The 144179-nt window shown below is 42.9% G+C and overlaps 7 protein-coding genes across 14 annotated transcripts; 2 read left to right on the top strand and 5 right to left on the bottom strand.

Annotated features, from left to right (window-relative positions):
• Positions 1-35942: 35942 nt before the first annotated feature.
• Positions 35943-48967, bottom strand: apip (APAF1 interacting protein; the record flags this gene model as incomplete). The annotated part of the gene is given in 7 exon segments (NM_001140053.1): positions 35943-37583; positions 37785-37952; positions 42417-42552; positions 43074-43086; positions 43089-43106; positions 48320-48410; positions 48944-48967. Coding segments are annotated over 5 exon segments (453 nt in total), but the record flags the coding sequence as incomplete, so codon positions are not given.
• A 7140-nt stretch (positions 48968-56107) lies between these two features.
• Positions 56108-65734, top strand: LOC106587778 (cell surface glycoprotein 1). The gene is made up of 5 exons (XM_045708770.1): positions 56108-56429; positions 61047-62213; positions 63387-63449; positions 63628-63706; positions 63817-65734. Exons 1-5 carry the CDS (start codon positions 56342-56344, stop codon positions 63995-63997), a joined length of 1578 nt encoding a protein of 525 aa, XP_045564726.1. The 5' UTR covers positions 56108-56341; the 3' UTR covers positions 63998-65734.
• Positions 64723-67663, top strand: LOC123730749 (uncharacterized). The gene is made up of 3 exons (XM_045708314.1): positions 64723-64768; positions 66018-66256; positions 66327-67663. The coding sequence occupies exons 1-3, from the start codon at positions 64723-64725 to the stop codon at positions 67266-67268; spliced, it is 1227 nt and encodes a 408-aa protein (XP_045564270.1). The 3' UTR covers positions 67269-67663.
• Positions 67664-70186: 2523 nt separating this feature from the next.
• On the bottom strand, positions 70187-82105 carry slc1a2a (solute carrier family 1 member 2a). 2 transcript variants are annotated; one of them, XM_045708953.1, is made up of 10 exons: positions 81713-82105; positions 79198-79337; positions 77426-77578; positions 76115-76474; positions 75880-76006; positions 75419-75652; positions 74550-74744; positions 73927-74061; positions 73520-73730; positions 70187-72504 (listed from the first exon to the last, which is right to left on the bottom strand). In XM_045708953.1, exons 2-10 carry the CDS (start codon positions 79325-79327, stop codon positions 72502-72504), a joined length of 1548 nt encoding a protein of 515 aa, XP_045564909.1. In that variant the 5' UTR covers positions 79328-79337; positions 81713-82105; the 3' UTR covers positions 70187-72501. The 2 variants fall into 2 exon arrangements, with proteins under 2 accessions (XP_045564909.1, XP_045564908.1); XM_045708952.1 differs by having other exon boundaries at positions 70187-72337.
• Positions 82106-94748: 12643 nt separating this feature from the next.
• Positions 94749-108810, bottom strand: pamr1a (peptidase domain containing associated with muscle regeneration 1a). Of its 4 annotated transcripts, XM_045708941.1 has the most exons (13): positions 108479-108810; positions 108084-108217; positions 104589-104768; positions 103686-103811; positions 102155-102269; positions 101676-101893; positions 101348-101455; positions 100516-100716; positions 99411-99638; positions 98768-98834; positions 97825-98087; positions 97089-97405; positions 94749-95652 (listed from the first exon to the last, which is right to left on the bottom strand). In XM_045708941.1, exons 2-13 carry the CDS (start codon positions 108211-108213, stop codon positions 95080-95082), a joined length of 2526 nt encoding a protein of 841 aa, XP_045564897.1. In that variant the 5' UTR covers positions 108214-108217; positions 108479-108810; the 3' UTR covers positions 94749-95079. The 4 variants fall into 4 exon arrangements, with proteins under 4 accessions (XP_045564897.1, XP_045564896.1, XP_045564899.1 ...); XM_045708940.1 differs by lacking the exon at positions 108479-108810 and having other exon boundaries at positions 108084-108468; XM_045708943.1 differs by lacking the exon at positions 108479-108810 and having other exon boundaries at positions 104554-104768; positions 108084-108467.
• A 617-nt stretch (positions 108811-109427) lies between these two features.
• Positions 109428-134255, bottom strand: LOC106587781 (cryptochrome-2). Of its 2 annotated transcripts, none has more exons than XM_045708626.1 (12): positions 133966-134255; positions 130249-130357; positions 127885-128027; positions 117442-117626; positions 117227-117315; positions 116581-116721; positions 115650-115961; positions 114613-114764; positions 113617-113819; positions 113354-113434; positions 111608-111810; positions 109428-111034 (listed from the first exon to the last, which is right to left on the bottom strand). In XM_045708626.1, exons 1-11 carry the CDS (start codon positions 134121-134123, stop codon positions 111611-111613), a joined length of 1773 nt encoding a protein of 590 aa, XP_045564582.1. In that variant the 5' UTR covers positions 134124-134255; the 3' UTR covers positions 109428-111034; positions 111608-111610. The 2 variants fall into 2 exon arrangements, with proteins under 2 accessions (XP_045564582.1, XP_014031902.2); XM_014176427.2 differs by having other exon boundaries at positions 111608-111780; positions 133966-134239.
• A 3572-nt stretch (positions 134256-137827) lies between these two features.
• slc35c1 (solute carrier family 35 member C1) lies at positions 137828-141476 on the bottom strand. Of its 3 annotated transcripts, none has more exons than XM_014176425.2 (3): positions 141208-141476; positions 140190-140698; positions 137828-139901 (listed from the first exon to the last, which is right to left on the bottom strand). In XM_014176425.2, the coding sequence occupies exons 2-3, from the start codon at positions 140665-140667 to the stop codon at positions 139330-139332; spliced, it is 1050 nt and encodes a 349-aa protein (XP_014031900.2). In that variant the 5' UTR covers positions 140668-140698; positions 141208-141476; the 3' UTR covers positions 137828-139329. The 3 variants fall into 3 exon arrangements, with proteins under 3 accessions (XP_014031900.2, XP_014031901.2, XP_014031899.2); XM_014176426.2 differs by lacking the exon at positions 141208-141476 and adding an exon at positions 140771-141184; XM_014176424.2 differs by lacking the exon at positions 141208-141476 and having other exon boundaries at positions 140190-140764.
• Between the last annotated feature and the right edge of the window lie 2703 nt (positions 141477-144179).

Genomic DNA, 144179 nt, shown 5'->3' with positions numbered 1-144179 from the left:
TAACTAGGGCGACATATCAAATTAATTAAAAATGTGTGTATCACAAGAATCATGTTTTTGTGTGTGTTTTTTTCGTGTTTATAAGCATTTATGTCCGCTTGTTCTCGTGTTGTGTCATTTTGGTCTCGTCTCCTTCGTTCCTCTGTGCTGTGTGCACCTTCCCATTAACACCAGAGATCTGTAATGACGAGATGCTCATGTCTCCGCCATAACAATGGAAATTATTGTCCCAAAGGCGGGAAAGCAGGTCGACAAGCGTAGGTTCAAAACAAGCCAGTAGAAATGCATTGGGCTTATTTTGGACAAATTTTAGCAAGACTGAAACCTCTCGCTTCGCTTCTCCCTCTATAGTACACACACACACACAAGCACACACGGACACACACCTCTCTCCCTGCCACTCACAACAACAAAGTTGAGAGATCACTTCTTCCTCTCTGACAAGCAGTTTCAACTCGCTATTTGCATTTGAGGTTTGGTCCAATAGAATGGGTCATATGGACACCACAACACATGGAGACATTATTTTACTGTAATAGATAACCTTTCTACCCACACCCTTTATATGTCTCAACGAATCAAATTGCGCACAGAGAAGACACTACTAAAACAGCAGTATCAATATCAATATCAAAATATTGATTCTGTAAAAGTAATGCTCAGTTTGTGACGCGAGTAATTGGGTACCACGTACCGCTAGCAGCATTTTAGCCAAAGACTGTTATACTACTAGCTGTCTAGTCTATGTTTAATAAATGTGCAATAAGCGTAAAACACAATTATATAAGGAATTGGCAACTCGTTGTCATTCTGAGAAATAAAGTAGGCCACTGATTTCAATATGTGAACAAAGTGGACAGGCTAACATGCAGTTTAAACAGCTGGAGACAGACAGAAGGGTGTGTTCATAACAATTCAACTGTTCAAACTATTAGCTAGCTAAAAGATCCAAGTTGACCAAAGTTGAAATAGAAAGATTCCTATAAAGATTAGCTGGTTTCTCACTAGCATGTGGGCTTGTGCTTGAGAGATTCTTTATGAGACCTGTGTTAATGTTCTATAATGCCTGCTACAACAAGTGAATGTGCATTATGTATGGTTCTGCTTCTAACAAAAAGGGTATTTTCATCGCCAGGCTTGAAAGCAAGATCAGTGATTATTGCAACAACAAAAAAACTGGTTAAACTGATTTGAAAAAATAATTAAATTATTATTGAGTCTTATGATTGTGGAAGGCTTATATTTAGCCTAGGCATAATTTACATTAAATTATTAGTGAGTCTTATGATTTTGGAAGGCTTATATTTAGCCTAGGCATAATTTACATTAAATTATTAGTGAGTCTTATGATTGTGGAAGGCTTATATTCAGCGTAGGCATAATTTACATAAAATTATTTGTGAGTCTTATGGTTGTGGAAGGCTTATATTTAGCCTAGGTATAATTTACATTAAATTATTTGTGAGTCTTATGGTTGTGGAAGGCTTATATTCAGCCTAGGTATAATTACACAAGCCCTGAATTCGTTAGATTATTGCTGACTGTTTGAAATGCTGTGTATTTTACCTTTTAATTGTACAACAAAGCTTATTTAGAGAAAACATTTTTTAAATAATTGATATGTATGTATATATCGTGAATCGCCCATAAGTTAGAAAAAATGGAGATCAGATTTTTAGGCCATATCACCCAGTCCTATGCCTAATTCTGTAGGCTAGAGTGGAGTGGGTGTTTATGTATGCCAGCTTAGTGCAGGGAAAAGTAGGCCAGCTGCACAGACCAAAATACAACAGCATGGAGACATCCTGGCAAAAGGAAATGGAAAATTATACAACGTAGTTAATTAGTGAGCAAATAAAGGTTGCAGTCAAACCATTGCTTCTAGATTATGACACTGTAGTGTTTTAAAGACAACTGATGGAGGCTACAATGTGAGTGACAAAGGTATTTACACGGTAGCTACATAAATGGGTATTAGCAAACTATAGCGTAAACACAGATTATACAAATAAAAAAATGCCTATACCTGTGCAGTTTGTGTAACTAACGACATGACGCCAATTTCAATGTGCAATCTGCCAAAACCTCCTCTCACCAACAGTTATCTGAACTGTACGTTTATTTGCAAATCCTTGAAACTACGCAGGGCACATACATTTACATGTTAGTCATTTAGCAGACACTCTTATCCAGAGATACTTACATGTTAGTCATTTAGCAGACACTCTTATCCAGAGAGACTTACATGTTAGTCATTTAGCAGACACTCTTATCCAGAGAGACTTACATGTTAGTCATTTAGCAGACACTCTTATCCAGAGAGACTTACATGTTAGTCATTTAGCAGACACTCTTATCCAGAGACATTACATGTTAGTCATTTAGCAGACACTCTTATCCAGAGAGACATACATGTTAGTCATTTAGCAGACACTGCTTATCCAGAGACATTTACATGTTAGTCATTTAGCAGACACTCTTATCCAGAGAGACATACATGTTAGTCATTTAGCAGACACTCTTATCCAGAGAGACTTACATGTTAGTCATTTAGCAGACACTCTTATCCAGAGATACTTACATGTTAGTCATTTAGCAGACACTCTTATCCAGAGAGACTTACGTTAGTCATTTAGCAGACACTCTTATCCAGAGAGACATACATGTTAGTCATTTAGCAGACTCGCTTATCCAGAGATTTACATGTTAGTCATTTAGCAGACACTCTTATCCAGAGAGACTTACATGTTAGTCATTTAGCAGACACTCTTATCCAGAGAGACTTACATGTTAGTCATTTAGCAGTCACTCTTATCCAGAGACTTACATGTTAGTCATTTAGCAGACACTCTTATCCAGAGACTTACATGTTAGTCATTTAGCAGACACTCTTATCCAGAGACATTTACATGTTAGTCATTTAGCAGACACTCTTATCCAGAGAGACATACATGTTAGTCATTTAGCAGACACTCTTATCCAGAGAGACTTACATGTTAGTCATTTAGCAGACACTCTTATCCAGAGATACTTACATGTTAGTCATTTAGCAGACACTCTTATCCAGAGAGACTTACGTTAGTCATTTAGCAGACACTCTTATCCAGAGAGACATACATGTTAGTCATTTAGCAGACTCGCTTATCCAGAGATTTACATGTTAGTCATTTAGCAGACACTCTTATCCAGAGAGACTTACATGTTAGTCATTTAGCAGACACTCTTATCCAGAGAGACTTACATGTTAGTCATTTAGCAGACACTCTTATCCAGAGAGACTTACATGTTAGTCATTTAGCAGACACTCTTATCCAGAGACATTTACATGTTAGTCATTTAGCAGACACTCTTATCCAGAGAGACTTACATGTTAGTCATTTAGCAGACACTCTTATCCAGAGAGACTTACATGTTAGTCATTTAGCAGACACTCTTATCCAGAGAGACTTACATGTTAGTCATTTAGCAGACACTCTTATCCAGAGAGACTTACATGTTAGTCATTTAGCAGACACTCTTATCCAGAGAGACATACATGTTAGTCATTTAGCAGACACTCTTATCCAGAGAGACTTACATGTTAGCCATTTAGCAGACTCTCTTATCCAGAGAGACTTACAGGAGCAATTAGGGTTAAGTGCCTTGCTCAACAGCATATCAGAAGATTTGTTCACCTAGTCAGCTCAGGGATTCGAACCAGCAACCTTTCGGTTACTGGCGCAACACTTTTAAACATTAGGCTACCTGCCGCACTCAAAATGATAATTATAATTATAATTTTTCAATGGTCTAGCGCCCAGTCTTACCCAGAGGTCGGAGGCCTGACAGAAGATCCCTTATGTACTCATTATAGGCAGATGCTATAAACATCTAAAAGGTCATTTAAATATATGTCATTACTTAGACTGTACCTACTTGGTAGTTCTGTGGATTAGTGATTAAGCTTTACCAATTAAAAACACTTTGTAATTATTGCTTCAAAATCTGTATCATTATGTTTTTATGTAAAAAAAATATATATATATATTTGTATTTTTTATGAGTTGAATTAATATAACATGTACTGGTAGTCTTAATGCAAATGTCTCCCTTCATTCGTTTGTATTCTGAGAGACATTTACCTCTTAAGGCAAGCTCCTGATTCAGGGAGGTTGGGTTAAATGTGGAAGACACATTTGAATGCATTCAGTTGTACAACTGACGAGGTATCCCTTTTTCCCTTTCCCTTTCCTTGTACTGGAAACAGTCTAAACTCTTAACAAGTTGCATTTTAATCTACTGGATGAATTTGTTTTGGATTGTAATTACAAGCATTCCTGGAGGTAGGGGGCTATCACCAATCAGGGCACCACTCACCATGACCACCAACATATTAGCATGGGCACCCCCATAAGGAAACACCAACTGTGCAAATAACTATGAATATTAATTTGTAATTATCTGTTATGATCCCACACATAATCCTAGCCATTGGCCATGGACCTGTAAACTGCTGGCAAAGCATCTCTGGATAATAGAACCAACAGCCAATCTTTCTTTTTAACAGAAGGGGTGATGTTGCAGCCTTACTATCACTGGGATTCTGCTACTCTGGCACTTGATCTCCACAGCCTTGAATAACAATGTAGTGGCTAAAACCACCAGCAAGGTCAAGGCTTCTTTGCATAATAAACACCAATGTCTCTGAATACGTAACACCACCTCTGCCTTGAGGAAATGGTTGCACCTCTATTGTTACATTGAGTACCCGCATAGCGTGCCAGGGGTAGTTGAGCTTCAGCGCCTAGGTCCGTCCCTGTATCAAGTTCAGGCCTTGTAACAGCTTGTCATACAGGTGAAGAGAAGGTTACAGTAATACGTTTTCTGCTACACTATGACAGATACTTCTCAGGCTTTCTGCAGGGAGTAGGAGGAAGCTGCCTTTTGGAACATTTCCAAAGTTAAGGTCAGGAATGGGGGAAGGTACGCTGATCCTGGAGGTTAGAGAGGCGGACCAGTATCAAGAAGGATGCTGGTTAAAGCCCTGGGCCGGGTAACATAACAATGGGAATGGAACTGAACTGGCAGCTGGAAGGCTGCTGGTCTCTGATCTCATCTACTATTTCCTGCCTTTGTGCCCTTGAGCAAGGCACTTAAGACCCCACAACTGCTCCCCAACAGGAACTCTGCACTGCTGCTGAACCTGTGTTTCTCAACGTGTGTGTGTGTGTGTGTGTGTGTGTGTGTGTGTGTGTGTGTGTGTGTGTGTGTGTGTGTGTGTGTGTGTGTGTGTGTCAGTCTCTAAGTGATCCTTGTTCTGCAGAGGCAGAAAGACAGGGGGACAGAGTGATAAAGGACCTAAGCTTTGCCAGTCAAATTTGCTAAGACAGGAAACAGGAAGCAGAGTCGGCACCTATCTGTATAATAGAAGTGTCCACCATGATCTTGTCTTGGGGAGGTCAGGCAGTCTAACATAGGGAATTTGTAAATAATCATCCATAGGGAATTTGTAAATAATCATCCATGATACCAGCTTGATATGAGCTGTCATCATTAGTTCATCTTTCATAGACTCATCATCAATACCAGAGAGCTAATGCTGCAGCTGATTGGATCTTGGATCTCTCATGTACGTTTGTCGAGCTGATGAACATGCTCAGTAGCACAACACTTAGTGGAACGAGGTCCCTGGTGAATCCATTCACTAAGGAGAGGCTGTCATCCCCTCCCATCCATTCATATTTTATTTAGCAAAAAGCGCCTTCGTATGCCAAAGCCATGAGCCGGAGAGGGTGCCAATTGAGTGGGAGTTGATTGAGGCACGTGCTTAGAAACCTAAAGGAACCAGCCAGGGAGAGAGGATTCTTATGAAACCTAAAGGAACCAGCCAGATAGACGGGATTACTCTGAAACCTAAAGGAACCAGCCAGGGAGAGAGGATTCTTATGAAACCTAAAGGAACCAGCCAGATAGACGAGATTACTCTGAAACCTAAAGGAACCAGCCAAATAGACAGGATTACTCTGAAACCTAAAGGAACCAGCCAGATAGACAGGATTCTTATGAAACCTAAAGGAACCAGCCAGATAGTCAGGATTCTAATGAAACCTAATGGAACCAGCCAGGTGGACAGGATTCTTGTGAAACCTAAAGGAATCGAACCAGTAAGGTAGACAGGATTCTTATGAAACCTAAAGGAACCAGACCGATAGACAGGATTCTTATGAAGCATAAAGGAACCAGCCAGGTAGACAGGATTCTTATGAAACCTAATGGAACCAGCCAGGTGGACAGGATTCTTATGAAACATAAAGGAATCGAACCAGTAAGGTAGACAGGATTCTTATGAAACCTAAAGGAACCAGACAGATAGACAGGATTCTTATGAAACCTAATGGAACCAGCCAGGTGGACAGGATTCTTATGAAACCTAATGGAACCAGACAGATAGACAGGATTCTTATGAAACCTAATGGAACCAGCCAGGTGGACAGGATTCTTATGAAACATAAAGGAACCAGCCAGGTAGACAGGATTCTTATGAAACATAAAGGAACCAGCTAGGGAGAGAGGATTCTTATGAAACCTAAAGGAACCAGCCAGGTAGAGAGGATTCTTATGAAACATAAAGGAACCAGCCAGGTAGAGAGGATTCTTATGAAACATAAAGGAACCAGCCAGCTAGAGAGGATTCTTATGAAACATAATGGAACCAGCCAGGTAGAGAGGATTCTTATGAAACATAAAGGAACCAGCCAGGTAGAGAGGATTCTTATGAAACCTAATGGAACCAGCCAGGTAGACAGGATTCTTATGAAACATAAAGGAACCAGCCAGGGAGAGAGGATTCTTATGAAGGTTCAGAAGTGTGTCGTCTTTTTTTTTTTTTCACAAAGCCAAATGAAAGGTAGGCAGGCACTTCAATTATGGCTTCTCTTGTGTTGTGCCAACATACAGTGGCTTCATGGTCGGGTAGCTGAGCATTCATTATTTAAAAAAAAAGAGGTTATCCCAGGCTCTGTGAACGACATCCCTCTTTAACCCTGTGACAGGCCCAATCAGGTACCTGTTCCAGAGAGAAACAAAGAGGGTGGAGCAGTGGTCCTCCTGTGATACAGGATGAACATGATACTGTGTCTTGAGGCAGCTAATGACCAAAACACAGTACGGTAATAATACCACAAGAGAACATGCTGCCCTACTACACATGAAAAGGCTTTCTGTAGACTGTATGTAGACTACAGCTAGATACACTATATATACCAAAGTATGTGGACATCCTTTCAAATTAGTGGATTTGGATATTTCAGCCACACCTGTTGCTGACAGGTGTATAAAACCGAGCACACAGCCATGCAATCTCCAGAGACAAACATTGACAGTAGAATAGCCTTACTGACGAGCTCAGTGACTTTCAACGTGGCACCGTCATAGGATGTTCTGGGGCTGTTTTTCATTGTTTGAGCTAGGCCCCTCAGTTCCAGTGATGGGAAATCTTAACGCTACAGCATACAATGACATTCTAGACAATTCTGTGCTTACAACTTTGTGGAAAGAGTTTGGGGAAGGCCCCATTTCCTGTTTCAGCATGACAATGGCCTGTGCACAAAGCGAGGTCTATACAGAAAGGGTTTGTCGAGATTGGTGTGGAAGAACTTGACTGGCCTGTACAGAGCCCTGACCTCTACGCCATCGGACACCTTTGGGATGAATTGAAACGCAGACTGCGAGCCAGGCCTAATTGCCCAACAACAGTGCCCGACCTCACTAATGCTTGTGGCTGAATGGAAGCAAGTCCCCGCAGCAATGTTCCAACATCTAAAGGAAAGCCTTCCCAGAAGAGTGGAGGCTGTTATAGAAGCAAAGGGGGTACAAACCCCATATTAATGCCCATGATTTTGGAATGAGATGTTTGACGAGCAGGTGTCCACATACTTTTGGTCATGTAGTGTACTCATAACATTGAGTCATTTACTGATAGTAAATAATCAGTATGTAGTGCATTGTGTTTTTTCTTGTTCTTTGGGTTATATTCAACCCATCTCAGATTGCTCAAGTGAAGAGAACCTGGTTTAAAAAAACGATAAAGCAACAACTCATGGGCACAACGCTTCTCCCCTATTTGACCTTGATATGTTGTTTAATTGTATTGATATGTAGGCTACGTGTGACGTTTAAAATGTATGTAGTTCTGTCGTTCAGCTGTCTATTCATGTTCTGTATTGTCATGTTTCATGTTCTGTGTGGACCCCAGGAAGAGTAGCTGCTGCTATCATAACAGCTAATGGGGATCCTAATAAAATACCAAATACCAATACCAGGGTCATGCCTTTCAGACTTAAAAATGCACCTGGTACCTTCTAGACACTCTTGACACATGTCTTGAAGAGTTTTCTGGGAGAATGTTGCAGGATGTACCTGGATGATATTATATATTCAAAGGATATTGAGAGTCACTTCAGGGACACCCAGAGAGTTTGGTTGTCTCCTCGGATGCTGGATTGATACAAACTCAAAAACCTCTTCGGTCTCCCAGAAACCTCTGTTTCTCTGGTATGTGGTGAGCAAGGATGTCATGGGAGCAAACCACTACAAGAGTATAGCAAACCAAAACTATTCAATACCATAAACACTGAAGGAAGAAATAAGGGTTTTTATGTCCCACAGGGCGGTGCTCAACTTTTCCATGATGACAACTTTGCACGTGTGACTTCATGAGAGCTCATGAGGCGCATCTATATACTATGCAATGTCAGAGCTCCACAACCATTTTGAGAAACGCTGACTCCTTTCAAAGAGTGAAACCAACATCCTGTCATCTCTTTGAATGAGGATCTGCCCAGGCCATGGAGCCCTCCAGAAACAGACAGTAGTAAACAGAGAGGGTCTGCCCAGGAACTGAGAGCCACAGTGGTAATGAACTCCCCATGTTTGAACTGAGAGCCACAGTGGTAATAAACTCCCCATGTTTGAACTGAGAGCCACAGTGGTAATGAACTCCCCATGTTTGAACTGAGAGCCACAGTGGTAATGAACTCCCCATGTTTGAACTGAGAGCCACAGTGGTAATGAACTCCCCATGTTTGAACTGAGAGCCACAGTGGTAATGAACTCCCCATGGTTGAACTGAGAGCCACAGTGGTAATGAACTCCCCATGGTTGAACTGAGAGCCACAGTGGTAATAAACTCCCCATGTTTGAACTGAGAGCCACAGTGGTAATGAACTCCCCATGGTTGAACTGAGAGCCACAGTGGTAATAAACTCCCCATGTTTGAACTGAGAGCCACAGTGGTAATAAACTCCCCATGTTTGAACTGAGAGCCACAGTGGTAATGAACTCCCCATGTTTGAACTGAGAGCCACAGTGGTAATGAACTCCCCATGTTTGAACTGAGAGCCACAGTGGTAATAAACTTCCCATGGTTGAACTGAGAGTCACAGTGGTAATAAACTTCCCATGTTTGAACTGAGCTTTCTCTGGAACCTCCTTCAAAGAGTCACAAATTCAAACGGAGCATCTTGAGATGTACCACATTCAGATATATCTAACAAGAGTAACATTGATGGATTTGATATGAGCGCTTGCATGTTTCAGTCATACTTGTGAATAAAGCTTTCCATATCCTCACATCAATTTCACAAGGAGAGTATAGCAGGTGCTATAGGCAATCGTAGCAGTACTACTAATACATGCCAAAAATGTTTAAATTGAGTGAGGAGAGCTGCTTTTTCAATGACTGATGGACTAGCAGGAGTGTTAGAGGCAGGCTACAGTAATTACAGGTCTGCTGTGCAGTAATGGTCTCCATTTTACCTAGCGTGGTCAAACCACTTTGGTCTCTAGACGGTCCACCTGACATTGCCCATTATTACAGACAACTGGCATGACATTTCACCCTGACAAGCTTATGATGCTTTCTGAAACCTTTGAAAAACAACATCTACTATGGTGGTTACAATATTTTTCATATGCAAAATGTAGGAATGTCATTTGGTCCAACGGGATCTTTAATGGCGCTGCCTACCATTGAGGCCACTTTTAGTTTGTTTGTCCGTGAGTCCATGACTATGTAGACAAACTAAAATAACAGTCTTCCCTTACTTGCATACTGAATTTAAAATGAATCATGAATCATGAACATACACTAATCAACTGGAAATTTTATTTGCAATATCCACACCAGTGCAGGATTCACACAATCAACAATTAGTCACTGAAATACCCATTTCAGTGCAGGATCTACCTCCACTCATTCATAATTGATAACTCAGGGCATCGAAAAGACTCAACTAAACATTTCACATGTTCACCATGGCAACAGGCGTTGTAGCTGGAAGTTGCGATGTGCTTTATTTGAGTGAGTGAGACAACTCTGGAGTAGACGTGCCTGCAAAAAGCAAGTCATGTGGGTAGTATAGAGAACTCAGTGGCTCTTGTCATGATTTATTGTATGTTTAAGTGGTCTTAGATCGAAGGACTTGAATGTTTAAGTGGTCTTAGATTGAAGGTGTTGTATTTTGAACTGGTCTTAGATTGAAGGTGTTGTATTTTGAACTGGTCTTAGATTGAAGGTCTTGTATTTTGAACTGGTCTTAGATTGAAGGTCTTTTATTTTGAACTGGTCTTAGATTGAAGGTGTTGTATTTTGAACTGGTCTTATATCTGTCAAATGAAGAATAACTACAACTACACAGCACACACCACACGGCTTGATTTACAGCAGGTACCACATACATTTGTAAATGCTCAAAAGAGTATTTAGTCTATCACACCTCTCTGAACAGTGACTTATGAAGAAATAACCTAACTTACTGATACATCAGTCAGCCTGAAGTGTGTGAGAGGGAGCCTGTGTGTGTGTGTGTGTGTGTGTGTGTGTGTGTGTGTGTGTGTGTGTGTGTGTGTGTGTGTGTGTCTGATCGTCGTAAACATTAATTTATATCACCATTTGGCCTGTCAGGATGCTTTTACTGAACCTAAAAATCATAAACACATTTACCTCATAATCAATACTTCCCAAAAATATGACACAGCAATGAGCGCTCCTTCTCCCCTGAGGTCTGGATGACAAACCCTTCCACACGACTTACCCATAATTCACTGGCTGAGCGGCACCACTGAGGCTCTGTGGCTGTCACGCGTCTCGCGCTAGATTTATTAAGCACAGCCAATTAACCTTTCCTGCATTTCTAATCAACTGATCTAATTCATAATTAGTAATAAAGCCAGTCATCAAGGGACTGGTAATGGTTTGAGATTGGGAAATCATCTACTGTATGTGGTATTTTGAAAAATAAAAGGTCGTAAAAGTCTTGGTATGATTTCTTGTGGCTGGACAACATATGTGACATTTGATTAACAAATTGTTAGTTGATGATGAACTTGTCAAATGATGTAACTAAATATAAATGTTTTAAAACCATAGGGAGGGACGGCATTCAGCAAGAAGGGAAAATTGGTTTTGGCCCCAATGTAGAGGCTATTTGGTTTTGGTCATACCTAGACTGGAGGTTACAACTCCAACAAATTCACACCGCAGTACTTATGTAGTAAAACATTTGTTTCTTCTTGCAAAACAAAATCATTGAGGCGTGCTTTGAAACTGTCCTGTTTCCAGAACAAGATACGTGTTTTGGCGCAGTTATTGTCATACAGCACAGTAAGAAGCGAATTTCTCCTCCAACAGTGTCATCCATTGGGCCAAGCCTTGGCGATAGACCAGGAAAACTATGCTGCTCCAAATCTCCAGTTCACTCTGCAATACCACCTGGGTGTTCCTACAGCACTTTGTAGAGGTTAGGGTCTCTGAGTTTTCTAGTTCTCCCTCATGAAAAAGCAATGAGGTGGGGTGTTGTAAAAAGAGTCTCACTAGATGTGCTGCACAGCAGACAGAACCTCAGAAGGACTGAGTCTGGTTGTATCCAGATTCACATTCTACCATAAAGGGGAAATCTTCGATTGCTGCATACATTTTATGACTTTTAAATTGATGATATATAGCCCATTGATGCCTCATGAGCTTAGTTCAATTGTCGTAACTCCATCAGAACCAAGAATATAAGCTTGTTTAACGCCATTGTTTGTTAACAAAGTAATTTTAAACTAACATTGTGTTGCCTCAAAACATGGTTAAAATGAAGATGTTGGTATCATGGATGGTCAGTCCTTGCATCCATAGCTCTGTCTATGAATTTGAAAGTGGTTATATTTCTCCAGCCACATCCCTCATCGTTTTGTTATTGTTTCAACAGCAGAGTGCCCCTTTAACGTTGAGCATGCTCACAGTGTTCACAGGATAATGCAGCCTGACGTGACACCAGAAAACACCAGGCGCATGACACCACAATTGAGTGTCAAGATGAATATTGTCTCTAACTAAATCCCAGACGACAGATCTGAGGAATGAGAAAAGAGGGAAAAGACGGAGGAAAACAGTTTAATCTCCAGTTTAATTCTGGCAATACAGTAGATACACCATACCGTTCTATACAGTAGATACACCATACCCTTCTATACAGTAGATACACCATACCCTTCTATACAGTAGATACACCATACCGTTCTATACAGTAGATACACCACACCGTTCTATACAGTAGATACACCACACCCTTCTATACAGTAGATACACCACACCGTTCTATACAGTAGATACACCATACCGTTCTATACAGTAGATACACCATACCCTTCTATACAGTAGATACACCATACCCTTCTATACAGTAGATACACCACACCCTTCTATACAGTAGATACACCATACCCTTCTATACAGTAGATACACCATACCCTTCTATACAGTAGATACACCATACCCTTCTATACAGTAGATACACCATACCGTTATATACAGTAGATACACCATACCGTTCTATACAGTAGATACACCATACCGTTCTATACAGTAGATACACCATACCGTTCTATACAGTAGATACACCATACCGTTCTATACAGTAGATACACCATACCCTTCTATACAGTAGATACACCATACCCTTCTATACAGTAGATACACCATACCGTTCTATACAGTAGATACACCATACCGTTCTATACAGTAGATACACCATACCGTTCTATACAGTAGATACACCATACCCTTCTATACAGTAGATACACCACACCCTTCTATACAGTAGATACACCATACCCTTCTATACAGTAGATACACCATACCCTTCTATACAGTAGATACACCATACCGTTCTATACAGTAGATACACCATACCGTTCTATACAGTAGATACACCCTTCTATACAGTAGATACACCATACCCTTCTATACAGTAGATACACCACACCCTTCTATACAGTAGATACACCACACCCTTCTATACAGGAGATACACCACACCCTTCTATACAGTAGATACACCACACCCTTCTATACAGTAGATACACCACACCCTTCTATACAGTAGATACACCACACCCTTCTATACAGTAGATACACCACACCCTTCTATACAGTAGATACACCATACCCTTCTATACAGTAGATACACCACACCCTTCTATACAGTAGATACACCACACCCTTCTATACAGTAGATACACCATACCGTTCTATACAGTAGATACACCATACCGTTCTATACAGTAGATACACCATACCCTTCTATACAGTAGATACACCATACCGTTCTATACAGTAGATACACCACACCCTTCTATACAGTAGATACACCATACCGTTCTATACAGTAGTTACACCATACCCTTCTATACAGTAGATACACCACACCCTTCTATACAGCATATACACCATACCCTACAATACAGTAGATACAACATACCCTACTATACAGCATATACACCATACCCTAAAATACAGTAGATACACCATACCCTACTTTACAGCATATACACCATACCCTACAATACAGTAGATACACCATACCGTTCTATACAGTAGATACACCATACCCTACTATACAGTAGATACACCATACCCTACTATACAGCATATACACCATACCCTACAATACAGTAGATACACCATACCCTACAATACAGTAGAATAAACCATACCGTTCTATACAGTAGATACACCACACCCTACTATACACTAGATACACCATACCCTACAATACAGTAGATACACCATACCGTTCTATACAGTAGATACACCACACCCTACAATACAGTAGATACACCATACCCTACTATACACTAGATACACCATACCCTACAATACACTAGATACACCATACCCTACAATACACTAGATACACCATACCCTACAATACAGTAGATACACCATACCCTACAATACAGTAGATACACCATACCCTACTATACACTAGATACACAATACCCTTCTATACAGTAGATACACCACACCCTTCTATACAGTAGATACACCATACCCTTCTATACAGTAGATACACCATACCCTACAATACAGTAGATACACCATACCCTACAATACAGTAGATACACCATACCCTACTATACACTAGATACACCATACCCTACAATACAGTAGATACACCATACCGTTCTATACAGTAGATACACCACACCCTACAATACAGTAGATACACCATACCCTACTATACAGTAGATACACCATACCCTACAATACAGTAGATACACAATACCCTACAATACAGTAGATACACCATACCCTACAATACACTAGATACACCATACCCTACAATACACTAGATACACCATACCCTACAATACAGTAGATACACCATACCATTCTATACAGTAGACACACTATACTGTTCTATACAGTAGATACACCACACCCTACAATACAGTAGATACACCATACCGTTCTATACAGTAGATACACCACACCCTTCTATACAGTAGATACACCATACCGTTCTATACAGTAGATACACCATACCGTTCTATACAGTAGATACACCATACCGTTCTATACAGTAGATACACCACACCCTTCTATACAGTAGATACACCACACCCTTCTATACAGTAGATACACCATACCCTTCTATACAGTAGATACACCATACCGTTCTATACAGTAGATACACCATACCGTTCTATACAGTAGATACACCATACCGTTCTATACAGTAGATACACCACACCCTTCTATACAGTAGATACACCACACCCTACAATACAGTAGATACACCATACCGTTCTATACAGTAGATACACCACACCCTTCTATACAGTAGATACACCATACCGTTCTATACAGTAGATACACCACACCCTTCTATACAGTAGATACACCATACCGTTCTATACAGTAGATACACCATACCGTTCTATACAGTAGATACACCACACCCTTCTATACAGTAGATACACCATACCGTTCTATACAGTAGATACACCATACCCTTCTATACAGTAGATACACCACACCCTTCTATACAGTAGATACACCATACCCTACAATACAGTAGATACACCACACCCTTCTATACAGTAGATACACCATACCGTTCTATACAGTAGTTACAACATACCCTTCTATACAGTAGATACACCACACCCTTCTATACAGCATATACACCATACCCTACAATACAGTAGATACAACATACCCTACTATACAGCATATACACCATACCCTAAAATACAGTAGATACACCATACCCTACTTTACAGCATATACACCATACCCTACAATACAGTAGATACACCATACCGTTCTATACAGTAGATACACCATACCCTACTATACAGTAGATACACCATACCCTACTATACAGCATATACACCATACCCTACAATACAGTAGATACACCATACCCTACAATACAGTAGATACACCATACCCTACTATACACTAGATACACCATACCCTACAATACAGTAGATACACCATACCCTACAATACACTAGATACACCATACCCTACAATACACTAGATACACCATACCCTACAATACAGTAGATACACCATACCCTACTATACACTAGATACACAATACCCTTCTATACAGTAGATACACCACACCCTTCTATACAGTAGATACACCATACCCTTCTATACAGTAGATACACCATACCCTACAATACAGTAGATACACCATACCCTACAATACAGTAGATACACCATACCCTACTATACACTAGATACACCATACCCTACAATACAGTAGATACACCATACCGTTCTATACAGTAGATACACCACACCCTACAATACAGTAGATACACCATACCCTACTATACACTAGATACACCATACCCTACAATACAGTAGATACACAATACCCTACAATACAGTAGATACACCATACCCTACAATACACTAGATACACCATACCCTACAATACAGTAGATACACCATACCATTCTATACAGTAGACACACTATACTGTTCTATACAGTAGATACACCACACCCTACAATACAGTAGATACACCATACCGTTCTATACAGTAGATACACCACACCCTTCTATACAGTAGATACACCATACCGTTCTATACAGTAGATACACCACACCCTTCTATACAGTAGATACACCATACCCTACTATACAGTAGATACACCATACCCTTCTATACAGTAGATACACCATACCCTACAATACAGTAGATACACCATACCCTTCTATACAGTAGGTACACCATACCCTACAATACAGTAGATATACCATACCCTTCTATACAGTAGGTACACCATACCCTACAATACAGTAGATACACCATACCCTTCTATAAAGTAGATACACCATACCCTTCTATACAGTAGATACACCATACACTACAATACAGTAGATACACCACACCCTACAATACAGTAGATACACCATACCGTTCTATACAGTAGATACACCACACCCTTCTATACAGTAGATACACCATTCCCTACAATACAGTAGATACACCATACCCTACAATACAGTAGATACACCATACCATTCTATACAGTAGATACACCATACCCTACTACACAGAAGATACATGTTACGTGAATTAAGTTATCAATGTTCTTAAACCGAACTTCAATGAAACTACTCAGTCTGCCCCACCAGAGTGAATGACGCAGACGGAGACCCAGCCTACAAGGGTCAAAACGTTTATTTATGAGAGTTCTCCAATTCATACAATGCACACAGCCTTTTATATTACCACACACACACACACACACACAAATAAACTAACACCAGTAGAGAACTCCACCCAGCTTTAGGTGGCTGTATTTTTCCACAGTACCCAGACCACCTGTCTCCTTATGTCACAGTTGTTGTCTTCGTCTTCTGACGATAATGCGAAATCGTCATCAGAAAATGTGGACCAAAACGCAGCAGGTACGTGAATGCTCATCTTGATTTTTAATTAATCTCAAAAATGAACATACAAAATAACAAAACACCAAAAACGAACACTCGACAAATAAACAGTCTGGTAAGGCACAAGGCTATACACAGAATAATCACCCACAAATCACACATACAAACACACCCTAATATATGGGACTCTCAATCAAAGGCAGATAGACAACACCTGCCTTCAACTGAGAGTCCCAACCCCAATCAACCAAACATAGAAACACACAACCTAGACTAACCATAGAATTAACTAAACATAAACCAAAACCCGGAATTACTAAATCAAACACCCTTTACACAAACACACCACCCCGAACCACATAAAACAAATACCCCCTGCCACGCCCTGACCAAACTACAAAACAATTAACCTTATATACTGGCCAGGACGTGACAGTACCCCCCCTTAAAGGTGCTACCCCAGAAGCACCTTAACAAAAAAATAACCCCAAGCAACACCAACAAAAGTCCCCTTTTCTAAAGGGAGGGAAGGGAGGGTGGCTGCCGTCAACGACGGCACTGTGCTACACCCCCCCTCCCCAACCCACCTATTTCTGGAGGTGGCTCTGGTTCCGGCCGTTCCAGGCTGTCGGGCCACTCTGGCATCGCCGAGGGGCAGTCGGGCCAGTCTGGCATCGCCGGGGGGCAGTCGGGGCAGTCTGGCAATTCGGGAGAGTCTGGGCAGTCTGGCAATTCGGGACAGTCTGGGCAGTCTGGCAATTCGGGACAGTCTGGGCAGTCTGGCAATTCGGGACAGTCTGGGCAGTCTGGCAATTCGGGACAGTCTGGGCAGTCTGGCCACTCGGGCCACTCCGGCAGTTCAGGGCAGTCTGGCCACTCCGGCAGTTCAGCGCAGTCTGGCCACTCCGGCAGTTCAGCGCAGTCTGGCCACTCCGGCAGTTCAGCGCAGTCTGGCCACTCCGGCAGTTCAGCGCAGTCTGGCCACTCCGGCAGTTCAGCGCAGTCTGGCCACTCCGGCAGTTCAGCGCAGTCTGGCCACTCCGGCAGTTCAGCGCAGTCTGGCCACTCCGGCAGTTCAGCGCAGTCTGGCCACTCCGGCAGTTCAGCGCAGTCTGACCTCTCTGGCGACTGTTGACTGGCGGGCAGCTCTGACGACTGTTGACTGGCGGGCAGCTCTGACGACTGTTGACTGGCGGGCAGCTCTGACGACTGTTGACTGGCGGGCAGCTCTGACGACTGTTGACTGGCGGGCAGCTCTGACGATGACTGTTGACTGGCGGGCAGCTCTGACGATGACTGTTGACTGGCGGGCAGCTCTGACGATGACGGTTGACTGGCGGGCAGCTCTGATGATGACTGTTGACTGGCGGGCAGCTCTGACGATGACTGTTGACTGGCGGGCAGCTCTGATGATGACTGTTGACTGGCGGGCAGCTCTGATGATGACTGTTGACTGGCGGGCAGCTCTGATGAAGACTGTTGACTGGCGGGCAGCTCTGATGAAGACTGTTGACTGGCGAGGCTGGGTTGACGCACTTGTAGCCTGGTGCGTGGTGCTGGTACTGGGCTTACCAGATTATGTACACGCACCTCCAGGCTAGTGCGGGGAGCGGGAACAGGACGAGTCGGACTGGGTTGACGCACTTCCGGGTCCGCACGGGAGACAGGAGCTGGAAACCCAGGGCTATGGAGGCGCACAGCCGGTCTAGATCTTACCTCCTGCACAACCCGCCTTGGCTGGATGGAACTAGTAGCCCTGTACGAGCGGGGTGCTCGTACAGGGCAGACTGGGCTGTGCAGGGGCCTGATGGTAGCCGTGCGTAGAGCGGGAGTTGGGTAGCCTGGTCCTCGGAGGCGTACCGGCGACCAGATGCGCTGCGCAGGCATCCTCCTACCAGGCTGGATGCCCGCTCTAGCACGGCACCTGCGAGGGGCTGGAATAACGCGCACCGGACTGTGCGTGCGTATGGGTGAGATAGTGCGCTCCTCAGCGAAACATAGCGCTCTCCACCCCATACGCTCCTCCATATAACCACGAGTAGCTAGCTTCCGGCTCTTCTTACGCCTAGCCAAACTACCCGTGTGCCCCCCCCAAAATTTTCTTGGGGGTGCCTCTCGTGCTTCTCCTTCAGCGCGTACTTGGCCTCGTACCACCGCCTCTCTGCCTTGGCTGCCTCAATTTCCCACTGCGGGCGTCGATAATCCCCAGCCTGGTGCCAAGGTCCGGCCCCGTCCAGAACTTCCTCCCAAGTCCACTTCTCCCGCCAGTCCAACTCGAACTCCGTCTGCTCCTTCCTCTGCTGCTTGGTCCTTTGGTGGTGGGTGATTCTGTCACAATTGTTGTCTTCGTCTTCTGACGATAATGCGAAATCGTCATCAGAAAATGTGGACCAAAACGCAGCAGGTACGTGAATGCTCATCTTGATTTTTAATTAATCTCAAAAATGAACATACAAAATAACAAAACACCAAAAACGAACACTCGACAAATAAACAGTCTGGTAAGGCACAAGGCTATACACAGCATAATCACCCACAAATCACACATACAAACACACCCTAATATATGGGACTCTCAATCAAAGGCAGATAGACAACACCTGCCTTCAACTGAGAGTCCCAACCCCAATCAACCAAACATAGAAACACACAACCTAGACTAACCATAGAATTAACTAAACATAAACCAAAACCCGGAATTACTAAATCAAACACCCTTTACACAAACACACCACCCCGAACCACATAAAACAAATACCCCCTGCCACGCCCTGACCAAACTACAAAACAATTAACCTTATATACTGGCCAGGACGTGACACCTTATCTTTTGCCAGCCGTTTTCGGGCAGTTGTTTCCCTCCCTAACTTAGGGAGGCCCTGTTCCTGTTCCTCTCACAAGGTCGTCTTATCAACTATGCCCTGTTCATTTTGAAATAGTAACAGTGTCTTACTCACACACAGTATTGGAATATAGTTTTTACCCATTATTATAGCCTTATAATTTCGAATACATTTCAACAGGTTATATGGTTTCTGAGTGAAATCATTTAGTGAAACCTTTAATCATATAATTGCCATTACAATACACCATACCGTTCTATACAGTAGATACACCATACCCTACTATACAGTAGATACACCATACCCTACTATACAGTAGATACACCATACCCTACAATACAGTAGATACACCATACCATTCTATACAGTAGATACACCATACCCTACTACACAGTAGATACACCATACCCTACTACACAGTAGATACACCATACCCTTCTATACAGTAGATACACCATACCCTTCTATACAGTAGATACACCATACCCTACTATACAGCAGATACACCATACCCTATTATACAGTAGATACACCATACCATTCTCTACAGTAGATACACCATACCCTACTATACAGTAGATACACCATACCATTCTATAGAGTAGATACACCATACACTACAATACAGTAGATACACCATACCATTCTATAGAGTAGATACACCATACACTACAATACAGTAGATACACCATACCCTACTATACAGCAGATACACCATACCCTACTATACAGTAGATACACCATACCATTCTATGACAAGACAATGAAAGACTATGACAAGACTATGCCAAGACTATGACAATACTATACCAGACTATGACAAGACTATGCCAAGACTATGACAATACTATACCAGACTATGACAAGACTATGACAGTACTATACCAAACTATGACAGTCTATACCAAACTATGCCAGACTGTGACAGACTTTGCCAGACAATGACAGACTATGAGAGACTATGCCAGATTATGACAGACTATACCAGACTATGACAAACAATGCTAGACTATGACAGACTATGACAGACTATGCCAGACTATGGCAGACTATGCCAGACTATGCCAGACTATGAAAGACTATAACAAGACTATGCCAATACTATCTATGACAAGACTATGCCAGACTATGCCAGACTATGACAGACAATGAAAGACTATGACAAGACTATGACAATACCATGTCAGACAATGAAAGACTATGACAAGATTATGCTAGACTATGCCAGACTATGCCAGACTATGCCAGACAATGACAAGACTATGCCAAGACTATGAAAAGACTATGCCAGACTATGACAAGACTATGACAAGACTATGACAAGACTATGCCAGACTATGATAAGACTATGACAAGACTATGGCAGACTACACCAGACTATGACAAGACTATGGCAAGACTATGCCAGACTATGAAAGACTATGACAAGACAATGACAAGGACTATGCCATACTATGACAAGACTATGACAAAACTATGACAAGACTATGACAAGCCTATGCCAAGACTATGCCAAGACTATGACAAGACTATGACAAGACTATGCTAGACTATGCCAGACTATGACAAGACTATGACAAGACTATGCTAGACTATGCCAGACTATGAAAGACCACGCCAGACTAAGCCAGACTATGCCAAGACAATGCCAAGACTATGCCAAGACTTTGTCAAACTATGCCAAGACTATGTCAGACTATGACAAGACTATGACAAGACTATGACAAGACTACAACAAGACTATATAAGACTATATAAGACTATGCCAAGACTATGTCAAGACTATGTCAAGACTATGTCAAGACAATGCCAAGACTATGACAAGACTATGCCAGACTTTGCCAAGACTATGAAAAGACTATACCAGACTATGACAAGACCATGTCAGACAATGAAAGACTATGTCAAGACTATGTCAAGACTATGCCAGACTTTGCCAAGACTATGACAATACTATGACAAGACTATGCCAAGACTATGACAATACTATACCAGACTATGACAAGACTATGACAGTACTATGCCAGACTATGACAGACTATACCAAACTATGCCAGACTATGACAGACTATGACAGACTATGACAGACTGTGACAGACTTTGCCAGACAATGACAGACTATGAGAGACTATGCCAGACTATGACAGACTATGACAAGACTATGCCAAGACTATGACAATACTATACCAGACTATGACAAGACTATGCCAAGACTATGAAAATACTATACCAGACTATGACAAGACTATGACAGTACTATACCAAACTATGACAGACTATACCAGACTATGACAAACAATGCTAGACTATGACAGACTATGACAGACTATGCCAGACTATGACAGACTATGCCAGACTATGAAAGACTATAACAAGACTATGCCAATACTATGACAAGACTATGCCAGACTATGCCAGACTATGACAGACAATGAAAGACTATGACAAGACTATGACAACACCATGTCAGACAATGAAAGACTATGACAAGATTATGCCAGACTATGCCAGACTATGCCAGACTATGCCAGACAATGACAAGACTATGCCAAGACTATGAAAAGACTATGCCAGACCGTGCCAGACTATGCCAGACCATGAAAGTCTATGACAAGACTATGACAAGACTATGCCAGACTATGATAAGACTATGACAAGACTATGGCAGACTACACCAGACTATGACAAGACTATGACAAGACTATGCCAGACTATGCCAGACTATGACAAGACAATGACAAGGACTATGCCAGACTATGCCATACTATGACAAGACTATGACAAAACTATGACAAGACTATGACAAGACTATGACAAGACCACGCCAGACTAAGCCAGACTATGCCAAGACTATGTCAAACTATGCCAAGACTATGTCAGACTATGACAAGACTATGACAAGACTACAACAAGACTATATAAGACTATATAAGAGTATGCCAAGACTATGTCAAGACTATGTCAAGACTATGTCAAGACTATGACAAGACTATGCCAAGACTATGCCAAGACTATGACAGACTTTGCCAAGACTATGAAAAGACTATACCAGACTATGACAAGACCATGTCAGACAATGAAAGACTATGACAAGATTATGCCAGACCATGCCAGACTATGCCAGACCATGAAAGTCTATGACAAGACTATGACAAGACTATGCCAGACTATGATAAGACTATGACAAGACTATGGCAGACTACACCAGACTATGACAAGACTATGACAAGACTATGCCAGACTATGCCAGACTATGACAAGACAATGACAAGGACTATGCCAGACTATGCCATACTATGCCATACTATGACAAGACTATGACAAAACTATGACAAGACTATGACAAGACTATGACAAGACTATGCCAAGACTATGCCAAGACTATGACAAGACTATGACAAGACTATGAGAAGACTATGCCAGACTATGACAAGACTATGACAAGACTATGCTAGACTATGAAAGACCACGCCAGACTAAGCCAGACTATGCCAAGACAATGCCAAGACTATGCCAAGACAATGCCAAGACTATGCCAAGACTATGTCAAACTATGCCAAGACTATGTCAGACTATGACAAGACTATGACAAGACTATGACAAGACTATGACAAGACTATATAAGACTATATAAGAGTATGTCAAGACTATGTCAAGACTATGTCAAGACTATGACAAGACTATGACAGACTATGCCAAGACTATGCCAGACTATGACAGACTATGCCAAGACTATGCCAAGACTATGCCAAGACTATGACAAGACTATGCCAGACTTTGCCAAGACTATGAAAAGACTATACCAGACTATGACAAGACCATGTCAGACAATGAAAGACTATGCCAGACTATGCCAGACAATGACAAAACTATGCCAGACTATGACAAGACTATGACAAGACTATGCGAGACTACACCAGACTATGACAAGACTATGCCAGACTACGCCAGACTATGACAAGACAATGACAAGGACTATGCCAGACTATGACAAGACTATGCCATACTATGCAAGACTATGACAAGACTATGACAGAACTATGACAAGACTATGCCAGACTATGACAAGACTATGACAAGACTACGACAAGTCTATATCAGACTACGAAAGACTATGACAAGACTATGCCAGACTATGACAAGACTATGACAAGACTATGCTAGAATATGCCAGACTATGAAAGACCACGCCAGACTAAGCCAGACTATGACAAGATTACGACAAGACTATGACAAGACTATGCCAAGACAATGCCAAGACATTGCCAAGACTATGTCAGACAATGCCAAGACTGTCAGACTATGACAAGACTATGACACGACTATGACAAGACTATATAAGACTATGCCAAGACTACGACAAGACTATGACCAGTCTATGCCAGACTATGAAAGACTATGAAAGACTAAGACAAGACTTTCATAAGACAATGACAAGACTATGACAAGACTATGACAAGACTATGCCAGACTATGACAAGACTATGACAAGACTATGACAAGATTATGACAAGACTACGCCAGACTATGACAAGACTATGACAAGACTATGCCAGTCTATGACAAGACCATGCCAAGAATATGACAAGACTACGACAAGACTATGACAGACTATGCCAGGCTATGCCAGACTATAACAGGCTATACCAGACTATGCCAGACTATGCCAGAGTATGCCAGACTATACCAGACTGTGACAAGACTATGACAGACTATGCCAGGCTACACCAGGCTATGCCAGACTATAACAGGCTATATCAGACTATGCCAGACTATGCCAGACTATGACAGACTTTGCCAGACTATGCCAGAGTATGCCAGACTATATGAGACTATACCAGAATATGACATAATGTGCCATTGGGTCCACTAAGAGACACACTAAACAAATCAACAGACAGCATCCATGCTGCATTGGAAGGCTAACACAGCAGTCTGTCGTGAAGCAACACAAGGTTCACTCTGGGCAGTAGGAGGGGTGCATCCCTTGAGTGGGTTGATTCACTGATGTGATCTTCCGGTCCGGGTTGGCGCCCCCCTCGGGTTTGTGCCGTGGGTGAGATCTTCGTGGGCAATACTCAGCCTTGTCTCAGGGTAGTAGGTTGGTGGTTGAAGATATCCCTCTGGTGGTGTGGGGGCTGTGCTTTGGCAAAGTGGGTGGGGTTATATCCTGCCTGTTTGGCCCTGTCCGGGGATATCGTCGGACAGGGCCACATTGTCTCCCGACCCCTCCTGTCTCAGCCTCCAGTTTTTATGCTGCAGTAGTTTGTGTCCAGGGGCTAGGGTTAGTCTGTTATATCTGGAGTATTTCTCAAGTCTTATCCTGTGTCCTGTGTGAATTTAAGTATGCTCCCTCTAATTCTCTCTCTATCTCGCTTTCTCTTTCTCTCTCTCTCTCTCTCTCTCTCTCTCTCTCTCTCTCTCTCTCTCTCTCTCTCGGAGGACCTAAGCCCTAGGACCATGCCCCAGGAATACCTGGCCTGATGACTCTTTGCTGTGCCCAGTCCACCTGGTCATGCTGCTGCACAGTTTCAACTGTTCTGCCTGCGGCTATGGAACCTTGACCTGTTCACCGGACGTGCTACCTTGTCCCGGACCTGCTGTTTTTGACTCTCTCTCTACCGCACCTGCTGTCTCTAACTCTGAATGATCGGCTATGAAAAGCCAACTGACATTTACTCCTGAGGTGCTGACCTGTTGCACCCTCTACAACCACTGTGATTATTATTATCTGACCCTGCTGGTCATCTATGAACGTTTGAACATCTTGGCCATGTTCTGTTATAATCTCCACCCGGCACAGCCAGAAGAGGACTGGCCACCCCTCAGAGCCTGGTTCCTCTCTAGGTTTCTTCCTAGGTTCCGACCTTTCTAGGGAGATTTTCCTAGCCACCGTGCTTCTACATCTGTATTGCTTGCAGTTTGGGTTTTTAGGCTGGGTTTCTGGCACTTTGTGACATCGGCTGATGTAAAAAGCGCTTTATAAATACATTTGACTGATTGATTGATAGTCTCCTCTGAGCAGTAGTCTCCTCTGGGGAGTAGTCTCCTCTGGGGAGTAGTCTTCTCTGGGCAGTAGTCTCCTCTGAGCAGTAGTCTCCTCTGGGGAGTAGTCTCCTCTGGGCAGTAGACTCCTCTGGGGAGTAGTCTCAGATATCCCAGACCTTGTAGCAACGTAAACTAGGCAACAGCTGGAGCATTGGTACATCGCCGGAAGCAACCAGACGATATGGGCAGAGACGGAAGGGTCTACTAATACTCTGATGTCTGTTCAGTCTGCTCATCATTAGCCAAGGGATAGTCTATGCAGTCTACTCATCATTAGCCAAGGGATAGTCTATGCATTCTGCTCATTATTAGCCAAGGGATAGTCTATGCAGACTGCTCATCATTAGCCAAGGGATAGTCTATGCAGTCTGCTCATTATTAGCCAAGGGATAGTCTATGCAGACTGCTCATCATTAGCCAAGGGATAGTCTATGCAGTCTGCTCATCATTAGCCAAGGGATAGTCTATGCATTCTGCTCATCATTAGCCAAGGGATAGTCTATGCAGACTGCTCATCATTAGCCAAGGGATAGTCTATGCAGACTGCTCATAATTAGCCAAGGGATAGTCTATGCAGTCTGCTCATCATTAGCCAAGGGATAGTCTATGCAGACTGCTCATAATTAGCCAAGGGATAGTCTATACAGACTGCTCATAATTAGCCAAGGGATAGTCTATGCAGACTGCTCATCATTAGCCAAGGGATAGTCTATGCAGTCTGCTCATCATTAGCCAAGGGATAGTCTATGCCACGTGTCAAACTCAAGGCTCATTCAATCTGGCCTGCGGGTGGTTTGAGTAGTTTTCCCTCAGGAAAATGTTGTAGAAATGATAATATACCTATATTTATAGCCTCTTCACTCTGTCCAGCTTGCTAACAGTCATAGAAACGAAAGCTAGACAGTCAGGGAGCATACATTTTTATTTTATGTTCATGCAAAATTTGACGGCGAGGAAGTATAACATTATAAATGTGGCCCATCGGACCTCGGGGAAGAACGAATGCGCTCCTGTGGAGAAAATTTGTTTGACACCCCTGGTCTATGCAGACAGGTCATCAAGAGAGGGCTTGATTTACTTTGTTGATATGGCAGTACGCACCCCGCTAGAGGCTATACTGATTACTCTGCATATTAATTTGGTCAGTGCATTTATCCAGCCTTTCTCTTTTGTCTATGAGAAGGATGGAGGCTGATGACACTGGGGAAAAGCTGGCAGAGAAAGTACTTTTCTGTAGAAGGTGAAGTATCTTATATCACTTATAACGGCTTCCCTGTGTTCCTAGGTCTGAGAGAAACATGCTTCACAGTGATTGCTAACTGCTTCCCTGTGCTCCTAGGTCTGAGAAAAACATGCTTCACAGCGATTGCTAACTGCTTCCCTGTGCTCCTAGGTCTGAGAGAAACATGATTGCCAAAGAAAACATATTTGTTGTATGTTTGTCAGCAAAACCATTATCCTAAAATCATTAATTATTCATATTATTCCTGTGCTTGCTAATTTTGCCAAGTGTGATTAATATTTGGTTTGGTTTAGTTCCATCACAGACTTCAAACTGTCTGATGCGTGTTTTATGTGTGCTGCTGATAATTGCACAGTGAGATAATATTTGGTTGGCTGTATAGCTCAGGACCCTAAGCAGGAAGAAAATGCACATGAATGACAAATGAAAGTCAAACCCAATTAGTTAAGTTCAGTTCTTTGAACACAACTCTTGCAAAGCACAAAACCTGAGGTTAACCCCTCCTGTGGGTGATCCACAAAACACTGAACCTGAGGCTACCTCCTCCTGTGGGTGATCCACAAAGCACTGAACCTGAGGTTACCCCCTCCTGTAGGTGATCCACAAAGAACTGAACCTGAGGCTACCCCCTCCTGTGGGTGATCCACAAAGCACTGAACTGAGGTTACCCCCTCCTGTAGGTGATCCACAAAGCACTGAACCTGAAGCTACCCCCTCCTGTGGGTGATCCACAAAGCACTGAACTGAGGTTACCCCCTCCTGTAGGTGATCCACAAAGCACTGAACTGAGGTTACCCCCTCCTGTGGGTGATCCACAAAGCACTGAACTGAGGTTACCCCCTCCTGTGGGTGATCCACAAAGTACTGAACTGAGGTTACCCCCTCCTGTAGGTGATCCACAAAGCACTGAACCTGAGGTTACCCCCTCCTGTAGGTGATCCACAAAGCACTGAACCTGAAGCTACGCTCCTCCTGTGGGTGATCCACAAAGCACTGAACTGAGGTTACCCCCTCCTGTAGGTGATCCACAAAGCACTGAACTGAGGTTACCCCCTCCTGTAGGTGATCCACAAAGCACCGAACTGAGGTTACCCCTTCTGTAGGTGATCCACAATGTATTCAGCTCCTGTAACACACCTGTTCAAAGAGCTAGCCCAAGACGGACAAACACTTCAGCCTTTTCCATATTCTAAAAATATACTGTTTCACTCAAACTCTGTTTATGGTGTTTGAAGACGGAGTAGCTCTTGTAGAGGTCATGAACTCTTCTCAACCCCCTGACGACCAACCATCCTAAGTAACACAGGAGCTCTAATTCCAATCCCTCATGGATGTAGGCCACAGTTCCATGTTTCAATGTGATACGTGTTTGAGGCATACTGTATAGATTTTTTTTTTTTAATCTGAAAAGAGGATTGCTAACAAATCCATTTGTGTAATATATTGTCAAAACAGGAATTTATTCATAATTTTCAAGCAGTGACTTGCCCATCACAATCTGTATTTCTAACAGCATTAGCTAAGCAACACAGAGGGGATCTTCTGAATCCAGTGGTATATTTTCAGCACACACAAGAGATGAGACTAGGGAAGTCAGTAGGGCTTATGGAGGAGCATCTTGTAAGAACTCCCCGCTGGTGTGTGATGATGAACAGGGATGAGAGCAGGAGAGTGGCGGCGCCCACAGAGGTGGGATCCACAGGCACCGTCTGTCTGATGTTACTGGAGGCGGCGTGGCACACGCTAGCCAGGGTGGAATTCCATGATGGAAATGAAAGGAAGCAATGCTGGCAGGAGCGCTGGGACTTCCATTTTGCCACTACACAGGGGAGTGTCCTCAGGAGACGACTGGCTGTGAGGTTGACTGACAGTCAGCCCTATGGGTTGGGCGCGTGTGTAATGTTTCATTTATCACCTGGGAGATCTGGTAGGAGATCAGTTAACGTAGATCAAAACAGTCCTGATCTACACGTTCTGTGGAGCAAACTAAAACTAACTTCTAAAACATATCAGGCTAGTGTTGAAAGTTGAATGCAGAGGAGAAACCAGATTCTCTCTAGACTAAATAAATAATGGCTTCAGGCTGGCAGAAGCATATCCTCAGAAGAATATCAAGGCTGTACTTTATCTCATTGTCAATTTAGACACATTCTACATCCCTACTTACTGTAGAACAAAACATTTACATTACATTTACATTACATTTAAGTCATTAAGCAGACGCTCTTATCCATAGCGACTTACAAAATGGTGCATTCACCTTATGATATCAAGTGGAACAACCACTTTACAATAGTGCATCTAAATCTTTTAAGGGGGGGGGGGGTTAGAAGGATTACTTTATCCTATCCTAGGTATTCCTTAAAGAGGTGGGGTTTCAGGTGTCTCCGGAAGGTGGTGATTGACTCCGCTGTCCTGGCGTCGTGAGGGAGCTTGTTCCACCATTGGGGTGCCAGAGCAGCGAACAGTTTTGACTGGGCTGAGCGGGAACTGTGCTTCCTCAGAGGTAGGGGGGCCAGCAGGCCAGTGGTGGATGAACGCAGTGCCCTTGTTTGGGTGTAGGGCCTGATCAGAGCCTGAAGGTATGGAGGTGCCGTTCCCTTCACAGCTCCGTAGGCAATCACCATGGTCTTGTAGCGGATGCGAGCTTCAACTGGAAGCCAGTGGAGAGAGCGGAGGAGCGGGGTGACGTGAGAGAACTTGGGAAGGTTGAACACCAGACGGGCTGCGGCGTTCTGGATGAGTTGTAGGGGTTTAATGGCACAGGCAGGGAGCCCAGCCAACAGCGAGTTGCAGTAATCCAGACGGGAGATGACAAGTGCCTGGATTAGGACCTGCGCCGCTTCCTGTGTGAGGCAGGGTCGTACTCTGCGAATGTTGTAGAGCATGAACCTACAGGATCGGGTCACCGCCTTGATGTTAGTGGAGAACGACAGGGTGTTGTCCAGGATCACGCCAAGGTTCTTAAAACCTGGTCTGATATACAGCACCGGTCAAAAGTTTGGACACACCTACCCATTCAAGTGTTTTTCTTTATTTTTACTATTTTCTACATTGTAGAATGATAGTGGAGACATCGGAACTATGAATTAACACACATGGAATCATGTAGTAACCAAAAAAGTGTTAAACAAATCAAAATATATTTTATATTTGAGATTCTTCAAAGTAGCCACCCTTTGCCTTGATGACAGCTTTGCACACTTTTGGCACTCAACCGCCTTCATGAGGCAGTCACCTGGAATGCATTTCAATTAATGCGTTTGAGCCAATCGGTTGTGTTGTGACAAGGTAGGGGTGGTATACAGAAGATAGCCCTATTAGGAAAAATACCAAGTCCATATTATGGCAAGAACAGCTCAAATAAACAAAGAGAAATGACAGTCAATCATTACTTTAAGACATCAAGGTCAGTCAATGGAACATTTCAAGAACTTTGAAAGTTTCTTCAAGTGCACTCGCAAAAACCATCAATCACTATGATGAAACTGGCTCTCATGAGGATCGCCACAGGAAAGGAAGACCTGCTGCAGAGGATAAGTTCATTAGAGTTAACAGCACCTCAGATTGTAGCCTAAATAAATGTTTCACAGAGTTCAAGTAACAGACACATCTCAACATCAACTGTTCTGAGGAGACTGTGTGAATCAGGCCTTCATGGTGTGGGGGTGCTTTGCTGGTGACACTGTCAGTGATTTATTAGAATTCAAGGCACACTTAACCTGCAAGGCACACTTAACCAGATTTTAAAAATAACTACCTCATCTCTGTACCCCTCACATACAATTATCTGTAAGGTCGCTCAGTGAATTTCAAACACAGATTCAACCACAAAGACCAGGGAGGTTTTCCAATGCCTAGCAAAGAAGGGCACATATTGGTAGATTGGTCAACAACAGCAACAAAAAAACAGACATTGAAAATCCCTTTGAGCACTGTGAAGTTATTAATTACACTTTGGATGGTGTATCAATACACCCATTCACTACAAAGATACAGGCGTCATTCCTAACTCAATTACCGGAGAGGAAGGAAACCGCTTAGGGATTTCACCATGAGGCCAATGGTGACTTTAAAACAGTTACAGAGTTTAATGGCTGTGATAGGAGAAAACTAAGGATGGATCAACAACATTGTAGTTACTCCACAATACTAACCTGAATGACAGAGTGAAATGAAGGAAGATATAAAAATATTCCAAAACATGCATCCTGTTTCCAATAAGTCACTAAAGTAAAGCTGACAAAACAATTGGCAAATGAATTATGTCCTGAATACAAAGCGTTATGTTTGGACCAAATCCAACACATCACTGAGTGCCTCGATTCATATTTTGAAGCATAGTGGTGGCTGCATCAAGTTATGGGTATGCAAGGACAACAAGGTTTTTTTTATGATAAAAAGAAACAGAATGGAGCTAAACACTGGCAAAATCCTTAAAGTAAACCTGGTTCAGTCTGCTTTTCAACAGACACTGGGAGACAAATTCACCTTTCAGCAGGACAATAACCTAAAACACAAGACACTATACACTGGAGTTGCTTTCCAAGACCACATAGAATATTCCTGAGTGGCCGAGTTACAGTTATGACTTAAATCAGCATGAAAATCTATGTCAAGACTTGAAAATGGCTGACTAGCAATGATGAACAACCAACTTGCAAGTATTGTACAATCCAGGTGTGCAACGCTCTTAGAGCACTGTTATCACTGCCAAAGGTGGTTCTAACATGTATTGTCTCAGGGGTGTGAATACTTATGTAAATTAGATATTTCTGTATTTAATTTTCAATAGATTTGCTAAAATATCAGAAAACATGTTTTCACTTTGTCATTATGGGGTATTGTGTGTAGAATTCAGGCTGTAACAACAAAATGTGGAATATATGCCACTCCAAATTGAGCTCAGGTGCACCCAATTTCCTTTGATCATCCTTGAGATGTCACGACAACTTGATTGGAGTCCACCTGTGGCCAATTCAATTGTTTGGACATAATTTAGAAAACATTTCTAGAGTGTTGAAAGTTTCCAAGAGCACAGTGGTCTCCATCATTGGTAAATGGAAAATAAATATGGAACTACCCAGAGAGTGACCAGATGGAAGCCACTCCTGAGAAAAGGCACATGACAGCACGCCTGGAGTTTACATAAAGACACGTGAAAGACTCAGAGCAAAAAACCAAAAAAATGTACTCTTTGGCCTGAATGCAAAGCGCTGTGTCTGGAGAAAATCAGGCACAGCTCATCACCCCATCCCTACCGTGAAGTATGGTGGTGGCAGCATCATGCTATGGGGATGCTTTCCAGCTGCAGGGACAGGGAGTCTGGTAAGGATAGAGGGAACAATGAATGGAACCAAATACAAGCAAATCATTGATGAGAACCTGCTTCAGATAGCAAACGTCCTTAGACTGGGGTGAAGATTTACATTCCAACAGGATAATGACCCCAAGCATACAGCCAAAGCAACGCTAGAATGGATTCAGAACAAGAATGTGAAAGTCCTTGAGTGGCCCAGCCAAAGCCCAGAGTTGAATCCCATGGAAAATCTGTGGAAAAACTTGAAGATTGCTCTTCAAGGCCGATCCCCATCTAACTTAACAGAGATTGAGAAAATGTGCAAGGAAGAATGGGAGAAAATCCCCAAATCCAGATGTGCAAAGCTGATCCAGACATTCCCAAGACGACTCAAAGCTGATCCAGACATACTCAAGATGACTCAAAACTGATCCAGACATACTCAAGATGACTCAAAGCTGATCCAGACATCCCCAAGATGACTCAAAACTGATCCAGACATCCCCAAGACGCCTCAAAGCTGATCCAGACATCCCCAAGACGACTCAAAGCTGATCCAGACATGCTCAAGACGACTCAAAGCTGATCCAGACATCCTCAAGACGACTCAAAGCTGATCCAGACATCCCCAAGACGACTCAAAGCTGATCCAGACATCCCCAAGACGACTCAAAGCTGACCCAGACATACTCAAGATGACTCAAAGCTGATCCAGACATGCCCAAGATGACTCAAAGCTGATCCAGACATACTCAAGATGACTCAGACTCAGGTGTGTGACTACTTATTGAAAATGAAACACAGATCTCATTTACATAAATGTACTAAGATTTCTAAAAACATGTTTTCACTTTGTCATTATGGAGTATTTTGTGTAGATATATTTAATCCATTCTCAATTCAGGCTGTAACAATAAAATGTGGAATAAGTCAAGGGGTATGAATACTCTGATGGCACTGTATATATTGTTTGTAGGCTTGTTGGGCTTTATGAATTGTTTATTTCTATGTGTGGGGCTGTAGCTGAGATTATTCTTTACAGAGTCAAGTATATTTGTCCAGGTCTCAATTGTTCCCTGACTTGCACCATTTATTCTCGCTGTCGCTAATTATAATGTAGTAACTTCTAATAGTAACTGTAGCCCTTGGCAAATTGGGAGTCAGGTGATTGCCATCTAAGAGCCAGCAGTAATCATCTCTGATTAATTGATTCAAGGGGCCATCATCGTTAAGTAACAGATGCAAAGCATTGGAATATTTACATTTATGCACTTTGAAATTTAATCACTTTGCCCCAAAAGCATTTAACTGCAGGGCTGTCCCACATCATATGGAGGAATGTGCTTACCTGATTTAGGGGACACAGTGAATAGTTGGGAGTTCCGGCCAATTCCATCCAAAAACTTTTTCTTGGTGTCAAATACAGTCTGTATAAGTGTATAGATTTATGGTTTGGATTATGGGATGCCAAGATCATATTTTTACATATTCTGTTCCAGTTAAAGGGTTGTTCAGATTCAATTAGATCTGTGTACCATACTTTAATGGCTCGCTCAGAATAAGAGCTTTCCAAAAGGGAGATGTTTTCTTTGGGAGCCCAGATAATTTATTTATAAATCCCATCATTGGATGCTGACCAACGTTGTAAATATAGAAGAAAAAAGGATTTGCCTGGTAATGTGTCTTTCAAATTACTGTCCATGATTTCGGCAAGGGTACGGATTCCACATTTGGACCATTAGGGGGGATGCAAAAGGCCACCCTCCAGATAACATGGCATGACATTTCGATTCCCAGCAACAATGTTTCTAAATGTTGCATCAAATTTAAATTGTGTGAGCAGTAATGGGACCAAAGTGTAGTTTTGTTTAAGGGATATATCAGTGGAGACCACCTCTTCCAGGGCAATAGGAGACATCGTATTAGATTGGTTAAGGGATATATCAGTGGGGACAACCTCTTCCAGGGCAATAGGAGACACCATATTTCTCTCTATACTCAGCCAGCAATAGGAGACACCATATTTCTCTCTATACTCAGCCAGCGTGCGGAAGAATCATGCCTAAACCAATTTATGATGGGGTGTAATGCCTGTGCCTGGAAATAAATTTAAAGTTCGATACGGATAGTCCACGCTCTTTCCCTCTTTGTTAATTTTTATCCGGGCTCACTTACCTTGCCATATTGGGCTCCCAAGTGGCACAGCAGTCTAAGGCAATGCATCTCAGTGGAAGAGGCATCACTACAGTCCCTGGTTCGATTCCATGCTGTATCGCATCTAGCCATGATTGAGAGTCCCATAGGGCAGCGAACAATTGGCCCAGCGTGGTCCGGGTTTTGCCATCATTGTAAATAAGAATTTGTTCTTAACCGACTTGCCTAGTTAAATAAAGTTTCAATTAAAATGTTTTATTTTTTATAAATACACACTTTGAAACCACATTATGGACTTTATCCCAGTAGCCAGAAGGGGGAAACGATTGAGATTCCATTGGTAGAGACTGAGTCTCTCCATCAGGGTTGAGAGAGGCAGTAGGGCAGATTTGGTCCGATTTATTTAGTGGAGATGGAGCTGAATTTGTCTATGATCTTCAAAGCTCTTGAGAGGAATTAGGATACACTGTCTAGATAAAGTAAGATATCGTCGGCGTATAATGATATGCTATGATCCATGGATTTAGAGATTGGTGTAATTTTTGGATTGTCGAATTGCCTGGGCCAGGGTCTCCCTAGACAAAAACAGCAGAGGTGAGATGGGATCACCTTGCCTGCTACTTCTAGGGTATGAATACTTTCTGAAGGCACTGTCTAAGACAAATATATGATTTTCTCCAATAAAAAAAATCAGGGAGAGGGTATCAACACTTCTAATTCGGGTGAACCTAACATTTAACCTGCTATGCTGAACAGTCAAGCAGAGGTTGGTAACCCTCAGTAATCGCTCTTAATAAAATACCAGTACTTAAAACATATAGAATGGTAGATCTAAACAAACAAGGACACAGCAGTGATCTGAGATTCAGCACCATGGACCACGGCAGAATCAAAATCCTGGAATTGGAGAATTCAGCAACATGAATGTGGACAGCGACCATACAATGACTGGTAGTAGAACCCATTGGATAAAGAAAGGAAGACAAAATCAGGAAGAGACAGGGCTGAATTGGAAGACTCCCGCACCAACTATCTTCTAAGCAACTTTCTTTGTCTCAGAGCAAGTATTAACCAATCCCAGCACACATTTAAATTTCATAATACAATTGGGGGGAAAAAGGTTGCACACTTTAACATGAATCCTCATCTTTATTGATCAGACATGATTCACGTTTTCCTTTATTATGTGAACGTCTGTTCGCCTGTGACCAATCCACATCTGTTAGGCTGTTTGATTTGCAGTATGCAAGACAATAACCCTAGTTGACTCTCGCTAAATTTGAATACTATAAGTGCAGACAGGCGTTTGCGCGATATGACACACCAACCCCCCCATATGTCTAATTCTTTCAGATTACATTATTTTCTCTCTCTTGAGCATTCAGACACTTAATCTTGTAATACTTCAGATGGTAGTGATACAGACTGTCTGGTCAGAGTAAGACCACAGTCACCTTTAACAGCTCAAATGTTTCTTAGACACCCATTTTAAACATGAAAGGCTCCTCATGTTGCTCTACAACTGCACTATGTCAATACGAGAGGCCAATAGAACTGCTGTTATTGTGGAAAGCCTAATCTTTAAAAAGAGATTAATTAAACATACACCACGAAGAATTTAAAAAAGGAGCTACACGTCATATTTTTGAGGGCAGCAAATCTCGTCAAATAAAGCCTGTGGCTGTAGTACAATGGGTTAGTGTGTGGCTCAGGCCCAGTCAATTTGACAACAACAGCCAGTTTGTCTTTTATAGACAAATAAGAAGGGGTTTTTGGGGTAAAATATTGTGTAACATCATTCCACTATTACTGTAGATACAGTATATTAAAATACATTTACATTTCTAAAGCTTGTTTGCAGGACACAAAATTTACTTTTTGGTACAAAAGCCACTGTGGCAGGAAGATTTAATTTTTATTTTAAATCTACCAGCCACTTTTTTACCAGCCAAAATATTTTTTCCACAAACATTACACCAACAAAACACAAAAGACAGATGAGCATGCTTTGTAATGTCTCTAAAACAATAAGTATATTACTAGTAAGAAGTAAATTGGTATATTGATTCATTTCATTTTTAACCAAAATATCAGAGACAAAAATGTTCACCTGTACCTTTAAGGGCGGGAGGTTACCGTGGCAGCGCAACTCGAGTATTGTTTCTGCCTGAGAGATTGACTAGTAGAAGCGTGGTCTTCTCTTCCCTAGCAGTTGAAACTCAAACATAGAAAAACAACCTAGCTTGTCACCAAAACAATGGAAATAGCCAAGAAACACAAGGACAGGGTTTCACTTCAGTAGACTTTCTTTTCAAGTAAATTAGACCAACTTTTATGCCTGTGCACAGCACTTCTAAAAATGTAATCTTTCACTCAGCTCTTCACGTGTGCACAGCCCCCAGCCAGGCTGTGTAGCAGAGCGAGGTGGAATAGGCTATATATTACCAGCTATGAAACAAAAATGGCAGAAATACTTTGAAAACAGCTACTGCAGCATATATGTTACTATAAATGTGATCAAACTTGACTTTTTATATTCACAAATGCGAGTGAAATACTTGCACTGTGGAGTCCTGAGCACCCGGCGACATGGCAGGTGAAAAATCCACATTTGGCAGGTGTTAATTTTAGGCCCTGATTGTTTGCCTCCATTTATTGGGATTGTTGGACATCGTAGTAATGGTTCTCTTCAATGGGTGGTGCTGAAGGATCCATTCCACTCTGCTTCATTTGGACGGCGATGTCAAATAGGTAGTCATAACATTCACACCTGGAACAAGACACACGGATAATCCATTACCACACAAACCTCTAGAAGGCACCAATGATGCATTTAAAACAGTGATACATCCAGTCTAAATGACACATTCACAGTAATACTTCTACAAACATTACTTTTATAATATTTATAATTATTAGTTAATCACCTATATAAAACATTGTGTTACTTCATAATTATTCATTAACTCACATGGTCTTGGCTTTCTCCCAGGACTCCCCCCACACGTAGACGCCGTGGCGCCGGACGAGAACCGCACAGGAGTCTGGGTACTGCTCCATGGCCAGCGCCATGCGCTCCTTCAGGTCCCGCTCCTCCGGGGTGTTCTCAATGATGGGGACCACCAGCGTTTCATCATATCTACACACACACACACGTGTGAGCAGAATGCACAGTCATAGGGACACTATCTAAAATCAAGTGTCAGTTTCCCCTGGATGAAAATGTGCCAAAATTGACAGGAGTTACAAGGTAACATCTGGATTTCCACATTCATTTCCATAAACTGCCGTGGCTGGACTGTTTCAGTACAGACATTCACACTGTAGTACATTGGCAGGTAGCTTAGTGATTAGAGCGTTGGGCCAGTAACCAGAAGGTTGTTGGATCAAATCCCTGAGCTGACAAGGTAAAAATCTGTCGTTCTGCCCCTGAGCAAGGCAGTTAACCCAGTGTTCTCCGGGCACTGAAGACGTGGATGTCGATTAAGCAGCCCCCCTCACATCTGATTCAAAGAGAGTGAATTTCCGGCGCCGACAGAGATGGGCGCCTCGCTTCGCGTTCCTAGGAAACTATGCAGTATTTAGTTTTTTAATGTGTTATTTCTTACATTGTTACCCCAGGTAATATTAGGTTTTATTACATAGAGTCGGGAGGAACTATTGGATATAAGAGCAATGTCAACTCACCAACATTACGACCAGGAATACGACTTTCCCGAAGCGGATCCTCTGTTTTGCCCACCACCCAGGGCAATGGATCGGATCCAAGCTGGCGACCCAAAACAACGGCGCCGTAGAAGGGGCAGATGGAGCGGTCTTCTGGTCAGGCTCCGTAGACGGGCACATCGCGCACCGCTCCCGAGTATACTACTCGCCAATGTCCAGTCTCTTGACAACAAGGTAGACGAAATCTGTGCAAGGGTAGCCTTCCAGAGAGACAGAGACTGTAACGTTTGTTTCACGGAAACATGGCTCACTCGAGACACGCTATCGGAGTCGGTACAGCCAGCTGGTTTCTTCACGCATCGCGCCGACAGAAACAAGCATCTTTCTGGTAAGAAGAAGGGCGGGGGTGTATGCCTTATGATTAACCTTCTGTTCACCTGACTTAGAATTCCTCACAATCAAATGCCGACCGCATTATCTACCTAGAAAATTCTCTTCGATTATAATCACAGCTGCATATATCCCCCCCCAAGCAGACACATCGATGGCCCTGAACAAACTTCATTTGACTCTATGTAAACTGGAAACCACATATCCTGAGGCTGCATTTATTGTAGCTGGGGATTTTAACAAGGCTAATCTGAAAACAAGGCTCCCTAAATTCTATCGGCATATCGATTGCGCAACCAGGGCTGGTAAAACCCTAGATCATTGTTATTCTAACTTCCGCGACGCATATAAGGCCCCCCCCCACCCTCCTTTCAGAAAATTTGACCACAACTCCATTTTGTTGCTTCCAGCCTATAGACAGAAACTGAAACAGGAAGCTCCCCAGGTCTGTTCAACGCTGGTCCGACCAATCGGATTCCACGCTTCAAGATTGCTTCGATCACGTGGACTGGGATATGTTCCGCATTGCTGCGAACAACATTGATGAATACGCTGATTCGGTGAGTGGGTTTATTAGCAAGTGCATCAGCGATGTCGTACCCACAGCGTCTATTAAAACATTCCCAAACCAGAAACTGTGGATTGATGGCAGCATTCGCGCAAAACTGAAAGCGCCAACCACTGCTTTTAATCAGGGCAAGGTGACCGGAAACATGACCGAATACAAACACTGTAGCTATTCCCTCTGCAAGGCAATCAAACAAGCTAAGCGTCAGTATAGAGACAAAGCAGAGTCGCAGTTCAACGGCTCAGACACGAGAGGTATGTAGCAGGGTCTACAGTCAATCACGGACTATAAAAGGAAAACCAGCCCCGTCGCGGACCAGGATGTCTTGCTCCCAGACAGACTAAACAACTTCTTTGCTCGCTTTGAGGACAATACAGTGCCACGGCCCGCTACAAAAACCTGCGGGCTCTCCTACACTGCAGCCGACGTGAGCAAAACATTTAAACGTGTCAAACCTCGCAAGGCTGCAGGCCCAGACAGCATCCCCAGCCGCGTCCTCAGAGCATGCGCAGACCAGCTGGCTGGTGTGTTTACGGACATATTCAATCAATCCTTATCCCAGTCTGCTGTCCCCACATGCTTCAAGAGGGCCAGCCCTGTTCCTGTTCCCAAGAAAGCTAAGGTAACTGAGCTAAATGACTACCGCCCCGTAGCACTCACATCCGTCATCATGAAGTGCTTTGAGAGACTAGTCAAGGACCATATCACCTCCACCCTACCTGACACCCTAGACCCACTCCAATTTGCTTACCGCCCCAATAGGTCCACAGACGACGCAATCACACTGCCCTAGCCCATCTGGACAAGAGGAATACCCATGTGAGAATGCTGTTCATCGACTACAGCTCAGCATTTAACACCATAGTACCCTCCAAACTCGTCATCAAGCTCGAGACCCTGGGTCTCGACCCCGCCCTGTGCAACTGGGTCCTGGACTTCCTGACGGGCCGCCCCCAGGTGGTGAGGGTAGGTAACAACATCTCCACCCCGCTGATCCCCACAAGGGTGCGTTGTCAGCCCTCTCCTGTACTCCCTGTTCACCCACGACTGCGTGGCCATTCACGCCTCCAACTCAATCATCAACTTTGCAGACGACACGACAGTGGTAGGCTTGATTACCAACAACGACGAGACGGCCTACAGGGAGGAGGTGAGGGCCCTCTGAGTGTGGTGTCAGGAAAATAACCTCACACTCAACTTCAACAAAACAAAGGAGATGATCGTGGACTTCAGGAAACAGCAGATGGAGCACCCCCCTATCCACATCGACGGGACAGTAGTGGAGAGGGTAGAAAGTTTTAAGTTCCTCGGCGTACACATCACAGACAAACTGAAATGGTCCAACCACATAGACAGCGTGGTGAAGAAGGAGCAACAGCGCCTCTTCAACCTCAGGAGGCTTAAGAAATTCGGCTTGTCACCAAAAACACTCAAACTTTTACAGATGCACAATCGAGAGCATCCTGTCGGGCTGTATCACCGCCTGGTACGGCAACTGCTCCGCCCATAACCGTAAGGCTCTCCAGAGGGTAGTGAGGTCTGCACAACGCATCACCGGGGGCAAACTACCTGCCCTCCAGGACACCTACAACACCCGATGTCACAGGAAGGCCAAAAAGATCATCAAGGACAACAACCACCCGAGCCACTGCCTGTTCACCCCGCTATCATCCAGAAGGCGAGGTCAGTACAGGTGCATCAAAGCAGGGACCGAGAGACTGAAAAACAGCTTCTATGTCAAGGCCATCACTGTTAAACAGTCATCACTAACATTGAGTGGCTGCTGCCAACATACAGACTCAACTCCAGCCACTTTAATAATGGAAGAATTGATGTAATAAATGTATCACTAGCCACTTTAAACAATGCCACTTCATATAATGTTTACATACCCTACATGACTCATCTCATATGTATATACTGCACTCTATACCATCCACTGCATCTTGCCTATGCCGTTCTATACCATCACTCATTCATATATATTTTTATGTACATATTCTTATTCATTCCTTCACACTTGTGTGTATAAGGTAATTGTTGTGAAATTGTTAGGTTAGATTACTCATTGGATATTACTGCATTGTCGGAACTAGAAGCACAAGCATTTCGCTACACTCGCATTAACATCTGCTAACCATGTGTATGTGACAAATAACATTTGATTTGATTTTGATTTGAGGGGTTGGGTTAAATGTGGAAAACACATTTCAGTTGAATGCATTCAGTTGGACAACTGACTAGGAAATCCCCTTTCCCATTGAGCACTTATACGGGCCGTCATTGGCGCTGGAGGTGTCCTAGCCATGTGCCCACCTGTAGTTGGTGCTGGAGGTGTCCTAGCCATGTGCCCACCTGTAGTTGGTGCTGGAGGTGTCCTAGCCATGTGCCCACCTGTAGTTGGTGCTGGAGGTGTCCTAGCCATGTGCCCACCTGTAGTTGGTGCTGGAAGTGTCCTAGCCATGTGCCCACCTGTAGTTGGTGCTGGAGGTGTCCTAGCCATGTGCCCACCTGTAGTTGGTGCTGGAGGTGTCCTAGCCATGTGCCCACCTGTAGTTGGTGCTGCAGTTGTCCTAGCCATGTGCCCACCTGTAGTTGGTGCTGCAGGTGTCCTAGCCATGTGCCCACCTGTAGTTGGTGCTGGAGGTGTCCTAGCCATGTGCCCACCTGTAGTTGGTGCTGGAGGTGTCCTAGCCATGTGCCCCCCTGTAGTTGGTGCTGGAGGTGTCCTAGCCATGTGCCCCCCTGTAGTTGGTGCTGGAAGTGTCCTAGCCATGTGCCCACCTGTAGTTGGTGCTGGAGGTGTCCTAGCCATGTGACCCCCTGTAGTTGGTGCTGGAAGTGTCCTAGCCATGTGCCCACCTGTAGTTGGTGCTGGAAGTGTCCTAGCCATGTGCCCACCTGTAGTTGGTGCTGGAAGTGTCCTAGCCATGTGCCCACCTGTAGTTGGTGCTGGAAGTGTCCTAGCCATGTGCCCACCTGTAGTTGGTGCTGGAGGTGCCCTTGCGGATTCCCTTTATCATCTCCTGGTGAGTTATGCGGAACTCCTTGCCAGGATAAAACAGAGTTGCCATGACGGCAGCCTTGGAGTGGGTGTGGATGACGGCCTGCGCCGCTGAGGAACAGGAGGGAGACAGTTAGCATGTTGGCCTATTAGAAGGTCTGTGGGCTTAACACAATACAGCCTCATTCCATCCCTCAAAGCTGTTGAAATAGGACACTAAATATATTAGCTAGCCAGTGACAGTCCATCAAGCAGTGAAACCTCCTCTGAAACCTAAAGTAGGAAGTTTGAGCTTATGACAACTTTGTGGGCACAACATGTTGTTGTGAAGGTGGGTTTGTTTCCCAGGTAGTCAGACAGACAGACCTCACCTCTAATAGTGCGTCAACCATGAACAGAGAGCTCACCCCTCATAGTGTATCATTCATTAACAGAGAGAGCTCACCACTCATAGAGTATCATTCATTAACAGAGAGAGCTCACCGCTCATAGAGTATCATTCATTAGCAGAGAGAGCTCACCCTTCATGAGTATCATTCATTAACAGAGAGAGCTCACCCCTCATAGAGTATCATTCATTAACAGAGAGAGCTCACCCCTCATAGTGTATCATTCATTAACAGAGAGCTCACCCCTCATAGTGTATCATTCATTAACAGAGAGATCTCACCCCTCATAGTGTATCATTCATTAACAGAGAGAGCTCACCCCTCATAGTGTATAATTCATTAACAGAGAGAGCTCACCCCTCATAGTGTATCATTCATTAAGATAGAGCTCTGTTAAAGTCCCCCTGTTGTTTCTCTCTCTCTCTCTGTTAAAGTCCCCCTGTTGTTTCTCTCTCTCCCTGTTAAAGTCCCCCTGTTGTTTCTCTCTCTCTCCCTGTTAAAGTCCCCCTGTTGTTTCTCTCTCTCCCTGTTAAAGTCCCCCTGTTGTTTCTCTCTCTCCCTGTTAAAGTCCCCCTGTTGTTTCTCTCTCTCTCCCTGTTAAAGTCCCCCTGTTGTTTCTCTCTCTCTGTTAAAGTCCCCCTGTTGTTTCTCTCTCTCCCTGTTAAAGTCCCCCTGTTGTTTCTCTCTCTCTCCCTGTTAAAGTCCCCCTGTTGTTTCTCTCTCTCCCTGTTAAAGTCCCCCTGTTGTTTCTCTCTCTCTCTCTGTTAAAGTCCCCCTGTTGTTTCTCTCTCTCTCTCTGTTAGTCCCCCTGTTGTTTCTCTCTCTCTCTCTCTGTTAAAGTCCCCTGTTGTTTCTCTCTCTCTCTGTTAAAGTCCCCCTGTTGTTTATCTCTAGCTCTCTGTTAAAGTCCCCCTGTTGTTTCTCTCTCTCTCCCTGTTAAAGTCCCCCTGTTGTTTCTCTCTCTCTCCCTGTTAAAGTCCCCCTGTTGTTTCTCTCTCTCTCTCTGTTAAAGTCCCCCTGTTGTTTCTCTCTAGCTCTCTGTTAAAGTCCCCCTGTTGTTTCTCTCTCTCTCCCTGTTAAAGTCCCCCTGTTGTTTCTCTCTCTCTCCCTGTTAAAGTCCCCCTGTTGTTTCTCTCTCTCTCCCTGTTAAAGTCCCCCTGTTGTTTCTCTCTCTCTCTGTTAAAGTCCCCCTGTTGTTTCTCTCTCTCTCCCTGTTAAAGTCCCCCTGTTGTTTCTCTCTCTCTCCCTGTTAAAGTCCCCCTGTTGTTTCTCTCTCTCCCTGTTAAAGTCCCCCTGTTGTTTCTCTCTCTCTCTCTGTTAAAGTCCCCCTGTTGTTTCTCTCTCTCTCTCTCTGTTAAAGTCCCCCTGTTGTTTCTCTCTCTCTCCCTGTTAAAGTCCCCCTGTTGTTTCTCTCTCTCTCCCTGTTAAAGTCCCCCTGTTGTTTCTCTCTCTCTCCCTGTTAAAGTCCCCCTGTTGTTTCTCTCTCTCTCCCTGTTAAAGTCCCCCTGTTGTTTCTCTCTCTCTCCCTGTTAAAGTCCCCCTGTTGTTTCTCTCTCTCTCCCTGTTAAAGTCCCCCTGTTGTTTCTCTCTCTCTCCCTGTTAAAGTCCCCCTGTTGTTTCTCTCTCTCTCCCTGTTAAAGTCCCCCTGTTGTTTCTCTCTCTCTCTGTTAAAGTCCCCCTGTTGTTTCTCTCTCTCTCCCTGTTAAAGTCCCCCTGTTGTTTCTCTCTCTCCTCTGTTAAAGTCCCCCTGTTGTTTCTCTCTCTCTCCTGTTAAAGTCCCCCTGTTGTTTCTCTCTCTCTCCCTGTTAAAGTCCCCCTGTTGTTTCTCTCTCTCTCCCTGTTAAAGTCCCCCTGTTGTTTCTCTCTCTCTCCCTGTTAAAGTCCCCCTGTTGTTTCTCTCTCTCTCCCTGTTAAAGTCCCCCTGTTGTTTCTCTCTCTCTCCCTGTTAAAGTCCCCCTGTTGTTTCTCTCTCTCTCTGTTAAAGTCCCCCTGTTGTTTCTCTCTCTCTCCCTGTTAAAGTCCCCCTGTTGTTTCTCTCTCTCCCTGTTAAAGTCCCCTGTTGTTTCTCTCTCTCTCCCTGTTAAAGTCCCCCTGTTGTTTCTCTCTCTCTCTCTGTTAAAGTCCCCCTGTTGTTTCTCTCTCTCTCCCTGTTAAAGTCCCCCTGTTGTTTCTCTCTCTCTCCCTGTTAAAGTCCCCTGTTGTTTCTCTCTCTCTCCCTGTTAAAGTCCCCCTGTTGTTTCTCTCTCTCTCCCTGTTAAAGTCCCCCTGTTGTTTCTCTCTCTCTCCCTGTTAAAGTCCCCCTGTTGTTTCTCTCTCTCTCCCTGTTAAAGTCCCCCTGTTGTTTCTCTCTCTCTCTCCCTGTTAAAGTCCCCCTGTTGTTTCTCTCTCTCTCCCTGTTAAAGTCCCCCTGTTGTTTCTCTCTCTCTCCCTGTTAAAGTCCCCTGTTGTTTCTCTCTCTCTCTCTGTTAAAGTCCCCCTGTTGTTTCTCTCTCTCTCTGTTAAAGTCCCCTGTTGTTTCTCTCTCTCTCCCTGTTAAAGTCCCCCTGTTGTTTCTCTCTCTCTCCCTGTTAAAGTCCCCCTGTTGTTTCTCTCTCTCTCTCTGTTAAAGTCCCCCTGTTGTTTCTCTCTCTCTCCCTGTTAAAGTCCCCCTGTTGTTTCTCTCTCTCTCTCTGTTAAAGTCCCCTGTTGTTTCTCTCTCTCTCCCTGTTAAAGTCCCCCTGTTGTTTCTCTCTCTCTCTCTGTTAAAGTCCCCCTGTTGTTTCTCTCTCTCTCTCCCTGTTAAAGTCCCCCTGTTGTTTCTCTCTCTCTCTCCCTGTTAAAGTCCCCCTGTTGTTTCTCTCTCTCTCCCTGTTAAAGTCCCCCTGTTGTTTCTCTCTCTCTCTCCCTGTTAAAGTCCCCCTGTTGTTTCTCTCTCTCTCCCTGTTAAAGTCCCCCTGTTGTTTCTCTCTCTCTCCCTGTTAAAGTCCCCCTGTTGTTTCTCTCTCTCTCCCTGTTAAAGTCCCCCTGTTGTTTCTCTCTCTCTCCCTGTTAAAGTCCCCCTGTTGTTTCTCTCTCTCTCCCTGTTAAAGTCCCCCTGTTGTTTCTCTCTCTCTCCCTGTTAAAGTCCCCCTGTTGTTTCTCTCTCTCTCTCCTGTTAAAGTCCCCCTGTTGTTTCTCTCTCTCTCCCTGTTAAAGTCCCCCTGTTGTTTCTCTCTCTCTCCCTGTTAAAGTCCCCTGTTGTTCTCTCTCTCTCTCCCTGTTAAAGTCCCCCTGTTGTTTCTCTCTCTCTCCCTGTTAAAGTCCCCCTGTTGTTTCTCTCTCTCTCCCTGTTAAAGTCCCCCTGTTGTTTCTCTCTCTCTCTCCCTGTTAAAGTCCCCCTGTTGTTTCTCTCTCTCTCCCTGTTAAAGTCCCCCTGTTGTTTCTCTCTCTCTCCCTGTTAAAGTCCCCCTGTTGTTTCTCTCTCTCTCCCTGTTAAAGTCCCCCTGTTGTTTCTCTCTCTCTCCCTGTTAAAGTCCCCCTGTTGTTTCTCTCTCTCTCCCTGTTAAAGTCCCCCTGTTGTTTCTCTCTCTCTCTCCCTGTTAAAGTCCCCTGTTGTTTCTCTCTCTCTCCTGTTAAAGTCCCCCTGTTGTTTCTCTCTCTCTCCCTGTTAAAGTCCCCCTGTTGTTTCTCTCTCTCTCCCTGTTAAAGTCCCCCTGTTGTTTCTCTCTCTCTCCCTGTTAAAGTCCCCCTGTTGTTTCTCTCTCTCTCCCTGTTAAAGTCCCCCTGTTGTTTCTCTCTCTCTCCCTGTTAAAGTCCCCCTGTTGTTTCTCTCTCTCTCCCTGTTAAAGTCCCCCTGTTGTTTCTCTCTCTCTCCCTGTTAAAGTCCCCCTGTTGTTTCTCTCTCTCTCCCTGTTAAAGTCCCCCTGTTGTTTCTCTCTCTCTCCCTGTTAAAGTCCCCCTGTTGTTTCTCTCTCTCTCCCTGTTAAAGTCCCCCTGTTGTTTCTCTCTCTCTCCCTGTTAAAGTCCCCCTGTTGTTTCTCTCTCTCTCCCTGTTAAAGTCCCCCTGTTGTTTCTCTCTCTCTCCCTGTTAAAGTCCCCCTGTTGTTTCTCTCTCTCTCCCTGTTAAAGTCCCCCTGTTGTTTCTCTCTCTCTCCCTGTTAAAGTCCCCCTGTTGTTTCTCTCTCTCTCCCTGTTAAAGTCCCCCTGTTGTTTCTCTCTCTCTCCCTGTTAAAGTCCCCCTGTTGTTTCTCTCTCTCTCCCTGTTAAAGTCCCCCTGTTGTTTCTCTCTCTCTCCCTGTTAAAGTCCCCCTGTTGTTTCTCTCTCTCTCCCTGTTAAAGTCCCCCTGTTGTTTCTCTCTCTCTTCTGTTAAAGTCCCCCTGTTGTTTCTCTCTCTCTCCCTGTTAAAGTCCCCCTGTTGTTTCTCTCTCTCTCCTGTTAAAGTCCCCCTGTTGTTTCTCTCTCTCTCCCTGTTAAAGTCCCCCTGTTGTTTCTCTCTCTCTCCCTGTTAAAGTCCCCCTGTTGTTTCTCTCTCTCTTCTGTTAAAGTCCCCCTGTTGTTTCTCTCTCTCTCCCTGTTAAAGTCCCCCTGTTGTTTCTCTCTCTCTCCCTGTTAAAGTCCCCCTGTTGTTTCTCTCTCTCTCCCTGTTAAAGTCCCCCTGTTGTTTCTCTCTCTCTCCCTGTTAAAGTCCCCCTGTTGTTTCTCTCTCTCTCTCTCTGTTAAAGTCCCCCTGTTGTTTCTCTCTCTCTCTGTTAAAGTCCCCCTGTTGTTTCTCTCTCTCTCTGTTAAAGTCCCCCTGTTGTTTCTCTCTCTCCCTGTTAAAGTCCCCCTGTTGTTTCTCTCTCTCTCTGTTAAAGTCCCCCTGTTGTTTCTCTCTCTCTCTGTTAAAGTCCCCCTGTTGTTTCTCTCTCTCTCTCTGTTAAAGTCCCCTGTTGTTTCTCTCTCTCTCCCTGTTAAAGTCCCCCTGTTGTTTCTCTCTCTCTCCCTGTTAAAGTCCCCCTGTTGTTTCTCTCTCTCTCCCTGTTAAAGTCCCCCTGTTGTTTCTCTCTCTCTCCCTGTTAAAGTCCCCCTGTTGTTTCTCTCTCTCTCCCTGTTAAAGTCCCCCTGTTGTTTCTCTCTCTCTCTGTTAAAGTCCCCCTGTTGTTTCTCTCTCTCTCTCTGTTAAAGTCCCCCTGTTGTTTCTCTCTCTCTCCATGTTAAAGTCCCCCTGTTGTTTCTCTCTAGCTCTCTGGCTTTGGACTTCCCAAAATATCTTCCTCTGACTTCTCTCATTGCTTCTATTTTCCTGTGATTCTTGCTCTATTCACTGTCTAGCCTACAAGTTAAGGTGTGTATCTAGCTAGCTATTTGTTTGCAATTTCAGATTGCAAGACTTGTTTTAAATGTGTTAGCTAGCCTAGCTAGATAACCTACTACTGTTAGCAGTCGTTCTAAAGCACATACCTGAGACTCCGTCGACTCTGAACCATTTTCCTTGTCGGCATCACAAACAGATGTCATTTTCTTTTGGATAGATGCAGAACGATCTGCTTTTTCAACCGCTGGAACCAGATTCTTCTTGCGACCACGTCCTGGGAGGTTGACTACAATTCCATGGACAGCATGCTTCCTGATAACATTACGAACTGTGGAAACAGCAATCCCAAGGTCTCGGGAGATGGACTTGTAACCTTGCTTAAGTCCATGTTTGGTTATAATCAAATTCCTTACATCCTCAGAGAGTTCTTTCCCCTTCACCATGTTCACAGTGGTAACGTTATAATGAAGCGTAATATACGGTTCTCTTTTCAACACTATTTTAATGGCTGTTTTTACCTTGTAGAAATACCTGCAACTTACCACAGTACACGTGTGAACACAACGTTTATTTTTTAATTGCAACTTATATTTGAAGACGTATTGAATTATTTAAAATAAAGGTACAGGGGTGCCAATACACTAGAGCTCAACTGTAACAGGCTGGCCAAAAAGAAAACTGGATAGCTAGCCAGCTAACGTTAGGCTCTGGGTAGCTCGCTAACTAACAGCTGCGACTTTAACATGCAAACACACGTGGCGTTATTCCTCCTCAACGAAATCTAAAACAACATATCGTTTAAATACAATATTTCGCCACATGTTTACATGGAACAATTCAGTTTTATCGCGTTTTAAATACCTTTGTGTGTTTGTTTGAAAGCAGGGGGTCGTCATTAGTGCGACAGGATATAGTAAGGACCTCCAGATCTCTTGCACGTGGCCTTGTATTGTGCCTGGAGACAATTATCGAATAATCGCAGAGATCTTTGATAATCGAAAATAAGATGACACAATTCTTAGCAATTCAAAATCAAACGTGTTTTATTATTTGTTCATATTTTAGTTAGAACAAGTATATCCTATATCAGTGTAACTTCTTCCTGGAGAGGGTGTTGCACAAGTATGCCTAACAAGCACTAGGTGGTAGCAGAGCCCAAATAAATTAAACCAAATTTATGGCAAGGACAGATATTTTTTTCTTGTCTAGCTATGAAAAGTGGTGTCTCACTTCCCAACTAGAGTCACCCATTTACATCATGGTGCTTGCAGGCTGCAGTCTAATTACAGTGTAGATGCCTAGTAGTGCATTATATTACTATTATATTATATTTTAGTCATTTAGCAGATGCTCTGATCCAAGAGACCTGAGCTGGCAGAACGGAGAGCTTGGGTTAGGGTGTAGGGTTTGAGGATAGCCTGAAGTGGCAGTTCCTAGTGCTGCTCCGTAGATAAGTACCATGGTCTTGTAGTGGATGCGAGCTTCGACTGGAAGCCAGTGGAGTGTGTGGAGGAGCGGGGTGACATGAGAGAACTTCGGATGGTTGAAAACCATGCGGGCTGCAGTGTTATATTACTGTATCTATCAGCATTTGAGAGGATAGTGTGGCTGTGACATGACATTTTCATAACAAACATCTAGTCCTGCATGCTTCTATTCCTGCAACCTGAAACATGACCATTAGGCCTTTAATATAATGTTGGTTTGCAACCTTGTTGTAGGCCTATCCATCCCAGGGGGATGTTTGTTTTATAATTGACAGATGACCATGTTTGTTATCAAGAAACATTTTCCTCAAGTCTGCCTTTTACTTTGTGTTTTTTGGACTGACAGTGTGTAGGATATGATGGGGAGGTAGCCTATAGATGGCTGGGGTGAAAAGTGGAGGGGTAAGTCCAGGCCAATAGGGATTTCTAGGTTCTCATCAGACAGGATAAAACGCCTTGTGTTGACAGAAGTGACAGGGACACGTGACAGGCATTGGATCGTTGCATGCTGAAGGCTTAGGCCGCCACTTAGGGAGTGGATATTTAAAGGCATGGTAACAGGCACGTTCACCAAAGCTGAGTTTACTGACAAAGAACAGATAACAGATTTAGACACAGTCTTAATGTATACAATGGTGATACTATGGTGGTACTACGGTGATACTACGGTGATAGTATGGTGATACTACGGTGATAGTATTGTGATACTATGGTGATACTACGGTGATAGTATACTACGGTGATAGTATGGTGATACTACGGTGATAGTATGGTGATACTACGGTGATAGTATGGTGATACTTCGGTGATAGTATACTACGGTGATAGTATGGTGATACTACGGTGATAGTATGGTGATACTACGGTGATACTATGGTGATACTATGGTGATACTACGGTGATAGTATGGTGATACTACGGTGATAGTATGGTGATACTACTACGGTGATAGTATGGTGATACTACGGTGATAGTATGGTGATAATACAGTGATACTACGGTGATACTATGGTGATACTACGGTGATACTTGGTGTTAAAAAGGCCAGCTCTTATGTAGCAGTTACATCAACCCTAATCTAGTAGTTAGTTGTACTTGTTCTCATTAGTGGTACCTACAAGACCCCACTTGTATCAGCCAATCACAGTCTGCCATTCCCTGTGCACCTCACTGAACCTCGCTCCTGTCTTCAGAGTGAGATCGCGGTCAGAAGTGAATGGACTAAATAATTATTTTAGCAACAATGTTTATCTTTAATTTACAATCTGTAGAAACTATGAGAATAGAAATGTTCAGAACTTTTGTGAAACATCACAGCACAGTTGAAAAAATATATGGCAAATAGAAATCAAAACTGGATGGTGTTAAAGATAGAAGGGTGGGACTAATAACAACAAGATAACTAATTTTAAATATACCGTGTCCGTAAAAAGTATATAGGTTCAGAACCTCTGTGAAACAGCAGTTAAAATATATGTGGCAAATAGAAATCCAGCTGGAAGGACATCAGAAATAGATGGGAGATGACCATGTTTGTTATCAAGATGTTGCTAAGGCGGTCAAGTTGATATTCACCATATGTTTCAGGTATTTTCCTGTCATGTGTGTCATGTTACTGCTAGCCAGCTAAGCCAGAATGTGAGCCACTAACGCTAGCTCATTAGGCTTGGTGATGAAGCTCACATGTACCGTTTCAAGGGAAATATATTCTGTTTATGTTGTCTGTTCATGCGTAGAGCTGTGTTTATGTACATTTACAGTCTTTATGTAGCCTCATGCTACCATGTACTGTGTATAGCCTTATGATGTATGTATGTAGCCTAATTAGCCTGTGCCTTCGCTTGTGGTGCAGTTGCTATTCCACGTTGGTCGTGGTCTTGTGCACATGCGCAGACCTTAGTTACATGGCAGTCATGTTTCAATTGTATATATGCTTACCAGTAACTGGGCCTTTGTTCTGTCAGTGTGTACTACTAGCTGTGTGTATTTGGCTGTGCTCCGTACGTTGTCTGGAAGCCCCTATTTATGCTTATTATTTTCTTGTATCTTTCCATTGAACAACTTTTAGGAGTGTGGCGTGTTGAACCCGATATCTGCAATAAACCTGTTCTGAAGACATCTGATTAGTTCTTGCCAGACAGACCTGTGGTGGCTGATCCTTATCCACTACCACTTGTATCTCTCTATTAGTGCTGCTCTACATGGTCCCGACCCGTCAGCCTTTAGTGATGCTCACTGTGGTGGAAGTGTTTCACTTGTCATCTGGCACGAACACACACAGACGCACAGTGTAGCCACAAGTAACCACATACAGGAAACTTCAGTCAATATGAAGCATGTTTGGAAATTCCCCACAGGATTAACGATAATTTCCACATCCTCCTTCCATGTTACAGACATCTCATTCCCCATCATTCGTCAATGTTATGGACATCTCTTTCCCCACCCTCCTTACATATTATGGACATCTCTTTCACCATCATCCTTCCATGTTACAGACATCTCTTTCCCCATCATCCTTCCATGTTACAAACATCTCTTTCCCCATCATCCTTCCATGTTACGGACATCTCTTTCCCCATCATCCTTCCATGTTACAGACATCTCTTTCCCCATCATCTGTCCATATTATGGACATCTCTTTCCCCATCATCCGTCCATGTTACAGACATCTCTTTCCCCACCCTCCTTCCATGTTATGGACATCTCTTTCCCCATCATCCGTCCATGTTACAGACATCTCTTTCCCCATCATCTGTCCATGTTATGGACATCTCTTTCCCCATCATCCGTCCATGTTATGGACATCTCTTTCCCCATCATCCTTCCATGTTATGGACATCTCTTTCCCCATCATCCGTCCATGTTATGGACATCTCTTTCCCCATCATCCTTCCATGTTATGGACATCTCTTTCCCCATCATTCGTCCATGTTATGGACATCTCTTTCCCCACCCTCCTTCCATGTTATGGACATCTCTTTCCCCATCATCCTTCAATGTTATGGACATCTCTTTCCCCATCATCCTTCAATGTTATGGACATCTCTTTCTGGTGAAAAAGAAATAAAAACATGTATTTCAGTCACACATGGGTCAATTCTGTCTGTCTTTGTGCATGTGTGAATGTCATGCATCCCTCCATCCCTGTGTCTGTGTGTACGCACAGGCATGCACATGTGTGTGTGTGTGTGCATGCTTGTGTGTGTGTGTGTGTGTGTGTGTGTGTGTGTGTGTGTGTGTGTGTGTGTGTGTGTGTGTGTGTGTGTGTGTGTGTGTGTGTGTGTGTGTGTGTGTGTGTGTGTGTGTGTGTGTCTTCAGCATGCATGCATGTGTAACCGGTGTGAAATGGCTAGCTAGTTAGCTGTATGACCAATAGCGTTTCAATCATTGACGTCACTTGTTTTCCCATGGCTTTTGTGGAGAGAGATAGGTAACAATGCTTTTGTCAATGTGTTCAGAGTCCCTGGTTGAAGCCCAGGTTGAGAGAAGGAGAGAGACGGAAGCAACACGTTACACATGGGAGGTGTGTGTGCGTGCAGGAGCAGGCCCTGTGCCTTTTGTTTTCTCTCAGGCTGTCTAAAGCTTCAAAGGCCTTAGTACCCAGACCAGGAAGTGATGACAATTCTGCTTTAAGACAGAGGGGGGTGTGGTGGACGAGACAGGACAGGTGTCTACTACCCAGCCCACACATGTTTAGTCATCTGAGAAACACACCTCTCTACGTAGGTGCTGCTACTGAGTCATCTCGGCTTCCTGTTGGTCCTGACTAGGCCACCAAAGACCCTCTACTGAGTTATCCTGACTTCCTGTTGGTCCTGACTAGGCCACCAAAGACCCTCTACTGAGTTATCTTGACTTCCTGTTGGTCCTGACTCGGCCACCAAAGACCCTCTACTGAGTCATCTCGGCTTCCTGTTGGTCCTGACTCGGCCACCAAAGACCCTCTACTGCAGGCCTGGGCAATTCCAGTCCTCGGCGGCCTGATTGGTGTCACACTTTTCCCCCATCTCTAGCAAACACGCCTGATTTAAACTGATTGCATTTTCAACTGAAGATCAAGATGAGTTGACTATTGGAGTCAGGTGTGTTAGCTGGGACTGGAGGAAAAGTGTGACACCAATCAGACCCCTGAGGACTGGAGTTGTCCAGGCCTGGTCTACTGAGTCATCCTGACTTCCTGTTGGTCCTGACTGGGCCACCAAAGACCCTCTACTGAGTTATCCTGACTTCCTGTTGCTCCTGACTGGGCCACCAAAGACCCTCTACTGAGTCATCCTGACTTCCTGTTGCTCCTGACTGGGCCACCAAAGACCCTCTACTGAGTTATCCTGACTTCCTGTTGCTCCTGACTGGGCCACCAAAGACCCTCTACTGAGTTATCCTGACTTCCTGTTGCTCCTGACTGGGCCACCAAAGACCCTCTACTGAGTTATCCTGACTTCCTGTTGCTCCTGACTGGGCCACCAAAGACCCTCTACTGAGTTATCCTGACTTCCTGTTGGTCCTGACTGGGCCACCAAAGACCCTCTACTGAGTTATCCTGACTTCCTGTTGCTCCTGACTGGGCCACCAAAGACCCTCTACTGAGTTATCCTGACTTCCTGTTGGTCCTGACTGGGCCACCAAAGACCCTCTACTGAGTTATCCTGACTTCCTGTTGGTCCTGACTGGGCCACCAAAGACCCTCTACTGAGTTATCCTGACTTCCTGTTGGTCCTGACTGGGCCACCAAAGACCCTCTACTGAGTTATCCTGACTTCCTGTTGGTCCTGACTGGGCCACCAAAGACCCTCTACTGAGTTATCCTGACTTCCTGTTGCTCCTGACTGGGCCACCAAAGACCCTCTACTGAGTTATCCTGACTTCCTGTTGCTCCTGACTGGGCCACCAAAGACCCTCTACTGAGTTATCCTGACTTCCTGATGGCCACCAAAGACCCTCTATTCCCATCAGGTACTGCAGCTTAATGACTATAGAGAAGAATGGGGCATGTTGAGTCATTTTTTACATTCAGCATCACTACGTCAAGTGAAATATAGCATTCTTTCTAACAAAGATATCTACAGTACATATATTTCAGGATGTTGTGTATCCCTGGAAATAATCATCATGTATGTAAACATAACAGTTTTGAAAACATAGCTTGGTTTATTGGCATAACAGTGGGTATGGGGTAGGTTGAGCATAGGGACAGAGGAAGTTGAGCTGCCTTGGGGTAAGTGAGTAATGGTGTCCTGTGACATTGGGGGTGATGGTGCTGGTAGGTCAAAGTTTCATTCATGGAATGGGGTTGTGGTATATTGTATATCTTAAATGTATGCATACATTCAGATATAGATTCTCTCTGTTCAATATCACTTACCCTTCCATTTCTTGACCAGTTGTCTGGGACAGGGATGTTGTTTTGATGTGCCAATTCGTAGACAAGTTTTCTGGGTTTGAGGCTACTAAGCCCATGAGACTGATCTGTGAGACTCCATGTCATCAGATATGAATTTGTGTTCCTCTGCTACTCTATCTTTGCTGCTGCTCCAAAGGACTTCTTCCCTTCTCTCACTTCCTCACTCAACAACGTCAAGGGGGACTAGACCACTGCTTGTTTTACGTTTGTATACATGGGACATGATGATGTCTGCTCTGTAACAATACAAATGCACTATCTTGAGTTCATATGCATGACATATCGCAAAAACACTATGCATATAAAACTGACCAAATGTAATCAACAAAATACAATCATAATTTGTATGGGCTGTGGTGGCTATTGGCTCAACTTACCCCGAGGCAAACATATAGACTATGTATCCACACAGCTACAAGGATGCACTTTCCTGCTAGGTTTAGGACCTCATATTTGAGCCAGTTTTCTACAGCAGGTAAATAATCTTGCACCAACAGAAAAAGTGAAATATTATGTGGATTATAATTAATGGACATTTGCAGCTGTTGATACATTATTTGTAAGGGGAAATCAAGTATGACATTTAAAAGTTTAAATTACGAACTTCAGAAGCCTTTTTAAACCTCAAATACACTACACGTTTTAATGTCCTGCATTGCAGGAAAGTTCTCCTGAAACAGGGTGATCAAATTAAGATCCTACATCTGTAAAACAATCTTAAAACGATCTACTTTGGTTTAGATACAAGCATCATGAAACATATTAATACATTCATTTGACTTGGTGAAAATCTATTTTTTTTTAATCTAACTTGCTTACCATTTTTTCCCTGTGGTTTCGTCCTTCACAGACTCCATGAAATGACAACCTGTTCCTAAATATTTGGTCATGATTAATATGGTTGGATAAAAAAAAAATTTTTTCCTATTGGTAATGTGAGAAAGCGAGATATGGATAGTTAAAGAGAGAGAAAGAGTGTATGTGTGTGTGTGTGTGTGTGTGTGTGTGTGTGTGTGTGTGTGTGTGTGTGTGTGTGTGTGTGTGTGTGTGTGTGTGTGTGTGTGTGTGTGTGTGTGTGTGTGTGTGTGTGTGTGTGTAAGAAAGAGATCGAAAGAGGGAGAAAGCCAGAGAGGGAGAGTTTTTGAAAGAGAGGGTGTGTTCTGTGTTCTAGCCCACCTCCGCCAACCAATCGACTGTCACTAGTCATCGATGATGCACTGACGTGACTCGCATCTCAGTATATAAAAGTTGAGCTACACCCTTCAAACCACTTGAGTCATCCCACAGACACTCCTAGGAAAACAAGCCAGCCTTCTTGGGAACAGAAGCACAGAGCACAGCAGTACACGTTCTCTCATCTCTCCCTCGATGCCTATCTCTGATCTCAGGATGTGGACTCTACTGCTTGGGGTCATTTTGGGACTTCTGGCACCTGTTCAGTCCGACCCTGTTCCTGGTGAGTAACAATGTATTACTGTCCCAGGACCAAATGAGCAAAACCCTGCTCTATGGCTCAGTTGGTAACGTATGGTGCTTGCAATGCCAGGGTTGTGGGTTCAATTCCCAGGGCCATCCAAATGTAAAATTGCATGAGAAATTGTGTTCACATTAAACAAGATCAGATATTATGGTTGGGGTTGCTTGTCACAGTCTGACAACCATCCCCATTGTAACAACGTACCCAGTAAGCTAAATTACGTTTAAAAGACACCTAGAAGCCTTATTTTCCAGACGTTGAAAAGACGTCTATGTTTCACAAGTTTGGGCAGCACAGTACAGTACAGTCCAGTGGAGTTTAATTCAGCACAGTACAGTACAGCCCAGTGGAGTTTAATTCAGCACAGTACAGTACAGTTCAATGGAGTTTAATTCAGCACGGTACAGTACAGTCCAATGGAGTTTAATTCAGCATGGTACAGTACAGTTCAATGGAGTTTAATTCAGCATGGTACAGTACAGTTCAATGGAGTTTAATTCAGCATGGTACAGTACAGTTCAATGGAGTTTAATTCAGCATGGTACAGTACAATCCAATGGAGTTTAATTCAGCATGGTACAGTACAGTTCAATGGAGTTTAATTCAGCACAGTACAGTACAGTTCAATGGAGTTTAATTCAGCATGGTACAGTACAGTTCAATGGAGTTTAATTCAGCACAGTACAGTACAATCCAATGGAGTTTAATTCAGCATGGTACAGTACAGTTCAATGGAGTTTAATTCAGCATGGTACAGTACAGTTCAATGGAGTTTAATTCAGCACAGTACAGTACAGTTCAATGGAGTTTAATTCAGCATGGTACAGTACAATCCAATGGAGTTTAATTCAGCACAGTACAGTCCAATGGAGTTTAATTCAGCACAGTACAGTACAGTCCAATTTAATTCAGTACAGTATATATTTTTTTACTTTCTTGAACAAAATATCTTTCTCTGAGTCATTGTATTAGTATAAAATAATATAATTAAAAAATGTTTGGGAGCATACAATATAGCTCAGTATTTATATTGTTTATTTTATACAGTCTTTTTTGCTCATCTTTATCAAGGATGTCAATAATTATGGGCCCGACTGTATTTTGTATAACTGGATTTGAGGAGACATTAATCTGGGTTATTAAAGCTTCCCCAGCTGGCCATTGGTTGTGTATTAATCTGGGTTATTAAAGCATCCCCAGCTGGCCATTGGTTGTGCATTAATCTGGGTTATTAAAGCTTCCCCAGCTGGCCATTGGTTGTGCATTAATCTGGGTTATTAAAGCATCCCCAGCTGGCCATTGGTTGTGTATTAATCTGGGTTATTAAAGCTTCCCCAGCTGGCCATTGGTTGTGCATTAATCTGGGTTATTAAAGCATCACCAGCTGGCCATTGGTTGTGCATTAATCTGGGTTATTAAAGCATCCCCAGCTGGCCATTGGTTGTGTATTAATCTGGGTTATTAAAGCATCACCAGCTGGCCATTGGTTGTGTATTAATCTGGGTTATTAAAGCATCCCCAGCTGGCCATTGGTTGTGCATTAATCTGGGTTATTAAAGCATCCCCAGCTGGCCATTGGTTGTGTATTAATCTGGGTTATTAAAGCATCCCCAGCTGGCCATTGGTTGTGTATTAATCTGGGTTATTAAAGCATCCCCAGCTGGCCATTGGTTGGGCATTAATCTGGGTTATTAAAGCATCCCCAGCTGGCCATTGGTTGTGTATTAATCTGGGTTATTAAAGCATCCCCAGCTGGCCATTGGTTGTGCATTAATCTGGGTTATTAAAGCATCCCCAGCTGGAAATTGGTTGTGCATTAATCTGGGTTATTAAAGCATCCCCAGCTGGCCATTGATTGTGCAGCCAAGTAAAATGGGTCACTGTCTAAGACCTCCTGTTGTATCTGAACACAGGCTTATGGAATTCAAGTAATCCTATCCTCGTCTGATGAGTCTGCACTTTTCTACTTCCCCGGAGAGCTTCATCGTGTTTCAAACCTACCTGTACTCTAGCTCAGTGAATACAGGGGGACCTATTATTTACATGTTTAGTGCCTAAGTCCCCCCCTCCCCATGTAGACAGACACACAGCAGTCTTTGTAGCAATTGCTGAGCTGTTCCAGCAGGTGCATTAATGTGTATATCCTGAATTTCTGTGAAACCAAAGTGCTTTGGTGAGTTTCATACAAGCTTGGGTGAGAAGGGAGAAACCTCATATAGGTAAAACTGTTATTGGACAGGGAGAAACCTCATACAGGTAAAACTGTTATTGGACAGGAAGAAACCTCATACAGGTAAAACTGTTATTGGACAGGGAGAAACCTCATACAGGTAAAACTGTTATTGGACAGGAAGAAACCTCATACAGGTAAAACTGTTATTGGACAGGGAGAAACCTCATACAGGTAAAACTGTTATTGGACAGGGAGAAACCTCATACAGGTAAAACTGTTATTGGACAGGGAGAAACCTCATACAGGTAAAACTGTTATTGGACAGGGAGAAACCTCATACAGGTAAAACTGTTATTGGACAGGGAGAAACCTCATACAGGTAAAACTGTTATTGGACAGGGAGAAACCTCATACAGGTAAAACTGTTATTGGACAGGAAGAAACCTCATACAGGTAAAACTGTTATTGGACAGGGAGAAACCTCATACAGGTAAAACTGTTATTGGACAGGGAGAAACCTCATACAGGTAAAACTGTCATTGGACAGGAAGAAACCTCATACAGGTAAAACTGTTATTGGACAGGGAGAAACCTCATACAGGTAAAACTGTTATTGGACAGGGAGAAACCTCATACAGGTAAAACTGTTATTGGACAGGGAGAAACCTCATACAGGTAAAACTGTTATTGGACAGGGAGAAACCTCATACAGGTAAAACTGTTATTGGACAGGAAGAAACCTCATACAGGTAAAACTGTTATTGGACAGGAAGAAACCTCATACAGGTAAAACTGTTATTGGACAGGAAGAAACCTCATACAGGTAAAACTTTTATTGGACAGGAAGAAACCTCATACAGGTAAAACTGTTATTGGACAGGAAGAAACCTCATACAGGTAAAACTGTTCACAAGTGTGTTAGAAATGGAGGCCTGAGATTGCTTGACATACAGGATAATGTATTTGATGTCAAATTTTAAGAACAATGACAAAGTTAAGAGCGGTTACTTCTCCTTTTGTTTGAAAACAGTATTTAATGATACTCAACATTCAATGAAACAGTTAAGATCCTATGGAGGATTCAACAAATACCTAAGGAAAGGGGTTAGAGATAAGTTTGGGATTGGGCAACAGTATCCCTGGTTAGCTCCCTAGTACCCCCTCTCGCCACAGTACACACTTAGAATTAGTGGTGACTTGACGAACCCAGGAGATCCTCAAGGAACCCCTGGAGATCCTCAAGGAACCCCTGGAGATCCTCAAGGAACCCCTGAGTTTCTCAAGGAACCATTGCTAGTCAATGGCTCATATTTGCGCCTTTGTTTAGTTGAGGGGTTCTTGTTGGAACCTTTAACGTTTCAATGTAGCAACAGGTTCCAGGAGGAACCCTGGAGTGGAGGCGTGGCTTATTAGGGGTGTGGCTTTAAGATATATCTTGTTGGGTCACCGGTTTGAGTAAATGTAATTTCTGTTCATCTGTTCTGTTGTTCAAGGAAGCTTACAGAGGTGAATGACTTCCTCAGTCAAGAGCCTATGAAAATCGCAAAGTTGGAATAGTTACTACTTTATTACTATATTTAATCAGCAATGTTTATATTATTCATATTATATTAGAATATGCATAAATATTGAAGAAATAATTACATTTGCAGTGTACAAACTGAACATGGTGAATAGGAATGACATTTACTCTAACGGGTGCCCCCAAAAAATTATCTGAAAGCCACACTTCCAATAAGCCACGCCTCCAGTCTTCTCATAGGCTGCCAGCTCTACAATATATTATTAAAAAGGTTCAAAATGGAACCCCTCCCATCACAAAAAGGTTCCGGTGGGGTTCCAATAACCTTTTTGAACTGGAAAGGTCCTGCCGATGTGGCAACCCAAAAGGTTCTTCCAGGCATCTTTACTGCTAAGAGTGTATCCCTGGTTAGCTCCCTAGTACGCCCTCTTGCAGGAAAAAGATATATGCACACCTTATTCACGTGAATGCCTCTGTTGGGGCATAACATTTGGGCACCTCTTCAAAGCCTATCCTAAACTCTTTTGAAGTAGCACTGTTGACTAATTATGGCAACAGAACAGGGAAAAGAGACAAGCCAAGACATTGTTTATTTAAAGGCTTGGGTGTGTTGATTTTGCGGTTCAATAGAACCAAATGATTTGATGTAACTGCCTCTATCACACACAAAGGCAGACGATTAGTCATCCCAGTTAATATTTATGTTTCCTGTATGGTTAGTCAGAACACGACAGGTTCACACAGGTACTCCAGGGAGGAGCCTGAAAGGCCACGATACTCCCAGGCCTTCCTTTGTCATGCAAAGACATCAAAGCTCAGTAATTTTCCTCTACTGTAAAGGTCAGGACATGACGTTAGTAGGTAATTATTGAGCTAAGGTCTTTTCTTCTCTTCGTCACAGCCTCGACAGAACTTCCAGCTCTGGCTGCTGGAGATTTTATTGGGGAAACTTTCAAGTTCTTCAATAAGCTTGTAGTGGGTCCCCCGGATGCCAACAATGGAACATCCAGCAGTGATGAAACACTGGACCTAGATCATCTGGTGACCCCTGACCCTGTGACATCTGACCCGGAAGACCAGCTGCCCACCTTTGACCCAGAGGAGTGCAGCACAGATGAGACAGAGGGCAGCACTACAGAAGGCAGCATGAAAGACTCCACTTCGGGACAAGACGACGAAGGGGAGCTGTTTGACGCCAACCTTAAACCTAACTTTAACCTCCGCTCCAGTCCAATTCCTCACCCCAGTCCAACTCCTCATCCCAGTCAAAGCAACACAGAGGACAATTATGAAAAGTACGACTATGATTCCAATCCAAGTGATAGACCTGATTCATCAGAGGAAGATGAAATGGGCCTGATCCTGGATACTGAAAGCCCCACAGTAGAGTTTGTCCCCACAGCAGAGTTTGTCCCCACAGCAGAGTTTCTCCCCACAGCAGAGTTTGTCCCCACAGCAGAGTTTAACCCCACCACAGATTTTCAGATGGATTTGGAGGATGTTAACGCAATCCTTGACCCTAACCCCAGCCCCAGTCCTTATCCAACTCATGATGCTAGCACCACAACAGAGCTAGAGGAGTTCAAGGACGATATATTCAGACCAAACTTTGTCCCCAGCCCTAGTCGTGTACCGGATCCCAGCCCCAGCCATAGTCCCATCTCAGAGTTTGAAGAAGAAGACCTGTTACCTCTTAGCCATGATCCAAGCTTTAGTACCACCTCCAGACCTAGCCAAAGTCGAGGGACCAGCCATACACCTAGTTCTAAACTAACCAGTATGACAGGCTTGGAGGAAGGCGGGGCTGCGAAGATGAATACAGAGCTGGCCTTCACCTCAACCACCAGTTCTGCTGCACCTACAATAGTCAGGATGAATTCAGACATCGAAGGGTCAGGGTCGGGATTCCTGCCTCAGAGTAGCACCACAGTAGCAGCCCCTGCTGGTGAGGAGGACCAAACAGACAATTCCCTAGTCGATAAGCCATTAATTGAAACAAGGACAAGAATTCAAGGCACCAATAGGCTTGCTCTACCAAGGGAGGAACCGGCAGTGGATACCTCTACAGGTACAGTACTGTTAATCCAGGAGAAGTGTACCAATATTCTGTCCCTTCAAAGTTCTTGTGTTCATAATGGTGGCATTCAGAATTGAGATCCTTGTACTTTACTCATACTTCTGCGTAAATCATTCATTGATGTCAATGGAAGGCTTGCACAAAGATATTGGGTTGTCAAGTCTGAATACGTCCCATTGTATCTGTTAGCAGTGTGGACTAGGGCATGTCCATTGTATCTGTTAGCAGAGTGGGCTAGGGCATGTCCATTGTATCTGTTAGTAGTGTGGGCTAGGGCATGTCCATTGTATCTGTTAGCAGAGTGGGCTAGGGCATGTCCATTGTATCTGTTAGCAGAGTGGGCTAGGGCATGTCCATTGTATCTGTTAGCAGTGTGGGGTAGGGCATGTCCATTGTATCTGTTAGCAGTGTGGGCTAGGGCATGTCCATTGTATCTGTTAGCAGTGTGGGCTAGGGCATGTCCATTGTATCTGTTAGCAGTGTGGGCTAGGGCATGTCCATTGTATCTGTTACAGAGTGGGCTAGGGCATGTCCATTGTATCTGTTAGCAGTGTGGGCTAGGGCATGTCCATTGTATCTGTTAGCAGAGTGGGCTAGGGCATGTCCATTGTATCTGTTAGCAGAGTGGGCTAGGGCATGTCCATTGTATCTGTTAGCAGTGTGGGCTAGGGCATGTCCATTGTATCTGTTAGCAGAGTGAGCTAGGGCATGTCCATTGTATCTGTTAGCAGTGTGGGCTAGGGCATGTCCATTGTATCTGTTAGCAGTGTGGGCTAGGGCATGTCCATTGTATCTGTTAGCAGTGTGGGCTAGGGAATGTCCATTGTATCTGTTAGCAGAGTGGGCTAGGGCATGTCCATTGTATCTGTTAGCAGTGTGGGCTAGGGCACGTCCATTGTATCTGTTAGCAGAGTGGGCTAGGGCATGTCCATTGTATCTGTTAGCAGAGTGGGCTAGGGCATGTCCATTGTATCTGTTAGCAGTGTGGACTAGGGCATGTCCATTGTATCTGTTAGCAGAGTGGGCTAGGGCATGTCCATTGTCGTAATAGTCAGCACTCTGGCAGGTCTATATACCTGCTCTAATGAGAACATAACTTTTATGTTAGTATTGAACACATCTCTTTGAGTGTATATTGTAGTTAATCTATCTCTATTTCCACAGTTCTTCATGATGCAGCTGCTGTAAAACCAACCCCATCCGGACAACATGATTCATATACATCGGGTCAGTTCCTGAATCATACATGCCCAGCTAACAAGATATGCTACTGATAAATGAGGGAACGTTCTGCTCCTTTTTGCAGTTTAAATTTGAAGACAATGTTTTGTGAACATACTAGAGGACCCAGTAGACACGGTCACTTCCACTCACTGTCTGCTTCGTCTTCTCTCTCCTCCTCCAGGTTGGTTGATCATCGTTGCCTTCGTCGCAGGCGTTGCCGTCTTGGTCGTAATCTGTGTTGCCATAGGTACCAGAGACAGGTAAAATCCACCACTTTCAAACCCATCCTGGAAAATATGTTCATGAGATTGAAACATGTTGTCACTTAGTTACAAACCATGGAATTAAACCATGTCAAATCATGTTGCAGGTGGAATGCACCGGCCCAGGCATCTGAGAAGAAGGTCGCCAGAGCGAGCTCAGGAGATGAGAAGGCGGAGCGGGAAATGGAGAGGTTTCTGTCTAAAGAGAGGCCAAGGGAAAATGTCCACGCTGGAGAGTACACTGTTATACTTCTGGAGGACGTCCCAGAGAAAGAGCCGCTGGACTGAGACGGACCAAGGAGATGCAGAACGGGGACAAAATAAGAACAACTGGCACCTTAGAAATAGAATGGAACGGGTCTCCCCATTTTAGTCAATGGTGGCATAATGGGTGGCATAATGGGTGGCATTATGGGTGGCATAATGGGTGGACCCCCCCCCCCCATTCTTGACACACACGGGAAACTGTTGAGTGTGAAAAACCCAGCAGCGTTGTAGTTCTTGACACAAACGGGTACACCTGGCACCTACCCCGTTCAAAGGCACTTAATATTTTGTCTTGCCCATTCACCCTCTGAATGGCACACATACACAATCCATGTCTCAATTGTCTCAAAGCACAATCCAGTCTCCTCCCCTTCTTCTACACTGATTGAAGTGAATTTAACAAGTGACATCAATAAGGAATCATGGCTTTCACCTGGATTCACCTGGTCAGTCTATGTCATGGAAAGATTTCTCACAGCAGGAAAATAATCCTGCAGCAACTGGAAATGTGAATTATTGTGTGGATTATAATTAATGGACATTTTTGTAGGGGTTGATAATGCATTTTGTAGTTACGGCAAATCAAGTCTGACATTTTTAAGTGGAAATGACAAACTTTAGAACTCTTTTTAAACTTTGAATAACTACAAGTTTGCATTTCCTACCTTGCAGGAAATTTGCTGCAACAACCGGGTGATCAAATTAAGACCCTACATCTGTAGCTAGTGATACAGGATTCTATGACTATGAATGGAGACATTATAGAATGTACGCGGGACACGTCTGTGGCGTGTGAGTTTGAACTGTCCCTTTGACCTTTGGTAGCCCAGATAAGTCAGGTTGATAAACACCTGTACCGATGGGCTATGGATAAACACGTTGCTATATCTCTGTTGACATTATGTATATTATTAAAGTTACAAACAAGGTCATACTGAATTACTAATTCTCACTCACCGACCAGTGTTGTTGTTATTGGTGTTGTTGTTGGTGGTGTTGTTGTTGTTATTGGTGTTGTTGTTGGTGGTGTTGTTGTTGTTATTGTTGTTGTTTTTGTTTTGATATTGCACTATTTTTTTATCAACAAATCTTATTTGTGTACATGTTTTTGATCATCCTGTAAAAGAAAATACAGAATCCTTACAGAATATAAATGAATGTCTTTCTAGATGTTTCATAGTGACACGTACACTCAGGGACTCACATAAGTGCTACACAGACAGAATAAGTCAAGTATAGTAGAAAGTGAAGTCTTAATACCAACCTACTTAGAGCCCAGCTTTTCACAGCATTTCCACGGGGTGTAAAATCCTGCTGACTTGTGGCATTACATATTATTCAGATGAATGCCGGTATGTGAGTTATAGTAAGTATAATATACTTTAAACTTCATGTTGATTTGTTTAAAGCACTCAGTGTTCTTCTAGTGTTAGACAGTTGTATGATTCTCATTGCATAGCTACTGCTACAGTATAACGGATGCATTTTTAAATCATTACAACACTTCATTAGTCAGCTACACTAAATGGAATGTAGTTTCTCCCTTCTATTTCCATGTCTGTTCATATAAAGTGTACTGCAGATCATTTTAAACTGAGCACTAACTACAGCTACTAGGGTTTAACTACAACTACTACTACCATGCTTTGCTACTCTGATAAGTCATGAAAGAAAGTATCAGTTTTGAATTTTTTATTTCAACATTTATTGGTTTCCATAATTATAAGTACACAAGAAGTAGTAAAACACTTTACCACACTTTTAGTCCATTTGTCTGACAGAGAAAATTATATTTGTACATTTTTGACAAATTAAATTCATACTTTCTTTAGTTCACTACACACATGCAACATCAGACAGATTACAGAACCACACATTCACACAGTCAACATCACACAGATTCTAGAACCACACATTCACACAGTCAATATCACACAGATTCTAGAACCACACATTCACACAGTCAACATCACACAGATAATAGAACCACACATTCACACAGTCAACATCACACAGATTCTAGAACCACACATTCACACAGTCAACATCACACAGATAATAGAACCACACATTCACACAGTCAACATCAGACAGATTCTAGAACCACACATTCACACAGTCAACATCACACAGATTCTAGAACCACACATTCACACAGTCAACATCAGACAGATTCTAGAACCACACATTCACACAGTCAACATAACACAGATTCTAGAACCACACATTCACACAGTCAACATCAGACAGATTCTAGAACCACACATTCACACAGTCAACATCAGACAGATTCTAGAACCACACAGTCAATATCACACAGATTCTAGAACCACACATTCACACAGTCAACATCACACAGATTCTAGAACCACACATTCACACAGTCAACATCACACAGATTCTAGAACCACACATTCACACAGTCAACATCACACAGATTCTAGAACCACACATTCTTACAGTCAACATCACACAGATTCTAGAACCACACATTCACACAGTCAACATCACACAGATTCTAGAACCACACATTCACACAGTCAACATCAGACAGATTCTAGAACCACACATTCACACAGTCAACATCAGACAGATTCTAGAACCACACATTCACACAGTCAACATCACACAGATTCTAGAACCACACATTCACACAGTCAACATCAGACAGATTCTAGAACCACACATTCACACAGTCAACATCAGACAGATTCTAGAACCACACATTCACACAGTCAACATCAGACAGATTCTAGAACCACACATTCACACAGTCAACATCACACAGATTCTAGAACCACACATTCACACAGTCAACATCAGACAGATTCTAGAACCACACATTCACACAGTCAACATCACACAGATTCTAGAACCACACATTCACACAGTCAACATCAGACAGATTCTAGAACCACACATTCACACAGTCAACATCACACAGATTCTAGAACCACACATTCACACAGTCAACATAACACAGATTCTAGAACCACACATTCACACAGTCAACATCACACAGATTCTAGAACCACACATTCACACAGTCAACATAACACAGATTCTAGAACCACACATTCACACAGTCAACATCACACAGATTCTAGAACCACACAATCACACAGTCAACATCAGACAGATTCTAGAACCACACATTCACACAGTCAACATCACACAGATTCTAGAACCACACATTCACACAGTCAACATCAGACAGATTACACAACAAAGAGGAAAAATGTTCCAACACGTTCTTGGACCCATATGTGCATTGAATCAAAATCAAGGATAGAAAATAGACAGAAGTAGAATGGTCTAAATGTACATTTCAACAGGTATTCATAGAAAAATAAAAAGAGGAAAAAGCCAAACTGAGAAAGGAAACATTTAAAGTGAATTTATGAAGCACTGATGTTTAACAGTGTTAAGCTATGTCTGGACAAGACTCAAGAGCATTTTGCATAGGTGGAGTGGACTTAGCTGCTGTGAAAACCGTTGCCTGATAACCTGATATTCAGCTAACCTACATACATACATACAGTAGCTGCCAGCACCAAAGCTCTTTTGATGCCTGCCCCTGTTGTCTTGATTCCACTCTGAGAAAGCTACACCTTTAATTGGACTTTTCCCTCTTGTCAACCTAATAACAAAAGTAACAATGATACCGTAAAACAAACAATAAAATAACACCAGCCAGTCCATATTGGTGAAAAATACAGCATTCTTTTCTCTTATTTTTCCTCTCTCTCCAGTCCCATTTTCTGGATCCTTCTGTGTATGCATTAAGAGTATTAACATCTCTGCCTCCCTGAAAAAGACCAAACAATTCAATACGTATATTGGAAAGGTGATATCTCTGTGAGACTAGTAGACTACTACCCAAAGTAAAAGGACAAACAACGTAGTTCTACATTTGCATATGGTTTTCCTATCGTTATAGAAACCCTGAGCAGAACACTCGGGGAGATCATATTTGTTTAGGATTCACTACAAAACGTTTCACCTAAATATCTACCTGGATCTAGTATATGTTATATCCACAAAGTGCAAGGAGGCACTTTGAACATGGAGATGTAAGATAACGCTGCTCTTCAACAGGCTCCATCTAGAGTGTTTCTGAGACCCAGTACTGCTGTAAAGATCAGTTCCCTATTGCGATACTACCCAGCATCCACTGCAAGGTTATGGTGTTGTTGTAATATAACCTTACGGCCCAGGTACAGAGGTTTGTACAGTGCAGTGCTGTGCACACACGTCTAGTTCCAAATAGTCCTATCTGTAATTGCAAGCTACTTTTGCTGTCTTTATATTTAGCATGTTGATACGGCATACATTATAGGAAGTGTCTGAAACAGAACTTTATGTAGGTAGGACCGGCCTTCCATTTTCCAGAGTGTCACAAATTAGCATGCTGGAGATGGAGCTGGACTTTTAAAATCCAAATCGAAGGGCAAATTTTCTGTTGATATGGATTATTTGAGTGTAATTAACATTGTCGTAATCATCACGCTGACTGACTGAACAGATTGCGGTTGACAAGGCAAGGTTGTCGTTTAGCATAGAAATACAAACACACAATGCACTGACTTTCAGAGCCGACCGGCTTACAAGACTATATTCCCTCTACCATCTCTCTATCATCTCTTACTCTCTCTCTACATCTCTTACCTCTCTCTACCATCTCTTATTCTCTCTCTACCATCTCTTACTCTCTCTACCATCTCTTACTCTCTCTCTACCATCTCTTACTCTCTCTACCATCTCTTACTCTCTCTCTACCATCTCTTACTCTCTCTCTCTATCATCTCTTACTCTCTCTACCATCTCTTACTCTCTCTCTACCATCTCTTACTCTCTCTCTCTCTCTCTCTCTCTCTCTCTCTCTCTCTCTCTCTCTCATCTCTTACTCTCTCATCTCTTACTCTCTCTCTCTACCATCTCTTACTCTCTCTACCATCTCTTACTCTCTCTCTCTACCATCTCTTACTCTCTCTCTCTACCATCTCTTACTCTCTCTCTACCATCTCTTACTCTCTCTCTACCATCTCTTACTCTCTCTCTCTACCATCTCTTACTCTCTCTCTCATCTCTTACTCTCTCTCTCTACCATATCTTACTCTCTCTACCATCTCTTACTCTCTCTCTCTACCATCTCTTACTCTCTCTCTCTACCATCTCTTACTCTCTCTCTACCATCTCTTACTCTCTCTCTACCATCTCTTACTCTCTCTCTCTACCATCTCTTACTCTCTCTCTCTACCATCTCTTACTCTCTCTCTACCATCTCTTACTCTCTCTCTCTACCATCTCTTACTCTCTCTCTCTACCATCTCTTATCTCTCTCTCTACCATCTCTTACTCTCTCTCTCTACCATCTCTTACTCTCTCTCTACCATCTCTTATCTCTCTCTACCATCTCTTACTCTCTCTCTCTACCATCTCTCTCTCTACCATCTCGTACCCTCTCTCTACCATATCTTACTCTCTCTACCATCTCTTACTCTCTCTCTCTACCATCTCTTACTCTCTCTCTCTACCATCTCTTACTCTCTCTCTACCATCTCTTACTCTCTCTCTACCATCTCTTACTCTCTCTCTCTACCATCTCTTACTCTCTCTCTCTACCATCTCTTACTCTCTCTCTACCATCTCTTACTCTCTCTCTACCAACTCTTACTCTCTCTCTCTACCATCTCTTACTCTCTCTCTACCATCTCTTACTCTCTCTCTCTACCATCTCTTACTCTCTCTCTCTACCATCTCTTACTCTCTCTCTACCATCTCTTACTCTCTCTCTACCATCTCTTACTCTCTCTCTACCATCTCTTACTCTCTCTCTCTACCATCTCTTACTCTCTCTCTACCATCTCTTACTCTCTCTCTACCATCTCTTACTCTCTCTCTCTACCATCTCTTACTCTCTCTCTCATCTCTTACTCTCTCTCTCTACCATATCTTACTCTCTCTACCATCTCTTACTCTCTCTCTCTACCATCTCTTACTCTCTCTCTCTACCATCTCTTACTCTCTCTCTCTACCATCTCTTACTGTGTCTTTTGTTCTCTCTTTATCTTTCTCACTCTGTCTTTGACACACACATTCACACACACTCAAATGCACGAATACGTTATATACAGAGACACACACACACACACACACACACACACACACACACACACACACACACACACACACACACACACACACACACACACACACACACACACACACACACACACACACACACACACACACACACACACACACACACAGAATATATTGATTGTTGGTGTGTTTGTCCTCTTACAGCCAGGGGAGGGAACACATGAAATCCTCTGCCTGCCTCTGCACATGTCTTGTTAATGCTGTCCATATGCACCTTGCGTCGTTGTCTGTCTATAAATACGTAGCAGCCGCATTTGGAGGCATTTAGTGCTGTTAAGTCCAGAGGTAAGCTCCAGTGCTTAGAGGCTGATCATGTGTGCCGATGCCAGAGTTTAATCCTCTAAGTCAAAGGTATTGGAGCTCCTTCAACACACCCAACACTTGTTTTTATTCTGTCACAAGGGGGAGCCACATGGTCAACATTCTGCTTCCCTTTGCTGCAGGATGTTGTTACGTTAACGATTTCAGAACCTGTTTGCTGCTATTGGTTGACTGCAACAAGAGGCAGTAGTAAAGTCAAGGGCTTTTTGAGATAGTTCAGTGTTTGCCTTGGTGTTTTTGCAATTTTTTTAATTTTTAAGAAAATGTGCATTACCAAGGCTCTTTAAGTTATTTTCTTCTTAGTGCTATTAGAAGGCAGCAGGTTTTAGAAAGCGTCAAAGCCACTCTGGAAACCAAAGAAAAGTGAATCGACCACCACTGAATATCTAGCAATCCCTGGAACATCAAGCATTTCTGGAACATTGTTATAAGGTTGTGCAGGGTCAGGAATAGGAATAGTATTGACTGACAGAAGGCTTCTCCAAGGAGGGGCTTCTCATCATAACACTCCTCAACTGGTCCTTGTATACAACTGGCAAGGCCACATCCCATAAGCACACATTCTCTGAACTGCCTCTGGCGCTAACAAAACCCCTACATTTTTTATACATAAAACAGACAGAAGGATTGCTTTTTCCCCAAAAAGGATGTGCAGCAACAAAAGTGCTGCATTGCGTATATCAGAGAACATGCAGTGTCGAGTAAGGTTCAGAATACAGCCACCAGAATGGATCCATTATACTAAACAGGTTCAGAATACAGCCACCAGAATGGATCCATTATACTAAACAGGTTCAGAATACAGCCACCAGAATGGATCCATTATACTAAACAGGTTCAGAATACAGCCACCAGAATGGATCCATTATACTAAACAGGTTCAGAATACAGCCACCAGAATGGATCCATTATACTAAACAGGTTCAGAATACAGCCACCAGAATGGATCCATTATACTAAACAGGTTCAGAATACAGCCACCAGAATGGATCCATTATACTAAACAGGTTCAGAATACAGCCACCAGAATGGATCCATTATACTAAACAGGTTCAGAATACAGCCACCAGAATGGATCCATTATACTAAACAGGTTCAGAATACAGCCACCAGAATGGATCCATTATACTAAACAGGTTCAGAATACAGCCACCAGAATGGATCCATTATACTAAACAGGTTCAGAATACAGCCACCAGAATGGATCCATTATACTAAACAGGTTCAGAATACAGCCACCAGAATGGATCCATTATACGAAACAGGTTCAGAATACAGCCACCAGAATGGATCCATTATACTAAACAGGTTCAGAATGCAGCCACCAGAATGGATCCATTATACTAAACAGGTTCAGAATACAGCCACCAGAATGGATCCATTATACTAAACAGGTTCAGAATGCAGCCACCAGAATGGATCCATTATACTAAACAGGTTCAGAATGCAGCCACCAGAATGGATCCATTATACTAAACAGGTTCAGAATACAGCCACCAGAATGGATCCATTATACTAAACAATGCCTTAAAAAGCACCAGCACAGCTTAAGCAATGTCATTTGGAAGTCCTAATCTAATTGTTTAAGATAGGTACAAGTGGATTGGTACCTACGTTGTTTTGTGGGAGGGGAGCTTCATCCCATAGTCAATGAACTGACCATAGACAGACCACAGGAAGTAAGACTGATGTGATTACAGGGCTAAGTGTGGTTACGTTCTTTATTTTGGTCAGGAAGGGAAGCTTGTGGAAGTCAGGATGAGGTCGGAGCAGGGTGCTGCTTTACTCTCGTTTCCATGGTTCCTCCTCAACAAGAGAGAAATCTGCAGTGTTGGGGTGGCCGTTGGGGTGGCCGTTTCCATTGCCCATGGATACCTGCAAGCAATTACCAGGGACATCTAACTGTAAGACCAAGGCACAGTCATATTGAAGCTGTCAAAGGGTTTGAGCAGAGAAACCAAGGGGGTAATACTTGCAGGCCATCCTTTTGGTTGAATTTGGTTGGTTGGTCGGTTGAATTTTGGTTGAAATGGTTGAATTTACTGGGATTCCCGCAAATTTGGTCCCAATAGAAAGAAAAGAAAAGAAAAGAAAGAATATTCTCTGAATACTGAAGCGATAGCAGGTACAGAAGATAGATTGAATCCTCTCTGAATACTGAAGCGACAGCAGGTACAGAAGATAGATTGAATCCTCTCTGAATACTGAAGCGACAGTAGATACAGAAGATGGATTGAAATGTGTTTTCTCACTGACAGGAGAATGTAAAACATTGATGAGTCAGTTTTGTTTTCTATCTTGGCCATGTATTTTATGGATTCTCTGCCCAACAGAATTACCGGTACAATAATGTTGAATAAATCGATTGTAAGAAAACAACTAAATAACAGTATAAAACAGGGATTAGTAATTGTCCCATGCAAGCAAAGCAATAGAACAATGATCCATGAAAAATGGATCAGTAAAATGCTCTGAAAATAAGAGCATGGACTTTTCATTGAGTTTTTGGTCTAAAAAATAGCTAGCTACAGTAGAAAGAAGGATTTTTGACAGGTCCATAATATGTCTGCCACTGTCTGGATAAACATGATGAAATAGCAGTCTTCATGTGTACCACTAGCCATACAATGTTGATTTAAAAATGTGCCCTAAAACTGAATCGAATCATGTAAGCAGGGCTGCCACAAATACATGTCCAATTAAGAAAAATAATCCCACTCATGTCACAAATTAATACAAGACATAGGAAGAAAAGTAAAGTGCGGAAAAATGTTTTCAAAAGAAAAATTGTGTCAAAAACATAACATCAGAATGATAGTAAACTGTCGATCAAAAGTACACAGGTATCACAAAAACTGCTTTTCCATATAATTAGTGAGTTAGTAAATAAATATAATATCATATTTATTTACTTTCTCCACCTTGTAATATTGTTTTCTCCAAAATAACTGTATAAGGTGACATCATGTCGACATACCAAATGACAAGAGAAGAAAAAGCAGCAATTACGGGGGAAGGCTACATGCACGTCTCTATATCCTTAAAGATGAAATGTACCTTGCAATCATCTATCATGACTGTGCTGTGGGCTGCAGCGTAAACACACTGGTTGGTGTTGTTCTCGAAGAAGGATTGGGACTTTGTCAACTCAAATTCATCAACTTTTTGTGCGGCGTCAAACGCGTCGAGCTCATCTTTGGATAGGTGGTAAACGATCCCCGCCCCGTAGGAGTCCCCAACCACGTTGACGGAGGTTCGGAACCGATCCCTGGATTTTTTAGGGTGGGGAGGCAGACACAGAGACAGACAAGTGCAGAAGGTAATCTCTCGGGGGAACAAAGCTGAGGACAATATTTTGAGGGAGACCAGAGTTTTATCCTGAGGTAACAAGAAGATATTGTGTGTGTGTGGAAACATTCTCTGTACGTGTGAATGCAGGTACAAGCACAAGATTGAGTACTCACAGCAGCCAGTCAACAGCCACCAACAGACTGATGTCTTGGGTGGGTAACCCAACGGCTGTTAGGATCAGTAGCATGGTCACCAATCCAGCACTGGGGATACTGGCCGCTCCCACACTGGCCAAGGTAGCTGTCAGGCTACAGTCAGGATGAGAGATCTCAGTCAATTACACACTGGCCAAGGTAGCTGTCAGGCTACAGTCAGGATGAGAGATCTCAGTCAATTACACATACATTCATTTCAACCTTATATTGTAGGTACATGAATTAATGTTTTTGTCAAGGTCAATACGTCATGTATAGGGCACCTTGTTTTGAACAATCATGTCACATGACCTGAATTTGAACCTTTATTTAAAGGGTTTTCAACAAACGGTCCCTTTTCTTATTATGTCAGATGGGCCAGCACCATCCTCCAGCACCATGCTCCAGCATAATCCTCCAGCACCATTCTCCAGTACCGTCCTCCAGCACCATGTTCCAGCACTATGCTCAGATAATTGCTTTTATTTTTGGTGTAAATCTAATGTCTGGAAAAGGCTTAAAATAAAGATGAAATCCTAGGTCATGTGACATGATAGTCCAAAACACAGGGCCCTGGTTATGTAGGATTAGAAGTGTCCTACCTGACAGTGACGATCTGGCCGTAGTCGAGGTCGATGTTGTTCATCTGGGCGATGAAGATGGCTGCCACAGCCTCGTAAAGCGCAGTGCCGTCCATGTTGATAGTGGCGCCCACGGGGAGCACGAATCGCGTCACTCGCTTATCGATGCCCAAGTTCTCCTCTAGACAGCGGAATGTGACTGGCAGGGTACCAGCGCTGAGAGACGGGTACAAAACGTGTACTTAGTACATATCACAAGACTTGGAATTGTATTAAACACTGAATTTACATAATATGTGTATTATGCATTGAGCATTGTGTTCTCTCAAAGGGTGAATTTTAAAGGGTCTTACTTTAAGCAGGAAGATTAGTCGACAAGAGTCTAACTACATTGTGGTAGCTAAGCTCTACAAAGCTGGTGTCATGCATGAAGGTATCAGACGATCCGTGAAATGTGGACACCCCTCTAGGGCATGAACCACATCTCTGTTGCTGTTATCATCTCAGTGTGAGCTTCGGCTGTGGCTCAAAACCTACTCTGTCATACAATCTATCAAATAGGTTGGGTAAAGCAGAGTCCTTAATATAAATTAACATTTTATCCTAAACTAAGTTAAGGTTTTTAGTCTTTGAAAGCAACTTTGCGCTGTATGCAGCCACGAATAGCAATCTTGTTTTTAGTTTATCTGTAGATTGGAGACAAAGCAAGTAAGGTAACGGCATCTTGTTTTGTCTGTCTTATCGTAAACAAGCAGAATGGGTTCTAGAATGGGTTCTAGAATGGGTTCTAGAATGGGTTCTGGGAAAGGCTATAATAAGTATGACAGAGGGAAAAGGGAGTGTGACAGAGAAGACGCGAATAGGTTAGAGAATAGGTTTGGGTCTTGTACCTAGATGCTGTCCCAATAGCGGTGACCCAGGCCTGGAAGATTCCCATGAAGAAGACATAGGGGTTTTTCTTCACGATGACTAAGTATATTAGCGGTAGAAATATGGCACCGTGGATGACAAGGCCCACGATCACGGTCACCATGTACATTCCCAGTTGCCTGGCAACCATTTCCAGATCATCGATTGAGATGATCTTCCCACAGATGAGACAGGCGATACCGAAAGGGGAATACCTGAGAGAGACCTTGGTGAGATTAGTTTTGCAGTTTGGTAACACTAATGAAAGGTAAATAGTAGTATCTAATTGGGAATATTGGGGCAAACATGTACATTGGGGGCTAATTTCCTGTAATAAATAACACTTTTCTCCTTTGGCCACAGTGACTAGAGTGGACTTCCTAGAATGCCTGTTATTTTAGGGGGGAATATAGAATATAACTCTAGAGAGGATGAGACTTACCACATAATCATGCCAACAATCCTCATGACGATCTCGTTGAGAACGTTAAAAAACTCCAGCATGAGCTTGGCCTTGTCTCCCATCTTCCCCATGATTATCCCGAAAGCCACAAAGAAACCGATCAAACCTACAGTTTCAAAAGGAGGCAAACAGTGTCAAATCAGTTATTTGGACTGCTAAGACAATCATTCATTCCAGTTAAGAGTTGAGCATGTTTTCTAGTAAGTGTACCAACCTAGCACATTCATCCCACTCTTGTACTGAAGACCCCTTTTGATGGTAAACTGTGGTGGACCCCTGGTCCTGTTGGTAGGTACGGGGACTTTTGTGGTGACTGTCTGGATCTGCTGGAAGCAGGCCTGAACCAGGTTTTCTGGGAAAAGGTTTCGAATTAGATCGAAGAAGGCATCCAGACTGGAGACGTCGTCGTTCTTCTTGCCAGGCCCGAGGTTGGACTTCAGCTTGGGGTTACCTGGGTGGATGAGCAGCACCAGAATGACACCCAGAGCGGCAGCGATGACTGTGGTGGACATGTAGTACACCATGGCTCGGGTGCCCAGGCGGCCACTGGACTTGGCATCCAACCCTGCCAGTCCTGGAGTGGGAGAGAGGTGAGAGAGGCCCGCAGTTCAACAACCGGTTACGTAAACTACAGAAGTTATGAATTCCAGATAGTCTAGTGATAAATGCAGTGGAGGCTGCTGAGGGGAGGACAGCTCATAATAATGTCATGGAACAGAGGAAATGGAATGGCATCAAACAGGTGTTTGATGTATTTGATATCATTCCACTGATTCCGCTCCAGTCATTACCACGAGCCCGTCCTCCCCAATTAAGGTGCCACCAACCTCCTGTGGATAAATGCTATAATAACACTCTAACGTACAATGCCTCTAGTGCTAGTACAGACACACGCTAGCAAACGCACTCTACACACACGTATACTGTAGTACATTGTCATATTGTTGTATGGTGATATTATACATTTTGTATTGTAGATATGTAGTGGTGTACTAATGTTATATGATGTAGCGTTTTATCTGTAGTTTTATGTGTGATGTAAGTGCCTAAATGTGTTTGGACCCCAGGAAGAGTACCTGTTGCCTTGGCAGGAACTAATGGGGATCAATAATAAACCCCAGGAAGAGTACCTGCTGCCTTGGCAGGAACTAATGGGGATCAATAATAAACCCCAGGAAGAGTACCTGCTGCCTTGGCAGGAACTAATGGGGATCCATAATAAACCCCAGAAAGAGTACCTGCTGCCTTGGCAGGAACTAATGGGGAGCCATAATAAACCCCAGGAAGAGTACCTGCTGCCTTGGCAGGAACTAATGGGGAGCCATAATAAACCCCAGAAAGAGTACCTGCTGCCTTGGCAGGAACTAATGGGGAGCCATAAATAAACCCCAGGAAGAGTAGCTGCTGCCTTGGCAGGAACTAATGGGGATCCATAATAAACCCCAGGAAGAGTAGCTGCTGCCTTGGCAGGAACTAATGGAGATCCGTAATAAATACATATAATGGCAGGGTTCTGGTCTCCCACCTGTGATGAGACTGGAGATGATCAGGGGCAGGATGAGCATCTTCAGCATCCTCATCAGGATGTCTCCTGGGAACGAGATGATCATGATCACATCAGGGGGGAGCGGCGACATGGGACGCAGTAGTATTCCAGAAACAGAGCCAGTGATCACACCTAGAACACAGAGAGAGAACCCCCAGTCATATCAACTGGACCTCTCATTGGTTTTCTGTTGCATTATTTACAACCACCGTTTACACACACCGGGCTATTTGTATTCATGCACATCAGCTGGTGTTTATACCCTGAACACAACAAGCTCTACCTCGGCTCTCGCTACACTTTCACCCACAAGTTTTAGGCAACCTTATTCACTGTGAGGGCTGGGAGGTGCAAAAAAACGAAATGATAGAAAAACTAAATGATATCAAACCCCACACTTTTCATTGTTAAAGAAGCAATCCGGGATCTTAAGAGCTTACTAATTTGTAACATATTGTACGAATTTGAATTTGTAACATAAAATATGAGTTGCAAAAAACGAAAATACATATAAAACTTGCTATTTGTAACTTAACATACAAAATAGATGACGTAGTACACAATTGCTCACAATTTTCAGGAACCCATTTTGGCTCATTAGCATTAGTATCAAAACTACTGACTGAAATTATACACATCTAAACAACAGGTTAACTTACCAAGACAGTAACAACCAGACAAATCTAAATAACAGGCTAACTTACCAAGACAGTAACAACCAGACACCTCTAAACGACTGGCTAACTTACCAAGAGAGTAACATCTATACAACAGGCTAACTTACCAAGACAGTAACAACCAGACAAATCTAAACAACAGGCTAACTTACCAAGACAGTAACAACCAGACACATCTAAACAACAGGCTAACTTACCAAGACAGTAACATCTATACGACAGGCTAACTTACCAAGACAGTAACAACCAGACAAATCTAAATGACAGACTAATTTACCAAGACAGTAACAACCAGATACATCTAAATGACAGGCTAACTTACCAAGACAGTAACAACCAGTCACCTCTAAACAACAGGCTAACTTACCAAGACAGTAACATCTATATGACAGACTAACTTACCAAGACTGTAACAACCAGACACATGTAAACAATAGGCTAACTTACCAAGACAGTATCAACCACAGACACATTTAAACAACAAGCAAACTTAACAAGACAGTAACAACCAGTCACCTCTAAACGACTGGCTAACTTACCAAGACAGTAACATCTATACGACAGGCTAACTTACCAAGACAGTAACATCTATAAGACTGGCTAACTTACCAAGACAGTAACATCTATACGACTGGCTAACTTACCAAGACAGTAACATCTATACGACAGGCTAACTTACCAAGACAGTAACAAGCCGACACATCTATGCAACAGGCTAACTTACCAAGACAGTAACAACCAGATACATCTAAATGACAGGCTAACTTACCAAGACAGTAACAACTATATGACAGACTAACTTACCAAGACAGTAACAACCAGACACATGTAAACGACAGACTAACTTACCAAGACAGTAACAACCAGACACATCTAAATGACAGGCTAACTTAACAAGACAGTAACAACCAGTCACCTCTAAACGACAGGCTAACTTACCAAGACAGTAACAAGCAGACACATCTATGCAACAGGCTAACTTACCAAGACAGTAACAAGCAGACATATCTATATGACAGGCTAACTTACCAAGACAGTAACAACCAGACACATCTATACGACAGACTAACTTACCAAGGACGGTGAGGAAAAGGACCAAGTTATTCATGATTTTGCTGCATATTCCCCAACACATAGGCTGAGGAGGCTCCACGATGGGCTCCAAATGGCTTTCATGCATTCTGACCTCCACTTGCCTCTGCATTGTGTTGGCACTAGAGAGAGAGAGAGAGATAGAGAGGAGGTTTATTAATTTACTCCTCCTTGACCCATAATGCCTAGCTGTGTCAACAGGTATTACCATATTTGCTCCAGTGAAAAGGTCACTGATGCAGCACACCATAAGGGTTTGATGTGGCTTCTTGTCCGTTTGTAATAATGGCTCAGGAACTGATGGCAAACAGAATGATAGTGTATTCATACTATCACAAAGATGTATGAGGGAGAGGAGACTGAACGAGTGGGTAGAGAGAGAGACATGGGAGATGTGAGTATGTAAATCATTCTAATTATATTTTCCAAAACATTTGTATATTGTCAAAAACAATTATCTATACTCTTATTTGTTGTATTATTTTGGGAGGGTGACACCCACTGCAATTCCCCATTTGCCCCGACTTTGAATACTACTGACGTAGCCCCTCGTATTAGTGAAAGGGTTCCACTTGAAAAAAGAGTTATTTTTAGAGGGTTCACCTAATGGGACAATTCAAGGTGTGACACCTTCTTTTCTAAGAGTGTATCTTGGGGCTTGCTACCTGATATCTTTGTTTCAAAGCACACCAGTTATTTATTTAAAATTTTTACTTAACTAGGCAAGTCAGTTAAGAAGAATTTCTTATTTACAATGATGGCCTACCTCGGCCAATTGGGCGCCGCCCTATGGGACTCCCTATCAAGGCTAGATATGATGCAGCCTGGATTCGAACCAGGGACTGTAGTGAAGCCGATTGCACTGAGATGCAGTGCCTTAGACTGTTGCGCCACTCGGGAGCCCACCATGACTTGTGTGTTAGTACAGTATGTGTGTGTGTCCAGTGTCTGTCGACAGCAACTGACTTAAACTTAACCTCTGTTATCTCTGCCCTCTGATCTGGGCCAGTCTGAGGATGCAGTGATTTTCCAGTGAATGGAGCTTCTTCGTAATCTTATTCCTCTGAGATGGAAGTCTTCACTTTCAGGTCATGCCCCCATCTTACACTCCTCACACTCCTCCCTCCATCTCTCTACCTAATCGCCTCATCACGTCAACGCAGCAACAAGTCTCCCGGCTTTGTTGTGGTCTGGCTTAAAAGCTCTTCAACTTAAAGGTCCCCGACCGTCCTACTCCTAGCATCATTTAAATCACATCTCTCCGTGTGTTGTTCACCTGTCCCATATTGTTTCATATTTACACTAACACTCACTGTCAGTACCGTCCATTTCCTGAGATGGGGCTTTCTGCTGGGTCCCCCTGCTACACTGTTACACTGTCCTAAAAATGTTGCTCCCCTGAACAGCCCTGTACTCACTGACAAAAAATCTCTCGGATTGAGAGGATAATTGAGGTTTGGTGAAATTCCCTGTTTCTAAAACCATATTGAGTGAATTTGTAACTGGAGTAACTGTTTGAATTGCATACTGTTTACATCCACATAACCAAAGACGTGACGGTGAGGCAGTTAATAGGTTGTGACTGGCAAATCAATCAGAGGCTGTCTGACACACAGTGCCCGGACATAAGCCTGTTAAGGCTGACAAAATTAGCCTGTCAAGCACACCAGTGGTTTAGTTACATAACCTGTCAGGGGTGACCCAGGAACTGTCAAGGTGTGCCAAGCTGCGATTAGACAGTCTTGAGCAAGGGATTACTGTTTGATTCACAGATTCAGGAATAGAGATTCACAACACATACAAATGAAATCACATATTTAAAAAACACAATTCTTCACACAGCTCTTTGGCAAGAAATGGTCCCCTCACCAAGAGTCATCCATACTGCCTATCTGCTCTATGGTGCATCAGTACCAAAAGCTTTTACGTTCAAAGCCTAAACAATATATCGCTACAGTCAACTGCAGCCTGATTGTAGCAATTGTGAAGCACTTGAATCAGGATCCAGGGCACATACGATTTGCTAATGTCATTATGTGTCTCATTAGATAGGGTACATCTCATTGAGCTGGATGGTTCTCAAGGCCACCTGGCTGGGTTGGTGCAGATGAGGTCAAAGGGGAGAGTGTCTCAGCTCTCTCACCAGAAAGGGATGACCTCTGATTCCCAAAGGTCAAATGACAATAAATGAAGAATGATCAGACAAGTCACAGACGCCGGAGCATTTTCCCTTTTTGCGTCAGGGGACAACAACAACACTGTAGCATAATACTGTGATGAGGAAATTCTACTCAACAATACTGTAGCATAATACTGTGAGATGCAAACTTTCAATCATGCCTTCAAAAATCCTTGACAGCAACTGCCTAGTAGCGGTAAAATAAACACAGCACGGTAAAAGTAGAATGTAGAAGGCTTGAAGAGAAACATTCTGGAACACTTCAAGAAAATGTTTCAAACCTTTCATATTCATTTAAAACCTTTACATTTAGCTTACCTGTAGTTGTTGTCTGGAATTTGGAATGGAAAGGGACGTACTAAAGAGTCACTACTCAGTCAGCCATGGGCTGCAAGGATAGAGTCAAAGAAAGTAAGGGAAATTCACGGTCTATCCATCTTGGAGATTCAGTGAAGATCCACAAACGTATGAAGGTCCCCCCTTGCCCCTTAAATAAGGGAACGTAGAAATCTGGAGGCTATGCGGGAGTAGATCTCAAGAAGAAAGCCAGCAGCACCTTCTCAGCATCCAATCGAAATACAATGAATAATCAGCAATGCCCATGGAAGACTAAGAATGGTATCCGCAGTCACTGAAGTCGACTCATCCAAGCATGTGTGTAGACCTGAAGTGACCAACCTGCAGGCTGGACTGTGGGCTCCACGTTCAGCTTAATTGTAAGCAGCGAGTGAAATCCTTGGTGCCCTCCTCTTTCTCCTTCTCTACCTGTCTAATCCGTCCTTAAAGCATGCGCAGTAATGCTTTTCCCTTGGATGTGAGGCGAGATAAAGACGCACGAGATTCTCAAACAATCAATGCAAGCCTGCAAGCCAAGTGCTCAAGAAAAGGAACACTTGGCTGTTGCATTGAAGAGACATGTGCGTTGTATAGCCAACCCTGATGTAAATAAAGAGGAGAGGGAAGTTTGAGTAGTAATGAATCGGACAAGATGGGCTCTTTCAACTCACACTTTTAGAACAAAGGATCTAGAACAATAAAGGGTTCTTCGGCTTGTCCTTGAAGTTTAGAAGAACCCTCATTCCAGGTAGAACATTTTCTCCATACAAAGAAGCCTTTTAGAACCCTTTCTTAGAGAAGGATGAAAAAGGTTCCATATAGAATCCTTGTCCTTGTTTAACTAAGGCCAATGTCCTCACCCCCGGTGAAAGGTGACAGAGCTAGATCAATGTTTGTCAGACCATGAGACATCCTGAAAATCGGTCTTCTCACAAAATTGTCTGTACCGTCCGAACAGTTTGTCATAGAAAACTAATATTACTATTTGATGAGACTCACAAACATGCGGTGGTGTTCTCCGTTTTGCTCTACTGCCCTCACAAGTGTCTTGGGACTCGTCTGAAGTTGGTGCAGCCGATCTGCCAACTTCTGTCTGTAGCGTCCAAACAGTTTAGGCTACACAATAATATGAGGTGAGACACAAACAAACACGTACAGTGCATTCGGAAAAGTATTCAGACCCCTTCATGGTTTCCACATTTTGTTACATTACATCCTTATTCTAAAATAGATTGAATAATCTACACACAATACCCCATAATGACAAAGCAAAAACAGACATGAAGCTTGGCAATCTGGCCAAGGAGTTGAATTTTGGTTACATCAGACCAGAAAATCTTGATTCTCATGGTCTGAGAGTCCTTTAGGTGCCTTTTGGCAAACTCCAAGCGGGCTGTCATGTGCCTTTTACTGAGGAATGGCTTCTGTCTGGCCACTGTAACATAAAGGCCTTATTGGTGGAGTGCTGCAGAGATGGTTGTCCCATCGGGTTCTTTGTCACCTCCCTGACCAAAGCCCTTCTCCTCCGATTGCTCAGCTTGGCTGGGAGTCCAGCTCTAGGAAGAGTCTTAGTGGTTCCAAACTTCTTCCATTTAAGAATGATGGAGGCCACTGTGTTCTTGGGAACCTTCAATGCTGCAGAAATGTTTTGGGACCCTTCCCCAGGTCTGTGCCTCGACACAATCCTGTCTCTGAGCTCTACGGACAATTCCTTCGACCTCATGGCTTGTTTTTTGCTCTGACATGCACTGTCAACTGTAGGACCTTATATAGACAGGTGTGTGCCTTTCCAAATCATGTCCAATCAATTGTATTTACCAAAGGTGGACTCCAACCAAGTTGCAGAAACATCTCAAGGATGATCAATGGAAACAGGATGCACCTGAACTCAATTTCGAGTCTTATAGCAAAGGGTCTAAATACTTACGTAAATAAGGTATTTCTGTTTTTTCTTTTTAATACATTTGCAACATTTTCTAAAAACCTGTTTTTGCTTTGTCATTATGAGGTATTGTGTGTAGTTTAAAAAAATTTGAATGCATTTTAGAATAAGGCTGTGACGTAACAACATGTAGAAAAACATGTGGAAGAATATCGGTTATTTTGCTCTAGGACGCCCACAGGCCTCACAAGACTTGTCTGAAGGTCCCCCGGTACCAGTTGAAAAATTAATGGAAGTATATATGGAGAGTGTTTAGTGCCAAAAATAAAGGGTTAAATACCTATAAAATAAAAAATATGTATATGTTTCCTGATCTTTCTTATATCTCTCAGATATAGGACAGACACTTTAGAACAAACTTCCTCAAGATTTTTGGGGACTATCTGTTGTTCCATGTAGTGAATCTGTTATTCAATGCGTTTGTATGGGCTAATATTGTTTGTTATTTATGCTTCAAAGCGTCTAAAATTTCAAAATCAAATAGCAAAATGATCCTTGGTATGACCTCCTTAAAACAATTGAATGTAGCTTACTAGAACACCCCCCCGCTTAGACTCTTATGAGTTAAGCATCCTAAATATTAAATATTTTTGGTAGTCCACTTAAAATGATTGCTGTAGATTGTGAGCTATTCTTTTTCCTATTATTTCATTTTTCCCCACTTTAATTTGATATCCTGAGATTTTAGAGTATTCTGAAAATATTTTTTAGCAAAGGGGGCATTGAGTGTTCAATATTGGTCAGGTATATAAGTAGATAATCTACAAATAAGTTGAGTTTATATTCATGTTTACCCATACTGATTGATACCTGTTACATTTGGGTCCTGTCTAATTCTTTCTACAAGTTGTTCAATTGCCAGTGCTAACAGGAGGGTGAGATGGGACATCCCTGCATTGTGCCCCTTTCTAAAACAATCAGAAAATGTATTATTTGTGTATACTTATGCTTTAGGACATTTATACAATGGTTTTATTAAATGTTTTATTTCAGCTCAAAAGTTGGGGGCTTCCAAAGTTTTTAATAGAAAAAGCCATTAAAGATGGTTGAAAGCCTTTCGGCATCAACAGCCATTATTGATGAATGTAAGTGTCTATTTTTAATAAGCCCTGTTTGATGGACATGTATCAAGTCTGTTAAGACTTTTGCCATTCTATTGCTTATAAGTTTTGTTGTTATTTTATTGTCACAATTTATTACATTTATGGGTCTGTAATCAGCAGGGGACTCTCCACATTTCCCTGGTTTTAATATAACTGAAATAACTGTTTGATACATGGAACTAGGAAGTACTGAATTGAGTGACGTGTGTTGTCATTTGTGTAAATAGTGGGGCTACTTTGTCCCAAAATGTTGAATAGAATTCCATTGGAAAGCCATCCATTCCTGGTGCCTTTCTCCTATTGAATGTTTTAACAGTATCTAATATTTATTCTTGGGTAATCTCTGTTTTTAGTGATTCTTTTTGTGTTTTGGTAATTGCTTCAGAGTTGTTGAGTCTAAGAAGGATATGCGATTAGTCCAATTGTTGTTTGATTCTGATTTATATAAATGTTCATAGAAGCTTAAAAAAATTAAAATTGTCATTAATCGCATTGTTTATTTCTAATTACCACTTTTGTATCTGTATCTTTTAAAAGTATAACTGGTTTAGCATATTTGTTTTGTGAGAGCTGTGAGATGTTTTCCAGATTTATTTGCCATTAAGTAGTTTACTTAATTTAAATTTTACCTGTAGTTTTTGGCTCTCTTCAAAAGTAAAAGATTGTATTTGTGCTTAATTTGGTAAGTTCTGAAATTGTATTATCTTCTTTACCTTGTAAAGATTTATGTTTTTTTCCCTAAAATAGTGCAGAGTATGAGATTATCATTCCCCTAATGTACGCCTTAAAGGCACCCCAAATTATATCAGGGGTCAGCTCTTCTCTGTCACCCACATTTAATGTATCACCTTTTACAGGCCTCTTTCCATTTGCTATCTACATTAGCCATATTGGATTGGAACACACATCATGAAAAGAAGTCTCACTGATATCTATCTTTGGGTCGTCCAATGAGGGGATAAAAGATTTCCAAAGGAAACATATCATCGTGGCAGTTCATGACTTGAGATGTGAGCAACACTCATGCAGTTGTTCCAGAGAGTTCAGCATCATACAGATGTGGGATCTTAATTTGAATTTGAAAATAATCCTGCAGCAAAAGGGTGAATTATTATGTGGATTATAATTAATGGACATTTTTATATTTTTGTATACATTTTTCATAAGTGAAAATCAAGTCTGAGATTTTTAAATGCAAATTACAAACGTTTTAAGCCTCAAATACACTAGAAGTTTTACATTACCTGCATTACAGGAAAGTTCTCATGCAACAGGGTGATCCAATTAAGATCCTACAGCTGTAGTTCAGTGTATGATAGTAATGCATATTATTACAAATCGTTTCTAGAATTCAGCTACATATGACTACTTCCTGTGTGTGTTACATTTCCCTTGGTGGTGGTCTGGTTTGTTGCAATAAGTGATCTCTGATCTTTATTGGTATGGAGTTAACCATCTCTGAGCCGTGTTCCCACTGGGCACAGACGTCACTTCGACGTCTAGTTTTGATTTAGATTTGATTGAATTGTCAAATTACGTGAATTCCCCAAAACATTTTACCATGTCATTTGGATTTTGCTCAAAAGTTGTGTTGAAAAAAAAGGGTAACATTCCAACATCCCTTTACGTTGATGAATTTTTGCAAATCTGATCAGTTTTACACATTGATTCAACATCATCACCTCAACTGTTATTGTTGGAATGATGTTGATTCAACCAGTTTGTGTTCAGTAGGTTAGTCCACATGAAGGGAGGGAGAAGATGGCAACGCATCGGTTTCTATCTCATGCATCCCAACGCGGGACTCCACCCCCTTAGGTACACATTCCTCACGCAACTCCACCTGACCACACGAACCATGATGAGAGGACATGGTGTCTATAAATAACTAATCTGTCCTGAGCTCTCCTAATCTACCACACATACACACACAGGGACATACACACATGCGCAAATGTACACACTCATGACACAACAGATATAGCATGATATGAGTTAACTTACCACTTCCTAAGAATATATCTATCTATTCTTTTCTTAAAACGCACTAAGAATAGACAATCTTACAATCCAATAATTAAATAATGTCAATACCATGCGAGTAGAAATACTATTCCCAGCATGCATCTGTTTCTCTTATATCGTGTACATTGATCATTTCATGCGCATGTGTCCTGGACACCTTATGGTGGTGAATTGGCTCAAATTGAAACCACAATCTTTGCAACTCCTTTTCCTGAATGATAATCTGTGCCGGGTTCCTGCATCCAGGTGTTATGGTAATTCCCTGCATCTTATTTTCCCTGCCATTGATATCTTAGCAGAGTTGAAAATAACATAACAATTAGTTGGACACATCAGTTTAGCAATCTTTACACAACAAGTGTCTTTGCTGTTCCGTCTTAATAAAATCATTTAATTAATTTCAATGTAATCTTCGAACCCTGAACCAAATCTCATGTGCGCTGCTAGCTAGCTAGTTAACTTTATTTTCTACTTCTAGGGGCGCAAGTGGCTAAACAGCAGATTCAGCCTCTCTTCACTACAAACCACTCATATGTCTAGAGAGACTGGACATTCATGCACACAATTATGATTCATCAAAATATCTAAAAATATATTATAATCACATAAATCTTCCCATATCTCTGATTCAGCAAGGTATGCTGGCATAATGTACACATTTATGTTTATGTCTGTCGCTATTGGGCCTTCCCAATGGACTCATTTACAACTCATGTGAGACTTCCTGAATAATTTGGACACCAGCTGAATAAGGCAAATGGCCTACTGAATTATTGTTTCATCATCTTTGAACATCTGGTTAATTGAAACAGACTACCTTAAAAATGGCAGAATGTACTGACAATCAAGAATTCCCTACCATATCAATAATGTTATAACAAATGAGAAGCACTTTTCCTGTATCATTGCTAATTTATGCTCAAAGATGAGTGTGCATTTCTGAGCAATCACAGCCATACCATGGGAAACCATGGGAAACCAGCACAAGCATTTCGCTACACCCACAATAACATCTGCTAAACACGTTTATGTGACCAATAAAATTTGATTTGGAAACTGTACGTTAGCATCACCACTAGCGGTATTGGAGCTAGTCTGAGCAAGCTGCGAAGCTAAGGTTTAAAAAGGCTTCTGAAGTTTGTAATTTCCACTTAGAAATGTCAGTCTTGATTTTCCCAGACAAAAAATGTATCAACGCCTACATAAATGCCCATTCATTATAATCATCATAATAATTTATATTTCCTGTTGCTGCAGGATTATTTTCCTGCTGTAACAAACTGGCTCAAATTAAGATCCTATATCTGTACTAACTAGCCTCTGTTACAGGGAAACTATAGTAGCTACTAGCCTAATAGATTGCTCCACTAGTTAGCTACTCTGGTGTGAGGCTTAGTGTGAAGTGTGGTTGGTAATCAGTAATTGAACTAGTTTGCAAAGTGTTGTTTTTTGGTTTCAAGAATAAAACTACTTCAAAAGCAAAACCTTGTCTTACAGTAATTCCAAAATGAATTGATGAATTATCATAATTGTATCCATGTTCTTCTGCAGTAATGTCTCCTTTACTGTAGGAGCCAGACTAAAGTGTTCCCTAAAGCAGAGCCCCTTCCTCCCAACCTGCTCAACCCACCACCCACTTCACTCTTCTATATCAATGCACCAATAAAACACATATCCATCAATAGTACTGTAACGACAATGACAAACAAATGAGTTGCAATGATCACAATTGTATGTTATTATTGTATTACTACTTTTAGCTACTATTATCATTATCATAAGTCACAGCTGCAGTAGTAGTAGTAGTAGTAGTATTAGTATAAGTAGTAGTAGTGGTGGTAGTGGTAGTAGTAGTAGTAGTAGTATTAGAAGAAGTAGTAGTAGTAGTAGTAGTAGTAGTAGTATTAGAATTCTTATTATTTTTATTATTTTTATTATTATTAGTAGTAGTAGTAGTAGTAGTAATAGTAGTAGTAGTGGTGATAGTGGTAGTAGTAGTAGTAGTAGTAGTAGTGGTGGTAGTAGTAGTAGTGGTGGTAGTGGTAGTAGTAGTATTAGTAGTAGTAGTGGTGGTGGTAGTGGTAGTAGTAGTAGTAGTAGTAGTAGTGGTAGTAGTATTAGTAGTAGTGGTAGTAGTAGTGGTAGTAGTACTGGTAGTGGTGGTGGTGGTAGTAGAAGTATTTGTATTATTATTATTAGTAGTAGTAGAAGTAGTATTAGTAGAAGTTGTAGTATTAGTATTAGTAGAGGTGGTAGTAGTAGTAGAAGTAGTAATTGTAGTAGTAGTAGTAGTAGTAGTAATGGTAGTGGTGGTAGTAGTAGTGTGGGTGGAAGTGGTAGTAGTAGTGGTAGTAGTACTGGTGGTGGTGGTGGTGGTAGTGGTAGTATTAGTAGTAGTGGTAGTAGCACCGGTAGTATTAGTGGTAGTATTAGTGGTAGTGGTTGTATTCGTAGTAGTGGTGGTGGTAGTGGTAGTATTAGTGGTAGTATTAGTAGTAGTGGTGGTTGTAGTAGTGGTGGTAGTAGTGGTAGTAGTAGTAGTGGTAGTATTAGTAGTGGTGGTGGTGGTAGTAGTGGCTGTGGTAGTGGTAGTAGTAGTACTGGTAGTGGTGGTGGTGGTAGTGGTAGTGATAGTATTAGTAGTAGTGGTAGTATTAGTGGTAGTAGTAGTGGTGGTGGTGGTGGTAGTGGTAGAGGTGGTATTAGTAGTAGTGGTTGTAGTGGTAGTAGTGGTAGTGGTAGTAGTGGTAGTAGTAGTAGTAGTAGTGGTGGTAGTGGTAGTATTTGTAGTGGTGGTGGTGGTAGTATTTGTAGTTGTGGTGGTGGTAGTATTTGTAGCAGTGGTGGTGGTGGTAGTATTTGTAGCGGTGGTGGTGGTGGTAGTAGTAGTACTGGTCGTGGTGGTAGTGGTAGTGATAGTATTAGTAGTAGTAGTAGTAGTAGTAGTAGTGGTAGTAGTAGTTGTGGTGGTGGTAGTAGTGGTAATGGTAGTAGTGGTAGTAGTAGTGGTGGGGTGGTGGTAGTATTTGTAGTGGTGGTGGTGGTAGTATTTGTAGTTGTGGTGGTGGTAGTATTTGTAGCGGTGGTGGTGGTAATATTTGTAGCGGTGGTGGTAGTGGTAGTAGTAGTGGTAAAAATAAAAGCTATGCATGAAGCCTCTTTAGTCATCAGAGTCCCACCTAGTCGACAGCTATTTAGGACACCTCATGAGCTGTCCTAATCACTTAAGAGTTACCAGCAAGTGTCTTGATCATAGAAAAATGCAGCAAATCAGTGGTTCCTGCCCCACATGCAACTGCTCTGGAGTTGTTAAAATAATGTTTTGATATTTCTATATGATCAACCCATAAATGTAACCATATCTATAAATTATCTAGACCATGTAACAGTATCTATAAATAATCTATACCTACATGAAACAGCATCTATAAATAATCTAAACCTACATGTAACCATATCTATAAATAATCTAGACCTTCATGCAACAGCATCTACAAATAATCTAGACCTAAATGTAACAGTATCTATAAATAATCTAGACCTTCATGCAACAGCATCTACAAATAATCTAGACCTAAATCTAACAGTATCTATAAATAATCTAGACCTTCATGTAACACTATTTTAACATAATCCTAAAACCTACTCTGAGTTGGGAGTTTTATAGTCTTAAAAAAGGGTTTAACAGGATTCCTAGGACCTTTTGTGAGATGCTTTGTGGATACGGTTCCATGTATTGAAACTTTCACTCAGACATAGGCCATGAATACTCTGAAATGGAAATCCTCTCAAATCTGTGTTCAATGATGCAAGTGAGCAGTTTCATTCAAGTGCAGCATCAGCTCTTCCCCACAGTTTCTACTTCTACTGTTCTGTTAGTACAGGAAAGCCTTGCACCTCCCTCTATCCAGCTCAGACAAACACATAGACAAACCATTCAGGTGTTAGTATGCAGGTGTGTATGTGTGATGGAATGGGGGAGGGAGGTTGTACGCCAAGCTAAGAAGCAATGGATTACTAGGCTTCCATCCCCATCACATTTACAGTGTCATGACAACCTGGATCCTCCAAGTGAAAGTCTAGATTCGATCACCTGACATCCCATTATTCTCTATTAAAGATACACTTAGTTGTCATTATAACGAGAGCGTTACTTAACTGCAAGGCCACTAAACTGGTATGGTGTCTTCTTGAGTATCACAATTCAATCACAATTACTCTTTTTTCATTAGTGTAACTGCCTTCTCCACTTGAACACGAATTTGTACAGTTATTATGTGAGTCATTGATTTAGAGAACAGTAACTGAAGCTTCAGTACGCCATTCCAACCACTTCTCAAATACATTCGATTTTATGGTCAACCATGATTTGGGTTACCCATTGATATCCACACTAACCATGGTAGTGACTGTTGCTATGGTAGCATGCATGAGAAGAATCTCAATTGCATTTCCTTGACTCCTCGCGTCCTCTCTCTTCGCCTCCTTCTCAAAACGCCTCTGACCTTCTCCTCCAACGGGTCTTGAGAAGAAGGCGAGGAGAGAGGACGTGAGGAGTCAAGGAAATCCAACTGAGAATCTCCCATTGTGTAATTCCATTGGCTCTAAGGGTGTCGTCCTGTTCTGAGGAGCTGGGGGAAAGCTGAGGTGTCTGTCTGTCTGACAAACAGAGGATAAGGACCACAAATCCTCTAAGTGATTCTCAATGACTGACAGCACATGTTTGACTGTCTACAGTGTGGCTCACACAGACACGCAGGTACACACAACACACATTCACCTTCACAGTCATTTTAATGTACACAGTACTTACAGCATAGTATAGTACAGTATAGTATAGTATAGTATAGTACAGCATAGTATTGTGCGTAGACCTACTGTACTGTACATAGGGATCGACAAACAGACAGACACAACAGAACAGTACAGTACAGTATAGTATAGTACAGCATAGTATAGTGCCTAGACCTACTGTACTGTACATAGGGATCGACAAACAGACAGGACACAACAGAACAGTACAGTACAGTATAGTATAGTACAGCACAGTATAGTGCGTAGACCTACTGTACTGTACATAGGGATCGACAAACAGACAGGACACAACAGAACAGTACAGTACAGTATAGTATAGTACAGCACAGTATAGTGCGTAGACCTACTGTACTGTACATAGGGATCGACAAACAGACAGACACAACAGAACAGTACAGTACAGTAAAGTATAGTACAGCATAGTATAGTGCGTAGACCTACTGTACTGTACATAGGGATCGACAAACAGACAGGACACAACAGAACAGTACAGTACAGTATAGTATAGTAGAGCACAGTATAGTGCGTAGACCTACTGTACTGTACATAGGGATCGACAAACAGACAGACACAACAGAACAGTACAGTACAGTATAGTATAGTACAGCATAGTATAGTGCGTAGACCTACTGTACTGTACATAGGGATCGACAAACAGACAGACACAACAGAACAGTACAGTACAGTATAGTATAGTACAGCATAGTATAGTGCGTAGACCTACTGTACTGTACATAGGGATCGACAAACAGACAGACACAACACAACAGAACAGTACAGTATAGTATAGTACAGCACAGTATAGTGCGTAGACCTACTGTACTGTACATAGGGATCGACAAACAGACAGGACACAACAGAACAGTACAGTACAGTATAGTATAGTACAGCATAGTATAGTGCGTAGACCTACTGTACTGTACATAGGGATCGACAAACAGACAGACACAACAGAACAGTACAGTACATGCATACAACTATACATACACACATACGTTCAACAAAAAAGTATTTATTATTCTATTATTTAAATTATCCAAAATGTACAAAAATCTTGTTTTTAACCGCGGATGAAACAAGGCTATGATATGATTATGCTATGGTTATGATATGGTTATTTTATGTTTCTGATATAATTATGATATGACTATGATATCATTATGATATGATTATGCTATGGTTATGATATGGTTATTATATGTTTCTGATATAATTATGATATGACTATGATATCATTATGATATGGTTATGTTATGATTATGATATGGTTATTATATGGTTCTTTTATGGTTATGATATAATTATAATATCGGTTATTTTATCATGATTTTATGGTTATGATATAATAATGATATGGTTATTTTATGATTATGATATGATTAGGATACGGTTATGTGATGGTTATTATATGGTGATTTTATGGTTATGATATGGTTATTTTATGGTTATTATATGGTGAGTTTATGGTTATGATATTATTTTATGGTTATTATATGGTGATTCTATGGTTAGGATATGGTTATGATATGGTTATTAAATGGTGATTTTACGGTTATGATATTATTATTTTATGGTTATTATATGGTGATTTTATGGTTATGATATGGTTAGGATATGGTTATTATTTCGTGATTTTATGGTTATGATATTATTTTATGGTTATTACATGGTGATTTTATGGTTAGGATATGGTTAGGATATGGTTATGGCATGGTTATGATGTGGTTATGTTATGGTTATTATATGGTGATTTTATGGCTATGATATGGTTAGGATATGGGCGTAATCGTTTTACTGGCCTTGCAAGTGATGCGTCTGACTTCTAAAATCCTCATAATTTCCTTGCAGGCCATGACATTCTCATTGGATGAGTAGTAAGTCAATATACATCATAGTAATCAGTGCTAAATATACACTGAACAAAAATATAAATGCAACATGCAACAGCTCACATCAGGAAATCAGTCAATTGAAATCAAATCATTAGGCCCTAATCTACAGAGTTCATGACTGGGAATACAGATATGCATCTGTATATATGCATTTGCCTCATGCAGCGTGACACAGCTACTTCTCATAGAGTTGATCAGGCTGTTGGTTGTGGCCTGTGGAATGTTGTTCCACTCATCTTCAATGGCTGCGTGAAGTTATTGGCGGGAACTGGAACACATTGTCGTACACGTCGATCAAGAGCATCCCAAACTTGCTCAATGGGTGACATGTCTGGTGAGATTACATGCTATGGAAGAACTGGGACATTTTCAGCTTCCAGGAATTGTGTACAGATCCTTGCAACATGGGGCTGTGCATTATCATGCTGAAACATGAGGTGATGGTGGCGGATGAATGGCACGACAATGGGCCTCAGGATCTCGTTATGGTATATGTTGTGAATGTATTATAATGTTTAAAAAAATGTATAACTGCCTTAATTTTACTGGACCCCAGGAAGAGTAGCTGCTGTCTTGTTAGCATCTAATGGGGATCCATAATAAATACAAATACGGTATCTCTGTGTACTCAAATTGCCATCGATACAATGCAATTGTGTTCATTGTCCGTAGCTTATGCCTGCCCATACCATAACCCCACCGCCACCATGGGGCACTTTGTTCACAATGTTGACATCAGCAAACCGTTCACACGACATCATATACGTGGTCTGCGGTTGGGAGGCCGGTTGGACGTACTACCAAATTCTCTAAAACAACGTCCTAGTCAGTTTATGGTAGAGAAATGAACATTAAATTATCTGGCAACAGCTATTGTGGACATTCCTGCAGTCAGCATGCCAATTGCACTCTCCCTCAAAACTTGAGACATTTGTGGCATTCTAGCTTCTGTGAGATGGTCGCCAGGGTTGGTGTTTCCCACAGGGGGCCAGTACAAAAAAAAGAAATGCATGAAATGAGATTCATACTGTAACAGGAAATAAAATGTAACCAAACTGCACATTTTAAAGTTACCTTTTATTGTCCCCAGCACAAGGTGCACCTGTGTAATGATCATGCTGTTTAATCAGCTTCTTGATATGCCACACCTGTCAGGTGGATGGATTGTCTTGGCAAAGGAGAAATGCTCACTAACAGGAATGTAAACACATTTGTGTACAAAATTTGAGAGAAATAAGCTTTTTGTGCTTATGGAACAGTTCTGGGATCTTTTATTTCAGCTCATGAAACATGGGACCAGCACTTTACATGTTGCGTTTATATTTTTGTTCAGTGTACATAATAGTAATTAGTGCTAAATATACATCATAGTAAATAGTGCCAGGGATGACTGTCCTCCCCACATCTCGTCTTAGGAAGTTTCCAATTGGCTCAGCCGAATACACTGCCAAGCACTTAGCCCTGTTATCTGTTTCAGGGAACTGGCAACAGTGAGTAAGTGAGTTGTTAGAAAATAACACAGACTGTCAATGATGGTGACAGAGTGGCTGAGACTGGAGTCAAATCAGAGATCTACTTCATGTTTTTCTGTATCCAGTCTTTGAAGTTGTTTATCCGGGTATGGACTGTGTAAAGCCCTGGGCCACAGTTCCATTTCTCATAACCAAAACTTTCTAAAGCCAGAAGCTCCCAGACAACACTATCATCCCCCTGTCCCTCCGAAGGACCCGATGATGGCTTAGTGGCAGGAGATGGTATGATTGTAATGCCTGCGCTGACAGTGGGGCAAGGCTTGGTGGGATTGAGAGGGTGGCGTATTGCACACAGCATATTGTCAGTGATGGTGACAGGGGCCCCGCTCTGAGCAAACTGCCTCTCGCACTGAACGACATCCCCCAGCTCAACCACTCCAGTCTGGGCTGTCTCGGTGTCTAGGCTGGGTTTGGAACTGGACCTTGAGTCAGATGCAAGGAGCCAGCCTGTGGCATAGCCCTGTGTGGCTGTCACCTCCCCGCCTTGCATTTTGGGGAGACACACGGGCAGAACACGCTCACTGATCTTGGCCTTGTCCCGTAGATTCAGAACGGCCAGGTCCGAGTCCAGTGTCACAGGATCAAAGCTGGGATGGACCAGGACAGAGGAAACCTGTTGGATCAGAGGAGACATGAGACAGATGGAGCAAAATGAATGCCGTGCGGAGAGTTAGAGCAGTGGCAGCTTGCTTGGCTCAGTCTAAACACATAAGTGTCCCAGCATGCAACTTGGCCAGACCTAAGCACAGCTTACTGACTTGCCATGTGCATTGAGATTTGGTCGGTGAGGTTGGCGACAATAGTCTTACAATCTGTTCTCCGGAGGGAAGTGTTTGTGCATAACGCAAGGAGGTCTAATTGTTTAGGACAAACCCCCAACCTTGGTTTCCTACATCCCCATGGACATGACAATATATGATTTAAACCAGTGTGTCATACAGATGTAGGATCTTAATTTGATCACCCTGTTGTAGAAGAACAGTGCAGGAAATGTAAAACTTGTAGTGTATTTGAGGTTTAGAAAGGCTTCTGAAGTTTGAAATTTACACTTTGATACGACAGACTTGATTTCCCTTATGCAAAATACATCAACCCCAACAAACATGTCCATTAATTATAATCCATATAATAATTCTCATTTCCTGGTGCTGCAAGATTATTTTCCTGCTGTAGCAAACTGGCTCAAATTAAGATCCTACACCTGTAGGTGTTTCTCAGTTCAGGATTTGAAGTGACTATATTGCCCACATATTAACACCTTATGGGCCTACTTGAAGCTCCATTTACCTAATGATTTTACAATGCTGACAGAAATGTGTTTCAGTGAAATCTGATGATATCCAAATATTACATCATTTGTTGGAAATGATGATGTGGAGGACACAGGATCTTTGAATGGTATTTTACAGTTATACCACAACACGTATTAGAGGAACAACAAGTTGGTTTATAATCTGATATGATATGGAAAATCAAGAAAACTGGACTGCACCTTTAAAATGGGCCGATCATAAATCACCTTGGCATGTTTTGGTAGTCATTAAAGGAGCAATCTGCAGTTCCTTCATCCACTTATAAATGAATGATAAATACCCATTGATACCCATTCTTATACCCATTATTTTAGAGTATAACTTAACAATGCCTCATGAATTTAGTTATATTGTCGTACCCCATCTGAACCCAACATTTAAGCTTCTTTTGTTCCAATGTTTGTAAACAACGTAAATGTAAACAAACACTGTATAGCCTCAAAATACAGTTAACAACTATAATTTTTTATCATTATGGATGGTCAGTCCTTGCAATCCATAGCTCTGTCTATGAATTTGAGAGTGGTTACATTTCTCCAGCCACATTCCACAGCTTTTTACCAAAAACAGTGGTGGTGTGCCTGCTTTGTTATTGTTTGAACTGCAGATTGCCCCTTTTAGACATTGTCAAGACAGTATTATAGTGGCTTCACAACTGTATTCACAGACTTCAAGAGAGACTTTTACCCCCTGTCTAGATACAGCATCCCCCTAGCTTAGCATCACTCACACCCACCTGCAGTTGTTTCAGTGTCCTCATCTGGCCCGGGCTGTGTATTCCCATCACCACTTTAATGTCGGCTGGATCTACCCACTGCGGCTTGCCCACTCCTGCCACCACCAGGCAGTGAGCTGCCAACAGCACACTGAGCTGGGTGACGAGTGCTCCACTGCACGCCAGCTGCCAGGGAGAGGAGGCATCCTCTGGTGCCCCCTGTAGGCCAGAGCCAGCACTGCGGATGCTGGGGGAGCGGAGGTAGATGGCTGCATGCCAGGGCCAGCCAATCTCAGTGAGGTTCTGAGGGCTGAAGGCTGCTGGGAGTTGACCACACACTGTTACAGAAAGAGAGAGGAGTAGGTGTCAGAGATGGGAGAGGAAATAGGTTGTTTCTGACTATGTTTCTAACTACCATGTACACCTGTGGAGGCAGGTAGCCTAGCAGTTAGGAGTGTTCGGTCAGTAATCGAAAGGTCGCTGGTTCGAATCCCCGAGCCAACTAGGTAAAAAATCAGCCAAATGTGCCCTTGAGCAAAGCACTTAACCGGAGCATCTGCTGACTGACGTAAATGCATTAGGGACACTTGTACAGTGATCTGAAATGTTTAATTAATGTGTACTGAATTGTATAAATGGATCAAATAAAGTGGGACCATATTCGTAAAACCAAATCTGTTCATTCCCTCAAGACATTGGCTGTTTGAGTACATCTCCCTTTCTTTGCATCTTTTCTTTAAGTCAGCGCTGCCCTCACCTGGCGAGCAGGAGACATGACGCCCACTCCACCTGCCAGTCTTCAGACAGGTGCGCCGGGGGCTACCATAGTGTTGGTAGAGAGAGGAGGCACACTCATACTCTATGCTAGTGTACAGGTGGTGGAAACCACGGGGTAACTCCCCAAGGATAGGGTCTTGGGTGCTGGAGAGGTTCCCTGAGGAGGGTGGGTCCATGCCAGGGGGGAGACTGTCATAGACCTTATGCCTGGATGAGGTGTGAAGCCTGTGGACTGGACTTCTCCTGTAGTAGGGGACAGAGAAGGTGTCTGTGTACAAGGAGAATACACTTAACAATGGACATGTTTAAAAGAGATGTAGAATAAATGTTTACTGGGAAGTTATTGTCTGTAAAACATGTGTCAAACTCGTTCCGAGGAGGGCAGAGTGTCTGTGGGTTTTCGCTCCACCCTTGTACTTGATTGATGAATTAAGGTCACTAATTAATAAGGAACTCCCCTCACCAGGTTGTCTAGGTCTTAATTGAAAGGAAAAAAACTAAAACCTGTAGACATTTCGCCCTCTGTGGAATGAGTTTGACACCACTGCTGTAAAATAAAACCTAATCCACTCAAAAACCAGAAGCAGTGTAGAAATTCAATCAATGTGTCGGTTGTGTACAGATTGACATACAAACAGTCAGAATGAGACGTATAGTAGTGTTAGTACGGCTCATACCTGGATGTACGGCTCATACCTGGATGTACGTCTCATACCTGGATGTACGGCTCATACCTGGATGTACGGCTCATACCTGGATGTACGGCTCATACCTGGATGTACGGCTCATACCTGGATGTACGGCTCATACCTGGATGTACGGCTCATACCTGGATGTACGGCTCATACCTGGATGTACGGCTCATACCTGGATGTACGGGCATACATGGATGTACGGCCCATACCTGGATGTACGGGTCATACCTGGATGGGGCCTTTGGCTTCACAACCTTGTGTCTCACCAGCTCAGATACCTTAGGCTCTCGACAGGCTGTGGACACAGAGAAACAGCCCTTAACCACGTAATCAACAGTATTGTCCAGTAACTTAAACAATAGCACTAAAGCACTGTACAGTCTGATGTTATTTAAGCAATAAGGCCCAAGGGGGTGTGATATATCGCCAATATACCACGCCTAAGGGCTGTTCTTATGCACAGCGCAACGCAGAGTACCTGGACACAGCCCTTAGCCGTAATATATTGGCTACATAACACAAACCTCGAGGTGCCTTATGGCTATTATAAACTGGTTACCAACGTAATTAGAGCAGTAAAAATGTATGTTTTGTTACACGGTCTGACACGGTCTGATATACCACGGCTTTCAGACAATCAGCATTCAGGGCTGTAACCACGGCTTTCAGACAATCAGCATTCAGGGCTGTAACCACGGCTTTCAGACAATCAGCATTCAGGGCTCGAACCACGGCTGTCTGCCAATCAGCATTCAGGGCTCGAACCACGGCTGTCTGCCAAGCAGCATTCAGGGCTGGAACAAGTCAGTTTATAAATGTGGATAAACATGTGCAGGTGTTTTATCTAAATGGCTGTTTTCTGTCAGCATACCTCTCACACACAGTGGTTGCCGGCCACTCCACGAGCCATCTGGGAGACAGGTGCTCCGGGAGCCTCCACTCAGGATGTAGGAGGTGTTACAGAAGTAGTCGACTGTGTCGGGACCTCCTCCAGAGCCCCGGACCAGCTGGAGGTAGCCATGGTGCAGCCTGGCTGGAGGAGGACACACCCCGAGCCCTCTGACTGGGTCTGCACCCCTCTGACTGGGTCTAATGGGCTCTGAGAGACACGAAGAGATGGAGGAGAGTCATGTATTGAGAAATGGACTGGTCATTCAATGGTCTACCATGACTATGTTGTGTATGCTCATTCCTTGTGTACTCTCTTCTTGTTTTCCTTGTGTACTCTTCTTGTTTTCCTTGTGTACTCTCTTCTTGTTTTCCTTGTGTACTCTCTTCTTGTTTTCCTTGTGTACTCTCTTCTTGTTTTCCTTGTGTACTCTTCTTGTTTTCCTTGTGTACTCTCTTCTTGTTTTCCTTGTGTACTCTCTTCTTGTTTTCCTTGTGTACTCGCTTCTTGTTTTCCTTGTGTACTCTCTTCTTGTTTTCCTTGTGTACTCTCTTCTTGTCTTCCTTGTGTACTCTCTTCTTGTTTTCCTTGTGTACTCTCTTCTTGTCTTCCTTGTGTACTCTCTTCTTGTCTTCCTTGTGTACTCTCTTCTTGTTTTCCTTGTGTACTCTTCTTGTCTTCCTTGTGTACTCTCTTCTTGTTTTCCTTGTGTACTCTCTTCTTGTCTTCCTTGTGTACTCTCTTCTTGTTTTCCTTGTGTACTCTCTTCTTGTTTTCCTTGTGTACTCTCTTCTTGTTTTCCTTGTGTACTCTCTTCTTGTCTTCCTTGTGTACTCTCTTCTTGTTTTCCTTGTGTACTCTCTTCTTGTTTTCCTTGTGTACTCGCTTCTTGTTTCCCTTGTGTACTCTCTTCTTGTTTTCTTTGTGTACTCTCTTCTTGTTTTCCTTGTGTAGTTTCTTTTACTGACACGTGAGGCATCATCTAGTGTAATGTACCTGTTCCATCAGTACTCAGGTCTGCAACATTCCTGTCTGTGGAGGGGATCAATAAAGATGATCCATTCATTTACATGATCTTTAACTTTACCTTTATCTACCTTCCCACAGATGGGCACCGTGCCACTCCAGGTGGCGTTGGGCAGGCAGGTCCTCTGGGGGGTGCCAGTCAGTGTGTAGGGTGGGTGGCACAGGTACTGAACAGCCAGGAGCTCATCCTCCAGGCCGTACACAGAGAGGAGCTCCCCGTTCACGGGCCTCGCTGGCAACACACACACCTGACTCCTAGCAACTGGAAGGCAGAGAGAGAGAAAGAGAGACTAAGTGTTGTCTGTGTAGAAATATTATATCAACCATCCCCAGCTTGGTCTGGACTCCTGAAATGACCCGTAGCCTTTTCCTGCAGTCAGTGACCAATAGCGTCCCCTTTGGCCTCATGGGTGGAATGTTATATTTTTAATAAAGATTTACAAAAAATGTAACTGATGAAAATCTGGTGTTTCTATGTCAAACAGTTTTGTTATATGTCAGTGTCCTGTGCATATAAAGTGTAATATTGTGATGCAAACTCAAAATGTAATACATTTCAACTCTATATCTGACATTGTACAGGTGTCTTCTTTTTTTAAGCCCATAACCATGTGTGTGAGGTGTATACTTTTGTTTCAATGTAGTTTTGTTTAAGACTACCAAGAAACACTCTGTGTGACCCTGATATAACCCACTGCAGTAAAAGGTTCTGTATGACCCTGATATAACCCACTGCAGTAAAAAGTTCTGTATGACCCTGATATAACCCACTGCAGTAAAATGTTTTCCTCCCAGGAAGCAGTAGAGCTAGGTTTTATAATACCTGAATGAAATGAATAACTCACTTTGTTTGGGGAGGAAATTAGGTTATGGGTACCAGACGGATCACTAACCATTCTCACACAGTTGACCTGTGTAGCCTGCCAGACATGCACAGCGAAAAGACTGTACTGGGTTCAGCAAACAGGTTCCATGGTGCTGACAAGGGGAGGGGCTGCACGCTGCAAGGGAGCAGCAAATATAAAACAAACAGACAATTAGACAGATTATTAATGAATAGTGAATAATAGGCTGAGCAGCAGACAGGCTGACTGACAGACAGACAGGCTAGATAGATTGAAATAATTGAAATAATCTTGGCCAAAATATAACCATATAAGGACATGCAACATCTATGCTAAAGTCTTGTTCATAATGGCAATAAAACCTGCCTGTAGCTACCTGAGATCTGCTGAAAAGCGGCAAAGAAGCCATCAAAGTTGTTGTAGCCGTCTGAGACAAACAGGACGTGCAGCTTGCTTCCAGAGGTTCTGATTGGTGGAGGCAGCTCATTCCCACAAAACCGGCCAATGACGGGGGAGCTCAGGCTGTCACCATCCCGCAGCTCCACGTAGTCATAGTGACAGTTGTGGTCAGGCTCTAGACTAAGCATGGAGAACCTGGGCGGATCCAAACAAGGTCTTTGTTATCATCATGTTTGGCTGTCAAGTAGGATAAGATATTAATCTATATAGTGTCCATATTAGGACAGCCTCTTACTACCTTATTGAATCAAGTTTTTTCATTACGGATCCATGAAAAGCTGCGACTGGATTGTGACAGACAACTTCCTCATAGAATACAATTGAACTTCATGAAAGCCAATGAGAGATTCAATGAATTTGACAGTATAGTGCAGTATAATCAATTCAGGGACCGACCTGAGCTCCACGTTCTCCCCTCTCTCTACCTGCACCCTCCACTCACAGTGCGCATTGATGGGGTAACTCTCCAGCATGATGTGGCCCTGGGCTCTACGAATCACCCCTCCACATGCTAGGGACAAGAACACATACTCTGAGATCCCATAATGCAACACAAGATGACTATAGATTAGAACATAGATGTTTGCAGCAAGTCAATCAAGTAAATGTGTAATGAACAGTGTTGGGGAAGCTCCTCTGAAAATATAGTTTACCAAGCTACCAATTACATCACATTGGCAGAAGTTAAGCTACACTAAAGTTATAAACATAGCTTACCTAACTGAAGTTACTTTGTGATTCATCATATATAAATATGAAATGTCATAGAATACAAATTGCAAGAACAGATCACTCTGTAGTCAGGTGATTACATAGTGTGTAATTTAGCCTATTAAAGATACAAACTATGTTTCAAGTGAGAATTAGACAGGTCTGATGATTTAGACAGGTCTGATGGATTAGACAGGTCTGAGGAATTAGACAGGTCTGGTGGATTAGACAGGTCTGAGGAATTAGACAGGTCTGAGGAATTAGACAGGTCTGATGAATAGACAGGTCTGAGGAATTAGACAGGTATGAGGAATTAGACAGGTATGAGGAATTAGACAGGTCTGATGAATTAGACAGGTATGAGGAATTAGACAGGTATGATGAATTAGACAGGTCTGATGCCAAAAAAGTAAGGAAATTATTGCCTACTTCACACATTTTGTTTTAGCAAAAAAAGTAGTGTGTAGTTCCAGTAGTTAGCTACACCACTATATGGCTAAAAAGTAGTGTGTAGTTCCAATAGATAAATACACCACTATATGGTTAAAAAGTACTGTGTAGTTCCAGTAGTTAGCTACACCACTATATGGATAAAAGTAGTGTGTAGTTCCAGTAGTTAGATACACCACTATATGACTAAAAAGTAGTGTGTAGTTCCAGTAGTTAGATACACCACTATATGGTTAAAAAGTAGTGTGTAGTTCCAGTAGTTAGATACATCACTATATGGCTAAAAAGTAGTGTGTAGTTCCAGTAGTTAGATACATCACTATATGGCTAAAAAGTAGTGTGTAGTTCCAGTAGTTAGCTACACCACTATATGGTTAAAAAGTAGTGTGTAGTTCCAGTAGTTAGCTACACCACTATATGGTTAAAAAGTAGTGTGTAGTTCCAGTAGTTAGCTACACCACTAACATTATATGGCTAAAAAGTAGTGTGTAGTTCCAGTAGTTAGCTACACCACTAACATTATATGGCTAAAAAGTAGTGTGTAGTTCCAGTAGTTAGCTACACCACTATATGGCTAAAAAGTAGTGTGTAGTTCCAGTAGTTAGCTACACCACTAACATTATATGGCTAAAAAGTAATTAACTACTAAAACGGTACCAACATTTCAATGTAGTTCACTACTCCCCAACACTGGCAATGAAACAAGTGAGAAACTCCCAAGGACTGTAATTTACAAAATGCTCTACCCCTGAAACAGCTGACTCACTCTTGCAGTCTCCACCTGCCCAGCCCTGACGACAGTCCGTACAGAATCTCCCTCGGATGAAGAAATCATCCTTGGCCTCCCACGTCCCATTGTGACAGGTTTTACAGTTCTCAAACAGACTGCAGCCTGAGGGAAGAGGAGAAACAGGGGAGTCAGGGGATCAGATCAGTGTTCTGCAAGCAGCTAAATGGCATGCAATTTCAACCAATGCTTTATCACTTTCAATGTTTTGGTTAATTAAACGTTTATAAATCTGTAAGAAAAAGTGAATAAACTACTAAATCCTTGTATGTACATCTTAACGTAAAGCATTATCAACATGTGAAGAATAAGAAGAAAAATGTCAGTGTGCAAACAGTTATATTGGGTAAGAAAGCTGGAAGGGAGTAACAGGGAAGCAGTAGAGGCACAGATTAAAAGAAGGAGACAGACGTCTCACAGGATGTAGAAATATGAAGCGTCCGTTTAGAGCTGCTTCTCACCACCAAATTTGGTGATGAGAGGAAGTCCAGGGGCGTAAAGCGGGAGAAAATAGAGCTAAATGAAACTTGGTGTCAATACAGTTCTCTTCACAAATTACAATCTGTTATGAACAGAGTGGACTAAGTTTTGTATACTTGACCCTTTACCAAAGTTCCAAAAAATTGTTTTGTTTACAAGGAATGCAACGGCGAATTTAATTATTGCACATGAACACTTCACAAAGAAGGTGTTACCTAGCGGAAATATGCAAATATATGCTAAAACATGACAATAGGATCTCGCTAGGTCGTGCTTGGTTCTGCCCACCTCCATGCCTGTTCTGCCCAATATGCTTCATTTGCTCCCACTGGAAACGACAACAATGAGATATCTTGGGGTTAGTTACCAGTATCTTTGGTAGAGGTCTGACAGGTTGTTTACCAGGGTGGATGATGCAGGGGTCACAATGGTCCAGTTGGTTGCGGCAGCAGGGGACGGAGTAGCCCACCCGTGCCCCCTGGGAAGGACATCTACACTGGATCAGCTGGTACTCACAACAGTCCCTACACATGTGGTTCCACTCTGAGCTGGGACACTTGTCATCCACCACACCTCTGGAATCTAAAATCAATCAATCAGTCAATCAAATGTATTTCCTAAAGCCCATTTTAGCGTGGCAAGTAGCCTAACGGTTAGAGCGTTGGGTCAGTAACCGAAAGGTCGCTAGATCGAATCCCAGAGCCCGGCAAGTTGAAGAATGTGCCCTTGAGCAAGGCATTGAACCCTAATTGCTCCAGGGTCGCCATTGACAATGGCTGACCCTGGTTGTGACCCCATTCCCTGAGGGTGTCTCAGGGAGAGTTGGGATATGCAAAAAGAAACACATTTCCAATTCACACATGTATTAATACATACCTGTACAACACATGATACCCAGCCTAAACTCAAAAGAACAAGCAATGCTGTATCAAGGGAGTTTCACATAAAGAGACTGGCATGTTGTGAATCAAGGTATCCTAGTGGTTAGAGCACTTGACTTGTAACCGAAAGGTTGCAAGATCAAATCCCTGAGCTGACACGGTAAAAATCTTTCGTTCTGCCCCTGAACAAGGCAGTTAACCCACCGTTCCTAGGCCGTCATTGTAAATAAGAATTTGTTCTTAACTGACTTGCCTAGCTAAATAAAGGTAAAGTTAAAAAAAGAAAACGTGGCATTCATTTGTCTATGATTACTGCTTTTGTAAAATAACATGCTCTGTAGTCTACATGAATGCACATTTGGATTCATGACATATACTTTCCAAAATAATATTTAGCTACAGTTTGATCGCAACACCTCAACTGTAAATACATTTTAATGTTTCCTCTCTGTACTGGAAGAGTGTTTTTGGGGGATAAAGTTATTTGTATAAAGCTTACTTTTGCTATCTCAGAGATCTGGTTATCACGTTTGTTTGACTAGGGCTCTAGCGCTGAGTTTAACCTGTCAGACCAATTATAATATTTTATTTTCACTAATTGGTCTTTTGACCAATCAGATCAGCTCTTTTTGCCAATGATTGGGCAAAATATCAGAATTGTGCTGCCTGTGTAAACGCAGCCATAGCTAAATTATAAACTAGGTACAGTAGTTTGGGTCCTGGATGCTGATTCGCTGAAACAACATTCTAGCAGTGTGTATATCAGACAATATGCCACGGGTATGATGCAAAACTAATTTACAGTCATATTTATGTTGGTAAACAGTTTATAATGGCAATATGGCACCTCAGGGGTTTGTTGTATATAGCCAATATATCACTGCTAAGGGCTATGTCCTAAGAACAGACTTTAGGCGTGGTATATTGGCCAATATATAACACCTCCTCGGGCCTTATTGCTTAAGTATAGCATGTGTACACTGGAAGAGGGTTTAGGGTAGCAATCATCTGTGAGACTATAATTGGTTAGATACCTCTCATCAACTTCCAGGTGCCTTCTGGCAAGTTCTATGTGAGAGACAAGAAAAGGAACCAATGTGATTCTATGCTGTGATTGTACAGTTCTCTGGTGACTAACTCTGCTGAGTGGGTTAATCCTATTGGAACAGGGGTAATGTGCTTGAATCGTAAAGTCATGGTTCACAGTTCACATCGTGCTCCCCCAGGGGTCATTACAATAGCAAGTAACCCCCCAAACCCAATCTGACCCTATCTCGTGATGGTGCCAAAGACATGTCTTTGACCCTCTACAGACTAAACCCTGTCTAATCTGGGGTTCTACTATCTATATGGAATTGTTTTAAGGTCATACCAAGGATCATTTATCTATTTGATTTGACATTTTAGGACCCCTTGAAGTATAAATACAATATAAAAATAAATAGTTGATGAAAAAATGTATTTGGCCTTACTGCTCATACAAACACATTGAATAACAGATTCACTACATTGAACAACAGATAGTCCCCAAAAAAGCTAAAGGAAGTTTGTTCTGAAGTGTCTGTCCTATATTATATCTGAGAGAAACGTTTGTTGTTGTTTTTTTATTTGATCACTAAGTCTCCATATACACTTCCATTCATTTTTTAACTGTTACCGGGGACCTTCAGGCACGTCTTGTGAGGCCTGTGAGCGTCCTAGAGCATAACAACCACATGTACGTGTTCATGAGAGTCTCACATCATAGTAGTGTGTAGACCAAAATGTTTTGGACGCTACAGACAGAAGTCGACAGATCGGCTGTACCGACTTCAGACAAGTTCTAATATGTTTGTGGGGGTTGTAGAGCAAAATGGAGAACACCACCGTGTTCGTTAGAGTCTCATCTTTCCATAGAGGGGTCAGGCCAAACTGTTCGGATGCTACAGATGATTTTGTGAGAAGACCAATTTTGGGGATGTCTCATGGTCTGACAAACATCACTCTAGCTCTGTCACCTTTCACCGCAGATTCAGAAGTGCAACATCGGCGGATTGACATATATCTAGGTGAACAGATATCTCTAGTTTAAACTGACGTCTTTTTACAGGGATTATTTTATTATGCCAATTCAATTTCTAGGGGGTTTAATAGAGTTCTACAGTCATACATATTCTCATTACAGTCTGGTCAAAATGAGTGTGGCAATACACAGAAAATGTCCCCAGCTTTCTAACAGCAGAGAACTTAGAATCCAGACTTGACTAGGTAAGTGACTAGAGAAGTTAATGCAGGCACATGACTAGGTAAGTGCAACTAGAGAAGTACCCACAAAACTAAGTGACAAAGAATTAAACCAGACATGACTATAATGACTAGGAAGAAAGAACCCAGACATGACTAGGTAAGTGACTAGAGAAGTTAAAACACAGAACAATCACACAGACAAGACTGAGCTGACCTAAAACTAAAACCCAGCACATGACTAGGTAAGTGACTGAGTCAGGACATGACAAGGGGGTTTAAATAGAGTCTAAAGTCATACATATTCTAGTTACAGTCTGAGAGTTAAAACCAGAATGACTAGGTAAGTGACTAGAGACAGAAAAGTCCCAGACTTTCTAGACAGCAGAGAACTTAGAATCCAGACTTGACTAGGTAAGTGACTAGAGAAGTTAAAACCCAGACATGACTAGGTAAGTGACTAGAGAAGTTAAAACCCAGACATGACTAGGTAAGTGACTAGAGAAGTTAAAACCCAGACATGACTAGGTAAGTGACTAGAGAAGTTAAAACCCAGACTTGACTAGGTAAGTGACTAGAGAAGTTAAAACCCAGACATGACTAGGTATGCCCATATGACTCAGAGAGGAAATAAATTACTCAGCAACTGCAAAAGAAAAACGAACAATGGAAGTTGTGTGAACACTTCAGAATAGGGAGGCTAATACAAGTTACAGCAGGCTTTGCAGAGTCATACATCTGAATGAAACGTGTTATCATCAGTATATGATGAAATCATCGCTCCAGCTCTTACCGTGGGGCCAGGCAGTTGCATGGAGGCAGAGTAGAATGACATGGAGAAGAGGCAGGAGGTGTCTGGGTTGCAGATGAGGGGGCATTGTCGTCCTCCCAGTGGGCAGCGTCCTCTGGCACACCAGAATCATAGAGCTAGGAACCAGAACACACGTCACTGAGGAGTGACAGGAGTCCGGAATCTAAAGTGTTCCTGTTCAGAACGCTCCACATCAATCCCACTATCCTCTCTTTCTCTGGGCTCTAGATGCAAAGCAGCTGTTGAGAGAACACTCACTCACCACACTAAAAGAGAGATTTAACCCTTTATTTTCACCAGGAGTCACACTGGCATTCTGCACTCTCTCTCGCTCTCTCTCTCTCTGTAATGATGGACAAGCATCCATGCATACTCACCATGCATCAGAACTATCCAGCTTCTGTTTTTACAGACGTGCCATGTGGAGTTCTGGAACTCCTAAGGAAAAGGGGAGTGGCTGCATGTTGGCATGTCGAGAGTGTTGCAGGGAAAAACACTGTCACCTTTAATGGAGAAAACAGAGATGGCGATGTTGATGATACTCCAGGGAAAGATGTTTTCCGTCTGTGTTTGTATGGCGGGGGAATTCAGGGAAGCCTGAATCAGGACGTCATTGTACTGGAACTCCCTCAGGCTCTGGCCTGCGAGATCCGCGGGGAGGCCATGCCAACAAACAGTGATAAGCAGAAATAATGTCCTTCCTGCTTATAGAGTTGTCTATTGGAGCCAATCTGGGCAAGGCTTCTATAAATTATGACAGTGTATTCTCTACAAAAGGGCCCCAGGCAATGGGGCGGACAGGCACTGCACAGCTCATTGCAAATCACTGTTTGTTTTTCATTACCTGGCTTGAATACAGTTTCCATGTTAAAAAAAAATCTCCCTTTTTCCAGGCATTGCATCCAGATGGGACTCAGAGTTAAGATTTTAACTGACCATAGGGTCCAGAACCATTAGGTTTAATGGACATTTGCCTCCTACTTCTAGAGAAGGTTAAAAAGAAACCAAAGAAAATCCCCCTATACTTTATGTACTATAATTTACAAACCCTAACCAGTAACCCTTCGACCCTTGTGTACATCTGAGGAATACAAAGATTATCAAATAATGCCTTATCCAAAAGCAGTCTTCGGGAATCGACTACAGACAAGGTAAATGGAAAAATCATGTAGATTTTATTTTGAGTGGATCAATCCTTTAAGCAATATGGTAATATCTTAACATTCCCTTTCTGAATTACACACACCTGAAAAAAGAGCCAGACACGTGATAGGTTACGTGTAGAAACAGCATTTAATTAGGAAAAAATATTTAAACTTTCACAAATTAAGTAAAAGAACAAATTGATTTAGAATACATCCATTTTACAAAAGAAAGATAAAATGAGTAGCCATGAGGGTTAGTAGAAGAAAGGTAAATACATGACAGAGTGACTTGGGGTTACATCGGACGACAACACATTGACGGGTCCAGCACAGACTGCTGAAACAGACTCATGAGATTAGTTTTGACTCACGAGTCATGCAAGCACAGTGACTCTTTAGCGTTGAAGCAATGATGGAACCAGAGACATTAAAGATACAGTTTATTATAGAAAATATATATAATAATCTCTATACATGTCTCTGTGATGATCCATTGATATGATTCAACAATTAATTGCTATACTCGGCACAATCCCTTGTGCTATTTGACAGATCAATCAACAAATAATTTCACATCAGAACTTATTGATAGAACTTGTAGATCAATTGAACTGTGTAGTTAGTAAAACACAGATTAATATGGTTTACATTTGACCCTATACTGCAGGCACAATAGCAGATGACCTCTACATGGGACTGGGATCAACAGCACTGTTACAGGCTTTTCACACTACTGACCCGAACTGGACCGAGACCAACCAAGCTGTACTGGCCTGGTCATGAACGCACCAGATTTGATGGGAGCATGCTGAAAAGGACAATGTGCTCAGAGCCAGCAGTTTGGGTCGGTACAAAAGTGTTAAAAAGGTCTTTGCTACTGGTCCACACTGCTTCATGGTGTACAGAAAACTCTGTGCTGAGTCAGCACAGATACTCACACGCTGCCACAGATACTCACACGCTGCCACAGATACTCACACCCTGCCACAGATACTCACACCCTGCCACAGATACTCACACCCTGCCACAGATACTCACACCAACAAGTCTGTTTTCAACAAGTAGTGGTAATGGAACATGTAATAAAGTGCTTTATGCAGACTTAAAGTGACAGTTCACCGCCAAAATATAACTTTGTGAGACGTTATTTTGACAAACGAGGAAGTGAGTCAAATACTCTAAGTGCAAACTGAGGCACGCGACAGGGGTGTCACATATTACCCATTAGGATTCCCTTCATAAGCTGTGTCAAAGATACACAGCTGCAGGGTGAGGCTTCCCCTAGCCCCAAACCATACCACTACAGAATATAACCACACACACACACACACACACACACACACACACACACGAGACTGAACTGATCACACTCTTATCAATATAAAAACGGCTACTGATTGTCTAAATAAAACACAGCAGGAAAAAGTCAGCATGTACTGAGAGAAACAGCTTGATCAACAGCCTATATAGCACTGAAGCCTTGGTGACAGGTTGATATGGTATTGGTGGGCATCGTTCTACTGAGAGAAACAGCTTGATCAACAGCCTATATAGCACGAAGCCTTGGTGACAGGTTGATATGGTATTGGTGGTGGGCATCGTTCTACCATTACTGTAGATCTAACTACCAACTGAGGTTTGTTTCGCTGCCTGGGTTGTTTCTGCAGGTTTTGATGGCGGCTACTGACAGTCGATGGACCCGTGGACGAGGTGAAACAGGGAATGACGCAGGGCTGTGTGTGGAGGGCTCTCCCTCCAATCAGCGTTGAGTCCAGGTGCATCAACAGTCTGGGGAAAAAAGACAGAACACACAAATGCGTAGGTGAATACAAAACAGGTTTCCTGATGCAATTCACGGTCAACACTCCAATCTTATCCTCTTCTGTCAAACATCAATGCCTCCCATTTTCTAAACTGCATCACTTTTCAACAGAGTATCTGGTAAATCTCTGGTTTCTACCAACCTGCAATCACCTTAGCACTAGATCAAATGACCCCCCCCTTGGAATCTTAACATGAAGTTCTAATGGGCATTCCGTCAGGTCCGGTTTTAATCTAATGTGTGGGTTCTTGTAGATCACACAGAGTCTTGCTTTGTGACCACGACCTGTTAATGTTCTAATTTCAAGGCATGGGACAACAGCTGGAGGTTCTGCCTGATCCAACACCTCCACAAAGCCCAATGGTTTAGGAGAAAGCCTACTGCTGTAACATCCTTACCGTCTGCTAGTAGAGGACATCTAAAAATGGACGTGGATTTGTATGGAGACATACTTATTTTTTTGATTCATGGGAGGCACAATGCCACAGTTAGTTCCACTATTTTGTCAAGAGACCCCTGGGAATAAAAGTGGTGTTTACCTGTTATTGTTGGGAGCTGTCGGAGCTCCCCACAAGGGCTGAGCTGCAGCAATGGACCTTGGCCTCGGTGCCCCACTCTGTTAACTCCAGCAGGTTGGGGCTGTGGCCCCTCTTCCTCGGGGGCGAGGGTCCCGCTGGCGTCCGGTCTTGGTGTCCGGAGTTAGAGGACCAGTCTGGAACCACAAGGGCCCCGGTCAGAGATCCTGCAGGTTGAGATGCACCATGGAACACACTTTACCCCCAAGGCTCTCCGCTGGGTTAGCTGGCTAGGATGCAGCATGCAACACACTCAGCCAGGTCAGTTACAGTTTAGAGGCCTGGGTTCAGATATGAAATGACTGCAGGTCAGTTACAGTTTAGTGGGCTGGGTTCAGATATGAAATGACTGCAGGTGAGTTACACTTTAGTGGCCTGGGTTCAGATATGAAATGACTGCAGGTTAGTTACAGTTTAGTGGGCTGGGTTCAGATATGAAATGACTGCAGGTCAGTTACAGTTTAGTGGGCTGGGTTCAGATATGAAATGACTGCAGGTCAGTTACAGTTTAGTGGGCTGGGAAAATTCAAACCGGACAGCGGGAGGTTTGAATAAAAAAAATGGAATAATCATTGGGGCCCTGATTAGCGCAGCGGTCTAAGGCACAGCATCACAGGGCTACCGCCGTAACTACAGAGCCGGCAGCGACCGGGAGAGCCATGAGGCACAATTGGCCCAGCGTCGTCCGCGTTAGGGGAGGGTTTGGCCAGCCGAGATGTCGTTGTCCCATCGTGCTCTAGCGACTCCTGTGGCGGGCTGGGCGTATGCGCGCTGACACGGTCGCTAGTTGGACGGCGTTTCCTCTGACACATTGGTGCGGCTGGCAGTGTGTCAAGAAGCAGTGTGGCTTGGCAGGGTCTTGTTTCGGAGGATGCATGGCTCTCGACCTTCGCCTCTCCTGAGTCTGTACGGGATTTGTAGAGATGGGACAAGACTAACTACCAATTGGATATCACGAAATTTGGGAGAAAAAGGGGTAAAAATTGTTTTATTCGAGGCCACTCTTGAACGTTTAAAATGCGATATAAAGTATAGAGAAATTATAATGGGCCTTGATATTGCAATGGGCCTTGATATTTTCAAATAACTTCCCTTTCTCGCAAATTGATTTGGACAAACAAATCTGTGCGGCCCTCCGTTGGATTTATAAATCCCGATGTGGTCCTTGACGCAACAAAAAGTTTGCCTACCACGCCTAAGCAAAGCAGAGATGTTACACAGAACAGCCAGCAGGTGGCATCACATACATCCCAAAGCTTTTACACTCACTTCACAATCACAACCCACTTTCAAAGCTCACATTTTAGAAGAGGTCATTATATAAATAATTACATCAAATTGTTTAAGAATTCTAATAACGGTTATCCAGGTCTTCTACATTGCGTGTAATGTTTGAGCATCGGGGAAACAGCAGTTGAAGCCCAGACATTAATAATCAAATCAGACATCTTAGTCACTGGTCAGGTTCCAGTCTGACTACAATGCAGACTGGATAGGTATTTAACATATCAGCTAACCACATCATATGATATAACAATCTGGTGCCCCGACTACACAGTCGATGACGTTGCACACAACCATTGGTTGATGCAATGCAATGCCTGGGCATGTAGTCGGACAGGAAGTAGTTGAACAGTGTTTGTAGCGACACGACGATGTCACATGATGACATCACAGGACGGCGAGACTACACATGATCAGGTGACTTACCGCTGACGTGGGTCTGTGAGCTGTCAGTCATTACTGCCGACTCCACTTCCTCCTGGATTGTTGAGACGGAGCCAAGTAAACCTGAGAGAGAGAAGGGTACATTAACATAATCAACTCAACAAATAGAAGCTGCACAAATATACAAGAAAGGGGTAATGTTCAGTCCCTCCTAAAACCTGGCCTACAGTGTTCCTGGCGTCTGGCACCTTGGCTACCTTACAACCCTCGCCCCTATCTGTGACTGAGTGTGTGTGTGAACTCACTGAGGCCCTTGTAGTTGGACAGCGTGTTGTAGACCTGTTTCATCCTCTCTATGTTGAGGCAGCTCCTCTGTGCATGGTTGAGCATGGGTCTGGGGTAGTCCACCCCCACCACACAGTTAGTGGCCTTCTGCACCGAGTCTGGGGCCGTCCAGGGCTCGTGGATGTACCGGTTAGGGTAGTCCTTCAGCTTGGGTATATACCTCCTGAAATTACATCATACACAACATGGGCAATTGTAGTTCCACCCACAAAACACCAATCATCATAATTGGTGCAGCTTTGACCCTGTTAACACAGCCACAAGAGGGGATGATGGGAAATAATGTTTCTGACAGAGTTACTTCTAGAATAGATCCTTGGTAATAATATAAACAATGTTACTTCTAGAATAGATCCTTGGTAATAACATAAAATAATGTTACTGACAGAGTTACTTCTAGAATAGATCCTTGGTAATAATATAAAATAATGTTACTGACAGAGTTACTTCTAGAATAGATCCTTGGTAATAACATAAAATAATGTTATGACAGAGTACTAGAATAAAAAAAATGACGAGTTACTTCTAGAATAGATCCTTGGTAATAATATAAAACATGGCTGAATCAGAGAAGCGTCACTGGGTCTTGACACGCACACACACACACACATTGATGTTGGATGTTGCATGAGGCCTAAGTCTGACTGTTACGCTACCAGCCATGTAATTACATGACGTTACACAACCATAAACTAGCTCAAGGGGAGAGCAATGCAACACAGAGCAATTCATATCACCGCCTGTTGTGAACTACAGAGTAGGGTCAGTCGACAGATGAAAAAGAACATCTAGCGGTCAAAAAGTTTCCCAACCAGGTGAATCTGACTGACGTCCTGGCAGCTCTGTTCTGGTGTTCAACGAGAGATTGGTCTCCATTGTGATATGAATCTGTCAAGTACACTACTGTAGAGGGGCCTGTGGGGATTGGACAGCCTGTGTGTGCGCTCTGTGTGTACCTAATGTAGTCTCCGCTGGGGTCAGTCCTCCGGCCGAAGCCTACAGGACAGTAGCAGTGGAAAAACTGCTGGAAGAAGGAGCTGCAGGAGAGCCACATCCAGCTGCCTGCGTTCACACTCCAGTCTGCATCCAGGAGCAGCTCCTCAAACACCTGCAATACATCACATATAGAAATATAACGCTATTAAACCAGTCACCTGGTTGTCCAGAAGGGATACAGTTTTAGTCAAAATTGACTCTTCCTAGCAGGTAAGGAGAATTAGGTTAAGGTTAGGAGAATTAGGTTAAGGTTAGGAAAAGGGTAAAGGTTAGCTAAAATGCAAAACATTTCAACTTTTGACGTCAATTTGACAAAAGCTGTATCCCATCTAGACATGATCCAGTCAACTAGGCCTAAACCAGTGGTCAAACACAAAAAGCGCACACACACACACACCTCCTCAACACTCGTAACAAATAGAGATACAACATTATTAAAGTTAGAGTCCTTAATTGAAACAATAACAAAGGGGTCACCGCACCTATTTTTTGGTAAAAAAAATAATAGAAAATGAGAACTAGTTTGTATTGGACAAATTCAGGTAGGTCCCTCCCCGTTTGGTTCCGTTTGGTTCCTACTGAAGATACCCCTGTAATGAGCAGATAGAGAGAGATAGACCCTCATCTGAGAGTCTGGTTAGATGGTGAAAACGAACCCTCCTCTGGGAGTCTTTGGGTGTGCAGGTCTTTGCTGCAGCCCTGCTCTAACACACAGCTAATCATCATCAAGGTCACCATGAGCAGCTGATTAGTAGAATCAGGTGTTAGATTGGACCAAGAGCAAAAAGCACACCTCTCCAGGAGAAGGTTGGTCCACCACACATAGAAATAGAAACATAACTTCTTGCTTTACTCCTATTGGGTAAACACATGACAGAAGAGTGATTTAAATGGTGTCGTCCATTCTAGTTATATTTCCATCGGGCCACAAAGGCAGAACTACATCAGGCAGCACTACATCAGGCAGTAGATTACAGAGATGGAGACTCCATCGTACCTTCATACCACTCTCCCAGCTCATCCACAGGTCCCCCCTGGTGAGGAAGCAGGCTACAGCGTGTCTGGCCAGGTGGTGGATCCAGCCCTCCTGCCTCAGCTGGGTCATGATGGCGTCGATCCAGGGGAAGCCCGTCTGCCCCTCGGCCCACTTGGCCAGCGCCTCAGGGTTGTTGTCCCAGGGGATCTGCAGGCAGACAGGGTTTCCCTCCATGCGGTCGAACTTGGGATTGTTGGTAGCAGCCGTATAGAAGAACTCCCGCCACAGCAGCTGGGCGAAGAGAGAGAGCGGCGGCGTGCAGTGCTTACGTGCCTGGATGGGGGTAGGGTGTGGTGGAGGAGGGGTGGAAGAGAATGGGATGAGTGGAGTGGATGGGGGTAGGGTGTGGTGGAGGAGGGGTGGAAGAGAATGGGATGAGTTGAGTGGATGGGGGTAGGGTGTGGTGGAGGAGGGTGGAAGAGAATGGGATGAGTGGATGGGGGTAGGGTGTGGTGGAGGGGTAGATAGGAGTGGTGGTGGTGGAAATGGGGTTGGTGGAAATGGGGTTAAGGGGATATATGAAAGGTGAGGCAGAGAAAGGGAATTGAAAGATGGTGATGGCAGGATGGTGAACAGGATATGTGGAGGGCATTGGAGGAGAGATTTACTGAAGACAAAACATTAGATATCAATCAAACAACAAGGAGATGAAAGTGACTTCACACACAAGAGCAGAGCATCAGAGCTCTAGGAGCGGCAGAGCTCTAGGAGCAGCAGAGCTCTAGGAGCAGCAGAGCAGCAGAGCTCTAGGAGCAGCAGAGCAGCAGAGCTCTAGGAGCAGCAGAGCTCTAGGAGCAGCAGAGGAGCAGCGCTCTAGGAACAGCAGCGCTCTAGGAACAGCAGCGCTCTAGGAACAGCAGTGTTCGAGGAACAGCAGAAGACAGTACCTCACCATCATGTAGAGCTCTCGGAGTCTGTAGTAGAGGGTTCTGCAGGAGAGGCATCCAAAACGTAGGTAGGGACTCAGGCCTGTGGGACTGGCCATCAGGGAAGACACACTGATTCTTGGGCGCTCCAAGTTCGCCATCCAGCCCTAGGGACCCGAGCAAAGAATCATGGGTAATGTAGTCATCAGCAATAGGTGGATATTGAATTTAGCTACAGCGGTCTGGATAGATGTATGAATAGTTAGAACAGCACTGATGGTTTTTGTTTTACGTATGATGTTCTGTATGGTAGGGTTCAAAGGTCACCCACAATAAAGATGAACTTGAGGATGAACTTGAGTAGGGCAGAGAGAACTTATTCCACATGCTCTTCTAGAATTCTAACAGGGTTTTTGCCAAGTGAGGTGGTGGTGTATCCATCACCGTGTTGATCAGAGTCAGCTAGGTCCATATGTGACTAGCCATGATGGAAAATGAGCTATCACTCTATGTGTGTCTACGAAAACATACTGTAGGTTGATCATTAGGCAAAGTATTTGAAGAAGCATCTACACTAACTTTATCTTCAGTGTTTGTGATCGAGGTGGCCAGGGAGCCTTGGCCGGCTGGTCACTATGTCAGGCCTGGATACACCCAGATCAGGTGACTCACCTTTTTGTCCATATGATTGTTCAGTCTCTCCAGTGCCTCAGTCTCCCCGCCCCTCCACACAGCAGGACCCAAACTGTGAGTCTTAAAACCTGCCCGATAAAAAGAAAAATGGTCAAATGAATTCCCTTCATTCAAAATCAAACCGATCTATCATCACTAGCAGACGATGATGAGAGATACCAACACACACAAACACACACACTCACGTCCCTCACCTAGTTCATCGAGGGAGGGCACTCCGTAACGCTCATCGTGATTGGCCTCGACGCCTGTCTGGCAGCAGTCCATCTGTTGCCGGGTGACAGTGGGGAGGGGCTTCTTGGGCAGCTCCAGCCGCTGGACGATGGCCTGGAAGCGCTTGAAGGTCAGTGGGGGCATGTCCTTGTTCATCTCAATGATCCTAAAACAGAGAAACCACGGGTGTTCACTAACCAGGTCGTATTCATTAGTTACTGTACCAAATGGAAGAAAATGGGCTGAAACAGGGAGGAACTACCTGAACTTTCTGTTGCAGATGTTTTGCTACAGTGTGCTATAATGAATATTAATGGGAGGTACTGCTTCATTGCTCGGAGCTGATGATATAACTTTTTCAAAGCAAAGCCTTCGTCTGAATTAGATTTTTTCCCATCCGTTTTTGCCTCTAAGACTTTTTAACAAAAGGGCACATCCTGGATTCATAAGGAGGGGGACGGACCAGAGACTGTTCCCGTAAGGAGGGGAATAGACCAGAGTCTGTTCCCATAAGGAGGGGGACAGACCAGAGTCTGTTCCAGTCTTCCCCAAAATGTAAAGTACCAGTCAAAAGTTTGGACACCTACTCATTCAAGGGTTTTTCTTTATTTTGTACTATTTTCTAAATTGAAGAATAATAGTGAATACATCAAACTAACAAATCCAAATATATTTTAGATTTAAGATTCTTCAAAAGTAGCCACCCTTTGCCTTGATGACAGCTTTACACACTCTTGGCATTCTCTCAACCAGCTTCACCTAGAATGCTTTTCCAACAGTCTTGAAGGAGTTCACACATATGTTGAGCACTTGTTGGCTGCTTTTCCTTCACTCTGCGGTCCAACTCATCCCAAACCATCTCAATTAGGTTGAGGTCAGGTGATTGTGGAGGCCAGGTCATCTGATTCAGCACTCCATCACTCTCCTTCTTGGTAAAATAGCCCTTACACAGCCTGGAGGCGTGTTGGGTCATTGTCCTGTTGAAAAACAAATGACAGTCCCACTTCGTGCAAACAAGATGGGATGGCATACCGCTGCAGAATGTTGTGGTAGCCATGCTGGTTAAGTGTGCCTTGAATTCTAAATAAATCACCAACAGTGTCACCAGCAAAGCACCCCCACACTATCACACCTCCTCCTCCATGCTTCATGGTGGGAAGCACACATGCGGAGATCATCCGTTCACCTACTTTGTGTCTCACAAAGACACGGCGAACGGAACCAAAAATCTCAAATTTGGACTCATCAGACCAAAGGACAGATTTCCACCGGTCTAATGTCCATTGCTCGTGTTTCTTGGCCCAAGCAAGTCTCTTCTTCTTATTGGTGTTCTTTAGAAGTGGTTTCTTTGCAGCAATTGGACCATGAAGGCCTGATTCACGCAGTCTCCTCTGAACAGTTGATGTTGAGATGTGTCTGTTACTTCAACTGTGAAGCATTTATTTGGGCTGTAATTTCTGATGCTGGTAACTCCAATGAACTTATCCTCTGCAGCAGAGGTAACTCTGTGTCTTCCTTTCCTGTGGCGGTCCTCATGAGAGCCAGTTTCATCATAGCGCTTGATGGTTTTTGCGACCGCAATTGAAGAAACTTTCAAAGTTCTTAATTTTCCCGGATTGACTGACCTTCATGTCTTAAAGTAATGGACTGTCGTTTCTCTTTGCTTATTTCAGCTGTTCTTGCCATAATATGGAATTGGTCGTTTACCAAATAGAGCTATTTACATTTACATTTAAGTCATTTAGCAGACGCTCTTAACCAGAGCGACTTACAAATTGGTGCATTCACCTTATGATATCCATTGGAACAACCACTTTACAATAGTGCATCCAAATCTTTTAAGGGGGGGGTTAGAAGGATTACTTTATCCTATCCTAGGTATTCCTTAAAGAGGTGGGGTTTCAGGTGTCTCCGGGAGGTGGTGATTGACTCCGCTGTCCTGGCGTCGTGAGGGAGCATGTTCCACCATTGGGGTGCCAGAGCAGCGAACAGTTTTGACTGGGCTGAGCGGGAACTGTGCTTCCTCAGAGGTAGGGGGGCCAGCAGGCCAGAGGTGGATGAACGCAGTGCCCTTGTTTGGGTGTAGGGCCTGATCAGAGCCTGAAGGTATGGAGGTGCCGTTCCCTTCACAGCTCCGTAGGCAATCACCATGGTCTTGTAGCGGATGCGAGCTTCAACTGGAAGCCAGTGGAGAGAGCGGAGGAGCGGGGTGACGTGAGAGAACTTGGGAAGGTTGAACACCAGACGGGCTGCGGCGTTCTGGATGAGTTGTAGGGGTTTAATGGCACAGGCAGGGAGCCCAGCCAACAGCGAGTTGCAGTAATCCAGACGGGAGATGACAAGTGCCTGGATTAGGACCTGCACCGCTTCCTGTGTGAGGCAGGGTCGTACTCTGCGAATATTGTAGAGCATGAACCTACAGGATCGGGTCACCGCCTTGATGTTAGTGGAGAACGACAGGGTGTTGTCCAGGATCACGCCAAGGTTCTTAGCACTCTGGGAGGAGGGGACAAGGGAGTTCTCAACCGTGATGGCGAGATCATGGAACGGGCAGTCCTTCCCCGGGAGGAAGAGCAGCTCCGTCTTGCCGAGGTTCAGCTTGAGCTGGTGATCCGTCATCCACACTGATATGTCTGACAGACATGCAGAGATGCGATTCGCCGCCTGGTTATCAGAAGGGGGAAAGGAGAAGATTAATTGTGTGTCGTCTGCATAGCAATGATAGGAGAGACCATGTGAGGATATGACAGAGCCAAGTGACTTGGTGTATAGCGAGAATAGGAGAGGGCCTAGAACAGAGCCCTGGGGGACACCAGTGGTGAGAGCGCATGGTGCGGAGACAGATTCTCGCCACGCCACCTGGTAGGAGCGACCTGTCAGGTAGGACGCAATCCAAGTGTGGGCCGCGCCGGAGATGCCCAACTCGGAGAGGGTGGAGAGGAGGATCTGATGGTTCACAGTATCAAAGGCAGCAGAAAGGTCTAGAAGGATGAGAGCAGAGGAGAGAGAGTTAGCTTTAGCAGTGCGGAGAGCCTCCGTGACACAGAGAAGAGCAGTCTCAGTTAAATGCCCAGTCTTGAAACCTGACTGATTAGGATCAAGAAGGTCATTCTGAGAGAGATAGCAGGAGAGCTGGCCAAGGACGGCACGTTCAAGAGTTTTGGAGAGAAAAGAAAGAAGGGATACTGGTCTGTAGTTGTTGACATCGGAGGGATCGAGTGTAGGTTTTTTCAGAAGGGGTTATCTTCTGTATACCACCCCTACCTTGTCACAACACAACTGATTGGCTCAAACGCATTAAAGGAATAAAGAAATTCCACAAATTAACAAGGCACACCTGTTAATTGAAATGCATTCCAGGTGACTACCTCATGAAGCTGGTTGAGAGAATTCCAAGAGTGTGCAAAGCTGTCATCAAGGCAAAGGGTGGTTACTTGGAAGAATCTCAAATAAAAATATATTTTTATTTGTTTAACACTTTTTTGGTTACTACATGATTCCATGTGTTATTTCATAGTTTGGATGTCTACACAATTATTCTACAATGTAGAAAATAGACAAAATAAAGAAAAACCCTGGACTGAGTAGGTGTAGCCAAACTTTTGACTGGTACTGTAGATTAACAGTCATTTTAAGAGTATTTCCTGGCCTGGCATCTCAGCCCCTTGCCACGTCTTCATTCCTTCACAGAGCCACAATGGCAGCCAAGGGTTATAATGAAACACAGAGGGAACCTTTTGTAAATAGACAGTCCTGTTCTGAGGACATGAAGTTTGGGGGATGGAATCAAGTGCACACACACACACACACACACACACACACACACACACACACACACACACACACACACACACACACACAGGAGAGGGAAACGTATTGAACCAATGTGTTGTTTACCTCAGTACAACAGATGCAGCATGTGCTGTGCCAGCGTGTAATCACAGTTAATACCCAAGTCTGCATCACTGAAGGTCACAGTGGCCAGCGGCACGGTGCCCAGCGGCACGGCTGCAGCAGCAGACTAGCTTTTACAAGTCAACATAATTCAGGACATTCAGATTACTAATAGCTGTGCCTGGGACATCTAAAAAGCTTACCAAGGAAATGTAATCCTGGTAATCTATTGTAGGTGTTTTGGGGGACTCGGATGGCTTGTAGGCTTTCTGCAAGGTACGTGATGAATGAGTGATGTTCTGGGACGCGAACAGGAAAAAAATGTTTGAAAAACGACAGTTTGAGCAGTGTGTATTTATGAGAGCCTTTGCATGGTCAATCAGATGTCTTCAATGGCCGTGCAGTATTTACTGTGACACGGCCTCTGCAGAAGTCAAGGCATTCATACTTCTTTCACATCGCTGAGCAGCGCAGAGCTGCTGTGAAGGAAGTTGTCAAGGAAGTGAGTTTGTGTTTATACAGGACCTGCCACCCTCACCTACCGTCAACCAATCATGTCAACGCGGAGCTATACAGGAGCCCTCTACATTGTTACAACATTTGGGAGGCACATGGCATGTGGTATGGAAATTGATTTGGCCTCTGCATGCCTCTGGAGGCTCCACAATTGCGTCACACGAGCCATACGGCGCCTCCGACCACATTTTCAGATCGAGCATAAATTGGCTCTTAAGAACTCCAAACCTTGTCCTTTATAAGAGTTATAGACTGTGTTTAATATAATGGAGGAGGGAGGGTCAACCTTTACTGCCTCAGGTGTTATACAACAGCATCAGTAATGCAGGCTGGCTCTACCCCTCTCTTCTCCATTATATTCAACACAGTCTATAACCGTTAGAAATGACAAGCTTTGGAGTTCTTAAGAGCCAGTTTATGCTCGATCTGAAGAGAGAGAGAGAAAGACTCAAATGCAGAGAATGAGAAAGAGAGAGCAATGGAATTCATCAGATATACAGAGCAGAGGATTCCTCAGACCAAACCAATCTTTTTCACAAGTCCTTTTGCAGTAAGAAAAGCTGACTGAAAGATATTGGGCTATAGATAGATAGAGCAGGAACACTGTGCACCGCTCTAACAGGACAGAGCCGCCTTGTCTGGGGCTAGGCAGGCACATGCTGTCCACCATGGCTGACTGCTGCAGAGCTCCCCTCAGCACATGTTGTGTAGTGTGACAGTGTCATCATCTCTCACAACCAGTAAGGGGAGATTATCAGGCGGGGTTTACACATGAGACTGTGTAATTGACGTGTGCGCTTGTTCTGGATCAACAGGGGAAGACAAAACACGTCATGCGAGGGTTGACTTTGTTGTTGTTGTTGCAGTGGGCAGGGTCTCCCTTCACTTCAACAAGTAAAACGTCCCCTCTCCCTACATTTTCTCTCATCTAACCTTTCCCATAAGGACTGGGAATTGCCATGGATCTCACGATATTATTACGATACTATCACGATATTTAAGTGCCGTTATGATATGTATTGCTATTCTCACGATTCTATATGTACTGCTATTCTCACGATTCTATATGTATTGCGATTCGAATACTGCGATTAAATGTTCAAACATATTGCTCACTATATGTCTGCTGCAGAGAGACTAGAGAGAGCATGATAAAACAAAATTGGCTCACCAATTAAGATGGAAAACAAGCGGTAGGATTAAAAATACCAGAGTTTTGGCACAGGTACAGCTGACTAGTGCTAGCTAATGCTACCTACAGTAGCAAAGAAAACATATACTGCTCAAAAAAATAAAGGGAACACTTAAACAACACAATGTAACTCCAAGTCAATCACACTTCTGTGAAATCAAACTGTCCTCTTAGGAAGCAACACTGATTGACAATACATTTCACATGCTGTTGTGCAAATGGAATAGACAACAGGTGGAAATTATAGGCAATAAGCAAGACACCCCCAATAAAGGAGTGGTTCTGCAGGTGGAGACCACAGACCACTTCTCAGTTCCTATGCTTCCTGGCTAATGTTTTGGTCACTTTTGAATGCTGGCGGTGCTTTCACTCTAGTGGTAGCATGAGACGGAGTCTACAACCCACACAAGTGGCTCAGGTAGTGCAGCTCATCCAGGATGGCACATTAATGCGAGCTGTGGCAAGAAGGTTTGCTGTGTCTGTCAGCGTAGTGTCCAGAGCATGGAGGCGCTACCAGGAGACAGGCCAGTACATCAGGAGACGTGGAGGAGGCCGTAGGAGGGCAATAACCCAGCAGCAGGACCACTACCTCCGCCTTTGTGCAAGGAGGAGCAGGAGGAGCACTGCCAGAGCCCTGCAAAATGACCTCCAGCAGGCCACAAATGTGCATGTGTCTGCTCAAACGGTCAGAAACAGACTCCATGAGGGTGGTATGAGGGCCCGAGGTCCACAGGTGGGGATTGTGCTTACAACCCAACACCGTGCAGGACGTTTGGCATTTGCCAGAGAACACCAAGATTGGCAAATTCGCCACTGGCGCCCTGTGCTCTTCACAGATGAAAGCAGGTTCACACTGAGCACGTGACAGACGTGACAGAGTCTGGAGACGCCGTGGAGAATGTTCTGCTGCCTGCAACATCCTCCAGCATGACCGGTTTGGCGGTGGGTCAGTCATGGTGTGGGGTGGCATTTCTTTGGGGGGGCCGCACAGCCCTCCATGTGCTCGCCAGAGGTAGCCTGACTGCCATTAGGTACCGAGATGAGATCCTCAGACCCCTTGTGAGACCATATGCTGGTGCGGTTGGCCCTGGGTTCCTCCTAATGCAAGACAATGCTAGACCTCATGTGGCTGGAGTGTGTCAGCAGTTCCTGCAAGAAGAAGGCATTGATGCTACGGACTGGCCCGCCCGTTCCCCAGACCTGAATCCAATTGAGCACATCTGGGATATCGTGTCTCGCTCCATCCACCAACGCCACGTTGCACCACAGACTGTCCAGGAGTTGGCGGATGCTTTAGTCCAGGTCTGGGAGGAGATCCCTCAGGAGACCATCCGCCACCTCATCAGGAGCATGCCCAGGCGTTGTAGGGAGGTCATACAGGCACGTGGAGGCCACACACACTACTGAGCCTCATTTTGACTTGTTTTAAGGACATTACATCAAAGTTGGATCAGCCTGTAGTGTGGTTTTCCACTTTAATTTTGAGTGCGACTCCAAATCCAGACCTCCATGGGTTGATAAATTTGATTTCCATTAAGTCATTTTGTTGTCAGCACATTCAACTATGTAAAGAAAAAAAGTATTTAATAAGATTATTTCATTCATTCAGATCTAGGATGTGTTGTTTAAGTGTTCCCTTTATTTTTTTGAGCAGTGTATTTTTAATATATTCAGCTCTGGTCAAAAGTTTGGACACACTTACTCATTCCAGGGTTTTTCTTATTATTATTTTCTACATTGCAGAATAATAGTGAAGACATCAAAACTATGAAATAACACATATGGAATCATGTAGTAACCATTTTTTTTTTAACAAATCCAAATATATTTAATATTTCAGATTCTTCAAAGTAGCCACCCTTTGCCTTGATGACAGCTTTGCACACTTGGCCTTCTCTCAGCCATGCAAGGGTGGCTACTTTGAAGAATCTGAAATCTAAAATATATTTAGATTTGTAAAAAAATAAAAAAATGGTTACCACATGGTTCCATGTGTTATTTCGTAGTTTTTATTTCTTCACTATTATTCTACAATGTATAAAATAGCTTTTTTTTTTAAATAAAGAAAAACCCTGGAATGAGTAGGTGTGTCCAAACTTTTGACTAGTACTGTAGGAAGCATTAGCTAGCACTAGTTACATTATAGCTAGTTACATTAAAACGTATTAAATTAAAACAAATACTCTACATACAACACCCCATAATGAAAGTGAAAACAAATTACTAGATATTTTAGCAAATTTATAAAAATGTAAATACAGAAATACCTTATTTAAATAAGTATTCAGACCCTTTGCAATGAGAGTCGAAACTGAGCCAGGTGCATCCTGTTTCCATTGATAATCCTCGGAGATGTTTCTACAACTCGATTGGAGTCCACCTGTGGTAAATTCAATTGATTGGACATGATTTGGAAAGGCACACACCTGTCTATACAAGGTCATACAGTTGACAGTGCATGTCAGAGCAAAAACCACACCATGAAGTCGAAGGAATTATCCGTAGAGCTCCGAGACAGGATTGTGTCGAGGCACAGATCTGAGAAAGGCTACCAAAACATGTCTGCAGCATTGAAGGTCCCCAAGAACACAGTAGCCTCCATCATTCTTAAATGGAAGAAGTTTGGAACCACCAAGACTCTTCCTGAGCTGGCCGCCCGGCCCTACTGAGCATTCGGAGGAGAAGGGCCTTGGTCAGGGAGGTGACCAAGAACCTGATGGTCACTCTGACAGAGCTCTAGAGTTCCTCTGTGGAGATAGGAAACCTTCCAGAAGGACAACCATCTATGCAGCACTCCACCAATCAAAGGCACATGACGGCCCGCTTGGAGTTTGCCAAAAGGCACCTGAAGACTCTCAGACCATGAGAAACAAGATTCTCTGGTCTGATGAAACCAAGATTGGCATTCAAGCCAAATATTTCAATCTTAACGTCTGGAGGAAACCTGGCACCATCCCTACAGTGAAGCATGGTGGTGGCAGCACCATGCTGTGGGAAGACTAGTCAGGATCCAGGCAAAGATGAACAGAGCAAAGTACAGAGAGATCCTTAACAAAAACCTGCTCCAGACTGCTCAGACCCTCAGACTGGGGCGAAGGTTCACCTTCCAACAGGACAACAACCCTAAGCACACTGCCAAGACAACCCAGGAGTGGCTTTGGGACAAGTCTCTGAATGTCCTTGAGTGGCCAAGCCAGAGCCTGGACTTGAAGCCTATCTAACATCTCGAGAGACCTGAAAATAGCTGTGCAGCGACGCTCCCCATCCAACCTGACAGAGATTGAGAGGATCTGCAGAAAAGAATGGGAGAAACTCCGCGAATACAGGTCTGCCTAGCTTGTAGTGTCATACCCAAGAAGACTCGAGGCTGTAATCGCTGCTAAAGGTGCTTCAACAAAGTACTGAGTAAAGGGTCTGAATACTTATGTAAATGTGATATTTCCGTTTCTAAAACCTGTTTTTGCTTTGTCATTATGGGGTATTGTCTGTAGATTGATGAGAAAAAAAAAAGATTTAATAAATTTTAGAATAAGGCTGTAACGTAACAAAATGTGGAAAAAGTCAAGGGGTGTGAATGCACTGTAACTATCGATTTCTTCCCCATAGTACTCTTCCTCCTCGCTCTTCCTTCTCTCCACCAGACCCACTATCAGCCTGAATCTCCCCTCATCACCAGACCCACTATCAGCCTGAATCTCCCATCATCACCAGACCCACCAATACAGGTGTGCAAAGCTCTTATACACTTAACCAGAAAGACTCACAGCTGTAATCAATTCCAAAGGTGATTCTAACATGTATTGACTCAGGGGTATGAATACTTATGTAAATGCCCATGTCATATCGCATAATTTCCTTGGCGCTCTATCTGCTGGTATCGCGTTTCCTTCTACTGAGAAAAGATGGATGCAATACAAGCTGACAAGGTCTGAATTGCAGGCAAGTCTTTTGTATTGACATCTCTGTTGCTTTGGTCTCCAGTGGATTGTGACTCAAAAAAACAGTGTGTGTCTGGATGGTTGAGTGGAGTGGCATGTTTCTCTCAGAGATGCATACTGCCAAATGGACTTTCTCTCAGAGATGCATACTGCCACATGAGAGTAAGTCCGTTTCTCTGAGAGAAACATGCCACTCCACTCAACCATCCACACACACACTGTTTTTTTGAGTCACAATCCACTGGAGACCAAAGCAACAGAGATGTCAATACAAAAGACTTGCCTGCAATTCAGACCTTGTCAGCTTGTATTGCATCCATCTTTTCTCAGGAGAAGGAAACGCGATACCAGCAGATAGAGCGCCAAGGAAATTATGCAGTAAGGAGCACAGCTGTGCAAAACTGTCAAGTCACTCAATTAGGCCAACTGTTACTTTTACAAACTCCATCCCAAAGAAGTGAACAGAGTGAATCAGACGTATTAAGGCCATTTCTATCCCTGTAGGTCTATGTTTTGGCTTGGATAAATGCTGAAGCGATATTCGTTAACTCTGTCCTGCATTTCAAAGTGCCAGACCAATAATTAATATTGATCTGTGTTTATAAACATCAACAACAAAATGGCAGACCTCATTGGAGGCAAACACCACTATAGACAAACAGTCAACTAATATCAGATGAGAGCAGCCCCTCAGACAGCACAGGTGGATTAAGTTGCTCCTAAACACTGATCTGAGGTCAGTCTAGCGTTCCCCTCCAAATGGTTACAGTTAAGTTGTGGGGATGGTAAGCTGATCCTAATGGGGAACTTCAACCCAGAGCTCTGCCACTAAGCTGGTGGTGAGGTACTAAGTGGTGGCATGAGGAGATAAAATTAACTCTGACCTGGCCAGTTTGTAGAGTGTGTGGGAATTTCTGACGCGGGTCTCCACGCCAAAGTCCTGCGCCATCTTCAGGATGGTGGCGTCGCGCTCCGTCCCATAGGGCTCTGAATCGTACTCGAAGGTCAACCGGGTGACATTCCACTCCTGGAGGAGTAGAGAGCGGTCTTAGATCAGGTGTTTTCTGGAATGACCTCACCCATAAAGAAAACTAGAGTTAAAAACAGCTTCAGCCCCTGGTTCGACTGTGATCTGGCAGAGTTACTCCACCTCAAGAATTGCATTTGGCAAAAGGCTCGGCACACGCATACTCAAGCTGACTGGCTATCGTTCAGGCAAATTAGAAATAAGTGCATTCAGGCTATCCGGAAGGCCAAAGTTAGTTACTTTAAGGAGCAGTTCTCTCTCTGTGGGTCTAACCCCAAGACGTTCTGGAAAACGGTTAAAGACCTGGAGAATAAACCCTCCTCCTCACAGCTGCCCATGTCCTTTAATGTTGATGATGTGGTTGTTACTGACAAGAAGCACATGGCTGAGCTCTTTAAATCACCACTTCATTAAGTCAGGATTCCTATTTGACTCAGCCATGCCTCCTTGCCCGTCCAACATTTCCTAATCTCCCACCTCTTCTAATGTGACTATCCCCGATGCTTCTCCCTCTGTTTCCCTGCCCCGCTACAAACTTTCTCCCTGCAGGCAGTCACTGAGTCTGAGGTGCTAAAGGAGCTCCTTAAACTTGACCCCAAAACTTAAAGGTCCTCAATGATGTCACCATTGCCCTTGATTCTAAGCAATATTGTGCTGCTATTTTTATTGACTTGGCCAAAGCTTTTGTTACGGTAGACCATTCCATTCTTGTGGGCCGGCTAAGGAGTATTGGTGTCTCTGATGGGTCTTTGGCCTGGTTTGCTAACTACCTCTCTCAAAGAGTGCAGTGTATAAAGTCAGAAAATCTGCTGTCTCAGCCACTGCCTGTCACCAAGGGAGTACCCCAAGGCTCAATCCAAGGCCCCACACTCTTCTCAATTTACATCAACAACTTAGCTCAGGCAGTAGGAAGCTCTCTCATGTATTTATATGCAGATGATACAGTCTTATACTCAGCTGACCCCTCCCCGGATGTTGTACTAAATGCTCTAGAACAAAGCTTTCTTATTGTCCAACAAGCTTTCTCTGCCCTTAACCTTGTTCTGAACACCTCCAAAACAAAGGTCATGTGGTTTGGTAAGAAGAATGCCCCTCTTCCCACAGGTGTTAGTACTACCTCTGAGGGTTTAGAGCTTCAGGTAGTCACCTCATACAAGTACTTTCGGAGTAAGGCTTGACGGTGCACTGTCCTTCTCTCAGCACATATCAATGCTGCAGGCTAAAGTTAAATCTATACTTGGTTTCCTCTATCAAATTCGCTCCTCTTTCACCCCAGCTGCCAAACTAACCCTGATTCAGATGACCATCCTACCCATGCTAGATTACGGAGACATAATTTATAGATCTGCAGGTAAGGGTGCTCTCGAGCGTCTAGACGTTCTTTACCACTCGGGCCATCAGATTTGCCACAAATGCAAAGTACCCGCATGGTAACCGGCTAGAACAGTAACTAAGGCTAGTGGTGACTGTTTTAACAGTCTGATGGCCTGGAGATAGAAGATGTTAAACAGTCTCTCGGTCCCAGCTTTGATGTACCCGCACACAACTGTAATGAAGTGTAGCGTGTGTGAGTGTGTTTGTTTGTGCGCTCTGTACATGACCGAGGCACCCAGTTACTGCTCTTGCATAATTCATGCCCTTTCAAAAACAGGTCAATGACCGTACCGGAATATTTTATGCAAATATGCGTCTGAATAAAATGCTGAAAAACCCCCACCTAGACTAGGGGGAGCATCACCAACATATATCCATTAACTACTGAGTCAGAACCCCGATCCTGACTACTGCAACAGTGGTGCCTGTCTGGATGTTACCAGGTAGCGGTTCACAGAAGGCACGCACAAACACAACTGCCTTGTAATTCAACTCATTTGGACTGACATGGTTGTGTATTATATTAACACTAACGGCATTGCCTAGGTGCACAGTGAGGGCAAGAAAGTGTACATGACTTACAGCAGGCAGCCTGTGCCCTTTATTTAAAGTTTAATACCATTGCATCTGGGTATCATAAGCAATCTGACATATTGAAGTGGTGTGTGAACTCTTTACCAAAGCAGTTAGAGAGGCTATAGCTCAGCGAGCAAGTGCAGCGCTGCGAATGAGACAAAGGGCGATGTGGAGATCTGTGTATGTGTCTGTCTGAGTGCTTTTCAGCCTATCTACGCATACCAAATTTGTCATCCTAGCTGATTTGGTCATTCATTTGACATTTCCTCACCTTGAAAAGTCTTGGAAAGACATCTGTGGGCTGGCCTCGTACTACGAATAGCCTCAAATTTAGTTTCCGCAGGCTTGTGTCCAGGTCCTCCAAGGCTTCCAGTAGAAATCTGCATGAGAAGGATAAGGTGACAGATGTGAACTTAACAGAAGTGTAGTTCTTATCAGTATGAGAGTTTGTTTCCTCCTTACCAACGGACATTTTTATGTTAAGTTCTTCTGTACAGTTAGAATGTTAAGCAATATGTAGAAGAATGACCTAACATGACATGGGCAAACTCTGTTCTTGCCTACAAACAAGTGCCAATGCTTTGGTGCTTGTTGCGTTGCTAAATGAAAAGAAGCACATGGACCAAGAAGGCCGTTTTCTAATGTTGAATTGTACCTTACATGGTGAAAAATAATTTCATTGTATATCCCACCAGGGGCAAATCCGGTGTTTTTAGAAGGATACTACTTAATAGCAAATAAACCTGGCAAATATCTCACTGCTCTCACAAAACGAATACTTGCTAAAACCAGTTACAATTTTAAAAAGACAAATATACAAAAGCGGCAATTAGAAACAACATGATTTAATGAGATTTTTTAAAAGCTTCAATGAACATTTATATAAACCAGAATTAAACACAACAGTTGGACAGATCCAATAGCCTTCTTAGACTCAACAACTCTGAAGCAATTATCAACAGTTATCAGCAATTACCATTCACAAGGAGGAAAGCACCAGGAATGGATGGTTTCCCATAGAATTCACCTCAACATTTCTGGGACAAATTATCCTCCCTATTTACACAAATGACACTTGCAGAAAGAATTAGACATGACCCAAACGTAACCGGTATCAATCAGTATTGGTAAACATGAATATAAACTAAGCTTATTTCTAAATGATCTCCTGATATACCTGACCAATATTGAAAAGTCAATGTACCATTTGCAAAAAATATTTTAAGAATAGTAAAAAATAAAATTTGCATTGGACAAAAATGACAATAGGAAAAAAAGGATAACTCATGATCTACAGCAACTCTTTAAGTGGACCACAACAAATATGAAGTACTTAGGATGCTCTATAAGTGACAACAAATATCTAAAGATAACTATATTCCATTGTTCAACAATATGAAAGCAGATCAAATTAAATTGAATAATATTCCCATAAATCTTACAGGCAGAATAAACCTCTTTAGAATTGCATGGCTCCCAAAGCTTTAATATTTATTTTCAGTAATACCAATTACCCCACCGATGACATTCTTTTAAAAAAGTATACTCGATCATGACTTTATATGGACAAATAAAAAGTTAGAATAAAAAGGAAAGTTTTACATCTTCCTAAGTCTGAGGGTGGTTTTCACTGCTTTTACTTACGACCTATAGTTAAATGTACTAAAGAGAAACAATTGGTACGTATTGAAGATGCACATGCTCATCCCCAGAATCATTTTACGGGTCTATTTTCAGAGGATAAAGCTAGGAACACTATCAACTTCATAGTTAAGAACACTAGAACAATGTAGAAGAGAATGAAACGGATTCTACATGAACCACGATCACTAAAACAACCTTGTGGAACAATCCTTGGACAGCTTTTCAGAATTCACTGATAAATAGGTCCACATGGAAAACTAAAGGCATAGAAAACATAAATGACTTGGTAACAGGAAATACATGTATTTCCATGACAGAATGAAAAAGTAATTTTGGACTGACCAATGCAGATAGTTTCAAATACATGCAACTTACATATCACGAAATGTTGATTCGATCAGAAGTCTTATTTGAGTCAGAAAAGGATGTTCATATTATAGGTAAAATATACAAAACCTTACAGAGAGCATATCCAACTGACTATCTCTTAGAAAAAAATATAAACTACTGGAACCAAGATTTAAAAACAACTGATGTTGGCACAAGATGGAGGGAAAGATGAAGCATAACTAATTAAACAAAATGTAACAAAAATGTAGCTTTATCCAGTATAAACTAATGTATAGAATGTATTATACAAGAGACAAAATTCACAAATTCTACAGCACAACGGCAGGGTCATGTCTTAAGTGTAAAACTAACAGTGATTCAATAATCCATGCGTTCTGGGAATGCTATATTCCAAGAATTATGGGCAGGGCTACAAAGTTGGCTGTCAGAATTATTACAATGTAAAGTGATGTTTTACCCACCTGTCTGCATATTTCAAGACATGGCATGTGGGGGTGTAGTGAGATACCCAACTGGCCGGATGATTCTCTTGTTTCACTCGTCTTGAAAAAAAAATATTAATCCACCACCATTAACAGAATGGAAAAATGTAATGATATATTATTAAAATAGCATGGGCGACTGAGAAAAACAAACTTGTACAATTTAAGGCCATAGGGACTGGGGTGTGAGCAGAGATGTAATCATTGTTTGTGTGCGTCTGTAAATTATTGTTCCTATGTTTGTATTTGGTGTGAAAAATGAAAACCTAACGTCACCATAGTAACCTAACCTGTGTGTACATTGTGTCTTTCCTTTTCAATCACGATTACATTGTTTAATTGCACTTCGACTCACGTTAGTTGAGAACCCTCCACTTCTTTTCATTATTTATTTATAGACACTGTAGTAAACTACAGTCTAATCATATTTAAGTTAATTTCATATTCAACTGCCACTTGATTCTCCGCCCATGTAGTCAGCCTATTCTATTTCAATGAGACAACACATACTAGGCGCACTTGAACTCTTATGCCCAACTAGGAGAGGTAGGCTACTGAAGTTGAAGCAGCGAATTCTGAGTGAATAATGCGAAGACTATGTGATTTTAATACAATAGGTAGGCTAACGCATACAAAGCAGAAAGATGATCGTTTCAAAAAAATCTGTGGGACAACAAAAATATTTTCATCCCAAAGTCGTCTGTCTGACCGCCCGCTCCCGCCTGCAGCATGAAAAATGTTGACCGTGCAGAAATTATCTCTGTCGGGACCGCAGACATCCCGCAGGAATGCAGCCTTCTAGTGCCCATCATGTCTTAGCAGGATCAGATGATGACAGGGGTCCCAGCAGGGTCAAACTGCCAGGGAAGACCAGTCTATGGAGCTCAGTGAATTTTGCAGTATATTCAGTGAATGATACAAAGTTCCATCTTGAATTGATGGGTAGACCGACAGTAGCTACAGGACAGCAGGTTAAGCTTAAAGCTACAGTCTGGGATCTGGGAATAGCGGTCGTTTCAATTATTGAACCATTGATTCTATTCTTGGATAATATAATGTAGAAATGTACACCAAGGTAATTCTTTGTCATGCCTCATTTTAGGAGGATCAGATGGTGACAGGGGTTTCAGCAGAGTCAGGCAGCCAGGGAAGACCAGTCTGTGACAGAGGTGAGGTGAATTTTTGCTGATAGAACACTATTCTTTCTGTCCTTCAAGACTGTTGGAAAAGCATTCCAGGTGAAGCTGGTTGAGAGAATGCCAAGAGTGCGCAAAGCTGTCATCAAGGCAAAGGGTGGCTACTTAGAAGAATCTGAAATATATTTTGATTTGTTTAACACATTTTTGGTTACTACATGATTCCATATGTGTTATTTCATAGTTTCGATGTATCCATGAGGTTGTCACATGGAATGCATTTGAATTAACAGGTGTGCCTTGTTAAAAATTAATTTGTGGAATTTCTTTCCTTCTGATACAGAATATAGAAGTCCTAGCTATATGGTCACTTACCGCCATCGATTGAGTCCAACATTAGCAGAACCAGCAAAACAAGGGTCCAAAATATAAACACAACGCACTGTCTCAGCACCGTCCAATGCGTCTTGCAACGCTGGATTATCATGCAGTCTCAAACCTTTACGAAACCAATGGACAGAATTCACAGACATGATTGAAATCAAGTCCCTTCAAAAAGTAACGAAGTTTAATTTAATTATGGCGAAACTATTTGCATCCACCACATTACGTATCAACTGAGTTGTGGCACATTCAACAACACTGGACATTATCCGCCCCTTCCCTCTCGTCTTCCATTGGCTGCAAAACGGCATGTGCAGTAGTATTACAATTAGCAAGAGGTTTTTCTCTCCGTTCATTGGCTGTTCAACACGTGTAGTCACCACCCATAGACTTACGTCTCCACACAATGATTTATATATGCACTAGAAGATTTTCGGGGGCGCTGTGTTGAAGCCATCGCGCCTCCATCTTGGCACAATCACTAAAAAAATGCCTTTATTAATGTGTACATTCGTTTGTGCCACGTTTATTCTATTAAAGACAGCTTAATGCATACTTTTTAGATATATTATGTGAACTTAAATTTATATGAATATTTATACAAATAATAACTAAATACAAAATATGTATTTGAACAAATTCCCTTAAGTATCATTTTTAGAGATGACTAATGTTACTGTCCCCACTACTACAACAAAATATTTAAATACATGTAATTTTGTCCTTGAAACATTTAAGTGAAATACTGTAACATTCCATTAATTCCTATGGAGGACTGCTCTACTGGGGAGTGCCAATATGGCCGACAGGTGGCTTTAAAGCCTCTCAATGGCCAACAAATGCTACCCAGGGTTTATATACATCATTGTCTCAGCCCCATCACTTTTCCGTGGTGTGTTTTCAAAACTACTCTCACACATTCTCTATAAATACAGTACATTTGTTTAGATGATTCACATCACATTCAAGAGATAGAATATATCACAGTGAGAGAAAATGAGCTTTCACTGACTCCTACTCGCCACTCAAACCTGCAGTGCAGTAAAGCCAACTTAAAGGTGCTGCATGGTCTGCAGTGCAGTAAAGCCAACTTAAAGGTGCTGCATGGTCAGCAGTGCACTAAAGCCAACTTAAAGGTGCTGCATGGTCAGCAGTGCAGTAAAGCCAACTTAAAGGTGCTGCATGGTCAGCAGTGCAGTAAAGCCAACTTAAAGGTGCTGCATGGTCAGCAGTGCAGTAAAGCCAACTTAAAGGTGCTGCATGGTCTGCAGTGCAGTAAAGCCAACTTAAAGGTGCTGCATGGTCTGCAGTGCAGTAAAGCCAACTTAAAGGTGCTGCATGGTCAGCAGTGCAGTAAAGCCAACTTAAAGGTGCTGCATGGTCAGCAGTGCAGTAAAGCCAACTTAAAGGTGCTGCATGGTCAGCAGTGCAGTAAAGCCAACTTAAAGGTGCTGCATGGTCAGCAGTGCAGTAAAGCCAACTTAAAGGTTCTGCATGGTCAGCAGTGCACTAAAGCCAACTTAAAGGTGCTGCATGGTCAGCAGTGCACTAAAGCCAACTTAAAGGTGCTGCATGGTCAATCCGACGTCTGCATTGGGGGCAGGAGGGCTCCTGTATAGCTACGCATTGTCATGATTGGTTGAGGGCAGGTGGGTGCGGGAGTTCCTGTATAAACACAAACACACTTCTTTGACAACTTCCTTCACATCAGCTCTGCTCAGAGAAGCGCAAGAAGTATAAATGCCCTGACTTCTGCAGAGGCCATATCACCGCTGCACGGCCATTGAAGACATTTATTGACCATGCAGCGCCTACTGTAGCTAAAAAATTGAGAGGTGCATGAATGTGCGGTATGGAGCTCAATTTGGCCTCTGCATGCTTCCAGAGGCTCTGCAATTGCGTCACACTATCCATATGGCAACTCCGACCACATTTTCAGATCAAGCATAAATTGTCTCTTATCCTGTTTTGTGCAGTGCATATTACCCGCCACCGGTGATATTTCTATATGTGAGCAACCACATCATTGTTTTATGTAAGTTATTTACCATGTCGCACAAATCTGGAACAATCACTCAACGACGGGTAAAGCCAATTAACAATAAGGGGTAAAACCAATTACCAACGATGGGTAAAACCAATTACTGCTGAGGATAAGAGAGGTTACATTATCGATATTCTCCATAATAAAGACAGTTATGCTGACTCTGATATAGAGCTAATGATTCAATAGTCAAATAATATTTTTTTTACTTAACTAGGCAAGTCAGTGACGAACAAATTCTTATTTGCAATGATGGCCTACACCGGCCAAGCTATGCGCCGCCCTATGGGACTCCCAATCACGGGCCGGGTTGTGATACGGCCGGGATTCGAACCAGGGTGTCTGTTGCAACACCTCTAGCACTGAGATGCAGTACCTTAGAGCGCTGCGCCACTCGGGAGCCCAATAGTTAAAGTGACTATGCATAGATAATAAACAGAGAGTAGCAGCAGCTTAAAAGAGGGGGGGGGGCAATTCAAATAGTCTGGGTAGCCATTTGATTAGCTGGTCAGGAGTCTTACGGCTTGGGGGTAGAAGCTGTTCATACAATTGTAGCCAAAAAGATGGACATAAACGTGTTGCAAGTTGTTCAATATAAATATGAATGTATATATTAAACATAACTCTTGTAGTATTTTAAGCCTATAATTTACCTGCTGGCTATATTTCCAGAATATTTTTTTATTCAGAACCTATACTGTGCAGGTATAATGCATTATGTTGCAGAACACATTGTAAGAATTAGTCAACTGAAATGTTGATAGAGAGACATAATATACTGTAGGTTATAAGCCTTACTACAACACATCATGAAGGCTCATATCAACAAGAAGTTATAAAGCATTACTATATCTGCAGCCTTTGTTACAGTTTTACTGAAAAGTATAGGAGGTATTGGGTATATGGTTGTCTCATTTACACAATATATTGGAACGATTCATCAATCTTTCACAGAATGAGTTTTGGGAATGTCATGTCCTCTGTGTGGGTGCAGTCCACACTGTCCATTTTGTTATCATGAGTCATTTATTATCTGGTTACACATGAAGGGTAGAAGGGCAGAGAATACTACAAGTAAACATTTTAGATTGAGAGACAGGCACACCACCATAAATACTCCAAAATAACCACGGCTGTTGGGATTGAGAGACAGGCACACCACCATAAATACTCCAAAATAACCACGGCTGTTGGGATTGAGAGACAGGCACACCACCATAAATACTCCAAAATAACCACGGCTGTTGGGATTGAGAGACAGGCACACCACCATAAACATTCCAAAATAACCACGGCTGTTGGGATTGAGAGACAGGCACACCACCATAAATACTCCAAAATAACCACGGCTGTTGGGATTGAGACAGGCACACCACCATAAACATTCCAAAATAACCTTGGGTGTTGGGATGACCGTGAGAAAGCAACTTCAGCCAGATGGTGCTTGGACACTACTAGTGTGAGGGACTAACGCTGCTTAGGTAACTAACTACAGCCAGATGGCACCCTCTGACCAGAACAGTGTGAGGGACTGACAGAGGTATTCATTCCTTTATACTGGTGCCATCTAGTGTTAGCTTTGTGTTTAGTGGCTTCTGGACCAAGTCTTCACTGACCGATTCCAATGGGTTTTACTGCGTAGGTCTGACACCATTAACTACCTCAGCTCTTCTCGGTTGACCAAACCCCTAGAAGGAGGGGATTTCTGCTCAGGCATAAGCAAGTGAAGTATTGTTCTGTGTAAAAAAATAACATTTATGCTTGATCATGAATACAGATAAAATAAATTTACAAGAGGCGAGTAACACATTATGATTAACAGAATGTTCATTTATTTTTCTAAAGTACACATATAAGTCACAGTCACTGAATAACTTTATATTTTCTAAAATAAATCTGTATATTTTCTTAAAAACACAATCTGGAAAAAAACCATCTATGTAGGCTAACCAGTTTTGGAAATCCCATATACAGTATCGGTATCTTCCAACGCACTACAAACCCTGAGGAAAAAAAATATAGTATAAAAAAAACAGACTTTGTATCAAATGGACGCAGAAGCAAAATCTGAAATCTGAGAGACCCACATTTTAGGATCTCTCAGATCACCAGCCTTGAGTCTTTCTATGTACATTCATTTTCTAGTGTCCCATTTCCTTATTCTCATTGGTCTGAAATGATGACACTACAGAAGAGGACAAGCAGAGAGGACTTTAGGAAAGGAGGCTGTTTTAGAGTGCAGGGTCTCAACCCAGCACTGAGACAGGAAGGAGTTATGACATAGTAATAATGCTCCTGCAGGCCACTTGGCCGGTTACCCAAGTGGCCTGCAGTCTTCCTTCAGGATTGAAGTTTCTGGACACAGACAATACATCAACACATACATGATCTTTAACATTCCTTCTATAATCCGTTTCTTTGAAGACAAAACACACACACACTGAAACAGTCATAGAAAATCTCCATCTCAGGGCATAAACAGTTCAGATTACATCCTTTGTTGTCAATTATTTAAAATGCAGTGCCCCTACTGAAGCGAGAGAGAACCGACCATCGCTTTGACGGTTTTCACTTTTTATCACCCACAGTGTCACTGCTTCAAAGATATAACGTAAAGCTGTCCGTCAAACAAGCACTGGCTTAATCACTTATTAACTAAGGTGAGCTATTGTAGCCTTACAGTCAGTCTCCACATGCAAACTGTATACCCAACATAAAGAGCCCCACTTGTCATTAAAAAAACTGTCTTTCGCCGTCTCATATTGCAGTTTTGCATCACATTCCTGATGCCGCATACAGGAAAGTCACTTTGTTTAGATACCATCCTACAGACATGGCATGTGAATAATTAACAAAATAGGTTTTCTGCTGTTCTGAAAGCAGAGACAGTAATGATTTAGGTTATAATTCATGACCCCCCCACCCATACACACTGAGTAATCTAAATAAATAACAAATAAAATAATTGGACAAAGTAACGTTCTAAGGAAATGATAAAACAATAAGGGTCCACTGAGTAACAAAACAACCCCGTCGCCTTCCTACACCTGTTTGTGTTACTATAGTAATGTTCATTTAGATTGACAGCACACAGCCCAACTGTTCCAAAATAACATCGCTATAGAAACAACTCCGTGGTTAGGCCTTAGTGTTTACATTGTCTTATGTCACCAGCGGGTCACCACCATGGCGGAAGGTCATCCTAATCCCGCTCTACCCCCGGGTCACCACACCACCACGGCGGAAGGTCATCCTCATCCCGCTATACCCCCGGGTCACCACCACCATGACGGAAGGTCATCCTAGTCCCACTATACCCCGGCACCACTCTTCTCCCCTAGCAGTTTCTCTTTGGACTCCTCCTGGGGAATATGGACCTTCTTCATCTCCATGCCTTTGACCCAGGTGTAGGCAGAAGACCCACCAAGGACCATCAGGTTACTAGTCCACCACAGGAAACTTTTACTGGACTGGTTATAGACCACAGCGATGACCGTCTGAGCGCAGGCCTTGGCCGTCCCCGACACGTTGTGCGTCAGTGGACTCGTGAACTTGATTTGGAGGCCCGTCACGTAGCCGATGGCGAAACCGAACACGCCGCCCAGCGTCATCATGCCCCAGAACGTGGGGTCACCCAGACGGCTGAAATGGACGAGGTGGCCGACTTCGCCGAAGACGAGGATGAGTGGGAGGAAGAGGATGCAGGCGTTGATGTTGTTGTAGAAGGAGAGCTTCCAGATGTTTCCATCTACCGCCGGCATGACCCGCTTGGTGAAGATTGCGTTGAGGGAGACGCAGGCGCTGGCCAGCACACCGAAAAACACACCCGTCCACGACAGGGAGCCCGCCACACCTTCCTGGTCCACACCCAACCAGAATCCACCTGATGGGAGGGACAGACAAAGAAAGAAGCATCAACATGGTCCTTTAGCAGCAATTTGCAGTTTACCTTATGTTCAATATATGGCCAATACAGGTGTGGCCCATGTAGGAATTAATTAACCTGTGGTGCAATTTTATAGAAGCGTGAGGTTACTTATTATAGGTTACCTGGAAGGAAGGAAGCGTCTAACCAGCCTGGCTTGGGTATATGCCTTAGACATGAGAACTTTCTACAAGGTCAAAGTACTTGCATTAGGCCAGATATAGGTTAGTTATTATTACCACCTACCTAGAATAATTCCACAACACAGGATGGCGTAGAAGGACGTGGTCTGCTTGAGGATCACGTAGGAGAGTAGAACGTTGAAGACCGTGCTGAGTGACCTGCCGACAGTGTAGAAGGCCACCCCTACATGCTTCAGGCACAGGTTGTTGAAGGTTATCATTCCAATGAACACGATGGACAGGGGTAGAACCTCCCGGCATACCTTTAGGTCGAACTTGACGGAGGGGAAGTCGATGACACCCGGACATAAGTGGGACAGCAAGTGCATGCCATAGCACAGTCCGACAGTCACAAGGCACTGGTAAAATGTCACAAATAGCGGCGCGTCCAAATCTTTACTGTCTAGCAAGTAGTTATTTAAGAACACCATGGTTATTGAAATGAACCAATAAAGTGCCACCACACCACCTATTTTGATGGCTTTAAGTAGAAACGTCTCGCCTTTTCCTTCGTCCATGGAGTCCGAGCCTGCTAGAGCCATTCTCAAGATGTTCGAGCGTTTCAACTGCACCCTGTTCATGATTGAAATCATGGAGGAAAAATCATTACAACACTCTGCTACAAAGTAACAGTATACCTATTACCTTCGACCTATCGGATACAAACAATGAGCGCCGTCCTCTGATTACGTGACAACTTCCTGGACAATATGAGTGTTTTTTAAAGAGACAGTGCGACATTAATCCTGTAAGAAGAACCAGTTCAACTTGAAGCCCGAACGCAATATGCACATGTGAGTTCAGTCAGACAGACTGTAGCCTAATACTGACTGAACAATACGATCAGAATTACCGGATATGTTTATGCTATATGACAGACTGAACAATACGATCAGAATTACCGGATATGTTTATGCTATATGACAGACTGAACAATACGATCAGAATTACCGGATATGTTTATGATATATGACACTCCTCATTCCCAGACACATTCAGACACCTTTTAAATAATGATGAGTTACTGCTTTATCTATATTTGTCTCCACAATGTTACGATTCCCATCTTAATAATGCCTTACCTTAGTTGCCGTCAATATCTTTAAAATGTTCACTCACGAGCTGGAGAGAGACGTGACTTTTGCTACTATCGCATTGCACAGTAAACGAGGAAGTAAACGAATCATACAGTATTTAGTTTACTCCTCCCACAGGTCCGGGTTGAAACATCATTTCTTGCTTTTCCTGATTTGCCACCTGTCCGACAGAGACACCTGTGCCACTGTCTATCTATACCACAGCCTAGTCCAGGTATGGGGAGCTCACTCACCCAATTCTCTCTCTCTGTCATTCATGCCTCGCCCTATGGTCGTTCACTTCATCAACACACATAAGCCCAGTAGGCTATTGTTACGGGAATTCCAGGTTAACAGATAAAGTCGGTCTAATGCAACAATTCAGGGAGACGCCTCCAGAACAGAATCAGAGAAAAGGTCTATGCCTCTTCACAATAGTACCGAATGTTTGTAAGACACCGGGCCGAGAGGCTTGTAAGGAGTTTGGAAGTCACAACATCACCTGCTACGGAATAACACAGTGTCACAGACTCACGGATACATTATCAACGTGTCTTCGAATCCAGTCTGGTATCAAACTTGAACCATAACATTCAACACTGGGAGACATGATGAGGGCAGTTAATCAGGTCAACGGTAGAAAGTCAGTAATTAGTTACAACAGATAATTATAGACTAACAAGTGACATCTACTTCATTACTAAATATGGTATCAACCCATATCCACAGCAAATCAAATTCAGGAAAATAATTGATCAAATGATTGCCCATTACAGCTATAAAAATGTTGGTGTTGGTGCTTGCTTGACGAAAACGCTAAAACCACAATATTTCCTGATTTAAAAAAACTAAATTCATGCTCTTCAACCGATCGCTGCCTGCACCTGCCCGCCTGTCCAGCATCACTTCTCTGGACGGTTCTGACTTAGAATTTGTGGACAACTACAAATACCTAGGTGTCTGGTTAGACTGTAAACTCTCCTTCCAGACTCACATCAATCATCTCCAATCCAAAGTTAAATCTAGAATTGGCTTCCTATTTTACAACAAAGCATCCTTCACTCATGCTGCGAAACATACCCTCGTAAAACTGACCATCCTACCGATCCTCGACTTCGGCGATGTCATTTACAAAATAGCCTCCAATACCCTACTCAATAAATTGGATGAAGTCTATCACAGTGCCATCTGTTTTGTCACCAAAGCCCCATATACTACCCACCACTACGACCTGTACGCTCTCGTTGGCTGGCCTTCGCTTCATAATCGTCGCCAAACACATTGGCTCCATGTCATCTACAAGACCCTGCTAGGTAAAGTCCCACCTTATCTCTGCTCGCTGGTCACCATCGCTGCACCCACCCGTAGCACGCGCTCCAGCAGGTATATCTCTCTGGTCACCCCCAAAGCCAATTCCTCCTTCGGCCGCCTCTCTTTCCAGTTCTCTGCTGCCAATGACTGGAACGAACTACAAAAATCTCTGAAACTGGAAACACTTATCTCCCTCACTAGCTTTAACCACCAGCTATCAGAGCAGCTCACAGATCACTGCACCTGTACATAGCCCATCTATAATTTAGCCCAAACTACTACCTCTTCCCCTACTGTATTTATTTATTTTATTTATTATTTTGCTCCTTTGCACCATATTATTTATATTTTAACTTTCTTCAAATTACAAATCTACCATTCCAGTGTTTTACTTGCTATACTTTATTTACTTTGCCACCATGGCCTTTTTTGCCTTTACCTCCCTTATCTCACCTCATTTGCTCACATTGTATATAGTCTTATTTCTTTCTACTGTATCATTGATTGTATGTTGTTTTACTCCATGTGTAACTCTGTGTTTTTGTATGTTGTCGAACTGCTTTGCTTTATCTTGGCCAGGTCGCAATTGTAAATGAGAACTTGTTCTCAACTTGCCTACCTGGTTAAATAAAGGTGAAATAAATAAATAAAATAAATACAATTAATAAAAGTGTCTCACCTAATTATACCACAACGGGGTGTAGCCCCAACCCGCTGTCAGGAGATCCAAACCTCTAAGAGGTTGAATCAAATCAAATGTTATTGGTCACATACACATGGCTAGCACAAGTTAATGCGAGTGTAGCGAAATGCTTGTGCTTCTAGTTCCGACAGTGCAGCAATATTTAACATGTAATCTAACAATTCCACAACGACTAACTAGGTGTTGGGTTACGAAAGTCCTTGCACTACCCCCTTCATTCGGGAGAGCGTGTGTGTCTGCTCGCTTATCTATACCAAGTCTCGCACGTATCTCCGATCAACGCGTGGGGTAGTCCCAACAGAGACACAAACCAGGGTACTGCGACTGTCAACTCAACACCTTAGCCACTATGCCAAGAGATCTGAGCATCTTGATGAGGTCGCTAGGTGTTGCTTTATGTACAGTACAGTATCACATAAATTATTATATGACCATTAATTAGCTTGTGAAATGTAATTATTGCTATCTGGCGAAGAGGTCCATTATCAGATGAACTAGTGGAGACCATGTGTATGTATCTGCGTGTAGTTTGAAGGAAGTCGCTAACTAAACTAACATATGGTGAGATGCTGGAGGAAGCTGTCAATCGGTCAGTCGCAGAGTAATATGAGAAGAATACAATTTCTGATATATATTTTTTGATGTTCTAAACAAAGTGTTTTGATAACTTTTAAATGTAGTAACAGGTCCGTGTAGAATTAACAACTCTTTACATAATACCATAGAAGCAGTGTTCTGCTAATATAACAATGTGTGCCTTTCATCTTTTATTGTCATTCCCAGCTGATACAGATACTGTGTCTATCAGCATTTTGTTAGGTGGTAATGGGGCTACCTTGGTAAACATGACAGAGTGGTCATACCAAGTCTGGTGTCCCGTATACAACAGGAAGTCCCAGGTCCTGGTGCAGAACACAGTGTTTCCCCCTCCCCATATTGACTGATACCATTACATTTAATACTA

Source organism: Salmo salar, chromosome ssa26 (genome assembly GCF_905237065.1).
Source record: "Salmo salar chromosome ssa26, Ssal_v3.1, whole genome shotgun sequence".
NCBI classification, from domain to species: domain Eukaryota; kingdom Metazoa; phylum Chordata; class Actinopteri; order Salmoniformes; family Salmonidae; genus Salmo; species Salmo salar.
Note: the sequence above shows the minus strand (reverse complement) of the source record. Positions and strands in the feature narration are given on the sequence as shown.

Coding starts and splice junctions, on each gene's coding strand:
- LOC106587778 (XM_045708770.1), top strand. CDS start 56,342: ATGCCTATCTCTGATCTCAGGATGTGGACTCTACTGCTTGGGGTCATT. Junction 56,430..61,046: donor TCAGTCCGACCCTGTTCCTG/GTGAGTAACAAT, acceptor TCTTCGTCACAG/CCTCGACAGAACTTCCAGCT. Junction 62,214..63,386: donor GGCAGTGGATACCTCTACAG/GTACAGTACTGT, acceptor CTATTTCCACAG/TTCTTCATGATGCAGCTGCT.
- LOC123730749 (XM_045708314.1), top strand. CDS start 64,723: ATGAATGGAGACATTATAGAATGTACGCGGGACACGTCTGTGGCGT. Junction 64,769..66,017: donor GCGGGACACGTCTGTGGCGT/GTGAGTTTGAAC, acceptor ACATTCACACAG/TCAACATCACACAGATAATA. Junction 66,257..66,326: donor CACACATTCACACAGTCAAC/ATCAGACAGATT, acceptor CACACAGTCAAC/ATCACACAGATTCTAGAACC.
- slc1a2a (XM_045708952.1), bottom strand. CDS start 79,327: ATGCAGAGGCAAGTGGAGGTCAGAATGCATGAAAGCCATTTGGAGCCC. Junction 75,653..75,879: donor ATTGTTGGCATGATTATGTG/GTAAGTCTCATC, acceptor GGTCTCTCTCAG/GTATTCCCCTTTCGGTATCG. Junction 73,731..73,926: donor GTGGCTGTTGACTGGCTGCT/GTGAGTACTCAA, acceptor TAAAAAATCCAG/GGATCGGTTCCGAACCTCCG.
- pamr1a (XM_045708941.1), bottom strand. CDS start 108,213: ATGATTCTGGTGTGCCAGAGGACGCTGCCCACTGGGAGGACGACAATG. Junction 99,639..100,515: donor CTGTGGGAAGGTAGATAAAG/GTAAAGTTAAAG, acceptor CGTGTCTCTCAG/AGCCCATTAGACCCAGTCAG. Junction 97,406..97,824: donor TCATGTCTCCTGCTCGCCAG/GTGAGGGCAGCG, acceptor TTTCTGTAACAG/TGTGTGGTCAACTCCCAGCA.
- LOC106587781 (XM_045708626.1), bottom strand. CDS start 134,123: ATGTCTGTGAATTCTGTCCATTGGTTTCGTAAAGGTTTGAGACTGCAT. Junction 116,722..117,226: donor ACAATCATATGGACAAAAAG/GTGAGTCACCTG, acceptor TCGGGTCCCTAG/GGCTGGATGGCGAACTTGGA. Junction 114,765..115,649: donor GCTGGGAGAGTGGTATGAAG/GTACGATGGAGT, acceptor GATGTATTGCAG/GTGTTTGAGGAGCTGCTCCT.
- slc35c1 (XM_014176424.2), bottom strand. CDS start 140,718: ATGATTTCAATCATGAACAGGGTGCAGTTGAAACGCTCGAACATCTTG. Junction 139,902..140,189: donor GTGTTGTGGAATTATTCTAG/GTAGGTGGTAAT, acceptor CCCTCCCATCAG/GTGGATTCTGGTTGGGTGTG.